Source organism: Carassius carassius, chromosome 44 (genome assembly GCF_963082965.1).
Source record: "Carassius carassius chromosome 44, fCarCar2.1, whole genome shotgun sequence".
NCBI classification, from domain to species: domain Eukaryota; kingdom Metazoa; phylum Chordata; class Actinopteri; order Cypriniformes; family Cyprinidae; genus Carassius; species Carassius carassius.
In genome coordinates this window covers 25,587,722-25,731,900 of record NC_081798.1, presented here as the reverse complement: position 1 = coordinate 25,731,900, position 144,179 = coordinate 25,587,722, and the positions used below count along the sequence as shown (strand labels likewise).

The window sequence follows — 144,179 nt, the reverse complement described above, 5'->3', positions numbered from 1 at the left end:
GTTCACACAAAACAAGAGGAGTCCTCCTTTAGTTACTATGCTGCCCGCAGCTGGAATCAGCTTCCAGAAGAGATCAGATGTGCTAAAACACTGGTCACATTTAAACTCAGACTCAAAACTCATCTGTTTAGCTGTGCATGCCATTTAGTGAATGAGCACTGTGCGATGTCCGAACTGATTGCACTATATTTTTTAAATGTAAAATCATTTTCTGGTTTAAAATCATTTTAAATAAGTAAATTTTTTAATAATTTTAAAAGTTTTAAAATTGCTTGTTTTATTCTTGTTATTATTTTTCTTCATTATTATTTTACTTTCTTTTATGTAAAGCACTTTGAATTACCATTGTGTACGAAATGTGCTATATAAATAAACTTGCCTTGCCTTGCCTTGCTATTATTCATGATTAATCGTTTGACAGCACTAATATATACACATTTGATGCATATTTGATGTATTTTACACCACCAAAACAGCATTTATTTGCCCGAAACTCCAGAATTTCTGCAAATTATCAAATCTATATAATGTGGGTAATGTTTGGGATGCTGTTGTATTCACAATTATATTGAGTAAAAATCTTCAGTATATTTTGGCTTTAATGAAATTTCCCCCAGAAATAGACAAGAATGAACTTGCTTTATCTTCTCTCCAGCAACAAAGAACTTGAATGTGGCAAACTCATAATAAGCACTTGAGATGTGGGAAGAAGAAAGTGGGTATGTGAAGTGAGCAAAGATAACGTGGGATAATAACAGGTCTCAGTCAAGCCGGAAGGGCTGGAATACTCTCTCTCTGTTTAAGCAGCAACAGTTCAGTGTCTGAGAAATCCCACTGTCAACATACACACACACAAACACACACACACACTAACACCTATTGCCTAAAATAGGACCCTTTGAGACTGGAGGATTCGGCCCAATTTATCTTCCAGAAAGATCCTCTTCATGATGCATCTATGAAACCAATCAGAAGCTCTGAAATACACAGTGTCTATAACGGGGGAAGATCCTGCCACCTTCACAATGCAATCAACAGTCTTCAAAACTTTACACACAAGTTCAAGTACTGCACACTCAAAATGTAAAATGCCCCACATCTCTTAAAAAATAAAGCACTGCATTCAAAATATCAAAAACACATCTCAAAAGCAAACATTTGCAAACATCTTTGCAGTAATATTAATTCCTGTTAGATGTGTGTGTTACATAGAGAATTGCCTGTTGTGATTTGCAAAAAGTGTTTTATGAAATTGAAAACAACAGAGAATTAAGCCGAGAATTAGTGTATGGTTTTGCAGATTTGGTGTGTGCTTCTGCTGCTTGAGTGTCAGCTTTCAGAAATTGTGTGACAAGTAAAGACAGAAAAAAGGAAATAATAATAATAATAAAATAAAAAAGATCTTACAACTTCAGAATCGGCAGTACTTTCTCTCTGAGTGATCATATTTCATGTAAATAAAGCTGTGGAAAAATAGTACCACTGCAAAAGGATCAGCTTCTCTGGCTTCACTATTTATAGGAATGTGTTTGAGCAAAATGAGAACATTTTGGATTTATTCCATAAACTACTTCTCGTTGATGAAGGGCTTTTTTCTTGCTTTGCCTGACTTTAGCCTGGCCCCTAGGAGCCTGTTTCGAATCATCCTGGCTGTGCATTTCACCCCGATCTCTTGAAGTCAGCCTACAGTTGTTGAGTGACATACGAATGAGTTGGTGCTCATAATAAATCTTCATGTCTGAAATTTTAAGGATGGAACTTTTCTCTTCAACTCTTTTGGCATGGTCAGTGGTTATTATTTGTTTCCAATTATTTTTGAGGTACTAATAACACTGTTTTTGCCGTTCAGCTGCTCCTAATGAAAGAGTACAGCGATGACCACAGCGGTGGTTTTCATACATGTCCTCTTAAAAAGATTTGGTTGAGATGATCACCTAATCAGTACTTCGTTAAGCAGAAAGAGGTGTTCCTGTGCTGGAATCCAATGCCATGCAAGTAGAGATGCTGATTTCAGAAGCATTTGCAGAGGTCTCTTAATTTTTTGCAGATTTTTGGCAATTTATGTCTATAGTGATTTTATCAAATGAAATCCTGATTATAAATCAGTTTGAAAGTGACTGCTGGTTCACTACGTAACAAATTTAGGTTCTAAACACATTGTGGGAACAGTGTTTTGAAATGTTTCTAAAACGCTGAAATGTCCAGTTTTCTTGTAATGATTTTAATGTTATTTAAAGGCTACAAAATCGTATTTCTTACAACATTTTACAAACTTTTTCTCACCCAAAATAAAAACTTATTTGAAAATATAATTTTAATAGTCCTAGAACAGTACAATGATACATTTTAAGTTTTCTGACAGGCTTTAGCTACTTTCCATTGAAGGCAGATGTCCACAGTGGTCATCAGTATCAAATATTACACATTTGACAATACAGCCGATGTGTTCCCAATCCTAGTGAGATCCCTTACTGTCTGATGTCTACTTAGGCAGCCTAACGCTCCCATAACCTCATAAATAACTGATTCACTGCAGTGACTCAAAGATATGGATGATAGGATTGATAATAGCATGTTGCTAAGCTAATAAGAGCACACTCCAATCAGAATAAGAAGACAAATATCACAACCGAGTGTGATTAAAATATGATTTGAAATGACCTTACAGTGCTCCGGGGATCATGTGTTTTGTAGACCAAAACTTAGAAACGAGATGCGTTTTAGCACTACTAGTTAAGTCAGTGGGTTTTTGGTTAAAAGCCTGAAATAAGGTCTGTATTTAACACGAGCTCAAGATATTTTCACATTTGATTCCATACATTAAATGCATCAGTAAAACCATTATAGCTGTTTTGTTTTTGTTTTTAACTAGGGACCAGTGTGATAGACAAAAATAAACCCTATCACTGCAGAACTCTACACTTTTCAGTACTGAATGAAACCAATCTGTTCTAATCAATAATCCACCATCTTGGATTGGTTTTTGCACTCTGGTTCGTCTTCTCCATGAAAGACACACATAAGATGCATTTTTGTTTGGTTTAGAAAGCAGCATAATTTGCTGTCTACCTTTTTTGTTTACCTTGTGTAGATGAGCCCTTAAAATGCTGTCTATGTAGGCAGTTCACTAGATGTCTTGCACACATTGGATGGCATGATTAAGATCCTTGTTATAGGGGATGGAAACAGGAAGTGTGTTTGCCAGCTAATTACTGGTAAGGCCTGTATAATCAGAGCTCAGCGAGCAGCTGCTACACTGCGACCGCTGCTGATCTCTGGACTGATACAGATGCACAGAAGAACCACACTCAACGCCATGAAGTGTACAGCACATGTGCGCTTTATCCTGAGGCTCTCACGCCGCTGTGTGCAGACGGTGTGGCCAAGCAGATGCAGCAGTGTTCGACGCGCCGTTCTTCCTTCATGTGGTATTAATAGAAGCAGCAGTGGTGCAGGGTCAGTCTCTCTTGTGATGTGACATCTCTTACAAACACAGTCCTCACTGGGGAAAACATGTGAGATACAAAAGACCGGATTGAAATGAAGAAGCGTTTTGACGTGTGTCAGTTCCAGTAATAGCTCTGCTTTCAAATTAGCCAAAGTTTAAAAGTAAACGGAAATAGATACCAACTTCCTCTGATCCAGAACAGGTTTTAAAGACCCGAATATGATGATCCCCTTCATAAAATATGAAGACAAAAGTTTTTATTTCTCATTGTACCACAGACAAAATTCTTAACAAGTTATTAACATATTACAGTTTTTTTTTCAAGCACTTATAAACATTTTCAAAACTTAAAAAACTTTACACACAAATCCAAGGATTGCACACACAAAATGTGAAATGCCTCTCATCTCTGAAGCACTGCATTCAAAATATCACAAACATCTCAAAAGCAAACACTTTTGCCTTAATATTACAGTTTCTCTCGATTACTAACACACTATAACTGATTCATTTGGCACAATATTTCAAGTCATTCATACAGTTCTTGAAATAAAGGCATGTTTGACACGTTTCACAACTCTACACAAGAACGGCATTATTTTGCACAGGTTTAACCATGTTATCATTTAGAAAACACAAACACACAAAATAAAAACCTCAAGGATCACAAAATGAACTCAAACAGCACACATTTATCCCTGTGTGAACATGAAGCAGCAAAACTACTGATGACACACAGGTCAGAATCTCAGGATGAAATGAAGAAGATCACAAGTGATTTGGAAAAATCAATTCTAGTAGTACATGGGAGACAATAAGGAATAGGAGGAGAAAAGAATAATGAAGGGGACGAGTTCAAAGGTCATTTGTTTGCTGATGAAATATAAAGCGCTATAGTTGAGCATGTTCTTGTGTAACACACAGCCTCAGACTCATTACTGTTGAACTGATTGTAGCCAAGTACACTTTACATGTATTTGTGCAGAACTACGAGATGACTGTCTTTTGTCAGAAGACTAAAAAACTGCTATAAAAATATTACTAATAGTGTAATGCAACTTGGCAGGGGATGCTGTATTGATTTATTTACAGTAACTGACAGTATATTCCAATGCGTGTTTACTGTATATTCTGTTTGTGTTTTTTTTACTTTTCTCTTCTAGTGCTTTTCATCTACTGTAAGATCTCTTTACAGTAGTGTAATGACAGTAAACTTTTCTTAAAGTTTATTGCTGAATTTTACTGTATCTGCACCGCTCTATTTATGTCGTATACTGTAAGACACATTGATTCTCAAATGGTGTTTTCTGTAGCAGTGTTTTGAAGTGCTCTCACTAGTGTTCTCTAGGCAGTCAAGTAGTGTGTGTATTTGACAGATTTGTGTGTCATCTGAGGCCAAACTTTGAGAATGTGTTTATGACTAAAATGTGTTTGCCTTTGATCTGGAAGTTTGAAGTTTGCACACATTGGTGTGTAGTTTTGAGATTGTGTTTATAGGTGTGAGAAAATGGTGAATTGTTTCATTACAGAAAAACTGTACAGAGAACTGTGTGTTGTGTATTGCAAAAAGTGTTTAATGAAATTGAAGTCAAGGCTCCAGAATTAGTGTATGGTTTTGCAGATTTGGTGTGTGCTTCTGCTGTTTGAGTGTCAGCTTCAGAAACTGTGTCACAAGAAACGATTTTGTATGTTAGCAGTTGAAAGAAAAAAAAACTTAAACTGGAAAATATTTTGTATTTGACAATGTATTTCTTCCTGCAAAATATTAGTTCAATTTAAATGTATTTAAATAGTGTATTTATTTAAATACACAATAAGTATTGCTCCACTGAGTGTTCGGGTAGTTGAAGATCGTGCATCTCGTCCTCAGTGAATGTGGTCAAACTCCTGAGGACTAAAATAGCAGCTGCATTAAAATTCAACATGTCAAGCTGCTATTTCCTGCCGGGGTTTAGGTTTCTGAAACAGAGCTCTGCTCTCGTGTCCGGCCAGGACCTACGGTCTGTCTGAAAGCCTTCTGGAAGACCACTCAAATTTCTAATGTCTAACATGCTTAAAGGAATTTCAGCCAAAAATAAAAAAAATGCTGAAAATGTACAACCCGAATTCCGGAAAAGTTGGGACGTTTTTTAAATTTTAATAAAAATGAAAACTAAAGGAATTTCAAATCACATGAGGCAATATTTTATTCACAATAGAACATAGATAACATAGCAAATGTTTAAACTGAGAAATTTTACACTTTTATCCACTTAATTAGCTCATTTAAAATTTAATGCCTGCTACAGGTCTCAAAAAAGTTGGCACGGGGGCAACAAATGGCTAAAAAAGCAAGCAGTTTTGAAAAGATTCAGCTGGGAGAACATCTAGTGATTAATTAAGTTAATTGATATCAGGTCTGTAACATGATTAGCTATAAAAGCTTTGTCTTAGAGAAGCAGAGTCTCTCAGAAGTAAAGATGGGCAGAGGCTCTCCAATCTGTGAAAGACTGCGTAAAAAAATTGTGGAAAACTTTAAAAACAATGTTCCTCAACGTCAAATTGCAAAGGCTTTGCAAATCTCATCATCTACAGTGCATAACATCATCAAAAGATTCAGAGAAACTGGAGAAATCTCTGTGCGTAAGGGACAAGGCCGGAGACCTTTATTGGATGCCCGTGGTCTTCGGGCTCTCAGACGACACTGCATCACTCATCGGCATGATTGTGTCAATGACATTACTAAATGGGTCCAGGAATACTTTCAGAAACCACTGTCGGTAAACACAATCCGCCGTGCCATCAGCAGATGCCAACTAAAGCTCTATCATGCAAAAAGGAAGCCATATGTGAACATGGTCCAGAAGCGCCGTCGTGTCCTGTGGGCCAAGGCTCATTTAAAATGGACTATTTCAAAGTGGAATAGTGTTTTATGGTCAGACGAGTCCAAATTTGGCATTCTTGTTGGAAATCACGGACGCCGTGTCCTCCGGGCTAAAGAGGAGGGAGACCTTCCAGCATGTTATCAGCGTTCGGTTCAAAAGCCAGCATCTCTGATGGTATGGGGGTGCATAAGTGCATACGGTATGGGCAGCTTGCATGTTTTGGAAGGCTCTGTGAATGCTGAAAGGTATATAAAGGTTTTAGAGCAACATATGCTTCCCTCCAAACAACGTCTATTTCAGGGAAGGCCTTGTTTATTTCAGCAGGACAATGCAAAACCACATACTGCAGCTATAACAACAGCATGGCTTCGTCGTAGAAGAGTCCGGGTGCTAACCTGGCCTGCCTGCAGTCCAGATCTTTCACCTATAGAGAACATTTGGCGCATCATTAAACGAAAAATACATCAAAGACGACCACGAACTCTTCAGCAGCTGGAAATCTATATAAGGCAAGAATGGGACCAAATTCCAACAGCAAAACTCCAGCAACTCATAGCCTCAATGCCCAGACGTCTTCAAACTGTTTTGAAAAGAAAAGGAGATGCTACACCATGGTAAACATGCCCCATCCCAACTATTTTGAGACCTGTAGCAGAAATCAAAATTGAAAATTGAATACTCTAATGAATAAAAAGTAAAAAAAAAAAAAAGAAACTATGTTTTTAAAATATAAATATTTTGTATATATTTTTTTTAATAAAATCAATACTTTTATTCAGCAAGGAAGTGTTAAATTGATAAAAAGTGATAGTAAAGAAAATATATTATTAGAATATTTTTTATTTTGAATAAATGCAGTTGTTTTTAACCTTTTATTGATCAAATATATGAGACAGCAGAACTGTTTCAACACTCATAATAAATCAGAATATTAGAATGATTTCTAAATGATCATGTGATCGACTGATGTTACATGTGACACTGAAGGCTGGAGGAACGATGCTGAAAATTCAGCTTTGCATCACAGGAATAAATTATTTTTTTAAAGTATATTCAAATAGAAAACTATTATTTTATGTTGTAATAATATTTCACAATATTACTGTTTTTTCTGTATTTTTGATCAAATAAATGCAGGCTTGATGAGCAGAAGAAACTTCTTTCAAAAACATTAAAAATAGTAATGTCTCCAAACTTTTGGTCTGTACTGTATATATATATATATATATATATGCACACACATACACACACATACATATATAAATCCCAGCTACTTTTTTGTTCACTGTGTTTGTGTTTGTGTTTGTGTGTGTGTGTGTGTGTGTGTGTGTGTGTGTGTGTGTGTGTGTGTGTGTGTGTGTGTGTGTGTGTGTGTGTGTGTGTGTGTGGTGTATGTTTCTTCCTCAGGGATCAATAAAAGTACTAAACTAACCCTAAAGCTGCCTTTATCTCTCTCTGAAGTGAAGCAGTATCTGAACACAGGAGTGTCAGCAGAGCGTGTGCTGTCAGACAGGAACACACTGTCCTGGCCTGCAGTTTAATTAGGCTTCAGAACATCGCCTTCACTGACAAACACTGCCCTCTTTATGAGATTTATCAATTATTCATCCATTATTCATCTGTGCTGTGCACCGTAAGGCTGAATGAACCACACGTCCATGTTCACGAAACAAAAATGAGCAAAACACAGAAAGAGAGAGAAACACAAGTATATAGATAAACTCAGGGTCGCTTTTTTGTTTAACCTTCTGTTTTTTAATTGACTCATGACACCAAACCTGTAGCAAGTCTAATGGTACATATCACCGGATAAAAAACTTATATGATTTTTAAATTAGATAATTTTTTTATTAAATTTGGACATTCTAATGCTGAGAAGCTGCTGACAAAAAAAAAAAAGCTAAGAAGGTTTTTTTTTTTGTGAAGTGACATGTGAGCTGCATCTGATTCAGATTAGTTGTCGATAGCATAAAGAATTAAAAAACATATCGTATTTGGAACCAAGGTAGACTTTTTGTTTGGTTTTCTAATTGTTTTCTGAGTGACATACACAAAACTCAAAAAACACAGCAAAGAGAGTCAAAAGCTAGGTAGTTAAAAAAAAATCATCTCATTTGGACACTCTTGCTGAGAAACTGCTGATAAAATAAAAAAAGCATGTGTGCTCAAGGGAAATTTCACTTATCTTTCGGATTTGACATGCAATATCTCAGGAAGGAAATAAGGATGTGTTCTGGTGAAGTTCCCTTACATGTGATCTGCATCTGGACCAAATTTTGTGGTGATAGTTAAAAATAATCAAAAGTTACAACATTTAGAACCAATTCTTTTAGTTTAGTGCCATCCATCTGCATGCATCCCTCGACTGGTTCATCACCTAGCACACGATCGGTAGAGCTTTCAAAACATTTACAATGACGTTAGAAATCAAGCATGTACGGTTCTGGTAACACTGGTTTGGTCTGAAGCTGCAGAGATGTCTTCAGTCTTCATAGAGAAAATCTCAGACTGCATGTTTAATAGTGAATACAATAATAATGAATAATAAGAAAAAAATGAGTGAGTGAAGTGACATTCAGCCAAGTATGGTGACCCATACTCAGAATTTGTGCTCTGCATTTAACCCATCCGAAATGCACACACACAGAGCAGTGAACATACACACACACACACTGTGAGCACACACCCGAAGCAGTGGGCAGCCATTTATGCTGCGGCGCCCGGGGAGCAGTTGGGGGTTCGATGCCTTGCTCAAGGACACCTAAGTCCTGGTATTGAAGGTGGAGAGAGAACTGTACATGCACTCCCCCCACCCACAATTCCTGCCAGCCCGGGACTCGAACTCACAACCTTTCGATTGGGAGTCCAACTCTCTAACCATTAGGCCACGACTTCCCCTAAGAGCTAGCTTTCCCCGTCGGGGAATCGAACCCCGGTCTTCCGCGTGACAGGCGGAGATACTGTCCACTATACTAACGAGGAGCTCAACACTTCACCAGTTTCAAACAGGATTAGGCTAAAACCACATGGCATTCATTACACAGCCAACTGAGCTTTGATGTAAAATATCATTTGTTAATGCCATGTGACAATAAACAAAACATTAAGCCTGGTCTAATCCTGTCTGCAGCAATAACCGTGTGTGAATATATCATAATGAATATGAAAATATACTAAATATAGTCTCTGATTACATTACAGTGCAGATGAAGATCAAAGCAGCACATAAATGTAAGACCCCTTCGGACTTATTATATTAGACTCGTGAGCATAGTTCTCATTCATGTCCATACCGTACTTCCCCGTGGAGATGGAGATTATGTAATGTGGCTTTTAGGAGCTCATGCACTTGTTGGTTCACTGAAAGCACATGAATTATTTACATGCAGCGCAGCATCTTAAACGCCGGCAGGGCTTCAGTGCGCTGCTTCATTCCTGCTCAGATAACATCACTCACACACTAATAACCCCTCGCAAAATATGCAAGATGTTAAGAACTCAAACGAAATAAGAGGGATGGTTTAAAAAAAAAAGCATTTCATTTTTATTTAGTACTGTCCTGAATAAGCTGTTACATGTCAGATGGAAAACAGCAGCCTGAACATTCTGCCTAATATCTCCTTTCGTGCTCCACAGAAGAAAATGTTAGACAGCATGACACGAGGATGAGTGAACTCTTCTGTCTACCAGACTGGTGTGTCATTTCCAGTGTAAATAATTGATTTCAGTGTTGCATTTGAGCCAGAGAAATGAAACGAAATGACTGATGATCATCTCAGACGCACAGCATATGCTAATATGAGAGCTTCAGCTTCAGATGCTTATATAAGATTTAATGTGCATCTGCTGTGAGACACCGCCATATTCACACCCTTTCATCTGAGATGTGAAAACTCAATCAGGCCCTTCACAAACCTGCTCTTTCCATGCCGTATCCCTCCATCTCACGTTCCAGCCAGCTGCAGAAGAAGAATGAATACTAATCCGGTCTGAGCCCATTAGGAGGAATGATTTGAGATGTGAGTCCAGCGCTGTGATCCCTGTCCACAGACAACACCATTCACAAACACTCCTCAGACTCATTTCTGTGGTGGAAGGCAGTCATGGCGTGGATGGGTTTTTATATATCGGATGGCACGCAGCACGTGCCGAACGGATGAGGATTACTGAGGGCAAGCGTCAGGAAATCTGTCTGCTGCTGCATGTGACACATCTGCCTCACACACACACACTCACACACTCAGATGCATGCTCAAATATTAATCGTTTCTCCTCGTAAGAGTCAGGAGCCCACATCACCTACAGTAGGCAGTGTTTGCTAGCATGTACACAGAGCTTATATGCAACTTGAATATCTGCTCATCTTCAGAAACCGTGAATACAACTGCACAATGTAAAGAAGAACAAGTTTTTAAGGCTTTTTTTTAAGGCTTTTGCCTTAGAAAATATGCCTACTAAGGCAAAAGCATATGAGAACTGAGAAAATTGACTAATTTTCACATACAGTGCTTTTACAGACATTCTAACAATTAAAGGGACAGTTCACACAAAAATGAACATTCTGACATCATTTCACAACTGTATAAATACAAAAGAAGATATTTTGAAGAATGCTAGTAACAGAACAGTTGATGGTAGAGTATGGGTGTAGAAATGCTGTAGAAGTGAATTGGTGCCATCGGCTGTTACCATGATTTTTCAAAATATGTTTTGTGTTGGCAACCAAACAGTTGACATTGACTTTCATAGTATGGTGGGGGAGGGGGGGGGGGAACTATAGAAGTCAATGGATTCCGGCAACCATCATTTTTGGTTGAAGTTTCCCTTTAAGTCATATTCAAGTGTACTGTAATTTCCAAGTCAGCTTTATGTGTTAAATATACTGTACTAGTATAAATGCACTTCTACTTCTTGGAAGTAATTTGGTACACTTTTTAGTTTATTAATGTATACTTTTTGGGGTAGTTTAAATGTAATAGTAGTAAACATAAAGTAGTACACAAACCATTTTTAAGTATACTAATATCTACAGTATGTATTAGTAGTATGTGTGCTATTTCAATACTTCTTGAGAATAAATTGGCCCACTTTTTAGTTTATAGAAGTATACTTTTAAAGTGTGTCAGTAAATGTTGAGTTCACATCTATAGTTTACTGTGCATCCAAGTGTTTCTTTAGTATTGTAGTAAATATACTATTATGAGTGAGCTTCAGGTATAATGTTAGTTTACTAGTTATGTATTTCTAGCTGACCTTGTTTATGATGGGACACTGACAAAATAATCAGTAAACTACTAGTTAATAGTTTTATATTGCAATTATGCTTGTAGTTTATTATTTATATCCATACTTATAACATTAACTTACAAACTTACTACATATACTTGGTAAAATACTTGAACTGTAAGGGCATTACAAATTGCAGCCTCAGCTATTTTGAAACTATTTGTAAAATCGTGCTTGTGTTCATATAATTTCATCGCTGTTCCTCTATTCGTGACAAACACAGCAGAGTCATGTCTGCTTTCTCCTGATCTCAGCAAAAGCACCATCAGCGCTTCCTTCCTCCTCTGATGACTAAAGTCTGGATGGCAGTGATGTAAAGGCACTCACTAGCTGCTTCACACACAAGGTTGCCATCTTTTGAGAAAATGGCAAATATGCAATGGACATGCACTTGAATTTCTTTGAAAAAAATTTTAACTGTATGTTGGTGATTGATGTAACGGAATTGATAGCAATGAAAGCTGGTGACCTGAACCACTTAACTAGCAGGTTAATTCACTCAAACGCATCATATGTGAGATTAATCAACATAGATCTGCACAATGAAGCACACACAAGTTTGTGCTCGTCTGAATGGGCAACTCATGTTGTGAGTAAAATGCATAAAATGTATCATTTCGTCTTACTAATCAAGCATTGCACATTGACATGCATTCTGTGACAGAGCAGCATTCATCCATCCATCAGCTATTCGTCCATCTATCCATCCTTCTATTTATCTGTCTATCCATGCATCCACAGTACGGTGATCTGTGGTCCCGCAGGGATCTGGAGAAGTGATGGCCGAGGTGCCCAAGAAGTGTAATCACACTAATGATCACTAATCCAGCCCCAGAGATACAGACATGAGGTCATTCCCTCTGTCTAGCTGCTGTTATGGAGGCCAAGTGGAGCTAATGAGGGCTAACTGGAGCTCACTATCACTGCTGAGTGATATGCTGATATGAAAGGTCTGGTAAAAACAGTGAACTACGCCTGCCTGACACTCACACAGTGTGAAAACGACACTGGCTGGCCCACATTCAAGCATTTGCAAGATAATTAATTCATCTCAACAAGCAGAATCATCAGTACAGAAAGTCACAATAGTTTAGCTGAGCAACCAGTTAAGAATCTGTTTGCAGTTTTGTAAAAGCACACAACATCAGATTCTGTTAAAGCGTTTGCCCATGTTCCTGACCGTGAATACTGGTGAGTGTGGTTTCTCATCCTGACCCCTGGGTTTAAGCCGAATGGCTAGCTTCAGCTCGGAGCTGCCACGCACACGTTATGAAAATAACCTCATAAACGAGGATTACACCAAAGCAGCAGCTCAGTCACTGATTCAAGATAAGAGTAGAGAAAGAACTTGACTCTCCTCTACATTTTAGTTTTACCGTATCTTATGTAAGTATCTTATGTTAAATATACTGCTGAGCAATAATATTAATTTCTACTATGTTAGATATTATTCAATATTAATTACATTTCACAATGATTTGATTTGAAATCCAATCCACCCATTCATCAATTCACGAGTTCACGCTTACATACAGTACAGACCAAAAGTTTGGACACACCTTCTCATTCAAAGAGTTTTCTTTATTTTCATGACTATCTAAATTTTAGATTCACACTGAAGGCATCAAAACTATGAATTAACACATGTGGAATTATATATGGAATTATATACATAACAAAAAAGTGTGAAACAACTGAAAATATGTCATATTGTAGGTTCTTCAAAGTAGCCACCTTTTGCTTTGATTACTGCTTTGCACACTCTTGGCTTTCTCTTGATGAGCTTCAAGAGGTAGTCACCTGAAATGGTCTTCCAACAGTCTTGAAGGAGTTCCCCGAGAGATGCTTAGCACTTGTTGGCCCTTTTGCCTTCTGTCTGCGGTCCAGCTCACCCCTAAACCATCTGGATTGGGTTCAGGTCCGGTGACTGTGGAGGCCAGGTCAGGCGCAGCACCCCATCCCTCTCCTTCTTGGTCAAATAGCCCTTGATGCCTTCAGTGTGACTCTACAATTTTCATAGTCATGAAAATAAAGAAAACTCTTTGAATGAGAAGGTGTGTCCAACCTTTTGGTCTGTACTGTATAATCAACTGAAGTATGGAATGCGTATTTGTCGTGCTGTCTGGGGAAGGGCTCTGAGCTCGGGAATGGCCCGAACCTAGAGTACCCCCCTTCCCCATCTAGTTGTAAAGTGAACTCGAAGTGAGGAGATGGGGTTATGGAGGAGAGATGCTGATAAACTGTCAATGGATAGAGGTAAGTCAGCAGTATTTATACTGTGCTATTGATTACTAGATTGTGGTCCATCAGTGATGATTAGGCTAAGTATCTGACATGCTCCTCCCGAACCTTGTTAATAAAAAAAATCATTTCACGAGTTCACGCTTACATATAATTAGCTGAGGTATGGAATGCGTATTTGGAATGCTGTCCGGGGAAGGGCTCTGAGCTCGGGAATGGCCCGAACATAGCGTACCCCACAAAAAGCAATTGAACAAAAGGACAGCCGCCAGATTAAGAATGCCCCCCCAAAAATAGCATTTTTCAGCTGGTTGGCAGGCCAGAAGGGCCTACGTACTCCGGTGGGAGCGACTTAAGTGTTGGAAGGGTAGGCCCTACCGGCTGCAGGTACTGGACTACTGGTTGGGGTGCCCTGTCGGTAGGGCTCGTTGTATAGCCTGATCATGATGGCTCAAATTGTCTTGACTTAAATAGGTCATGGTTGTCTAGCAAGGTTGTCTAGCCAGGAGGCTCTTGCCGGCATCTGGTGGGAGCTCAAAACTCATGGAACCAATTGGGTAAGTCTCGCCGACCTTAAAAGGGGAAGTTGAGGTTGTTTAGCTGTGAGGCTCTTGTTGACATATTATGGGAGCACACGGCATCAAACGGGTAAGCCTTCTGGCCATAAAACATGAAAAGGTAAAGTTTTCTAGCCAGGAAGCTAGAAAGAAGTCTCGCCGAGCATAAAAGGGGAAGTTAAAGGGTACATAACATACACTGGTTAACCTAATCTCATGTTAATCTTGAGTACCTATAGTGTAGTACTGCATCCTTCATATATCCAAAAAGTCTTTAGTTTTAACATATTTATAAAAGAAAAATACAGCTTTCCGATTCTTTCCGAAAAAAGCTTCTGGAGGCGTGCCGCAAGTGGAGCTATAATACTGATGTTTCATGTTGTTTCCATTAACATATATTCACTTATGTGCTGATTTCCAACAAAATACAGAAATCTCATGCAATTGTACTTACATGAATGGGGTCTTTTATCACAGGAACGGCTCCATGTTTTAATAGCAAACGATGTGCAAATCCAGCGTCGACTTGGGCCTTGTTTATAAAACATTCGTCACTCAAATTACCAGAACACACAAACGCACTTGATACACTCGGTTGCTGCATCGGAAAAACAAACTGCATCCACTGTTCATGTAACACTGGGTTCTTGGGGAAGCTGAACACGATAAACATTCCCTCACATCCAAAAATGCACTTATTTGGAGGCATTCTCGAACAAATCCTGTGTAGCGCTGCCGACGATTTTGAAGCACGTTAATGTGCGCGGTCTCGCTCTCCTCTGGTATATGTGTGCGCGGATGTGCTTTTCCGGGAGAAATGCTCATATAAGGACTTCTGTTCTCATCCACGTCATTAGATCCACGATCGAAAAAAAAAACAGCCAAAACTTGTACAAAACCCGGAAGTAAGATTTTCGGCACAGAAGTTCTCAGTCATTCTTCTAAATTATCTTTTAAAACTTTGGCCATGTTTAGCATGAGAATCCATCTCTTTAACACTTGTGATTAACTCTGAATACACGAAACACCATTGTACCCCCCCCCCCCTTTAAGTTTATTTAGCTGTGAGGCTCTTGTCGACGTACGATGGGAGCATACAGCATCGAACGGGTAAGCCTTGCTGGCCGTAAAATAGAGAAGGTAAGGTTGTCTAGCCGGGCGGCTCTTGCCAGCATTCTGTGGGAGCTCAATACTCACGGCACCAGATGGGTAAGTCTCGCCGATCGTAAAAGGGAACGTTATGGTTGTTTAGCTGAGAGGCTCTCACCGACCTTCCTGGCCATAAAATAGAAAAGGTAAGGTTGCTTAGTCGGACGGAAAGGCCGAGAATGCTTGACCGGGAGGGCTCTTGCAGGGAATTCAATACTCACTGTATCAGATGGGTGAGCCTTGCCAGTAGCTGAAGAAATATTTACTCTGCTGGGAGCACTTTTGCAGCACCTGACAGGGGGTTCAATTCTCAGAGTGATTTGAGTTATCTAAGGGGGATGCTATGAGGATAACTTTGTGTAGTTGATTAGCAAATCCAATAAGATGCTTCTGATAACATCAGGAAATCTTGGTTCGGCTTGCATTTGAAGTTAAGCGTACGACAAAATAGAATTTCCTGTGTCAGTGTACCCCAAATAAGAGCCATGAATCTGGATGCATGGGCATAGCTTGGAAGCTGAGGTGATGTCAACTTTGCCAGCCAAGAGCTAAGACCCAAGATTGTTTTTTTTGTTGTATGATCATTGTTCTACAGTTGGGAGAGAAAATTCATGACACATAATGGCAAAATGTGCAAACCGAATACTGATAAACCGTCAATGGATAAGGGGTAAGTCAGCGGTATTTATACTGTGGTATTGATTGATTGTGGTCCACCGGTGTTGATTAGGCTAAGTATCTGAAGAGCTCCTCCCGAACCTTGTTTATTAAAACATCATTTCATCCACCTACCTACCCACCCATTTATCCATTTACTTATCCATCCATCCATCTATTCAACCATGAATCCACCATCCATCCAACTGCCCACCCACCCATTCATCCATCTACTTATTTATCCATCCAGCCATCCATCTATTTAACCGTGAATAAAAACCATACATACAACTACCCACCCAACCATTCATCCATTTACTTATCCATCCATCCATTCATCCAGTAGGGTTGGGTACCGAAACCCGGTACCAATATGGCACCGGTACCTATGGAATCAGTATGCACAGAACTGAATAAGAACGCAGATTCCGGTGCCTCATTTCGGTGCCTCTTAAATGTCAGAGTGATCGATTTAAATATTTGATCTGGTTCTCCGAATATATAGTCAAGAAACATGGGTGTCGCTAGGTTTTTTTAGTGGGACAGTAGCATTTAGCTCCATAAACTGTACTCAAATTTGCGATCACCTCAGAATCAGCCTTTCAGCGTGCTCTTCAATCCGCAGACCGCGGCGTAGCAGCGCGAGGGGACTCAAACAGAAACGGAGGACACAAGGTGTGTGTTTATCGTTAGATTGTTAGAATATCTGTATCTGTGCAGTTTTTTCTCATAAGTACAATTTACAAAAGGTCACGAGGGAGCAATCGGTTTCCCATCTACTGTAAAGTTTTCGCTGCGTTCATCATCACAGCGCAGTTGTTTCCTCCAACGACAATCTAGCCCTTAACACATATGAACGCATACTTTAATTACACTTATTTAAATATGCTTAATCTAAATATACATACTTTATACATACACCACTGTGCAAACTGTGCTTGTGCATTCAACAATCTCACTAGATTATTATTAAAATTAATAGCAAAATTAATGTGTGAAAATGTAAACTGATATTTCCTACTGACATACTAAAGCAAAAGATATAAATAACTGGCTTAAAACCCTTTTTTTGGGTGAAAATACTAATGTGCCTAAGACTGTACTTTACAAACGACATTGTTGCTACTTTATAAAGAATGATCATACAGTCATTCGCAGAACTGATTAAAGACAGTGACAGACAGCACTTATTTGAACTAAATATCAGAGTGACTGACAGAGATACAGTAGAAACATTATGTGTGGTTTTGTATTAAATAATGACCCAGATCGTAAAATACATTTACTAGGCTTAGAGTAAGGGAAGCTTGGGAAATGAGAGCATCCAAAGAGCGTGTGAATGCTATGGATTTATTTTGAATCTTTTTAATGTTATAATTTCTTAATTTATTTTTAATGTTTATATTTTATTGTATAAAACCCAATTGATACCCAACCCTACCATCCATCCATTCATCTATTTAACCATGAATTCAATCATACATCCAACTAACCACCCACCCATTTATCCATCTACTTATCCATCCATCCATCCATCCATCAATCCATCTATTCAACCATGAATCCACCCATCTAACTATGAATCCATCCATCCATCCAGCCAACAACCTAACCCACCCATTCATCCATCTATTCAACTATGAATCCAATCATCCATCAATCTATTTAACTATGAATCCTTCCTTCCATCAAACCACCAACCCATTCATCTATTTACTTATCCATCTATTCAACTATAAATCCATTCACCCACCCATCTATTCATCCATCCACCCACCCATCTATTCATCCATCCAACCATTCATCTATTCACCAATCCAGCCATCCACTGACCTGTTATTCCTCCATTTATTCATCCATCCATTATCCATCCACCAATCCATCCATCTATTGGACCAACTATCCATCTATTATACATCCATCCCCCAATTATCCACTATCCATCCATCTATTCAACCATGAATCCATGCATGTGTCCATCTGTCTATTTAACTATTATCCATCATCCATCTATCTATCCATCTATTCAACAATCCACCCATCTATTATCAATCCATCTATGCATACATCCACTTATTTGAAAAAGCTGGCTGCATAAAACCAAACTAACTAGCTGATAACTTGTCCTAGCAGATGACTGAGTAAACACTATGTGATAATCCTGCAGTGGTTAGTGCTTACCAACATCCTCCTTCAGCAGATCAGTTATGAATACTAATTGTTATGTCTCGCCATTAACTTTCATGAGCAAAGCTGATGGTTTCAGATGGTTCCGGTGGCTCTGCTGAAGAACTGTTTACTTTCACAGTTGCATGTGTTTTACAAGGGCTCTGAATAACACACAAAACCTCAGTCTGGGTTTTGTGAACTGGTTATGAATGCACAGAACAAGACAATAACATTGAACTGTGTCAGCAGAATCCCTCGTTATATATTTACAGATAGATATCACTCCTGAACATACCCACAATCCCACAGGCCTGTGCTGTAAAACCTGATAATACCTGACTGGCTGCATGTGGATGGGAATTTTTTTTTAACCATTATGCTAGATATAATGCAAAACAGTGTTACTATTTTGCCATGTTAGCCTTTCACATTCCAACTACACTGACATTTGTTCAGTCTCAATAATATCAAACATATTATACAGAAAGTAAAAACATACAGGTACACCAAATAAGAAAAAAAGGATAGGAAAAAAAGAAAAAACACATTATATAATAGAAGAAAAAATTATAGAGAAGAGGGTAACCATGTGGTGACAACTTATGTGATTTTGTGTGAGTATCTGTAGTAGAAGACGCAAAGAAAGTATAATAATCTGGATAAAGTCTGTGATCTTTTGTGATTCCCTGAAAATATATTGTTCATTAAATCAGGTGACCACAGTGTTTGTTGTGTTTTTCACATTGTGAGAGTAGTATAAAAAGAAAAACAAGAACCCACATCACAGTGATTGTCCATACAATATGAGCACTTGAAACAAAAGCAATTAGTATTAACAAACAATAACAATAACAAAAGTAACAGTATTTGAAACAACAATGATGTGGAAACTTGGCAAAATGTAGTTTTAACCTTATATATTTGAGGGGCAGGGACATACATTTCTAAACCTACAGTACTCATTATAAAGTACAGTAAGTACCTTGATTATTTTTCTTTAAATGTGTTATATGTTCACGTGTTATTGACGGCATATACAATTTTTTATTTTATTTTATTTTATTTTATTTCAAAAACTGTTTTACTAACAAAAACAAAGAAGATAATCCAACAGCTTCATTAAATAGGCAGGTTAAATGCACATGATCATGAAGGAATTAACAGAATAGGTTACACAGTAAAATCAGTGATACATCTAAACAGAAAGTAAACTAACGCAGTGGGAGGGTGCAAACATGATTATGAGAGGAAGGAAGGAGGTCTAGGACACCCAGGCAGAAGAGCCCAAGTTGGTGCTGGTGGTCCTTAGCAGAACCGTCAAAGGGATGAGCCTTGGTGGTGAGGCCAGGTGAAACCAAGTGGTTGACTGACCGAGGAGGAGCCCAGAAAGGTGGATGTCCAGGTGGAGCCAAAGAGACAAAGACAAAGGTTCACACTGCTGGTCTGGAGGGCTGCAGCAGACTTAGGTGGAGCCGGTGAGAGCAAAAGCGATCGAAGAGACCAAGGTAAGAGACCTGTTATGCTGATGATACTCAGCTCTATATTTCTTTGCGGCCCGGTGAAACACACCAATTTGAAAAATTAATGGAATGCATAGTCGATATAAAAACTGAATGAGGAGTAATTTCTTACTGCTAAATTAGAGGTGTTAATTATAGAACCAAAAAACTCTGCATGTAATAACCTAGAACACTGTTACTACCTAAATTACGGCCTATGCTCTCAATGTCAAATGCAGAAATGTTAATTCAAGCGTTCATGACCTCAAGGTTAGATTATTGTAATGCTTTATTGGGTGGTTGTTCTGCACGCTTAATAACAAACTACAGCTAGTCCAAGAACAAGAACCAGGAAGTATGACCATATTAGCCCGGTCCTGTCAACACTGCACTGGCTCCCTATCAAACATCGTATAGATTTTAAAATATTGCTTATAAAGCCCTGAATGGTTTAGCGCCTCAGTATTTGAATGAGCTCCTTTTACATTATAATCCTCTACGTCCGCTACGTTCTCAAAACTCAGGCAATTTGATAATACCTAGAATATCAAAATCAACTGCGGGCGGCAGATCCTTTTCCTATTTGGCGCCTAAACTCTGGAATAACCTACCTAACATTGTTCGGGAGGCAGACACACTCTTGCAGTTTAAATCTATATTAAAGACCCATCTCTTTAACCTGGCATACACATAACATACTAATATGCTTTTAATATCCAAATCCGTTAAAGGATGTTTAGGCTGCATTAATTAGGTAAACCGGAACCGGAAACACTTCCCATAACACCCGATGTACTTGCTACATCATTAGAAGAATGGCATCTACGCTAATATTAGTCTGTTTCTCTCTTATTTCCGAGGTCACCGTGGCCACCAGATCCAGTCTGTGTCCAGATCAGAGGATCACTGCAATCACCCGGATCCAGCACGTATCCAGACCAGATGGTGGATCAGCACCTAGAAAGGACCTCTACATCCCTGAAAGACAGCGGAGACCAGGACAACTAAATGAGCCCCAGAGAAGTGTTCACAGTTAAGCATCCATGTCACAATTGGCCATTTCATCCTTTATTCTTAGCCGAATGTCTTCTCGAAGCTCAGCTAATTTCTTATTTTATTGTCATTGCCTAATGCTATATTGGCAAATATGCTATCAGCAAACATTGCTCGTTGTTTAATGCCAGTTGTTCAGTAGCATGTTTGTTGCTAGGAATGCTGTTAGGTTTATTGGTTGTATTTCAACATGCTGGTGGTACCCAGTTAAACTTATCATAGCTGAGGTAGCCTATATTTATAAAACTGTGGTTTACAGCTGTCTGATATGAATCAGGCTTGCTGCCTAAGGCTCATCTAAGATTGAGAATGCAGTTGCTTTAAACTTATCCAACTATTATTTCCAAAAGACTGTTTAGATCAGCGATATGCTGCTGCTTAAAGCTATCTAGAGTATTGTAACATGCTTGATACTTAACGCTGTTATTGCTGCTCCCCCTGATTCGTGTGCATGTGTGATAACTGTCTCCACACACACACACACACACACACACACACACACACACACGGCTAGACAGCTATCCTTGTAGGGACTCTCCATAGGCATAATGTTTTTTTTTTATACTGTAAAAAAATTATTTCCTATTGTCCTACACCAACCCTTCACCTATACCCACTCTTCACAGGAAACTTTCTGCATTTTTACTTCTCAAAAAATAAAAAAACCTCATTCTGTATGATTTCTAAGCTTTTGTACCCATGGGGACCTCAATTTGAGTCCCCACTGTGTCACTAGTCTACACGAGTCTGTGTATATTCCAGACACACACACACACACACACACACACATCTGTTATTCAGACTAGCACCTAAGTGCACAGTGAGGCCTTTTGCAATCACCTGTTAAAGTTTAACTGGCCACCGGACACACAGCAGCCTTATCAGCAGAGCAACACCACAGAGACGAAATGAAGCGAGAAACACCAGAGAAAATAAAAGATAACTGCCTGTATGGGTCTCCTGTGCTGTAAAAAAGATTAATTATTCCTGTTAGGTAGCATTACAAAGAAATGCATGGATCGTAAAGATGTAAGCACAGCTGTGTGTCTATCTCACAGGTCACGGTTATCCATCTCACTGAACTCATGCTGAAAAACTGCTGTATTGCAAAATGACTCATACAGGCTAACCAGTAACAGTGACCGGATCTAATCCTGTGAAATGAACACCAGCTGAACTTAGAGTTTGATCTTAATGCTCTTAAAACTCTCTATACACATATTGTGCATATAATCTTTTGATGATGGTATCATTACTAAGTCAGTGTGCTTGTGCGACAAAAATGTCCATGCATGTAAAAAACATTAGTTTAACAATAGCAACCAATATTGCTAACAATAAAACATCCACTATTTGAAAATAAAAATATGACAGGCTAGAGCAAAACGTCTTGGGATTTAAGGACACAATAAGCTCAGACAACAACGGCACTTCACAAACACTGATTGACTAGAGTGTTAGTTAAGCTTAGGCCCCGTTTACACTAGTGTGTTTTCGTTTTAAAACAGCATTATAGAAATGCATTTTCCGCATTTACACTGGCGTTTCAGAAACAATCTCCGTCTACGCTACATAACCAAAAATGCATGCCACGAGACCATTCATGCACACTAAAACCGGATCAGCAGCATTTTGAAAAGTCTCCGTTTTCGTCTGTGGAAAACACTGGAGTAGTGTAAAAGCAAAAGTTATGCGTTTTAAAACGCAAATGCACTAGCGTAAATGGGGCCTAAGACTAACCTTACACCAGCCTTATCTTTAAGTCATGATAATATATTATCAACGATGATAATATAACTTTTTTATTAAACACACAAGGGTTTGTGTAGCTCAGTGATCTTGATGGCAACAAACACACCTACACCCTTCAAGTCCACTTGACCTTTTTACAGTGAAAGGAGGCTCACGTCACGATCACTACACAGGAATGAGATGGTCATCAGTGCTGAAGGCATGTGGGCTGAAACATGCCTCACCTTGTATTGTTCCTGCGAGGCGTTGTTAGCGTGCCACGCCAGCATTATGTAACCTGGGACAGCTTATGTCTCTCATCTGTAAAGTGCACAAGCTCATAGTAAAGGTTCTTCTCTATAACACTAGGCTTGTTATGTTGATGTCATTGGCAGGTCACATCATGTCACGTAACTTGTTTAGGTAGAGTTAGCAACAAAAAGATGACAGATTACTCATCACAATTACCTTCAGGTTCATTTGTGTGTTCTGCTATATTTACCCTCTTTTACTGACTGTATATGTTATATTTCACAGCTATAAAAAAAAAAAGAAAATAAATGAGAATGCCAAACACCCAGCCACATGATTTGGTTAGAATGATTACACTATTTATCAAACATCTATTTAAGTGATATCAGTGGTTGGGTTGCAGATCATCACAGCTGTACGGATCAACAGCGCAGTTGCCAATGAGATATTATCTTTATACCACAGATCATACTGAGTAATATTTCAGACAAAACCAGTTTAATTCTTTACAGCAAACAGTAATAGTCTAATAATCTAAACAAAGACTAATATATAGACTTGCATTGTTTTATTAAATGATTATATTTAGTCAATTTGTTGTAAAAAACAAAAACAAAACTGTTTTCACAGTAAATTTCTAAACACAGTATTTTAGTGTACCACATTAGTATCAAATGAATGGTATTTCCCACCAGTGTATATTGAGTTTATATTTCTGATTGTTCATGTAAACATTTGTTTATTATAAACAGGTTTGGAAGAGCAATTCAGTTGTAGAAATATTCAACTCAGGCGAGCGACCTCTGACATATATAGCAATTATAAGTTGCTTTGGATAAAAGCGTCAGCTAAATAAGTCATGTAATGTAAAAACAGCATCTTTAATCAGTAAGATTTAGCTAGCAACACAACACATGCTTTAAGAACGATCACAAAATCCCAGGTGTTTTATGAGATTTCTGCCCACAGGAACACTGTGGCTTATTCTTTAAACCAAAAACAAACCGGATGAGCAGGATGAAAAGACGATGAATGAAGCCTGTGGGTAAAAAGAACAGCTTCTTCCAGCCGCCCACACATGTTGTGTAACATGAAGTGTTTTAAGTGTCATAAGTGCTATCAGGAAGAGGATTTGTGCTTCATTCTTGGCTCCGCTGGACGGATCCGAGCATCTATGACCCCCTTCACTCCTGCTGTAATATGGCTCCTGCACACAGGCTAAATTTCTGAGAAACATTCCTATACATACAATTCAATGCAGTTCACATCTGAAATGAACAACAGTTGCAGTTAAACACTAACAACTATTATTTCTTTTTCACACAAATCAAGGATACAAGAGCAGATTATTGATTAAAAATGACTTAATTTCATGTTGTTTCATGTTGCATGATATGTAAACTAATACATCTTGACATTTGCATCACATAATCAGCTCCATATGTGAGGCTTTTCTGATGTAGTAAACTTGCTCGATAGCGCACCCGGTGCAGCATTACACATCACTGTTATGAATCTCGTGAAACACAAGCAGAGGTGGGTAGAGTACCCAAAAACTGTACTCAAGTAAAAGTAAAAGTACTAGTCTTGAATAGTTACTTGAGTAAGAGTAAAAGAGTATCGGATAAAAAATCTACTCAAGTAGTTAGTTACTAGTTACTTCGGGTCATATATACTGAGACTATTTTTATTTAGATATATAGATAAAATGTATGTAATGTATGTGTGCGTGTATAAATGTATATATTTCATCAGCCTTTACTCCAATTTATGTAATTTATTATAAAACCCTGTCTGTTTACTTAAGTAACAGATATAGGTGTCATGCCATAACATATTTTTAATACGACTGACTTTATATTAAATGTGAATTTAACGTTGAAAGTTAATGTGATATAAATATTGCTACTAATCTTTCATTGTTCAGAAAGAGAGCAAATAACATTTACATTATTAAAGATAGTTTTCACTGACAGTCTAGATTTCAATCACTCTCAGAAACTCCCATTAAAATCACTGAAACTGTTAACACTGTGAAATCAATATCTTAATTAAAGATTCGTACACACATCTGCACTTTGTTGTTTCTGACGAGAGAATTTGCCAGAAAGAGGTATTCAGTCAGTGAGCGAGTGAAGGAAGCACCGGCATTTCAGCGATGACTCATCTGAACGCCTCTGATTGGCCAATGCTTTAATAAGCTCAAAAGAATCATGTGTGATTGGTTATAATGCGCAGCGCTGTATAAACACATCTATCTCTGGCTCAGCGCCAGCAAGCAATCACAGATCTGAATTTAGCAGCTGATGATATGACTTGCTGAACGTACTCGCACCGGTGTGATTGTATTAAAATTAATAAAATCTTAATCGGCTATTTTTTGTCTTTTGGAAGCTGCATTCAACTTGACTCCCATCTGTTATAAGCCACACACGTACAACAAACTAATGTCACAGTGGTATCGTGTACTGTAATCGAATGTAGCCCAAGTTATTACCTGTTGAACAGTAGACAGCACACGCAGTGTTCATCTAATAAGGATCTCCATCGCTAGCAAACAATAACCTTTGCAGATTTCAATTCAGTGCAGTTCCAGCCACGTTTTCAACGCTCTTTCTGTTCTTAAACGTTACAACTCTGAGTGAACCACTTCAGACGCTCAGCGCGTGCGGCAGGGAACTGAACGACTCATTCAAACTGATTCATGAACAAATTCACTCGTTTGCCAATTGGTTTGATCAAGCCTTTGAACAGAATTGACTCAAAAGAATGAATCATTCGCGAATGGGCATCGCTCATTGCCCAGAGAAAAGTAGACGGCGTGTTTGGAATAAACTGAAGCATTTATAACATTTATTGCATTAAGATAAAGTAACGAGAGGAGCGTCGCCCACAGTAACGAAGTAAAAGTACAGATTTTCTCCCAAAAATTTACTCAAGTAAGAGTATAAAGTATCCATCTTTAAATATACTCCGAAAAGTATTAGTTACCCCAAAAAATTACTCAAGTAAATGTAACGAAGTAAATGTAACTCGTTACTACCCACCTCTGAACACAAGTCATTATAAAACAGCTCAAAGGTGTGTAATAGCAAGATTAAGTGACACGGTTGCCTAAGCAAATGTGCCTTAATCTCATGTTTGTTAAAACTATTAGCTAGATTTAGGGATGTTTCTAATGTACAGGTAGGTGCTACATTGTTTTTCAATGCATTACCTTTCAGCACATTTCATTTCTGAATTGCCACAATATGTTCAACAAACAACATAATGAAATGATGCCAGATTCACATTTCAGTTAAAACTGAACAAGCTTGAGTTGTTTTGGCCATTTGTTTAAAGCAAGGCAATAAGACATTTAGAGATTCTACTACTTTACTAGCTGTTGCAACCTCCATATTCCAGATTTTTCTAGGTCGACTAATCCTATTCCTTCAGCAGATGCATTCATCCAATGCAATCTGATCAAGATACAGTAAATGACATTATGCCACTAGCATATGACTGTTGGTTAGCATACAGAATGCATTAGTTATCCCTCATCATCTTTACATCTGGCTGGCACACTGAAGTTCCCACACCTGTTGCCAGACCTTATCAAGCAAATCACGCTAGATTATTTCCAAGCCGCTGTCACATTTGAATACGCCGTGGCTGCCAGTGCATGTAATGTTCAAACGTGCCAGACTTCACAGCTTTGCTGTGAGGTTTGGTTTGTTGTGTCATCATGTACTCAGATGAGCGCTGGAGTCTGTGGTCTCTCTATGTGAATGGAGGTCAGGGGTTAGCAGTCGATGGGAGCTCAGCTGTTCTTCACGACTCCTGGACATTGCTTTAAATCTGACTAATTAACACCTGTCGGGCTGCTGCTGCCAGCACCAGGCTTAATGGTGCATTGAGGCGGTACAGCAAAGAGCTTGTGAGACACTGCTGAGCTATTAATAGTGTCTCAATGCACAACACAGCCTGAGCCACACTCCACCACCAACAACCAGAGCTGTGTGTGCTACACATATTACACGTTATTTGTTAAAAGTGCATTATCTTTTCCTGGTTGTACCAAAATGTGCCTTCTCGCTTGAAGCCATGCTCTTTTGTTTGCCGTCAAAAGGCTGACCACTGCCGTGTCTGTATCATGTGGTAAAATGTGCTGAAAGGTCCTACACAACAGTAATAGATTGATTAAGGCGTACGTGTCTATACTGCACTTCGATAATGTGACTAAAATAGGAGTACACATCTTAATTCGATTTGTGTTTACTTCGATTATATTAGTATCACTTTGATAAATTGAATGCATCCTTGGTGTATACAAGTTCTATTTCAGTTTTAACTATATATTTAGCATGGAAAATACTGTTTCTCTGGCTTGTGTTTGTAGCTAGCATGTTTCCCCCTTTCCTAAAGTAACCAGTGTCAGGTGTGATAAAAGTCTGTTCACTGAATAATCTTTGTTTTTTACACATTGTGTAATTTCCGTTCATATTTTGAAAAGCTGCAGAAGGGAATCGTGCAACATCATTGCAAACATGTTTTCAGTCATGCATTCTTCATTTGAGACATCATCTGACAGATTCCAGATTCCGTGATGCTCCCCATGTGCTACTGTGTCACATTGTTATGCAAAAACATTGCCAAATATTTCAGTATCATGAATACTAAAAAGTACTCCGAAAATCATCTCTTCAGTGTCGGCATCAGATCCCACATTAAATTGATTCTCGTGGAATGACTCAGAGTCTATATAGGCTCCAGAATCCTGCATCGTGCCAAGCAGATCTGGCCTCATTCCAGCTTTCTGTGTTTGTGTGGGAATCGCTCCTTTCTGCTTCTGAGAATCAGGAAACAAAGCACTATGAATAAAGAGACAGGTCTCAGTCAGGATGCTTCACTGACCTCTAGCAGTTCCTAGTGTCAGGAGTGGATTATAGTTGCTGCTGTATGTCTGTAGTTAAACGGCTCAGTTCATGATGTGAAAATGAGACTTACAAACCTATCCTCAGTTATTTAACCTTTGTGTACCTCTCGTTGCACAGCTTCAACTTCAGAGTATTTTTCCTCATTAAGTAGTTATTTTTGCACCCTACTTCAATTATGTTTTAAGCACAATATCCCTTCAGCTTTAATTAACACTGCTTTCCTTTGGTTTATTAGTGTGGTGTGAATGAGACTGTGAAGGTGTCATCGTAGTAAGTTGTTGAACTGGCCAGCGTCTCTCACACCTACCAACTCATCAGCCATTAATCGTTGGTAGTATATAGTAAGCACATCTTGGCTAACACTAGAGAGACTGCAGCAGCCTCGAGTGGGTCTTTTTTCAGGAGTTTCTAAAGGAATTTTGTGTATCTGAAGCATAAACCTCTACCAGTGAGTTGTGTGCTCTTGATAAACGACAATAGGTCCATCTACGAGTCAGAACTACACTGGTGTGAACACACCAACAGCTTACAACGAATAGAAAGCACATTGTGTTAGCTAAAGCTTCACACTTACCTTCTGAAGAGAGAAGTGAGCCCGTAACAGTGAAATTAGTGCGGTCAAATTATTAATCACGTCCAAAATCAACGTTTTTTTGTTTACATTGTGTATGTGTGTGCTGTGTATATTTATTAGAAACACATGCATGTATATATTTAACAAGAAATTGTGTTTATGTATAATATAAAATACAAGAATATACATATATAAATGTATATGCATGTAAATATTTACAAATTGTGTATTTCTATATACATAATAAATATACACAGTACACATACATTATGCAAGCAAAAACTTTTATTTAGAATGCGATTAAGCGTTTGACAGCACGAAGTGAAATCTATCCAAAGATGGAAAAGGCAAAAATACATCGGTTCCTCACCAAGCCACCGTCAAACCCAATCAATGCTCTTCTTCCTTACCGCTCTCGTCAACACATCCTTATTCTGTGCAGCGTCCCAAAGCTTTAATGTATCCTGAAGAGCCAATGTGCATTAAAACTGGAACTGAAATTACTAACTGGTCTCACTCATACTTTCATGGAAGTAGCTTTGGTGTTACACCTGATATTTTGGGAGATAATTATGAAGTTGATATTTCTCTTGGATGCTGAACTCTTCACGTCACTTGCCCTTGAGCAAGGCACCGAACCCCAACTGCTCCCCGGGCGCCGCAGCATAAATGGCTGCCCACTGCTCCGGGTGTGTGCTCACAGTGTGTGTGTGTGTGTGTGTTCACTGCTGTGTGTGTGCACCTTGGATGGGTTAAAAGCAGAGCACGAATTCTGAGTATGGGTCACCAAACTTGGCCGTATGTCACGTCACTTCTTTCTGCTCCTGTTGCTTACCTGTTTTCTCTAGTTCAGGACTGTCCAATCCTGCAGAGCCCAATCAAAACACAGCTAACCGAGGGCTTCAGGATGAATAGAAACTCGCAGGCAGGTTGGAGCAGGATCGGACACGTCTGCTCTAGAACATAAGGAAGAGAAGGACTTTGCATCACCACTATCTGCTGCACCTTGTGCCGATTGCTGTCCTTCACAGATCCCTTACTACAGCCGCTGAGATCTGAATGCCTTCAACCCTCAGAAATGTCTTTGCTCAGATCTTCACAATGACTGAGTGTCTGCTAGATTTCCTCAACATCCTGTTCCTGGATTGCAAATAATCTGTGCTCCACTCCCGTCAAACATAATCAAGATCATCCCAGACGCTTCTCATAAGCAAGATCACCCTATCGCTCCAAACGACAGGCTCACACTCGTTTAGGCGGTTAGAGTTTTCCAGTCCTGCCCTTCACTTAAGCAATGAGCTAGGACCTAGTTATTTAACAGACTAAAAACATTCATAGCCAAGCGCATGTCCTGCATTGTCCATTACCTGAGAGTCCTTAAAACAGACACCCAAAATACAGACTGGAGTATGTTAAGCTGTAATACCACTAATAAAGGTGCACCAAGCAATTTTTGAAAAACACTTTTGACCGCAGTGTCAGACCAAATCCCCAAACACACTTGGAGCCAATCATCATGTTTTGGGTGATGTCTTGTAATGATAGAGAGAAGAGAGTGCACACGACGGATAATAGCAAATCGAGTATAGAGAGAATTGGAAAATAAGAAAAGAGGAAAATATCTGAGGAACAAAACATTAAAAACAGTTTGAAGAGTAGAAATTTAAAGAGTAAATTTGAAAAAGACAAACTCTAGCACAGTGCAGCATTGAAGGAGTCTCTGATCTGAGAGTGCACGACCTTTAAAACACACCAAAAAATAAACTCATTCTAAGAAAATAAAGGACATGACTGACGGGCTTAGCCTGGACCCATCCCTGACGTCGTGTTCACGCTGTAAGACCGGAGAAGAACCGGCCCCTGAGGTTTTTCTCCAATGCTTCCTGATGGGAGTTTGGGTTTCTTCCCACAATCTCCTTTGCCTTACTCAATGGTGGATTCAAAAACATTCATATCCAGATTTATTGATTTAGCTGTACTGTACTGAATGTGGTCACGGAGGAAATAAAGTAGCAGATATGTTGAAGTTGTAATTATAACTGAAATGAGAGTCTTCCAACTGAACAACTTCATAACTCTGAAGCTGTTCCTCCCGTTTATTATGTAAATGGTTTAATGCTATAAAAACAAACATGACTTGACACAGGTTACAAAGAGGAAGCCGAGCGGTGATCGTTTCAGCAATCAGATGTGGTGTCATCACATGCTTCAGAAACCATCTGTATCTGAAATTAACCACAAGGCAACAGGAAACCAATCCGTGGAGTGGGCGGGGGGAGGAAGTCTCATCTCATGTAGGACTCATGTTACAGAAAACATCCGTGGGGTGCCGGCTTCCAAGAAGAGTCCCAAGTCATGAAATAAGGCTGGAATCAGATCAACATTTACGGGAGAAACATGGCGGATCCTAATGGAGAGCACTTCTGTCTGAGTCCTGGCCATCTTTTTATAGCACACTTGAAGGGTGTTATGGGAAGAGAGAGAGACTGGTAGCAGATGGGGGATGGACACTGTAAAACAATCTTAAAAACAGCAGAAAAAACACACCAAACCAGATCGGATAACCAAAAAATAATTCAATATTTATTTGCAGTACAAACAAGTCTTGTATTGGTTTTCATATACTATACAATACATATGGACAATTTTATATCCTTCATAAAACAGAAAATTTAACTGCCCGGTTACCAAGCCCAGTATTATACACATAAGATAGATTGTATCTAAAAAAAAAAAAAAAACGTATACAGCACATATAAAACAGCTCTTTGACATTTGAAGCTGTAACACGATGCCGACGCATTGTCAAATAAAAATCCCTGAAAAATTCCTCTGTGAGGTAAGATATACAGTTCCTTATTCGCTCATCAAGTTCCTGCGTGTCGTTCGTTTTCGTTCTTACTGTTATTAATTGCAGAACCGTTATGTAGCTACAAGAAACGTCCACAGAAAGCCTTGTTCCTGTGTTCTGGCAATATACGAACAGATAAAAACATGAACGGTTTCTCTTTCCCATGGATACAGATACAAACATTCCTCCACAAGAAGCAGCTTGAAATCAAGATGTAATTGTAAATAAAGAAGCCATGAAATGAAGTGCCTTTCCATCCCGGGGTGACGCGAGAGCGCCGTGTTGTTATTGTGACTGGGTCATTTCAATCAGGATGAGCTTATATATATATATATATATATATATATATATATATATATATATATATATATATATATATATATATATATATATATATATATATATATGGGGGGGGGGGGGGGGGTGACTCTTGCATACCTGCAGAAGAGGATTATTACATTTTATATATGTATGTATACATATATTGAGATATATGAAAAGGCCACAGAAGTCAGTATATAGCACGTATTTTGTATATTAAGGAAATCTGTTCAAATCAAAGTGGACGAAACACGAGCGAGCGCCCAGCACCCAGTCGCGCTCCGGACACCCCGGGCGAAAAGCTGCCTCCGTTTCAAGCTATATCTCTGTGGATCTCTAGTATCAAAAGTAGAGGAGTCAAAAACCCGAGGCCATTTTCTAGAAAATACTGCAAAGGGTTGTTGAGTATATTGCAGAGTAACAAATACAACCTTGACTGACCCGTTAAAGACCATTAGTCGTCTATTATTATTACTACATATTGGTTTCTTTAAAAATTAACAAACGTCTTGGTAATACGACTTCTAAAGTAAGATACAAAGAGAGTATTGAACAGTCAGAGTAAGAAAGAATTAAAAAGGTTATATAAGGCCAGCTTAAAGCAACCCTGTTAACTCAAGCACTCGTCCGCTCGGGTCCAGTCGCTCGTTCCTGAGGCCAGGAACGCCCTCGCTACACACTGTTTGCCGCACGGGAGCAGCAAGAGTAGTTAAAAAAACAGTCCTCAACATTCGGTGACGTGCCACGTCTTGAGAGGATTGCATGCCCAAATACATCGAGTGAATACATATACTCTTACGTAGAAATTAATACAATATATTCATACTGTAATGAGAAACGCCAAGGCCAGAAGGTGAGTGAGCCCGGAAGTTGGGACACAAATGTGGATCTGTCGATCTTGCGGTTAAGGAACAATGAGCTTTAAGTGCACGCGTCGTCCCACGCAGCTGCAGGGCCTCGTCACAGCTTAGGACTGGCAGCTCCTCTGAATGTCTCTTTCTGTCCGTGTTGGAGTACCGCTTTTAAGTGCCAAGAAGAGAAAGGCTTCGCCACTGTGCAAAACGCATTAGGTCATTGCAAACGTAGAGCGAGAGAGAGAAAATAAAGAGGGGGACGGCTCACAATGTTTGTTTGTGTTGGTTTGGTCGCCAACACCATCACTACTTTGGACAACATGGTTCTGCACAGAGGAAAGAGACAAGGGTATAGAAATGGACAGAATGCATGTATGGTACACCTCTCGGCTTTCGCTCGAAGAACGAATCAGACCCTACGTTCTCATCCGGTTAGAAAAGCAATATCCCATGTGGTGCGTTGGCAGCCTTGGAGACGGGAGGGCATCTGCAATCAAAGCTTCCTTCTCTTCGAGCCAATCGCTGTGCAAAAGTCTCACGTATCAAACCGTGACAGAAAAAAGGAACAGTCTATTCCATGAAGGCAAGAAAAGCTGCATTAAAATCCACCGGAGGGCTTTAGAGGGGCCCGTATGCTTAACCACCCTCCGTTCCTCCTTTCGCCGCGGCTGCTGGCCTGTCCTCCAGGTCAAAAGCTCCCCTGGAGATGGGAGATAAACATTCAAAGGGTGGCTGCTCCCACCCAGCATCCTCTGCTGGCCTTCATGTGGACTCCAGCGTGTCCAGCTGGAACATGTTGTGATTGGTGGGCGTGGTGAAGAAGAGCTGGTCGTTGGGCGTAGAGCGGTTGTCGCAGGGACTGTTTAGCCCCAGTGTCCTCTCGAAATCCAAAAGCTGCCCCATGAAGTTGAAGTTGGGCGAGATGTTGGACTTCTTGCGCTTGACAAAGTCGTAGGCGTCGTTGAGCGACAGGTTGAGCTTCTGCATCAGGTACGCCACCGTGACGGTGACTGAGCGACTGATGCCTGCAAGGCAGTGCACCAAGATGCCACACTTTTTGGAACGAGCTTCATCTGAGGAACAGAAGAACATAAAACAAATGAGCCTCGAGTGCCAGAGCAACTAAATCTCACATATACAGATTACAAGAATGACCTCTGCATCAGTTTGGGAGCATGAAAAATTCCCACATCCAATTACAAAAATGTTTTGAATGCGGAGGGTCACTTTGTGGACTAGCTTTAAGATACCTAGTAGGTTTAATTGATAGATTTTATGCATTAATAAAAGAGGTGCATTTAGAGACTTGGCTTTGGCTTTTAGTGTTTTAGTTTTACTTTGACAAACCCACCAGCTTCAATTATACATTTCTAAGACAACTACGGCTCTGTGTACACATTCAAAATGAGCCAAAATGAGTGTTTGGTGCATACATTCAAAATAAATCTTTATACCATACTTGATGTGTCTGTTCAGAGCATCTCAAAATGATGTTGCCTTTTCGGAAAGGTGTTCCAATCTTTTTCCCACTGGACTGTGAAATAAGCTGCCCAACCAGTAGAGTGCATAAGTGCTGTCCATTTTTTCTGAACGCATTTCACCCCCATTTATTCTTCCCATAGGAATCATAAAAAGTCTTTGTTAAGGAGTTGAATCCCAGCATTACAACAAACTTGATTTGAAGCAATGAAAAAGAAAAGAAAAAAAGAAATGTCTACTTAAATGGCTTTAATGAGGGGGGAAAACTGGAATCCCATCAATAAAAAAATAATGAAATATAAAACTGTAAAGATTATATAGAGAACACATTTTACATTTACAGGGTTAGTTATTGTTCAAAATCAATTCCTCTAGTAAATGAACAGTATTTTTATTTCCAGAAAATGTTTTTGATCACATGCCCAGAGATGCTGCTGTTACATAAAAATATGCTGCTCATGACCAAAGCATTTTCCTAAGCATCAGTGAGTAGCACAGGAAGAATAATTATCTATTTTTGTGTGTGAACAGGACTGTGGACAGACACCTTTCTCTGCTGCGTTTGAGTTTTTAAGCTACATTAGCATTGTCTTTTAAAGCTTAAAGTCATAACGTCATCACACAAGAACCAATGAGGTTTGATGCTATGGACACGTTTGATTTAAAAGCGAATATAGGTTTCATTTTTACTCTGCTATCATACAAAGTCATCAAATGGTTTCAGAAGCACTGGAGTTGTTTGTATTACATTTTTGTTACCTGTAGAGAGCTTGAAACTTTCAGTTCACACTGACTTTACTGTATGGACAAACACAGTCAACGATGACGATGTGCATTTTTGGGTGAACCATCTCTTTAAGAGATGTGTCTGATGGGAGTCTGTGTAATCATACAGGGCTTCCTGTAGACCAATTAGTTGGGGGTTAAATCTCAACTTCATAAGGCTCCACTGAACTCCTGAAATGGCCAATCACGACACCAAGTCTGCTTCAGTACAGTAGCGTTCAGTGGCCGATGATAAGAGTGACGCGCTCTACAGCTCCAGTCAGCGGAGCCATGAGCGATTCACCCAGACAACGGTTAAAGTCTAGCTAACCCGTTGCAAACAGGTCACATGACAAAAGCCCTCTCTAAAGCTTTCTACTAGGTCTGACCCGTGAATGGGGAGAAGTACAGCTATACATTATTTAGAGACAAAGTGCATCTGGTTTTGTGGGGCATGAGCGCCATTAGTGCCAGGCGAGAGTAAAGTGGCCATTTCCTCTTCTCCGCTCGTGATGGATGTGGTAAGAGCGCTCCGAGCCCAGCTGAACCCTGAAACAATGAGGTCACTTCCCCCAGAAACACTGGCTCCACCACAGAGACTCATCAGAGCTTCAGTGAATTCATAAAACACAACCTACAGTATGTAAAACAACAGCGACCGCTGAGCTCTCCAGCTTCTGCTGTTTTTCATCTAAACAGGAAGTTCCTTTCAGCAAAGCTTCCTAAGGTTCAATAGGAAGCAACAGCACAATTTACACAAACGATCACATGAAAAGTGTGTTTACGCAGCACAAGTGAAAGTGTTCGGCGAGCGAACAGCAGCGTCCATCTGCATAACAGGATGTTGTGATAGTTCAGTGCACCAGTTTTCCCTTCCGCTTCTCTCATACCTGCTTACCTCATGACCGTAGGATAATGCACGGTTAACCACTATTTCAGATGATTGATTTTCTCCATTTCAGTCACCGTTGGAGTTTTGGTTCCTTGCCACTGTCGCCTCTGGCTTGCTTAGTTGGGAACTCTTTATTTCTGGCAGTATTTGATTGCACAGATACTATTTAAACTGAACTGAGCTGGGGGTGCTTTTCCCAAAAACAACTATGGTCGCAAGAGTTCATCAGAACTAACAACCATAGTTAGATAACAATGCTTTGGACGATGACATCACTGAATCAATGATGAACTGACTTTAACTGGAAAATGAGTGTTTACTATTGTCCTCTTGCGTTATTGACACTATTTTCCTGTTTTATACAGTAATCTCCAATGTATAAAGCACTATATAAATAAAGCTGTCTTGACCCAACATTGAACCTTGTGTCATCATGCACTCATCCTCATCTCATTCAGCCTCCTTTATGAGTGAACTATCCTTTGATTACCATTCACTTACACAGTTAACTCATCAACCAGATATTTCCCACGGTCTCAATTTATTTAAAGGTTAAGAATGAGCGGCAGAAACCAGAACAACAGGATCCAGTCGAAAGCACATGTATGTGAGATGCCAGACTACTGTCACGCGAAAACAGCTCCAGTGCGAATGGGAAGGTATTTGACTTTCAAAGACGGGTGGTGTTTCAGTAAAGCTGTACATGGCCACATTTAAAAGGATGTAAACAGTGAGCTCATACGCTTTCTATACCTACCACAAACACCACAGTGCAGACTTTTACCATTTGCAGCTCTTGAGGAGACGGAGTACAAAGACCAAGACCAAACTGAGCTTTTGTAATGCAGAAATATCCTCAGACTAGATGTTTTTAGGACATTTCTCTTAGAAAGTGTCAACCGTGATCTGCCGCAGACAGCACATAAAAACACTGACATCAAAACACCAGAGAAACTAAAACCGTTTCAGTCCTTATTTATCTGGAGACCCAAGCTTTGTTTTATTTTAAATGAGCAGGTTTGCTACCCATTCAAAGCAAACGATGAGGTGAAATCCGTGCGTGCTTTGTCTCGATTCACGCTCACCATTAGCGGTGGCGCTCTGTGATCTATGGCCTACATCGATCACTTCTGTACAGCTCACTGAATCAATTACATCCACTTCCTCTGCTGCACCCTTCCAGTAATGTTGTGCCCTTGTTTTACATCACCATGGGGAAGCCTGTCTGACCTGACCCGAGCTCGTTTGCTTGAGAAATGTCTAGAGATGACTATCTGTCAGATTTAAACAGTGCTGTTCTTCATGTAGATCGCAGGTGGACCGGTGGAAATCCAACCCAAACTGAGAGTCTAGGCAATGCCTCAGTTTGATTTGGAGCGATAGCCAAAAATATATTGGATGGGTCAAAATTATTTTTTCTTTTACGCCAAAAATCATTAGGATATCAAGTAAAGATCATGCTCCTTGTAGAGATTTTGTAAATTTCATTCCGTAAATATATCAAAACTTAATTTTTGATTAGTAATATGCATTGAGAAGAACTTAAACAACTTTAACGATAATTTTCTCAATATTTAGATTTTCTTGCTACCCTCAGATTTTCAAAATAGTTGTATCTCAGACAGATATTGACCCTTATGACTGGTTATGATGAATGGTTTTGCAGCCCTAGACGCGTGAGGTCGGGAAGTGTCCGGAGCTCAAACACATCCTGAGGTCACTTCCAGACACACAAGGAAAATAACAAACCACTCTGAGCTTCACAGATGTCAAAGGCCAGGAGGCGGAAACTTACCGATAAAAGAAATGGCTTCAGGGAAAAACTGAGATAGGTTTTGGCTCCAGTGATCAGAGATGGGGATCTGCTTGTACTTGAATTCCCCGTCGTGCTCGAACATGTTGGGCAGGTTGGGAGTGACGTTCAGGATGTACTTGATGTTGTACTTGCCCAGAACGTCCAGGTTGGCGGAGTCTTTGGCACAGCCCAGGTACAGATAGGGAAGGATCTGGACTGGGAACGCTGGTTGGTTACTGGGCAGGGGACTGCCCTCGGACTCGGTGGCGCTGCCCGGTTCCCGATCCGACTCGCCGTCAGAGCAGTCCGAACTGATCCTCAGACCGCCGAGACCCAGCACAGATGCCGGAGGAGAGCTGCTCGGACAGGAGCAGTCCAGATTCGTCTCGCAGTGCTCTGGGTATTCAGTCTGAAACTTGTTAAATCCTCCTAGAACACGTCAGATAACACACACACACACACACACACACTCATTAGCCAGCACCTCCTCATCAGATCATCTTACTGTACACTACATTCATGTATTCATACACAAACCACAGACAGATTATGATGCTTGAGCATGCATCACTTCGATTATGATATAGAATTATTAGCACGTAGTCTGCCTGATGTAAATAATTTGGTTATTAAAATGGTCTATAGCAAGATTATATGATTCCATACAACTAATTAGTATTTTATTTCGATTTTTTAATGTGTTTTAAAGAAGTCTCTTCTGCTCACCAACGCTGCATTTATTTGATCCAAAGTACAGCGGTAATATTATGAAATATTACTATTTAAAATAACTGCTTTCTATTTTAATATATTTATTTTTTTATATAATATAACAAAAGTGAGTTTTCAGCATCATTTCTCCAGTCTTCAGTGACACATGATCTTCAGAAATCAGAATAATATGATGAATCACGGTTTAAGAAACATGAATTATTATTATCAATATTTAAAACGATTCAGTAATTTTTTTCAGGATTCTTTGATGAATAGAAAGACCCAAATATCAGCATATATTGTAAATAAGAAGCTTTTGTAACATTACACCATTCAAAAGTTAATTTAATTTTTTTTATTTTATATATATATATATTTTACTTTAATCTAGCAAGGATGCATTAAATTGTGCATGTTAAGAACATTTATAAAAGTTGCAAAATGTAAGATAAATGCTGTTCTTCTGAACTTTCTGTTCATCAAAGCATGAATTCCAGCTGTTATTAATTACAACAGCCATAATGACTAGTTATTACATAAGCCAAACCACTTAACTAGCGAGATGAGACATGTTACAATTAAAACTGGAATAACTGTCATCAACAGCTCGTGTACTGAAGAGCTTGAGGACATATTTCACCCAAAAATAATCATTCGGTTATAAATTGACCCTCATGTCCTTCCAAACCTGTTTGACTGTCTTTAGTGGAAATTAATTATTTCTGTTTATTATTTCTATTTTTCCTTTAATATCTGAACCTCAGATCCTCGTTAAACTAGTGAACTAGTGTAACAACAACAACCAAAAAAAGATATTTTGTTAAAGTGTGTCCTATGAGCTGCTCGGAGATGAATGTTATGAACGGCGCTCCATGTCTTTTTTGTGAATGGCGGAGAAAACGATAAATACACAGGAAAACACCATTTCCACGACAAAACGCTCGACATATGCGTACATCCGAACGAAATATCGCACAGAACGCGTGTCTTAATCGAAAAGAGTGAAACTGCGTCGTGATTGAGCGCTTTCCGCCGTTCATTCATGAACCGCTTTCCCTCAGAAAGACAACATGGCGGAGCCCTCTCAGGAAACTAATGGAAAACATGTTTCTCTTTTTTTTAAAAGACTTGCTATCGAAACACGACAGGAGGGATAAAAATGGCCTGTCGTAAGGGAAATTGAGTTTATAAAAGTATTTCATGTGTCGAGTACTGTAATTGGTGAAATAGTTCTTCTAAATCACGTTAAGTTGAGCGTTTCGCCTCAGCGCTTGAGAACTTTTCTCACTAAGTTACTTGAATCCCAGAAAAACGTGAGGAGCGGGTCAGGTTCAATCCGTTTCCTTCTCTCTCACACACAAAGCGTCTAGAGCTCTCGGAGTTCTGAACAGTAACGTTAGACCACACGCACGGTTCTCCGGATAAACCGATCCCGTGCGCACCGGCGTCGGTTACCGTACCTTCCAGGTAGTAGGCTTTGCAGCCGTCGTCCCGCAGCTTGTGCATGAGGAGCCCGAGCACGGAGCCCTGCCAGTCCGCCGCCGCCGCCTCGTCGTACAGCAGCACTGTGTCCGTCTTACAGCGCCGCACGAAGCGCTCCTTGTCCTCGGTGTTGGGGATGATGGAGCGGATGGGCAGGTTGCCCTTCTTCAGCCTCCGCAGCATGAGTCCCGGGATGGCCAGGTTGATGGCGGACTCGATGTGCGAGGACTCGTAGAGCTCGTGTGAGCGGCAGTCGAGCAGCAGCAGCGATCCGCCGCCGGACTGGAGCTCCTCCTGCAGCCACTCGGCGCTTTTGCTCGACATCATCGCGCCGCTCCAGACGCTGTTTTTCATGGGGAGAGAGGGCGAGGCTGCGGTGGGAGCGATCAGGCGCTGAGAAGAAGTTCCCCCGTGGGCAAATCCATGCGCGTCGAGAGGTCTGGCTCTGCTGCTTCGGTGCGAGCTTCGCTCCGCTCGGCGTCCATAAGAGGCGGCTGCTGCGGGGAACACTCCGTCAGATCCGCGCCGAGCGCGCTGGACGCGGGGTAAGAGAGCAGCTCATGATCACTCGCCTGTTTGTCATCTTCTGACGCCTGTTTGACAGGCTGTAATAAACCGAACGCGTCAGGTCGGTGGGCGGGGTCTGCGCGGAGCATTTAAAGGCGCAGCACCTCTTTATTTTCCCTCGCAAAATATTCGTACAGTCTATGTCCTCATAACCCCATGGATTCAAGATTTTAACTTGTCACACACATGGTTATATGGAGAGCTTATGACCAAGTGAAATGTAACTCAGGTCCGCTCCATGGACAGTGCAATTATTAAACAAAACAAACACAAGAAAATTATATATAAATATGGTATGGAACAAGTGAGAAGTGATCAGTGCAGATGATATGTGTGTAAAAACAGAGAAAAAGAAAGTACAAAAGTAAATTAAAAACACAATCTAAGCGGAGTGACCTGGACGGCATCCGAACTCAGCGCAGCCATCTTGGAAGATTATTAGTCCTGAAGTAGATTGGTATCTCTTAGAGATCAGATGGGAATAAGAGGAGGCTGATTTAGAAGATGTTTTTGAGTATGTTACATAAGTATATCAAAACTGTACACAGATCTATACTGATGGGACTATGAAGCCAGGGACAGGAGTAACAGGATTTGGAGAAAAGGTTCCAGCAAAAAGAGTTGAAGTTAATAGAAGAACGTCTAACAGTTTAGCGCTATGAAAAGCACGAATGAAAAAGTAGATAAGGTGGCAAAGAGGGCATTGATGAAGAGAAACATAGAAATGCAAATAAGAATCAATAAAGCAGAAGTCAAAAGCATAATCTGGAGAGGAAAAAAAATGTGGCAAGAAATGTGGGATAAAGAGGGGCAAGGGAGACATCTATACCAAATTCAAAAGAGTATTAAAGAAAAGAGGGTATGAATTGGGAACAGGAGAGAGGAAATTGTGTTGACTAGGTTAAGGCTCTATAAATAAAACATTAAAAATGAACTTTAAATGCCTGGATGATGCTTAAATAACCAGAAAATGAAGTGTGCTGAAAACTTTAAGCAGTCAACTGTCTCAGATTTAATTACGTATCAGACTACGATTATACAAAACAAAATAACCTTATAATTCATGAACTTGGTTGAGTACAGTGCATAAACTGGTATAATAGTGCATAATGCATCATTTGGGCCGCAGTTATTTATCTGTATTACATCAGCTCAACAATAGACAGCAAAAGTTAAAAACATTATGAGCAGGTCAGGGTGGAGATATTTTTAATTTGCTGCGGATGAAAACGAGGCTATGAGTGATAGCCGCTGAGGTCCTAGATCACACTATTTCCACTGAAAGTCTTTTGTTAAGACATTTGGTCAGCTGAACAATCAATATGTCACTAAACACCTGTACAATCCACTGAAAGCACTGTTCAGTGTCAGTGTACTTCATTCCTGTCAGAGATTAAACACGGCAGCACGCTGACTGAGGTCTGCTTTAACCTCACTTCTAAAAAAATGATATGGGGAGCATGAAAAATTAGAAAAAATCATTTTACTGCTGGGACAAGATTTTACATTCTTATGAAATATTGAGACACATCGGTAGTAATGATGACTCATTCACAATAAAACTAAAAATAAATAGGGTGCATTTCATCATGAGTTTGTAGAGCCCCAGTTAAATGTTTTGGTATTGATGCATCTGCTTGAGTTGAGAACTCTGTGTGGATTGTGAATGTAGTTTAAAAGTTAATCTCATTTACTATCAAACCCCTTTCACACATCCAACCATGAAAGGTCTGATTCTTGTGCTAAGGCACGGCTGCGTAACATCTGATGGTTAAAGGGAATGAGCCATGTGACACGTGTTAATTCATAACATATGAGAGAGAGCCTGAGATAGTGTAGGAATGAGGCCAGCGTCACAATCATGTGACTGAAGCTCATAACTGATGAGATTCACATTACCTGGATTACCAGGCATGATGGGAGCAGTGAGATGCCCAGCCCGGACACAATGGTCTTTTATGCTTGCAGATGAGTTGTAGTTCCTCCAAACTGTCAGCTCCTTGTGTCTCCATCCTCTCATCCGAAAGGCCTCTCCACACCAAATGAACAGAGCTTGTCATACACAAGACGAGTGTTCAAAAAACAGAGCCAGGTCTTTAAACACTTCTGTTGGCCTATTTTTATTTCTTTTTCTATTTCAGGACACACTGGATGAATGTGGTAAACACTGATATATCACCATAACCGCCCCAGATGATTGATCACAGCACCTTACGACAACTGTTTTGCATCACGTTTTCTCAACAGTTCTTTACTCTATTTAATGAAAATGAGGCACTATCTAATAAAATGTCCAAAAAAGATTATGATATATTTCTATCATGTTCTCAGACATGATGAAATCAAGGCTTTGTGAAGAATAACCTGTGTTCTGGTTGATGTGAATCACGCTGCCTTTGTGCCTCTGTCCGTCATTCGTACGAGCAAAGGATGATGGTCAGGAAACCACACTTAGCTTTAATTTCCTGCTGGATCCGGGTCCATGCCAACTGTACAGCGGGCTAAACGTGCATCCGACGAGGACAAATACACTAGTGCTTCACCAGCACAGACACCGACGCGCTTCACGAGAGCCTCGTGCTTGTGCTGACACAGTGAAAGAGCTCCAGCGAAGTGCTTGAGCATTAAAGCGCTCTCGAACGTTAATGTCAGAGCGCTGTAGCCCATGGCTTGATGAGTGACATTGACCCCAGCTAGGGTTTCACCCTCACAGCACCGACTCCCACGCCTCGACTGGCATTTCCTTGCATCCATTTCAGCCTGGAAAGCCCATTAATGTAACCCCAGTGGTCCTGGAGCGGCCGGTGAGGAGATTCAGGAGTGAAGCAGAGATTCAGAGCCAAGAGCCTGAAGTGATCTCAAACACAGTTGCACACTAAAGCACTATCTTGCAGGTGCATCAGAGTCGGCTGGGGTGCTGTACTTTGTTCAACTATTCATGAAGCAAAGGGTGTGTTGTGTTGTGTCGTTGAGATCCTTGCTCTATGAGTCCTTAGAGAATCCAGGCAAACCGTTAAGAGTCTGGGATTGGGATTCAACTCTGAACTGCACTTGTTTGATAAAACATTCATATTGGGAAACAGTACAATTGAAAACAGCTGTTTTCTATTACTCCAGAAAACAAACTAATGTGTGACTGAAGAAATCTTCACCAGGGCCTGTATGACTAACCTCTGTGCAACCCAAAAGAAGACGCTTTGAATAATGCACCTGTCACTTTTACCCATTCGATGACAATGAGATGTTTTTTTTTTTTTTTTTACAATTTTGTTGTTTTTGTTTTAAACTGATAGTAAAAAAAAAAATTAAGAAAAATTAGTGATGATTTTCAAAAAGGAAAATGACTGATGTACGGTACTATACATATTTAACTAACCAGCAGGTTTGGAAAATTAAACTTCTGTGGGTTAATTCTTCAGTGAAACCTCTTCATATGACCCGGGGTTATTCTGCAGAATCATTAGAAGGCTGTTTTTCTTTGTGTTTGAGGGCTGAAGCTGGAAGAGGTGCAGCAGAAGCGAGTGGAAACATCATTCTGCAGCTCATGCGTGGGCCGCTCTGTGTGGTGCTCAGGGGGAAGACAAGGCCTGGATTCCCAGACAAACATCGAGCTGATCCTCGAGGAGGGAGAGGAAGCAGGGCTCGAGCAGCGTTAGCAGTCAGGAGCACATCGCTACTGCTGCTCTCTGATAAACACCTACTGGCCTACAGTTAAACACTTCTTAAAATAGACGTCTGTGTCATACGGCACACAGAACTGAACGTTCAGTCTGCCAGAACACAAAACCACATCGCTCGTGCTGCTTCCCATTCACCACTGAACACAGAGACGTCATCAAGATATCTACAGAAGAAATCACTGCTGTCAATCAATCAGTCTGCATAAACCCCGCCCCTTTCTTACAGTCCAAACTCACATTCAGATCCGCCTCTGACCAAGAAATGTCCTGCCATTCATGTTTTTTTTTTTTTTTAACAAAGTGGTAAAGGAATAGTTCTGAGTAATGTGTGGAACATTTACTCCCCCTCATATGATGCAAGATCAGGATGAGTTTGTTTCTTCATCAGATCAGTGTCTCAGCAATGGATGCTCTGCAGTGAATGGGTGCCGTCAGAATGAGAGTCCAAACAGCTGATAAAAACATCACGATAATCCACAGCACTCCAGTCCATCAGTGAACATCTGGAGAAGACAAAAGCAGAAACACATCCTGCATTAAGACGTTTGTAACTTTAAACTACTGTTTCCAGCTAAAATATAAACTTTAAACTAAAACCATCAACCCTGTTAGCTTTCTGAAGACACGGTTATATTCTGACATTATTGTTTATCATGTGGTTGGTTGATTATTATGTGGTTCTGTTGTGGGTCAGATTGACTCATATTGGTTTCCATGCAATGCGCCAAAAATGAAAGAAAAAAACGAAAACTACTGTGGCTTGTCAGAGACTAAAAATGATTAAATATCTGAGAAATGTAATAATTCGCATCAGTTTTATCTATTGTGTAAGGGGTCTATTTGACAAGCATATTACTATGTTCAAAACAAGCTGCACACATGCCTTTTTTCATGACTACTTTAGTGACTTTTTACACACTGAGGTGCAAGCATACATTTTTATCTTTATCTAAACGTTATTTGTACTTAGTGTAGGTAGTATTTACTGCTATTTGTACTTCCTCTGCTTTTGTATGTCTTTTTCTCAAACCCACACTTCTTTTCAGTGCTGCAACAGACTAGTCATTCAGATCCAAACAACTAACAAACAAAACCAACCTTTGACAGATCGTTTGACTCTGAAACTTTTCCTTAAACTTAAGTTCTCATGTATATCATATATCAGTGTTTGGTTAATTAAAACAAATGGTTTTCCTATTTTTTTTTTTTTTACTTTAGCGTTTTTCAAAGTGCTGATTTTTTGGCAAATTGCATGCAAAACCATTGGGGGTCAAAATTTTTTTCTACAGTTTTTGTACAGCCTCTCCAAAAGCACATCTGTTTATCAAAACTTGCATGTTGTAAATGAGATACATGTCCAAAATTTCAAAAAGTAGTAAATCATTTAATCAGTATTTCGAGCAGTTTTCAAACTGAGCGTGGGTCATATTTAACAGGGTTAAAGACTGCTTCTTCAGCAGAGTTTGGAATCTACTTTTAAATCACAGAATGACCCTCCATGTCCTCAGAGAAAGACACTCATCTGATGGCGACGGCAGTTCTGGGGAAAACACATCCAGATGTGATCTCCATAAAGAGCCAAAGAGAGAGAGAAAAATGAGGCTGACTAATTCTTCCCCGGCCCACGGACCACACATGTGCAGCACGAGGCAGAGTAACACTCAACTTCTCTCCTCTCACCAAACACACACACACACACACTGAACAAGCGGTGAGTAACGGCCGATTGTAATTAAAGGCCCTTCGTTAGCCTGACTGCACGATGCACTCTTCAGTGGGTTTGTTTGCTGCTCACCTGAACTAGAGCGAACTCATTCACCTGGAAACAACATGATCTACAGTCAGTCACAGATGGGGGCTTCTATCATAACACATTGCTAACATGTTGTAGAATTTTTTAACACTGTATCAAAGTCACAGTATTTACATGATTCAATGTAATAAAAACATTACATGAAGTACATTATATTGTGCATTCTCATAGCCTGTATTCCTGTTTTCTAAAATCAGTTAATCGACTGTGTCGTGTCTATCACTCTCCAGCTGACACTATATTCACTATATGACTCGAGCTCTTAAACCTCATTACTTTGTTACGGCACAGCTTAAACAGAGAATTACTAATCAGTATTCAGGAACACTATTAGTTTCACAATTTACTGTAATAAACAGAAAGAACAACAGTTACCACAGGATGATAAACAAACACATTTTACTAGTAAGTGAAGCACATCAAAACTGTAAGAAGTCAAAACAGCATATGTAAAAAATTGACAAGTTTTATGTAAAACAGGACAAATGCATACTACTTATCTAGCAAGTACAGAAAAAAAGGCTTCATGTTATCAGATTTTAGCCAAGTATGAGTTTCAGTTTGTGGTTTAAGGTTGGATTACAGTAGAGCTGATGCTGCGGCCTGCAGCACGTCCATCCTCACACTGCTGCTACTGCAAAACAACACAAACGTCTGCCTCCAAATAACACAGACTCTCAGGCATTCAATTCTCTCTTATCACGGTGGCTCTTTAACATACACATGTTGGGATGAGAATGCAGTTTTAACAGTGGTTTGTGAGCTGTAAACTGTTTGAGGAGGTGACAGTGAGGTAGCTGTAGCTCCAGTAGATGGTTGCATCAGTTCTCAGAGACGGACCGACGCTGCATCTCCATACACTCCTTCAGTTTATCCTCAGTCAGAGTCAGTCGCTGCTCCAGAATGGCCACCGTCTACAAAACAAGAACAGAACAGTCACGAGATTGACTGAAAGAGACACTTCCAATCTGAGTTTATGTATAAAAAAAAGAATAAAAATGTAACTATGAGTTGGTGTATGAACTTGTACAATTTGTTGTGTATGAAAACAAGATTTTTTTTTTTTTTTTTTTGTAAAAGGCCTAACCCTCAGTGTGGCATAAGAGATCAAACAACTGGTCACGAATGATCATACCAACGAGATACATTTTAGTAGTATCTTGAAAAATGCACAGGATTTAGCTGTGCGGATAGTGTTAGGAAGATCTTTCCACCAGCAAGGAACAGTGAATGAGAAAGTTTGCAGCGCAAACTTGTATGCTGGTCAGCATACATTAGCTCATGATTTCTGGCTGTTGGGATTATTTATGAAGATTCTAGCGGGATGGTGACATTGTGCTGTACAGTTGGAGATGCTTGGGAGACTAAAGTTCTGTCTCCACAAGATAGTGTTGCAGGAGATGACAGGTTTCATGTATGTCAAGATGTCTGCCAGGACAGTCTGAGAGCTACTGTGGGATCATCTTACTGAAAATAAAGAAAGCTTTGTGTCATCAACATAGCAGTGGTAGGATAAACCATGTGCCTGTATGATGGGTCCCAATGATGTAGTGTATATGGAGAATAGTAGGGGTCCTAGAACAAATCCTTGATGAACCTCCCTGACCAGATGATGTGCTTTGGACTCTTTCTCTCTTCACTCAAGGCAACCCTGTAGGACCTACCTGTGAGATAAGATTCAAACCAGAGAATTGGAGTTCCTGTGATGCCCAGTGGTGAAAATAAGTTGGACAGAAGGATCTGAAGGTAAACAAAGGCAGATAGAGCTAGCAGAATGAGAAGTGATGTTTTGGAATCAGCTTTAACAAGCCAAGGGGGTTTAGAGACAAGATAGTCTCAGTTGTGAGTGACCACTTAAATCCTGATTGATTGTTGCCCAGCAGGTTGTTTTGTGAAAGGAAAGATAATTCCTGGTGGAAAACATCTCATTCAGATGTTTGAATGAGAGGAGAAAGACTGTCCATAAAGTCAAGTGAAGAGTAGGTCAAGCAGTAGAGTTACCGAAGCCTGCTTGAATGTAGTACTGTATTTTAGCTTATGTAAAGGGGAATACATTTTTTTTATTTACATTTATATTTACTTTATTTTTATATTCAGTTATCAAAACTCAATTAAGTGGTAATTTAACACATTGAGCATCTGACTGAAACACTGCCAAAACACTGATTTTCTTTACATATTTTTCATGAACAATCCATGCTGAAGTATGCAAAACAAATATATCATCCCATGAACAGGCCTTTCGTTAAAATGTGTTGATACAGCAACAGATCCGTCCTGTGTGCAAGTTCGGGAAAAAGTGTAAAGGATAAGCAAGTCGTGGATGTGTTGCTAGAGGCGGTCTTGTGCTGACACATTCGTCAGTGTGACATCATAACGTGGGGAAGCACAGAGCGAGTTGTTTTTGCAGCTGGATTCAATAAATGAGGAGGAGGGTTCGAGTTCCAAAGCATACTGTATAGTATGTTTTCATAGTACAATAAACTCTTTCTGTCAAACAAGCAAACTAAATCTAACGCTTTAAAAAGGATATGTGATGAAGAATCAAATAAGATGACAGCAAATCATAACAATGGGTATTTACATTGTCTTAAAGGGCAAAAAGCCCTAAAATATATGTAATACAAAATGCATTATGTGTCCATGATAGTGTGAGAAGCTAAAGTTTCATACCATCTCAGTAGTGAGCTACTCAGATGGATAATGACGGAATGGAAAAGGAACAGAGTGAAGAACCATAAGGAAGCAAAATGAAGGACAAAGAAAAAGTGAGGGAGAGAAAGACATTCAAATTTAAGCGTGGGAGGGAGTCATAATCCGTCGTCACAAGAATGCATGAATGGCATCTATTTTGGCCGGCCCCAAACAGATGTGTCGTTCTCCTCGTAGACAAACCCGCGGGCGGAATACTAGCCCCCTCGTTCATGGCATGAGGCAGAAACTGAACACCACATCCTCTATGTGGGGCGGAAGCACAGACAGACCCCTCAAGAAAGCGGTCTTCTCTGAGCACGGCTGGAGAGAGGTGAGGAATGGAGGCAGGGTGTCTCGTGCCAGGGTCAGCATGATGTAGTGGGCCCATGGAGAGGAACACACTGACCTTAATGTAGTCTGGGGGCTGGGCCATTCACAACAGCACATGTGCGGTAGCAGCACTGAGAGAGAGTGTGTCCTCAAAAGAAGCTCCCCGGGAGAGATGAGCAACTACCGCTCATGCGTCGATTTCCTTACATTCAGTCCAAGATAGAAAGCTGGCAGCTCTTGAGAGGATATTACATTACAGAGACCATTTGTCACAACTGATTTTAATTTAATGCCATCCAAACCTTAAAGGGATAGTTCACCCAAAAATGAAAATGTGATGTTTATCTGCTTACCCCCAAGGCATACAACATGTAAGTGACTTGTTTCTTCAGTAGAACACAAACCAAGATTTTTTAAGTCAAACTGTTGTAGTCTATCACTCATATAATGTAAGTGGATCGGAATAAAAAAATAAAATAAATAAATAAACAAACAAAACCAAATTAAACCCTGCGGCTCGTGACGATACATTGATGTGTAAAGACACAAAACAATTGGTCTGTGCAAGAAACTGAACATTTATATTGTTTTTTACATCTGATTCAGACAATGTCAGAACTGTTAGAGTGTAAGGCGTCCTCTTCTTGCTTTACGGTGAATCGCAGACTTATAAGTGCATTAATTCCACATATCTCTCAAGTGGACCATTGACACTTTATCTACAATCTCAATTAGGAGTGTCAATGGTCCACTTGAGAGATACGTGGCGCTAATGCACTTATAATCTTATATGCGCTCTGCCATAAAGCAAGAAGAAGAAGATGCCTCTCCCGCCTGCTGCTGAGGACGCGCTCAGGAGCTCTAACAGTTCGGTCTTTGCGTGAATCAGAGGTAAAAAAAAACTTTACAAATACTGTACAGTTTCTTGCACAGACCAATCGTTTTGAGTCTTTACAAATTAATGTATCGTCAAGAGCTACAGGGTATAATTTGGTTTTGTTTGTGTATGTTTTTTTTTTATCATATTTTATCCATGATTCCCATCCAATTACATTACAAGACTGATAGACTGCAACGGTTTGACTTAATCTCAGTTTGTGTTCTACTGAAAAAACAAAGTCACTTACATCTTGGATGTAGCAGATAAACGTAAAATTTTCATTTTTGGGTGAACTATACCTTTAATATTAATGCCAGAACCTTGATCTTCTAAAATATTTTTTATCCCCCCAAAAATAAAATCTAGGCCAAATTTTTTAATTTTTTTTAAATAGCCATGTTTCCTCTATCAGGCCAGTGTAAGACATGGATAATAGCAGGTCAGATAGGGCAAACAGCCTCGAACCTTAAGTCCCGGGGTCAAGAATCAAGCTGTGTTTCACTGTCTGGCTCAGAGTGCTACTCTAAAACCGGTCCATAACATGCCTCCATAGGACTTCACAACAACACCATCACAACAGTGAGGGCGAGATGAGTAGATAAAGACCTAGCCCTCCAGCATTGATACCAGACTACTGATAAAACCTTACAGTGACTCTAATCTGTTAATTTGTGTCAGTAGTCCACATCAAACATGCTTAATCAAACTGATGTTTATCATTTTCACATAAAAAGAGTACACAGGAATTAACAAAACAACTCCATTAGGACTTTTAGGTCCATAGACATATAAAACATCTTTCCTATTGCACTATACTGTTATCCTTTCAGCCAGAGCGACAGAGGGAGCTCACGGACAGAAAACCTGAGTTATGATGTAATTTATTAAATATGCAGATGCAGGATTTTGGTATCAACAAAGGCATAGGGAAGAGACAAAAGAAATATGAAAGAAAATTACAACAAATAAATACAAAATTATAATCATATTAGCTTGTTTTTAATATAAAGTACTTTAAGATGTTTCAGGTTTTTCATAAGCGAAATGTGGATTCATTATAGCAATTGTTATTAAATGCAACCTTTAAGCATCGCATGTAAGATTCCCCCGGCTGTTGGCCCCAAAGAAGCCCCAATGAGGAGTGATCAAGCCCATGAAGTGACAGTAGAGATGCCTGCTTCTGACACACACTGATATGCTCACTTTTGACTCAATGTTGGAAATGTGGCTAATCAGGAGTGTTTCTTAGGGACATGCAAATTCTAAGTGTAGCCTTAAATTAACCGATAAAAGTAGCATCTTTAAGCTCATCCACCTTAAACGCCTAAAACAAAAAGTTAACAAAACACATCCAGATTAATGCGGCCAAATGCTCAAGGAACACATCCTTCTAAATCAGTGGCATTATTGTGCCATCTTCTGCTCTCTAAGAATAATTTTTAATAACACACTGGGAACTGATAACTATCCTTGGGTCGAAGTGTTTGATGGGATTGAGCCAAATTAAGTTCTTCCACACCCAACTTGACAAACGCTTTCTATATGAGCTTCATGTTATGCCTGTCATAATGAACAGGAAAGGGCTGTCCTCAAAGCACAGAATTTGTAAATGTCTAGAAAAACCATAAGAAACAGTCTCATTCCTTTATTATTCTGGGCCAATCATTGGCACGATGCTTTTGGGCAGGTAGTGTTCTTCTTGGCACCCTCCAAAACCAGATTTGTCCATCAGACTGCCAGATGGTAAAGTGTGATTCATCATTCTAAAAAACGTGTTCACACAGCTTCAGAGAGCAACGGCAGTGAGCTTCACACTACTCCAGCAAACACTGTGCATGCTGATGCTTACTCACGACCACGGACACGACTTCATGAAGCTCCAGACAAACACATTGTGTTGACAGCGCTTCCTGAGGCAGACTGGATCTGCACATTGACAGCTGAGGTTTTGACCGTCTGCTTCACAACGGTACATAGCAGTTGCTCCAAGACATTTACATTTAGCAAAAACATCAATCTGCTGACCATTCGATCAGGGCAGACATCTCATGCACAGACTTGGCATCCACAGTGCTAAGATGAGTGATATTTTAGTGTATCTGTCTGAAAGGACAGCTGTGAAAAATACTGAAATGAGAATTACAATCAAAGTGGTGGTACAAAAGAAATTCAAGGGTTTGGGTGTCCTAGTGGGCCATGTTGGTTTAATCGTACGGAAGTGGAAGCCAAACCAACCAGACACTGCATCGAAAAGACCAACCACTGAAACTCTGCACAAACAAAGGAGCACTTGTTAGTGAAACTACAGAGAGGCCAGTGATCACTTTGAAGGAGTTGTAGAGTTGAGCTGCAGAGAATGAAGGTGAATCAGTCAACCACATCAAGAGCTCTGGAGAACAGAGAGGCACAGAAGAAGCTATTACTCAAACAGACCATCAGCAGATCCCCCACACTGCTTTTAAGATGGTAATGGCAGAGCATCGCTCAAGTACCTTTGAAATACAAAACGAGAAAAAAACAATTGCATCGGAATGTTGCAAAATGGAAACACGTCTATGGGAAATCTTTAACCGCTTGAGAGGCAGATGAAGACACATCCACATAAGAGGTCCTGGTGAAACCAGCACCATAGTGATTTCATTCAAGAATATATGAAGACGTTTAATGCAGGTTTGATCTGGGAGCACTTTGGACCACAGAATGATGGGTTTGGGACAAACAACGTAATGCAACAGAAACACAAATCCCAACATTCTTGTTTGTTTTATACTACTGAATTTCAATTCTGCTACATTTATGAGAAGCTGTCATTCTGTGAAAGATCTGACTGCAGATTGAAGCCTTTGGCCTGTTTTTATACAGTCGGAATCAGTACGAGACAAATCCCTGGGATGCTAATTACGGCTGGAGAGTCATTTCTTATTATTCTTCCACAGCGCTCTTGTGTTCAGTGTCTTCCCTCTATCTCCGGGTGAGTGAAGCCCAAGGATAACCCCCAGAGTGCATGTGCTTCAGAACGTGGGCGAGACGGGCTGATGCTTAGTAAACAGGCTTCCTGAGCCGCCCCCTGAGGCCTGGGAGGCAGAACTCGATAACATCTGCTGGTATTTCATACTAGAGGGAATGGGTTTTGCATTTCCTTCCTCTGCAAGTGTGCTTTTCCGATCAATACGAGCAAAGCTTATCTGCTCCTCTGAAAACACTGGGTAGCAGTATACTCTGGTGAAGGTCACTGGAGTAAGCGCAGGTAAAATCGTGATGATAATACACTACACGAGAAGCATGCTGTTTACTGGAGCCGTGTTGAAAATGACGCCGCTACTCTCTCTGTGTGAGCTTTGAAATTATTCCTTTTTTGGTTGACAGTCTTGCTGAATAGGACAACTATCTTACTGTATTTGTCCTAACAGGGCTGAAGGCATCTGCTACACAGAAATTCACTGCTGCTTCGTCACAGATCGGCAAACGTAAACCAGCTCTATGACCCTTGTTTAAACCAGGTTGTTTTTATTCATTTTTTTTAATGCACACAATATAGGCAATTTGCATAAATTTCAGATGGATATAATTTTACAAACAAGGTTATCTACCACAGTCTGCAATCCCAGAATTCAACAGAAGCAGAGGAAAACAGTAAATGTCTTTTTCATGTGCCCTGTAAACCCGCATTATAGGTTCATTAAACCCTCTCCAGGTTTGATCCAGCTCTATTTTTGTTTCTCAATTGTCCAAATATCCCATCAGTGTTTTTTTAATTCTAAAAGGAGTTGTGGACATTAAACTACACCAAACATAGTAATGATGTTCGAGCTGTAATACACTGAATGTTACTAACATCTATAATTTGTGGTGTGTACGGCTGAATCGGGGAGTGTGTGAAAGTGTGTATCTTAGCACATTCTCCCGTCTCGGGTTCAGAAGTGAATTATTCATTGAGTCCTTCCAGCAACTGGATCCAGCGTTTTCTTCTAGACAGCACTTGCCGTGTTCATCAGACATGCCACATTATCCAGTGCAGTCCGAGATTTATCTCGCTTTAGAATTAACATTATGATCAAATGATGGCCAGGAAGATATTGAATGTCATCTGGATGTACACTTTATGGAAACATCGGATGCTGGACTGCAAGGGCAAAATGACAAGATTTTGCATTTAAGTAACTTTAAACAACGTAAAAACAAGTGTTTCACTGATCAGCAGAACAACTGAAATGCGTGCATATCAGAGTCCTATCATCCATTTATTAATGATCTTTTTTATCATCCACTTACAATGTTAGTAAAATAATTCTGTGCAAATATTCAGGTCATATTTTACATTTTAGTTTTTAATAACTATTTTGCAGCCATTCGCTGACCTTCAACATTAAGTCCAGAAACAGTGCAGTGTCAGACAAATAGAAAAAAGCCATTTCAAAGGGAGAGTAAACTATTTGTTGAGATATACACTGATTTATATACACACTACTATTCAAAAGTTTGTGGAAAGTCCTTTAAAATGTATAAAAGGTTTAATGCAAATTAATCTTTTTAATGCAAATACTATTGAAAAATAAAATACTGGGCAGCACAACTGTTTCCGACACTGATGATAATCAGAGATGTTTCTTGAGCAGTAAATCATCATATTATTCTGATTTCTGAAGATCATGTGACACTGAAGACTGGAGGAATGATGCTGATTCCTCTCTAGTTGATGGTGCTTGGAAGAGATCTAACTTAACTGGATGCTAATGAATCAAAGCCTTATCCTGGCCGTATTCACCAGCTTTAGTGAAGCTGCAGGCCAAGGCAGACGCCGGTATTTGCATGAAGGTGAAGGTTAGCATTCCCTGCATGGAGAATGTGAATCTGGAATATGGATAAACGCTCCCAGATGACGAGAAGCCCCCTCTGAGGCCCGAGCGTTTTCCACATGCCAGAGGAACAACGTTAGGAAAGAAGGTGGTGTTCTTCTGCAATGGAAACCATCTGTTGCTGCCTAATAACTGCAGCATGAAGTCCACTATCACACAGAACAGGGGCAGGTCGGGTGAAACTGCGGAGCGGAGCAGCTCAGACACATTAGCCTTCACGTTCCCAGTCAAAGATGAGTCAGAAAACAGCTAATCATATGTAAAATGATAACATCAGACGGTCAACAGACCTCCAGGTCAGGATCTATTCACCTTCCTCATTAAGCCTTTAAAACGTGTTTAAACGAGACTCCTCAAAGTAAATAACACAGCACTTGTAGATTTTTGTGGTAGGGCTTTTCATTTATTTTGTTTATTTGGTGCAATTAATTAAGGGAAAAATAACGATTACGCCATCTTACACAGTCATTCTGATTAATATGATGTAGGAGTCTATTACAATACAGTTATACTCTAGAGTTGATGGCAAAAACCTCTTATATTAATATCATGCATAAATAGTGCTGTTCTAGTACAAATGTGTTATTGATTTTATACAACAAGTTAATATCATGTTACATTTTAGACACAGTGTTGTCAGTTTTGATCAGTTTCACAAATGAAAACAGCTCAAAGCTACAGCAGAACTGTTGTGCATCTCTGATCAGCGGTGATTGGTTACTCAATCAGTCTCTTGAAGGGTTTCCTGGACGTTATAGACATGTATACACTACATGATTTGTGACATGTTTACGTGTTTTGTCAGCAGTATCTGTGAGATTCTGTCGATGTGCCTCAAAGACGTTATTACTGAAAACACACTGATAACAGCCAGGTCTTGACTTTTATTAATACTGTTAACACTCAAACTACAGTGAGCTGACAAACTGAATGGAGGAGTTTCTGCCGGGAACAGAAAAACAAGCTTCATGCTTTCAGCTGTACTTTAACACTTGACTTACCTTCATTAAAAGCTCCTTCAAACATGTATAATTAGAAATCATCAGAGTCAGCTACTCTACACGAGCTCTTAACAGCAGAGACTGATCTGATCCCACACATATAATCACTGATGAAAGCAGATATGAAATAGACACATATATACATTATGATGGTAATCCTGATGTGCACAAGCTGTATTACATGTAGGTAGATGTGAACCAAAGTAAATGTTTTTTTTTATATTCATTCACACTTTATTTTCAGGTCCAGTGCTCGGCGTTAACAAAGCATTAACTATAACTTTTGCCTCAATAGACTCCTAATTTGTTGTTTATTAGTAAGGTAGTTAAGATTAGGTATTGTATAGGATTAGGGATGTAGAATATGTGCTTTATAAGCGCTAATAAAAAGCTAATATGTTATTAATAGGCATGCTAATAAGCAACTAGTTAATCGTGATAATCGGTCCCTATTAGGGATGTCAGTTTAACAGGTTAACTTAATTAGTTATGAAAAAATAACATGATTAAAATATTTTAATGCAATAAATGCACTGTCCACGCCCCCAGATCTGTACATCTTATTGGTCGACTGTTGACAAATTTGATGGAGGGTAACAACTCCATAGATGCAGTTTTGTCCTAAAATTCAAGATATTGGGCAAAAACAATGGCCCTGTATGAGTTTTTGTCTCATATATAATCACAGTGATATCACACGAGCAGCGAGAGCAATATCACACGAGTGGTGTTTTTGACACGAGTGCAAATGTGATTTTATACAACAGTTCATTAAATAAATTAATATTGTGCTGTTTTTAAACAATATTGTATGTTTTTATTCAGTTTTACCAGCAAAAACATAACCTATAAAACCAGAGCAGAATTGTTGTGTGCCTGTGAGCAACACAGCAGTGCTTAGTTTCTGAATGAATCAGCCGTTTGAACGAATCATGTGAATCAGTGATTCAAAGAGAGAGCCGTTTACTGAATCCCTCATGTGAATCAGTGATTCAAGGAGAGAGTCGTTTACTGAATCCCTGAATGAATCAGTCGTTTGAACGAATCATGTGAATCAGTTATTCAAAGAGAGTCGTTTACTGAATCCCTGAATGAATCAGTCGTTTGAACGAATCATGTGATTCAAAGAGAGAGGCGTTTCCTGAATCCTTGAATGAAACAGTCGTTTGAACGAATCATGTGAATCAATGATTCAAAGAGAGAGCAGTTTACTGAATCCCTGAATGAATAAGTCGTTTGAACAAATCATGTGAATCAATGATTCAAAGAGAGAGCAGTTTACTGAATCCCTGAATGAATCAGTCGTTTGAACGAATCATGTGAATCAATGATTCAAAGAGAGTGCAGTTTACTGAATCCCTGAATGAATCAGTCGTTTGAACGAATCATGTGATTCAAAGAGAGAGGCGTTTCCTGAATCCTTGAATGAAACAGTCGTTTGAACGAATCATGTGAATCAATGATTCAAAGAGAGAGCAGTTTACTGAATCCCTGAATGAATAAGTCGTTTGAACAAATCATGTGAATCAATGATTCAAAGAGAGCAGTTTACTGAATCCCTGAATGAATCAGTCGTTTGAAGGAATCATGTGAATCAGTGATTCAAAGAAAGAGCCGTTTCCTGAATCCCTGAATGAATCAGTCGTTTGAACGAATCATGTGAATCAATGATTCAAAGAGAGAGCAGTTTACTGAATCCCTGAATGAAACAGTCGTTTGAACGAATCGTATGAATCAATGATTCAAAGAGAGAGCAGTTTACTGAATCCCTGAATGAATCAGTCGTTTGAACAAATCGTGTGAATCAATGATTCAAAGAGAGAGTTTACTGAATCCCTGAATGAATCAGTCGTTTGAACGAATCATGTGAATCAGTGTTTCAAGGAGAGAGTCGTTTACCGAATCTCTGAATGAAACAGTCGTTTGAACGAATCGTATGAATCAATGATTCAAAGAGAGAGCAGTTTACTGAATCCCTGAATGAATCAGTCGTTTGAACAAATCGTGTGAATCAATGATTCAAAGAGAGAGTTTACTGAATCCCTGAATGAATCAGTCGTTTGAACGAATCATGTGAATCAGTGTTTCAAGGAGAGAGTCGTTTACCGAATCCCTGAATGAAACAGTCGTTTGAACGAATCGTGTGAATCAATGATTCAAAGAGAGAGTCGTTTACTGAATTAAGATGTTTTTGTTTTTGTCAACAAAATATACAGAGATGTTTCTCAAATGATCTTCTTTTATGATCCATACTTTATGTTGGGCTGCTGTAGCCTAAACATTTAGCACAATAACTGCTTTAAATTATATTTTGAAGGTATTTTCACAGCACCCTGTAATTAATTAGATTAAATTTTAATCGACTGACAGCCCTAGTCTCTATACTAAAGCGTTACTGTTTTTTCTTAGATGTCCGTTATATGAGCAGACAGTCAGTAAACACGAGCGAGTCAGATGGTAATTCAGTAAGTCACTGATAGTCATGACTTGTTAAATCTGGCTCTGCCAGACACAGTGGAGCACTCTTTAAAATGATTGAAAACAATAAGAGTAACTTCATCAGTAGATTATCAGAGCCGGCTCATATGCACTGTATTAGTTTTTGTGTGTGGCTAGTGAAGAGGTCAGCAGAAAGACATTGTCGCTGTATAAGGATTATACATCCATATCTTTTCCTACTGATGGGATTATTTATAGTCTACACTACCCCCATCGATCTGATCCAATTTTTTATTCAGATCCAACTTGGCTGAGGCATTTACATGAAGTATTTTCAGTTTAATGAGCCATCAATCTGTTTAGGCAACATTGTGTGGCCCAAATCTGATATTTTTTGCTCACCGTCACATGTGACTCAGATCTGTTTTTGTCATGACAGTGTGAACAGCACAAACACCACGTGATCTGATCTTTTCAATTCTGACCAAAAAATTTTACTCATGCGAGCAAAATAGTGTCAGATTTGGGCACTGTGGCCTGCAGTGTGAATGTAGCCCCTGTGTGCATCGTTCTTTTTCACATACGGTTCAGTTCAGAAGCATGATCTGTTCACACTGTGAATCTAATATTGGCCACATTTAAAAAACCAAATGTCAACAGCTGTACAAAAAATCAGATCTGAAATGCATGCAGTAGGCATGTAGAGATGTGTTACCTGTGTGAGCACGTCCAGCTGTCCTACGATGTGCTGGAGGGTGCTGGCGAGCACAGCGGGAACGCTGTCCGGCTGACCGGCTCCAGGGCTGCTCTTCTGGGACGACACACCGACGGCTCCGGACTCCTGCGGGAGCGATGGGAAACTGTGAGCGTCTCTGAGGACTACCAACACCTGACTGAATGTGTGTTACGCCAGGCAAGGTCAAGATAGTGACACATCTTTCCTTCTGTATAGTGACGTGTGTCTAAGCATAACAGGTTATTGAAGTAGAGCGCTATGATTTCTGTGATGCGGAAAATGCGGATGGAATCACAGAATCCAGTCATAAACAATAATAAGGAATGTCACGGAATGTGTCAATGTTTGGATGAATTCATCAAAAATAGGTCATTACACTTAGATGAAACCATGATATGGACTAGTATTTGTAAATTCATAGGGCTATTGAAAATTTTTTATTTTAATAAACCAAGTGGTTTAATGCATTAAAATGAAACATGCTTAAACAGAATTTGGTAACAATAAAACAGAAGGTGATAAATAAATTTAAAAAAACATTACACAGGGCTATAAATATGCAATTTTTGATAACCTTTGAATAGATTGGTGTTAAATTGAAAAGGGGTTATGAGTTTAATTTAATTAGACATGCTTTTTAATTCATAAAACGTAATTTAACTATTAAACAAAGAGATCAGAAAAACGTAAATGGAAAAAAAAGAAGAAATGGAATCCAGAAAAATTTGAACGGGAAAAAAATGAAAATGAATGAAAACCTTTCTTAATAATGTGCTAATTAGCAAGTTCCATGGCTAAAGTAAACAGTCTATCAGAGAACAGCCATCACCTCACTGCAGAGAGGGGCGGGGCCAGCCGAGCTCATTAGCATTTAAAGAGGCAGGCACTGAAACGTCTTGCTGAAAACAGAGCTGTGGGTGTTGTTTTACACAACCTTCGAGAAATTTTAACCAAAGCGTGTTACAGACTTTTCATTAAGACCCTAAAAAATAATTTTCAGCCCATTTAGTGTGCATGTGCCATGTGTGGAAAAATGACTGGCTCTTTAATCTCAGCGGTGTGATTAATTTAGTAGTCGGGCTCAAATTTTAAGATTGCACGGGATCCTCTGGGGAAGCAGCTTTATGCAGAAATCACTGAACAGAAGTAAACAGAAACATAATTTTTTTGTCACTCTTTTTATCTGTTGATGAGCTTCCACCAAGTGATGAAAACTATAGTTTGTTTGGTCACCCGTCAGCCTCCTGTGCTTCTGTAAGCACGTCTCTATGATTCCTGCGATGCTGAAAATGAGGACAGAATCGTGGAATTCAGTCATAATAAAAACTGAATTTAATGCATAACGTGGAATGTCATGGAATTTGACAAATTATGGATGTATAAATAGGTCAGTACAAATAAATAATAACACGATGTGGAGTAGTCTCTGTCAATAATTAAGCTGCAACCGGTGGTGATGGCGCAGTGGATAAGACACATGCCTTTGGTGTGAGAGACCCGGGTTCGAATCCACTGTGAGACACCAATGTGTCCCTGAGCAAGACACTTAACCCCTAGTTGCTCCAGAGGCGTGCGACCTCTGACATATATAGCAATTGTAAGTTGCTTTGTCAGCTTAATGAATAAATGTAAATGTACTACACACAGACTGAAACACACATTGATGTCATTTCATACAAACATAACAATTAAAGGTCTTCAGAACAACACATTAAAATAAAATTAACAGATATTACTTGATGTAATTATAGTACTACTAATAATAAACTGATCACTGAAACCTTTTTAGAGGAATATTTACCAGAAAAAATATTTTACCAGAATTTATTTAGCTGAAAAAAATTAAATAAACAACACAGTACTTCTGAAAAAAGAAAGAAAAATAAATTAGTATTTTTTGTAACATATATATATATATATGTTTACCATTATTATTTATTGTAATCATTAATATGGAATCCGAAAAAAAATAATGTAAAAAAGGATTTGGCAAAAAAAATACAACTAAATTTGAGAAAAAAGAAAACCTTACTTAGGGGCTTAAAACAGAAAAATAAAAATGGAAAAAAATAGAATCCAACAAAAAATTAAATAAATTTGTGCAGTAGAAACTGTATCTAAAGTCAGTTTTCTCTTTCACAACAGCTATGGTCATGTCTCGCTCAACAGTGTGATGAGAATCCTTCTGGTTAAAGCTAACAGGTTTATTGCAGCTAGCAGGAACACACATTAAACACGTACAATATGACCCAATCAATGTAACACTTTATCCCAACATTCACTTCTGCGTTGTTGTGCAAAGTACATTTCTGACCTTACAAACCAATTCAGAAACAAGTCTCTTCTGCTCAACAAGGCTGCATTTATATGATCAAAAATACTGAAAATTTGGTAAAATATGATTACAATTTAAAATAGCTGTTTTTTCTGGGAATGTGTTAAAGTGTAATTTATTCCTGTGATGCTCCGCTGTATTTTCAGCATCATTCCTCCAGTCTTCAGTGTCACATGATCTTCAGAAATCAGAATAATGTGATGATTTACTGCTCAAGAAACATTTGATTATTATCAATGTTGAACACAGTTTACGGTTTAATATTTTGTGGAAACTGTGATGCATTTGATTTTTCAAAATTGAATAGAATGAAAAGAAGGTTCAAAAGAACAGCATTTATCCAGGACAGAAATGTCTCCATTATAAGTAACATGTAAAGTGTGTGATGAATGAAGCTTACTAAAGTCTCAGCCTCGGCCAGAATGAGCCCACTGCCATTACAATCAACCGCTTCCAGCAGGGACTGTGTAAAAACTGTTCTTGAATGTTGCTTCAACAACCCAAATGGTTTGCATATTTTCACTGTGAAGCATCTCAAATTCATCATCAGAAGTGTGTTATCAACAGACGTGGATCTGATGTGGTCCGAGAGTACAGCATCAGGTCTGAGAGAGGCAATGGGGAAAACAAACATGCTGTCGGCTCGTCCATACAACGCCTGCTGGACACATCTGGCAGACAGCTGCCATTCGAGTGCCTAGCTAGGTCAATATTTGACTGTGTGACCCTGGTGATTTCCAGGCAAACAGGGCTTCACACTTACTGTGGTCACAGAGAGACTATACCACAGACGCTCTGATGACCATGAGATCAGCATCCCTCAAAGCCACGTAACTCATCCCACAGCGTTTGTGGTCCACACATGTATGATTCCTCGTGTGCCAGTGTTCACCATCTACGATTTCTAAACTGTTTTATTAATTGATTTGCCAAATCGTGTTCACTGAACCAAAATCCAAATGCCCATCAAACAGCAAAATGCTGTGATTTAATAAAAGCGAACCACGGCACTTGTGTTCATTTACACAGCAGCTCAATCTCTACATGTGCTGGGAGTTCAACAGATATTTGGGAACACAGTATTTCCAACATTTCTGTGGACAGATGATTACAGCATTTGTAAACCTGCTTTCACAGAAACTGCAGCTTTCTGCCAAAATCAAGTGAAGGAATTAAGACAGGAGTATTAAGACAAGTAAATCAGTGCAGAAACTGAAGTGGAAATGGATATGAGCTCTTCATTTTGTGCTCCAATACCATCAGATTGGTGCATTTAACTTTTTAAAAATCTTAATCGGTGTGATTGAGTAAGTATATGAGGTGCAGTCAAATACTTATTTACAATGAAGTATAGCTTTCTATAAACCCACTGCAGCTCTATATTTAACCAGGCTGGGCTGGATCAGAAACAACTGGTCACATACTAGATCCTCATGACTGGAACAATGGAAACGTTTGGTCGAGCTGCAGGAGCTTGAATTAGCGGTCCTGAAATCAGGTGACATGCATTAAACCTATTACAAGTCATTATTTATCTATGTGTCAAAACCAGTTCATTTATAATAGTGTGTCTACAGCGAGAACTTTCAAAGGATTTCAACTGAATTAATGATATGAATGCGGATTAATCAACTTTATTGCTGCAGTAAAATAGACAGAAAGAAGAGATTTCATATAAAATACTGAATTTAAACCTCGTCAGAGCAAAATATGAACCGTGCTTTGAAAACCACTGATTACAGTTTGCCATACATTGATTCATTTGTGGCAGTCCATCACAAAATCAGCATTGACCACCACAAATAGATTTGCACAAATTTATCCCAAACTCATATATATATATATATATATATATTTATCAACAGTAATTTTACAATTGTCTAGTACAAATAAATAGATTGAAGATTAAAATAATAGTAGATTTGTCTAATTTTTTATGAATAATAAAAGCTGAGATGAAAAATTGACTTAAGCCAGAATTAAAATTTTACTATGGTTAAACAAATCTGTTACAACTATATACATACATACATATATATATATGTGTGTGTGTGTGTGTGTGTGTGTGTGTGTGTGTGTGAGATATATATATATGTGTGTGTGTGTGTGTGTGTGTGTGAGATATATATATATATATTAAAAAAATGGATTTTTGTTTATGTTGTCAATTATAGTTTTTAGAAGGAAAATCAGAATTGGCAAAAATCAGTATCGACCGATCCAACTTGCAAAAAGAAATCGTAAATCGGAATCAGCCAAGAAAACTGCAATCAGTGAATCTCTAATAATAATTGACACTTAACTCATCAATTTCCTTAAAAATGGTTTTAACTGAAATGTGAAGTTTTTTTTCTGTTAAATAAAAAAAAAAAGCAAAGAATATTTTATAAAAGTTTGTATCTGTATTTTTTTTACAGTCATATTATGGTTTAATATCATAGACATTGCTTATATGATATCAACTTTATTTGTGCAAGTCTTAAATAAGGTGTTAAAAAAGACTTACATTCGATTTTAAAAGCCTGCAGAGACGTATGCTAACTGATATCGACTTTAATGTTGACTTTGACGCTCAATGTCTGCTCCTTCAATCCAGCTGAGTATTTAGAAATGTTTTCGGAGATTATTTTTTCCAGAAACCCCCGTAAAATATCAAGTTGAAACAAATGGTGCTAATTGTGCTATAAAAAGCAGACGTGTGTGGGAGAGATGTTCAATTATGTAAATAAAGTTCTTTGCATTAAGAATTTGCATTGGAGATTTTTTTTAGCATTATAAAAAAAAACTAAATAAAAACCTTCCCCTTTTCATTGGGTGGAGGTGTTACCACAAATAAAGTGCAAGTCTGTGGGAAACACTGGGTTGTATGTAGATGCAGGCCATGAAACAACTATTATATTTTTAACTAATTAATTGCACTAAACCAAATTTGACAGTCCTAATTTGAACAACATTATCATTATAGTTGTGCAGATGCTTGAGGCGTGCAGAGAGGCAGATACTGGAGCTGAATGTTAAGGAAGAGCCTGACGAAACGCACAAAAACATGAAAGCTGAAGAGAGCTTATGCTGAGCCAACAGGCTTCCAAAGAGCAGGATTAACTCCTGTTGAGAGACGGACTTACTCACAGCTCAGCAGTAAAACAGCTGCTCAAACACACACACACACACACACACACCATGAATCACCTGGACTGGAAAAACCAACAGTGGAAAATTTCCTGAGGCCCCAGTGAAACTCTGAACTGCACTGAGCTGACGGATCCATCGATAGATGCTTCCTCGTCTACAAACACAGTCATTCATCAGGAGCCGCCCCACACACACACACACACACACACACACACACACGCACACACACTTCCTCATGCTGCTGTAAAAGAGGGAATGCACATGTAATTAACAGCTGCCAAAGCCTAATATAAAGCTTGTAATGATCAGTGGATGTGAAAGAGCGTTCAGTCGATTCAGTGACTAGAAAACTAAATAACAGGCCTTCGTTGAAGTGTTACACTGCGTAATTTATGCAGCTGCCACTCATAAAGGATTTCACATTTACAATGCTTTTGCTTTCCTAGTCAATCTTTAAAAACACTAATAATTTAATATAACTCTTCAATGCACGCAGCAGATCTTCAAAAGGACGTTTAAAATGAAGGTTCTTTAATATCCTTAATAATAATTTAGGAATTTGCCCCGTGAACCGTTCGGTATGAAAACACGTACCGTTACACACCTACTTCAGTGTGTCATGAATCTTTGACAACAATAGTATACAATTTCTCAGCCGTTTATCAACCGGGTATCAGCATTGTACTGTCGAAGCTTCACTAAAAACAATGAAAGTGAAAAAGCTTAATTTTTGAATAATAAATGAATCACGTGTTAAGAGAGTTGTCTCCTTCATTCATTGATAAACGTGGGGATTTGTTTTACACAAAGAAAAAATGAATGATGATTTTTATAAGACAATTACATTTTCTATGAAGACAATTATACATTACTGTCAAATTCATAATAGTGGGGATAGTAAGACTTTAAACATGTTTCTTTAAATAGTTCTCTTCTGCTTACCAAGACTGCATTAATTTGATAAAAAATACAGTAAATGCAGTAAAATATTTAAATGTGAAACATCTGTTTTCTGTGTGAATCTGTGTTAAAGTGTAATTTATTTCTGTGATGCTCCGCTGTATTTTCAGCATCATTCCTCCAGTCTTCAGTGTCACATGATCTTCAGAAATCATGAAAATATGATGATTTACTGCTCAAGAAACATTTCTGATTATTATCAATGTTGGACACAGTCGTTCTGAACAAAACAGTGTTTTGGAAACTGATACATTTTATTTTTCAGGATTCACAGATGAATCATTATAAATGTCTCTACTGGCACTTTAGATCAAATTAATACATCCTTGATGAAAAAAAAATAATTTCTTTAAAAACAAAAATAATTTACTGACCTTTTGAACAGTAGCGAATAACTTGGCCATTTATTTTTCTTCTATATTAGTATACTTGACAGTGCACTGTTTTTTTTCTTCCTAATATATTATATTCCTACTTTAGGCATCCTACAGAACACAACTAAGAATACAGAGGTCAATAAGATGTGTGATTAGTAACAAAAAGGTTTCAGAAGTGGCAGATCATTTTTCTTTAATAGTGAACAGCAGCTGAATTACACTCAGATATGCAGACTTGACTCTGAATTATGTTTGTATTGTGTGTTAATTATGTACTGTAGCTCTAGTGTCACTTTTACTGACATCATTCATCAGCGTGCACGATGAGCTTCAAGCTCAGGTTCATATGAGGTCGGAGGAGAGAAAGGAGAACAGAAAAGACAAAAGCAGCGGATCAGGAGAGAGAGAGAGAGAGAGAGAGAGAGAGAGAGAGAGAGAGAGAGAGGCCTTTAGACGGCCGGAGAAAGAGAGCATCCTCACATAAGAGCCTCAGACCTGTCAAAGGCAATTCTGTGAAGTACAGCCAAGCAACTGCCGCCAGGAATTATGGGATTTCAGTTTTCTCCAGTAACCTGACAGGGGCAAATATTGATTGCGCAGAGTTGAACTTCATTGCAAGCAGCACGTCACGAGAGCTCAACGAAAGGCCAGCGTTTTACATTTGAAGTGCAGATTTTGTGGCAAAAACTGCAGACAAGTAAAACAAGACCTTTATTACTTAAAGACATACTTAAATCAGCCAAATCAGCTAAGAAACATTAAAATGAGGGGTGAAGAAGTGTGTTTTACTGTTGCTTTCGTTTCCTGCATGTGTCGGGACTTGTTTGGTGATTTCTGCGAATGTAAACGGGGCAAATTCACTAAACAATGGTATTTCCACATGCAATTCATGACCCACCTGCAAACGTGTGAATGCAATCAGTGCTGTCACAGCATTTACACTGAGCCAATGTCATTCACTTCCATGAGGACAGGCCTCTTTTCCATTTCAACAGACTGTGCTTTATTTCTATTATACTTCTATAAAACATTTGAGCTTTTTCTAGTGATTTTCTAGCAAAGTAAACCAGCTAATTATGACCAAATGTTGGAGAATCAGGCATTTGGCTAAAAAGGTAAAGGGAGTATTCTTCATCGTTCTGGAGAAATTTAGATATAGCAGAAATGTTGTTTAGGTAGCAATGTTTTTTTGAAACAGCACTTTCCTAAACTAATCCCCAACTGTAAAACCAGCATAAAAATGACTTAAATGATTATTTAAATGAGTGTACAGTTTAAACAATACACGTTTTGACAAAAACACGTTTAAATGATGGGGTGTTGAGCTATTAAAATATAATGCACACCCAAGGTGAAGAGGCCATGGCACGAAGTGTGTATTATTGTCTAATAATCCAACAGACTTGAGGCAATTGCAATGAGCTCAAGAGCTGCCTGGAGCTACTTTAGCCAAATAATTGCAGAATGTTCACCAACCAATCAGATCCAAGAGTTCAACAGCCCTGTGATGAAAATGATAATATTTATTAGGCTGAAATGTTAGTGTGGTTTATGTATGTTAGGGTTATATATGTATAGGGCCCTATGATGCGGTGCGGAAAACAGGGAGAGTATCATGGAGTCCAGTCACAAAAACAGAATTTACTTAATAACACAGAACTGTAAATGTATTCACGGCAACATGCCAAAATAAAAGTCTGGTTTAATTTGAAGACATTTGTACCCAAAATAAAATACAATTGTCCAATAGATTGAACATAGACTACTAATACTAGAATGAAACAAACATTATTTTTTAGGATATATATCAAACAATTTCTTCCATGTTTTCATTTTAATTGTAAATCCCCTTTGTTTGCCAAAAAATAAAGTTGGCTTAATTTTCAATAATTAAAAGATAAATGAAATTTAAGTTATAAACCTTCATTTGAGGACCATAAAATTTGAAATGCACAAAACAGAATTTCTGTGTTACAAAAAAAAAAATAAAAAAAATAATGAGGCTATAAATAAATTTGAATTACTTACATATGCATTGAAATAATTAGATATGCTAAAAAAATGAATTTTATAATCAAACATATGGTGCGAAACAATTAAACATTTCATAGGGCCCTAATCATGTAATTTTTCTTAAACTTAAGAAATGTATGAGAAATTGTATGTTTCATGATTTTAATAAGACATGATTTTTTATTAATAGAATTTAATTTAACAATTCATATTTTCGTACTGTATTGACAGCAAAATGTTAAACAAATTTTGTATTTTGACAAGACAAATAAAAATAACAAATAGGCTACAATTTTTGTACAACCTAAAATAAATAGTTTTCTCTGCGACACATTTTCCTATTGTGTTGACAGCAAAATGTAAAACTAATTTGATCCTGGACAAGACGAATAAAACAGCAAATAAAATAAAACAGCAAATACAATTTTTGTGCAGACTACATTTTTGTCATCTCTCTCTCTTTCAGTAGTGGAAATTTATTGTGATAAACCACCAAGCTGCGTGATTTGTTGCGTCTTCACCATGGTAAGAAAAAATCCCATACCATAACAGCCCTAGGTGAGGCTGGATCAGGAATGATTCGTGCAAACATAAACACATTTAGGCAGATCGTGGCGCATTCCCTTCAAAACCAAAGTAAATCCACTGAGTCTTCAGCGGCTCAGATATTGGGAGTAAATGAAGACTGCTGTGTAATTGTTGATGTGTTGATTCTGTGTGGATGTTCATTATTAGATCCAACAACAGTTTTTGAACAACAGTTATTGTTTGAATTTCTTTGAATGCTGAGAGTCCTGAGAGCCTGTTTTATACCAGAAGTAACCTGCTCTGTCTTGTCTGTCGGCATGCTTTCAGATTGCTCTTTACTCTTCCATGTATTTTTCGCTGCGAGAGAACGTGTGTGTAGTATGAAACTAGGACACTGTCAGAGATAGCAACAGTAACTAAGGAGGGTGGGTCTTTGTTAAGGGTCAATTTTAAAAGTTTTATCTATTGTTCTTAGGTATGCACGATATTGGATTTTTGCCTATATCCGATATGCCAGTAATTTCCAATTCATTTGGCTAATAGCTGTGTGACGAGTGGGGCGGGGCCGAGGGATGTGGGAACACGAGTGAGGCCGGTGGAGTGATTGGGAAATCCGCTACACCTGCGACCCACCACCGGTCTTGAGTCCCACAGAGGAGATGGAAAGATATAAAACTGGAGCGACGACAGTGAAGGACGAGAGAGGACCAGGCCTGGGCTTTTAGTTGTGTTTTGGTTTTTATTTGAGCGCACCAGTCGTCCGTGAGGGGCTGGTGCGCTGTTTTGTGTTTATTTTTGATTATTAAAGTTCCATTTGATTGTCCGCCGGTTCCCGCCTCCTTCTTCCCGATGATTATTAAGGTTTAATCGTTACAAGCCGATACCAACATAACTATTTTTATTTGACTGGATTCCGCGATTCCCTCCGAGTTTTCTGCATCGTGGAAATCATAGGGTCCTACAATAAGAAACAACTTGTAAAACCCAGTCTAGATTAGCAGCAGGTACAGTATAAAATAAAACAGTTCTTGTTTAGGAAAATGATCATATCTGCCTTCTCAGGCAGGATGCATGAGCGTTATGGACAGATAACACGAGAAAACACGTTCGCTGGGTGTAGAAGAAGCTTGAACACATTAAAAACGTGTCAAAAATGGGGCACATATTTATTTCTACTCCATGATCTCGGAGGTGCTTTATCAAGTTCGATGTGCACCCTCCTATGCACGAAACAATCTTGATGCAAATGTTGAATTTTGCCGAGATTCCATTCTGTTTAGCAAAGTGAAGCCACACTTAGGACCGCCGACGCACGCTATCCATGTTCGACTCGCTCGATTATGCCAACACTTCCAGTGTACGATTCTTTGTTGGTGTTCAGTGGTTTCTTCTTCCGGTCGGCGGACTAGGAATCGAAACTATGAATCGAAATGTAAACTTTTGAACGATTCCGGGAAAATCGCAAAGCTAGTCCCGGTTCCAATCGATACTCGATACCCAAGCCTAAGCACCAGAGCACACAGTGCTCACATTCTCCCTCTTTTCACTGTCGTCGTTCAGTTCTGCCTAATACATATAGAAGTCTGTCTAATAATCAGATAGAATCTGGAATCGATTCGTGCAAATTGAACCTGGAGGAGCAGAGGTCAGCTTCAACTGGAGACACGCAATCAATTTTAAACTCGTGATTTCAAACTATTCTTATTTATGCATTTGTCATATTCATGTAATTTTTTTTACTGCATGCCAAATTAGTTACCTTGGCTTTAGTTGAAAAAAAAATATGATTCCTAATCATAGACTGTATTAAAAAAATGGACACAGTATCGGTTACGTCACCCGTAGACCGTCACCATCTTGGCAGCGCGTCAACGCCCGACTTTCCCGGACAATCAAAAATGGGCAAAAATGCGGGAGCTACTTGCTGAAGCCACGCCCACCTAGCGCGAAGGCAGTGTCAGCAGCAGCAATCCACCTGTCACTCAAGTGCCCACGCCCTTAATTATGCAGAACTTTAAGTCTTAATATAATTTAAATGGATGAGTTATAAAAAATTCACCCCCCTCACAGTTGTCATGAAGGGCAAAATAATTTTTTGCACCAGGCTGTAAACATGTTTTTTTCTGCTGTAAAGTTTAACATGGGGAGATAATGGGACTGACTCCCTTTTGCAGCCAGCCTCAAGCGGCCAGTCGATGAATTACAGTTTTAATCACTTCCTTGTTGACCTCACGAGAGAGAGTGGGAGGTTGGCTTCCCAGATTACAGAGTACCCTGTTGGTTACAGTGTTTATTTTCTTTTTGTTTCTATATTTCTAAATGCTATAATAGAGTTATAGAATCAGGAAGTTGTCATCTAAAGTATCAGTATGTTTATTTTACACATTATTTTCAATATAATTCATTTTCAAATTATTTCAAGTTTCTCAAACATTAATTAAAAAAGAAATTACAGTATATACATATATATATACACACACACACACACACACATATAAATATATATATACACATATATATACACACACATATACACAGACATATACACACATATATATGTGTGTGTGTGTGTGTGTGTGTGTGTGTGTGTGTGTATATATGTGTGTATGTATATATTAGGGGTGTAACGGTATGCAAAAATCACGGTTCGGTACGTACCTCGGTTTTAAAGTCACGGTTCGGTTCATTTTTGGTACAGTAAGGGAAAGAAATGCAAACATTAAACTGCAGGTTGTTTATTACTATACACTTTTTTTTAACAATTTGTTTACAAATTTAAATAGTTTTTATAATATATATATAAAATAAAAAAAGAATTAGAAATAAAATACTGCTGCAAAGTTCTCCACTAAATAAAATACTCTCAAACCAATATCATATAATAAAATATAATGAAAAATATAAATAACTATGATTACAGTACAGCATTACCAATCACCGCTTGTAGGCCTGCTCATATTTAAAAAGAAATTGTTATTGTGTTGGACCGATCGGAATTAAGAGCAAAGGTCTGTTTAAATGCAGACGGGAGCTGCGTTTGAATTACAATCTTTTTTTTCCTAGTTGTAGTGATGTTCACACTCGCGTGTTCCTCACACAAAATATTGCATTCGGTCATTCGGTACACACGTGCACCGCACCGAAAGCCCTGTACCGAAACGGTCCGGTACGAATACACGTACCGTTACACCCCTAATATATGCCATCAGGCACCCTGCTCTCGAAGATATCGGCAGTAAAAACAAAAAAAACAATATCGGTCGACCACTAATCACTGCTTTTTTTTCCTTTTTTTTTCAGATATTTAGAGGTAACCTTAACATTTTATTTTATAATTTAACATTTGTAAATGGTCTAAAGCAAAAGAGTTGTAATAATTCTGAAAATCTTTTAGAACTCCTAGTTTGTTTAAAAAATATAACATTACACATTAATGAATAAACCAGCGTGTATAAAAATGTTTAATTTATTTATTAAATTGATTTAATTTTGTCTTGTCTGTGCTTTTTTTTTCATGCGAGCTACCTTTAAATCAAAACATATTCATGATTTTATGGCATCAATTAGGTTACTGCTTTAATCAGAAACTCAATATTATTTGTGTATTTTGCTTTCATTTTATTAGAAGTAGGCCAACAGTGCCCCCTACAGAATTAAAAATCCTGAGCGGGCATTGAGCGGGCATTAGGACCCGGGTGAGGCTGCCGCTGCACTGCTATTACTGTTTACTCCATCACACACCAAACCTGTCATTCTGTACATGCATTCTCAGTTTAAATGCAGCGATAAAATGAGTCACAATGCTAACATGATCTAATCGCACTGTTGACGTGATCTAATCGCTAGCACACCCTGAGCACATGTGAGTTAATGTATTCCTCTTATCGGCAAGTAATATCTGCATAATTTTTAATATCGGGCAGATGCCGATATTTACATTAAAAGTTATTATCGGCCAATTCCGATATTGGTCCGATAATATTGTGCAATCCCTAATTGTTCTTTATAATTCTTTGCACTTTAAGCTATTTGAAACATCGGTTTACTTTTTCAGTTTTTTGTATATTGTTTTATTGTATGTAAATGTTCAGTTCTTTTTGTTTTAAGAAAAAAGTTACTAAACCTGTTACACTGTATTATAACCACTTTTACAACTTATTTCAATATTATGATAATACCACATTACGAGAAAAAAGCTTATTTTATACGGTCACATGCATTATATATATATATATATATATATATATATATATATATATATATATATATATATATATATATATATATATATATGCACGCACACACACACACACACAGTATAACGCTGTCGAATGTACAGTGGCCACAAAAAAAGAAAAATAAACTTTAAAGTAATTTAAAGATGACAGACTGCAGCCACAAAATAATAAAATCTTGCACACAGCTAGTACGGTGTTGTCTCTCTTCCAGTGTAATGAACTGAAACTCATGATTTCTGTGTACTATATAATCTTCAGGCAGGACTCAATGTGACAATTAATAAAGAGTGTGAAGCGAGAACTCAATGTGCAGACAGTGATTTACATACACATTACTAATCCAGAGTCTAATGAACTCGCCGTCGTCACTGAACAGTCAGACTACGGCCAAATATTAGCGCCATTTAACATTTCCAGGAAATAGGGACAGAACATTCTTAAATAGATGTGTCCAGGTTCCTCTTATTACCTGTCAAGTGTAATGAGTCTATCAGAAGCCATTAAGAAGCCTGCAGAAAGTACTTCTGTGAATTACCATGTATTTGAGTTTGACATTTACAGCACACACGGTAATGGCTATATAGAGCATCACAGCAATCTCTCATCCACCTCTAAATGGACCTGTGCAAAGCCACGCTCATGATTAGCATGAACATGAAAGCTCTCAGTGCAGCATGTGTGTGTAAGAGACATGGCCAGCGACACGCGTGACCACTGATTACTTGTGACATGCTCAAGAGTGACATCTAATTCTTTTTACTCATCTAATAAAAATACTTCCTTTTTACTTCATGGCACAAGTGATGCTCAGAAGAAAAGGAAAGTCCTTTCAGAGACAGAGTAAGTTAATAGTTTGACCCAAAATGGGTTAGTTTGTTCATCAAGTTTGGAGAAATGCAGCATTCTGGAGTGGTGTGTATTATGTGGATTATTGTGATGTTTTTATCAGCTGTTTGGCATCTATCTATTCTTACTGCAGAGCGTCCATTGATGAGACACTGAAGCAATGCTACATTTCTCCAAATCTGATCTCGGGCAGTCTGATATTTTCAGTGGTTTTTTTTTTTCATTTTTGCCTGAGCTTCTCCGTTAAGGCCAGAAGTGTGTATTTATGAAGTAAATAGGGTGCATTCTGATTACAGTCTGTCTGCAGTTACTGAGGCCCAAACCACAGGATTGCAAGAAGAGTGGTTTCCGTTTACATCCTCCCTTAAAAGCTCAATGCCATTGATCTGCGTGAAAGTGAGCCTAGGTGGGCATGAGACTCCTGGGATCCAGAGACGGCAGCAGTTCAGTGCCCTCGCTGGTGTGAGTAACACTGCAGCCCTAAAAACACACAGATGAAACACGACACGAGCCCGTCCACAACACCTAAACCTAATGACAGCCTTTAATATTTAACCTCCGAAATGATGGCCCAACCTAGTCAAACTGCATGTTCAAAGGAGCTGGTAAAAATAGTCAATCAATGGAGGTCTGGAAGCCATTATCTAAACTTGAGACCTAGTGAAGGTCAGTCTTCCTTCTCGTCACATCCAGAGCGGCTGAGGCGATGCAGCTACATGCCAGCAGTAATTCACCTCTGCATTGTCTAATATAGGGATTCCGGGATATGTAGGTCTGTTGCAATAATCAATATATCGACTTATCGCACAATGTACGTACATGACCTCAATAATTTCTGGTGATGCAATATATCGCCATCACATTTACTTAAAAATTAATGTCACCATTTTTTCATCTTTTTTTTTGCATTCCACTTGCGCCTGTGTCTTTTGCAGCTTAAAGTTTAATCTGCAGATATGGCCTTGTTTAGGGCTCTGTGCCTTTGTGCATGCGGACATCTGACTGTGAAGTAGTGATTGTGTTTTTCAGCAATAGTGTGCCCTCTTAATTCACAGCGAAATGAAGGACGGTAAACGCTGTAGATGGAAAAGTGTTTTTTGTGCGTTTTTCTTTTTTTCTACTTGTTACTTTGCACTTTTTGTTTTTTAGTTTGCAATTTATTCAAGTTTTTTTTAAGGTATTTAATATTTTGATACTTAATTTACATGATCTAAATATTCTTAAGTATTAAAAGTTTGTTGTCATTTGGAAGTGTGTAGGCCTTCTTGCATTTTTATGCGGTTACATAATTATTATATATTCAGTGGCATAAAATGGTCTTTTAAATGACAATAATATCGCTTATCACAATTCACCAAAAATCCCCGTAGCGCCATTTTGGAGAATATGAGCTGAACGCAAGCAGTGTCAGCCGTGCCACAAGGATACGTTTTATACATGTATTTATGATTTGATCTGAATGAAAACAGAGCATCCTTAAACATTAATTAATAAATACATTTGGAATAACAATACACCACAGTATTACATACTGTAATAACAGCCTTGGATGGGATCAACATGTTCAATAATGACAAAGAGTTAACCAACCACTACACTCAATGGTAAAAAAAATTTGCTTCGCTTCAAAAGTGCTTCTAAAAAGAAAAGCATAGAGCCCTGAATAAATGCTTTTACACAAATCCCGACAAGAAGCCTCGGTGGAGTGCATTAAAACGGTGTAACAGACACCCTTATACCATCATCACACTGCCAGCAAGAGCAAATTCAGTTTGTTGATGTATATAGGTGTTCAGATCTAAATTTCTGAAATCAAATGAAGTATCGTAGAGTAGAAGCACAGCAGGAATTTTGTCTCATTGTATTGTGCATTAGAATAGAGGAAGACCGATTCATTTTAGTTCAAGCACTTCAAAAGGCTGATATACATTTGAGTCATCACTCCGAAGTGTTCCCTTGCACAGTGTTTACATGAGTAATGAGAGAAATATTTCATTATGGTTCAGATATTAGGGTGTTTGTTATAGTTTTATGTGTTCGGGCACATTTGATGCTGTCTTCTTGACTGAGATCATCAGGTTTGGTACAAGATCAATGCTGTACTCTGCATGTTTATAATGTTCCTTTAATGAACTGCTTTAGGTGCTAGGTGTAAATCGTGTGATATGTTTTAGTATGCTCCTCATGTACATGCAGGGCCCTATGATTTCCACAATGTGAAAAACTCATATCGAATCACAGAATCATAAAAACTGAATTTACCGTTTAATGCAGAATGTTACAGATTTCGGCATAATTTGGATGAATTAATCAAAAGTAGGTCTGTACAGTTAAAGGGATAGCTCACCCAATAATGAAAATTCAGTAATTTATTACTAATATTAATTATTACTAATTAATTAATTATAAAGATGTACGTTTCTGGGTCTGGGAACATTTCTTTTGAATTGCTGTCGACGCAGGGTCAGAAAGCTCTCAGATTTAATCAAAAATATCTTAATTTGTGTTCCAAAGATGAACGAAGGTCTTACAGGTTTGGAACAACATGAGGGTGAGTAATTACTGACTGAGTTTTCATTTTTGGGTGAACTATCTCAAATATCAAATTGCAACATGGATGAGTTTCTGTGAGTATTAAACTACACAAACACTGCTAGGGTCATTTCTTGTCAAATCAGACTAATTTCAGAAATTGCCCCAGCTAAAATTTTTTATATTGCTAATATTTTTCTGAAGATAAACATGTTATATTGAGGAAAGCCAAAATATGCAATGTTTTTCATATTTACTGAGTAACCCACTCTTTTGTACGTAGAGGGGGGGTCAAAATGTAAATTTTCACCTGAGACTCAGAGCCAAATTACAGGAAGATAAAAATTTCAGAAAGTGCAGCATCATTGTTATTCTTACACAGAGATTGGTTGGTCTATAGTAAAATCGGGCGGGGCTAAACAGGTAGTGATGTAGAATGGGTGGGCGGGGCTAAACAGTGACAAAATCAGTGGGCTGGGCTAAACAGGTGGTGATGTAGAATTGGTGGGCGGGGCTAAACAGTGACAAAATCAGTGGGCTGGGCTAAACAGGTGGTGATGTAGAATTGGATGGCGGGGCTTAACAAGCAGTGATGTTGAATCGTGGGTGGGGCTAAACAGGCAGTGATGTAAAATTTGTAGGTGGCGCTTAACAGGCAATGATTTAGAATTGGTTGGCAGGGCTAAACAGTGGCTTAGAATCAGTGGGCTGGGCTAAACAGGTGGTGATGTAGAATAGGTGGCCAGAGCTTAACAGGCAGTGATGTAGAATCGGTGGGCGGGGCTACAAAGGCAGTGATATAGAACAAACTATTAGATTACAGAGTTGTACATTCAAAAAGCAGTGGTTTTGGTGGACTGCTAACTTTAATATAAAGCAGCTTTTCCACTGCTGGAACTTTACCCAGGAACTAGGGACTTTGGGCTAGTACTTGGTGTGTTTCCACCGCAGGAACCAGGATCTAAATAAAGTTCTGGGTGAAAAAATGCCCCTCAGAAAGTCGTGCTGGCGAGGTAGTACTTTTTCCAAAGGTCCAGAACTTTAAGGGGGGGGGGGGGTGGGGGGCTTGGGCACTAAACATGCTGATTCAGATAATTTTCTAAATATAACTGTAATTGTGTCATGAAATGTAGATTTAAAAGTGTTTCTGGCAAGAATGTAGTTATTTTAAACTCAAATCTGCAGTTTATTTATAAAGACAGCGCCTATTTAAAAAAGATGCAAGTCCGAATTTTGCTTACTTTGTATTGAGAAACATGCGCAGATCTACGTCACCAGACTATTTGATCTTCACGGTACTTTAGACCACTTTGGAAATGCAGTAAGCAACAGATCTGGGGGGGAAATAGTTCCTGGGAAAAAAAGTTCCTAGTACAATTGTTCCGGGTAATTTCGGTGGAAATGCGGCATAAGCTGATTCTAGACTAATGACAAAAGTTCTGAAACTTGAGTTCTGAAAACAGGATGTTTTTAACCCTCTGGAGTCTAAGGGTATTTTTGGGGCCTGGAGAAGTTTTGTCATGCCCTGACATTTGTGCTTTTTTCAGTTTCTTATAAATATCTAAATGGGTAAAGTCTAATCTCACTGTAATCAGCACAAACTGGGCTGTAATAATATGTGAAATGCATGCATGTACATGATTGTATTTTTGAGAAAAAAAAAAGTTATGCGTGGTTAGTGAAAAACTAAAAATGTTAAATCACTTGAATAAGGCCATAAAACACATACAGAACAATGGTTCCCGGGATTTTTGAGAACTGGAGCTTGTAGCCTAGAATTTTTCTTTCTAAATGATGTGAAAATCATCTTGTTTACTCACTTATAGAAAACAATTATATTGATTTAAATTTTCTAAGACACTTTTTGTTGGTAAAAGTCATATGCGAGTAGGAGTCAACTACCATGAATATCATTGTGATTTACACCTGAGAAGACAAAGGCCTGCATAATGAGCTGCATAATGAGCTGCATAATGAGCCTTTCAGTCATCTGTGCCACTGAGAGGGAAGAGTTACAAGAAAGAATGTGAGAACAAAATAAATCTATATAATTTTATTTTTGTAGTTTATTAAGAATATATTTAATTATCCCACAACATAATTTAATATCCACTTGGGGGAGCAGTTAAACAGTTTATAAGGAACAATCAAAGCTGACTTTCAAACAATTTTTTTTTTTGCACCATTACTCCAGTCACACAATCCTTCAGAAATCCTTTTAACAATCTTATTTTCTACAAAAAAAAAAAATATTGTTATTATTATTATCATTATTATTAATGTTGAAAAGAGCTGAGAATATTTTTCTGGGTTTTTAGGGGGAATAAATTGAAAGAAAAGCATTGTTTTAACATTTGTTACAGTTATCTATTTGTTACGTTTATATTATTAACATCAAGCTTTTGAATGGTATAGTATTGTATATTGTTATTGAAACTTCATAATGTTTCACTTGATTATATATTTAGTCAGGAATTATAGTTTGTAAAAGTCTTTGGAAAAAGTCTAACTAGTAAAATGTTTACACTATATGTGAAAACTAGTACAAGTATATAAATAAATAAAAAGAGACTTACTCATGTTTATGATCTCTGCTGAATAAAGTGCTTCATTCTTTTTTTCTGAGGAAATCCATTTCTCAAATCCTCAACCACATGACATCTTTTTGGGGTGAATTATGTCTTATTCCTCTCATCGCGAAGCAAACAGTAAAATAAAAACTTGAAGAACAGTCTGGCTGCTTTTTCTTCTGTTATGGGCGTATTCAAGCCGCACGCTTCAGTTTGAATCTGAATAGCGCGTTCAGCGCGGGGGCGTGGTCACATTAGATATAATGAAGGGAGACATGAAAAACGGACATCGCGTTGTTTTCATATGGATTACTTTATCACAGAATATTTGTTTTCGACGGCACCTGTTTAGTATAAAAGTAGACATGTCAAGCTTTCTATAGATATCTCTCTCATGTCTCTTCGTTGAGTATTCACGGAGTTACAGTTCATTTTAATGACGTGTTTGTAAATAAAGATCAGCACAAAGGCTGCAGACAGCGCACCTTGTTTGTTATCTTTATTTTATAAGTGCACAAAGTTTTGTTGTTATGTCTGTATCCAAAAAAAAGTAGACCCTTTACAGATTCAATTGATGTATTGCTCTTATCTGTACGTTTAAAACTGAAAGTGTAATTTAAGTTCTTTTCGGGGTTATCAGGAGAAAATGACTCAAAACGCGTATCCGCGTTAATCGACTCGAGAGGGTTAAAGTACACTGACCTCTTATATGTCAAAAAAATGAAGGGAATTTTGGTTTCACAGTTCATGACCTCTTTAAAAGATAACAAGTATCATCTGTATGCAAAGTGTCCCAGATTTGGTTTTTGATCATTGAAAAGGTGTACAATTTAACAGTTTACTTCGGGATCCATATTGAGATTCCAATTTAGCTGGAATTGAACCAGAGATAGCCTTAAAAATGAAGATGCCAAAAAGAAAGTTTGTTAAGACCAAAAATCTAAAAGGGCATTAAGATATCTTACATACTTCTTGAATTACAGGCAAATTTTGGTGCGTTAGCCATTTTTACATGATCACCACTGGTATTTATTGTAACAGACTGCTGAAATAACGTAACAATTAGGGAATGTAGGGATGCACCGAAATGAAAATTCTTGGCCGAAACAGAAAACCGAAAAAGAGAAAACCAAGGCCGAAAACCGAAAACGAAACACCGAAAGAAATTATGCCAATTATTAGTACCATTGCATTTATTGCTATGACCGTGTACTAACTTTACTAAAATTAAGACATTGCAATTGCATAAATTAATATTAAAGTTTCAAAGATAATTACAATTACATAATTTATTTAAAAAAAACAAAAATACATAATTACTAATTATGCAAATATTTATTAAGCACATTGCAACAATGCACAGTATTCAAATAAAATTCAAACTAAAATTTATCCCACTCATGTGTATATTAAATAATAATGTACAGGCCTACTGGTTTTAAAATGAACTGTTCTCTCATAAAAACAAAGTGCATTTAGGTGAAGTGCATTTGAAATTGTTCTCTGTAGGACTAGAAAGTGCATTACTTCTCCAGTAGGCAAGACTGTTATCACTTCTGGGGATGGGGACTTCAGACAGATAACCATCTAGCTGATGAGCAGTTGAGCTTGTCATCTGCCTGACATTTGAGAAATATTTGAGAGAGTGTATTTAAATAGGGCCAGGGCATAAATAAACATTTTTATCAAATTAAAGCAGAAATCTAGCAAAAAATCTAGCAGAAAAATGGCTACAATCTGATATTATGTATGTATGTGTAATGACGAAGTAGAGGCAGTCGGATCCATCTGCAGGACTTTATTGAAGCAGGTATCAAACCAAGGGTGCACAGAGCATAAAACACTAAGGTAGCACGAAGCAACATGCAGCGTGGTAAAACAACACTTCACAGAGAAACACAGAACCAGGCAGTCCAGATAAAGGGGGGATAATGATTAACAGGTGGATATGATGATGCTGATGAGAAAACCAGACAGGGCTGGAAACTAATGATAGCAGAAGGGAAGGATGGGAATTGCAGTCCTAGAACTCAGGTGACAAGGAGCGCATGAGACCGGAGAGAGGTGAAGGCGCGCGCTCAGTGACAGGCGCACGCTCTGTGACAGAGCCCCCACCCTGCGAACGGCTCCGGAAGCGAGGACCTGAACGACGGCGGGGTCTTCCACGGGGTCTTGGAGCGGGACGATCTGGGTGAGTGTGATGGTAGGTGGTAAGAAGAGCAGGGTCCAGGATGTCCTGAGACCTGACCCAGGAACGTTCCTCAGGGCCATAGCCCTCCCAGTCAATCAAGTATTGCAGTACCCCGCCGCGACGTCTGGAGTCCAGGATGTCTCGTACCCGGTATGCCTCCTCGCCTCAGACCCCAATTGGGGGAGCCTGCACGGAACCGATCCCCTCCTGAGCCTCCTCTCTCCTGGGAGCGTCAGCGGGTCGCAGAGGTATCACTGGATCTGGGTCTTACAGGACATGAAACTCTCTGATGACCGGCATGGCCACAGTACTGGCATAATTTACTCCGCATCCTTCTCTCACGTTCCTCTGTGGTGAGATGTGTGAAGCCGACCTGCATAGGCTCGTAATCCGTGCCGGAAGGGGGAGGAGTGAAAAAGCTGGATGTGAGAGGCGTGCGTCGAGAGCGTATGAGATTGTCGAGGCGAATGGCAAGCTCCATAAGTTCTCCGAGGGACATCCCATCATCGCGACATGCCAATTCCCCTTGCAGATGCGTTTGCAGCCCCCTACGATACAGCAGTTTAAGCGGTGACTCTGTCCACCCCGTCTGCGCTGCCATGGTGCGGAAGGAAAGCGTGTAATCCGCCGCGGTGGAATTCCCTTGACTTAATGTGAGGAGTTGTTCCCCTGGTTCCTTGCCGCCAGCGGGATTTTCAAAAACCTCTCTGAATTGAGACATAAACACATTAAAGGAGGGAAAGGTATGATGACCCCCAGACCAGAGAGCAGTCGCCCACTCCAACGCCCTCCCGGTGAGTAGTGAGCAGATGAATGAAACGCGGGACGCGTCATTGGGATACAGCTGGGGTTGCTGGCTGACGAATAATTCACACTGCAACAGAAATCCTCTACAGGGAGCTGGTGAGCCATTAAACTTCTCTGGTAGAGATAATTTGGGCTTGCATGCAGCCATACTCACGCTTGATGTGACGGGCACAGGTGCAGCGGGAGCTTGAGCTGAATTAGCGACCGCACTCTGCAGAGTGAGAGTATGAACAGACCTCACAAGTTCTTCGGTGAGATTCGTTAACTTGGTCAGCTGCTGTTGTTGTGTGAGTAACACAGATGCCTGGGAATGAACCTCGGAAGCAAGACTCAGGAAGTCTGCTGGATCCTGTGGTGGTGAAGTGTTCTGTAATGACGAAGTAGAGGCAGTCGGATCCATCTGCAGGACTTTATTGAAGCAGGTATCAAACCAAGGGTGCACAGAGCATAAAACACTAAGGTAGCACGAAGCAACATGCAGCGTGGTAAAACAACACTTCACAGAGAAACACAGAACCAGGCAGTCCAGATAAAGGGAGGATAATGATTAACAGGTGGATATGATGATGCTGATGAGAAAACCAGACAGGGCTGGAAACTAATGATAGCAGAAGGGAAGGATGGGAATTGCAGTCCTAGAACTCAGGTGACAAGGAGCGCATGAGACCGGAGAGAGGTGAAGGCGCGCGCTCAGTGACAGGCGCACGCTCCATGACAGTATGTGTGTGTGTGTATGTGTGTGTGTGTGTGTGTGTGTGTGTGTGTGTGTGTGTGTGTGTGTGTGTGTGTGTGTGTATATATATATATATATATATATATATATATATATATATATATATATATATATATATTAGGGGTGTAACGATACGCGTATTCGTATTGAACCGTTCGGTACGAGGCTTTCGGTTCGAGACGCGGTACGCATTATGGACCGAACGGTTCATTGGACTAATTAATTATATTTGGAAAATAAAAAAAATTGTGAAATATAATGATATGCGTTTAACAAGGTAGCCCAATAACCCAAACGACGTAACAGGCAACGCCCCTGACACCCCCGAAGAAGAAAAAAACACCAACTTATATGTTTATGTTAAGCCGCTTGTCCACCAGCGTCTCGATTTCTGACACGACGTCAAAGCCCATTCATTTCCTATGGAACTACGTCAGGCAGAAAAAACGCCCCGCAAAGCATGATGGGTCGCGTCGCGTCGATTTGGTCAACAGCAGCGCGTCAAAAAAGTATCTCTGTGGATACTTTATGCAAATGAGAGCGTCAGAACGCGGGGCAGCAGTCAATGGAAACTCGGCGGCGAGAATTTGTGTATGGCCGTTGCTATGGTTTCATATTTAAAGCTCCAGGCGCGAAAATGGAGGAAAAATTTATTATTGCGGTCTCTAACTTTCCGGTTATATATGATTCCAGCCTGGACATATATAGAAATGTCCAGCTAAAAAATGATGCCTGGAGGGATGTAGTCCAGATTGTCGGAAGCGATGGTAAGTGCAGATTAAATATTTTAATGTTTTTTTTAGTGCTGAACCCGGTTCCTGATAGCGAGTCTTCGTCGTCGATCCATTGCTAAATGATAAATAAATGATAAAAAAGTATTTTTCCCTCCAAAACTTCACAAATGACATCCGTACAATGTCCAGCCCACAAATTCCGCCCCCAAGCAGCAAAAACGTCACAGGCGTCGCGTCGGAACAAAAATGGATGGTGGACAAGCGGCTTTAGGCTACTCAGTCAGGCGCTCGCTCACTCAGTAATACACGCTGAAGGCTCGTTGCAAAATGGCCAATGCGTTTAACAGACCAGAAATAGATGATCCTCCAATAACCAACAGGTCTGGTTTTTGGGTGCACTTTGGATTCCTTGTAAGCTATAATGGTGATGGCAAGAGAGTGGTGGATAAAAAAAACAACGATATGTCGCATCTAGGGTACAACAGCGGGAATACAAAAAAAAAAGACATTTCCAACGGATTCAAACAGGGCAAAAGACATCACCACTGCGATTGGTAGGCTACATTTACGTTATAGCCGCGGATATGAGACCTTACTATTTACCATTGATTCTATCATCACCATTATAGCTTACAGGGAATCCAAAGTGCACCCAAACACCAGACCTGTTGGTTATTGGAGGATCTTCTATTTCTGGTCTGTTAAACGCATTAGCCATTTTCCAACGAGCCTTCAGCGCGTACTGAGTGAGTACGCTCATGTACTGAGCGTACATGCTTAATGTGTACTAACAGACTCTACTTTTCTTTGTTTTCACTTCGTGGTCCGTCTTAATCTCTTCGTTAGGAGACGCTTTAGTGCTGCGAATAAAGGAATAAGAAGAGAGAGAATGTTCTCACTGGTGTGAAGTGAATGTCGCGGGGAGCTCGTGGTCTGCGCTATGCAGGTGCACGTGCAGGTCGCGGTTTCTGTTTGCGTCATCACAACATTTCGGCCGTGTTGTTTCGGTGATAAAAGTCTATCGGCCGAAAACCAAAAATGCCATCTTCGGCCGATAGTTTTCGGTGGCCTAATATTCGGTGCATCCCTAGTAACAATCTTTCTGAAGTCATTCTTATCCTCCTGTGATTTGGCTCTTAATCTCAGGTAAAAATTGTCCTTTTGACCCCCTTCTACAAAATTGTGGATTAATCAGTAAAAATAAATCACTGACTTTAAAATTTTGGCTTTCCTCACTATATATGTTTATCTTTCTTCAGAATAAATAGTTAAAATCAAACATTTGTGCCGGGGACCACTTGTTAAGTTGACAAAATGACAGTCTGGATGTTGTGCGAGTGACTAGAGCTGGTCCGAATACAATTTTTTGAGCTTTCGAAAATTCGTTAGTAATCAACACCGAATATTTGAAGCTTCGGAGGGAGGGGCTGAACATATTCTTCTCTCTATTAAAGGCAGGAATCTCTGTGTGTCTGTTTGCATTTATATTATGTCTAGAACCGTTCATCCAATCAACTTCACACGTGGCGGGTGCATTTTGGTGCAATATGGACATGCGGTATGTTCAGAATTAATCAACTTTCAATAAACTACAAAACAGCGCGAGCCAAAAGCAGCACGCCTCAGGCAGACAGGGGTTATATGCTCCGAGAACGGACACCTTGCATCAGTGATGAAAAACACACGTCTGTTAAGAGCAATACTTTTAATATAGTCAAATTATTATTAAAAATTAAGTGCACGCTTTTATCATGTGTAAAATTACTGATTAACATGGAGGATAAAAGCAGCTCGTTTTTTTACACCAACAATATACTACAGGCATACTACTTACAGAACTTGGGTGATTTTTTCAAACTTGATGTGTTGTTGTAGTAGGACAGTTTCAAATCGCACATCTGGCACACTGCCTTTGTCTTGTCTTCACTGAATCTAAAGTGCTCCCACATAGCTGAGGTCTTCCATATGAATGATGTTCACTCGCTTGATTCATAAGCTGCCTTTCCACCATTGGGGCGAACGGTTCTCTTTGGCACGGAATGGAATGGTTAAGCAGTCAGCACGGATGCGGTTTCATTTTCCACTGGTGCTTTTAACGGAGCTCTTTGGAATCCAATACAAATGTGTCAGTTATTGCTTTGGTAAAGCAAGTGTAATATAAACAGAGATATGGACGATGATCAGATATTTCTGTTTTTAGGACTACTTTTTTCTGATATTTACTTTGTTCAATAACAGAAAAAAAAGACTACTCTTGACGTAAAACGAAGACGACGTCTGTAATATCAATAAGCACAAAAAACCATTAAAAAAATAATTTTTTATATTGAAAAGTAGCGTAGCGTTTTGATCAAACAGCGCGCTTTCACTTAGCCAGCTATGGAGAAACTGGTAGCCTGGCAACAGAGTAGCGACGTCACTCACAAACGCACTCTTATAGCACGGCTAAGCACAGTTGTCTAACCGTGCCAAGAATTCTGGGTCAAGAATGGTTTGTAATTATGCCATGCCATACCAGGCTCACATGGAAATACAACTGTAACCATACAACCGTTCGGCCCAATAGTAAAAAACCTGACTATATTCAAGCACGAATGAAGACGTATCATGGGGGATTCTCAAAATTAACCCAAAAAATGTAATGCCAACCCACCAAATGAATATTTGAATAATCTAATATTCTGGTCCAGCCCTACATTTTTCACTCATTCATTCTGGTGAGTGTTTACATCCCTCCGCAAGCGCACGTTTACAGAAACTCTCTGATCAGATCACAGAGACAGGACAACAACACCTGGACTCTGTTCTAATCGTTCTCGGGGACTTTAATAAAGCAAATCTCTCCCGTGAACTGCCAAAATACAGACATCACATCACATGTCCATCCAGACAGTAATATATTGGATCACCACAATAAAGGATGCATATCACTCTGTTCCACGAGCAGCTTTGGGACGCTCTGATCACTGTTTGGTTCATCTTATACCGACCTACAGGCAGAAACTAAAATCAGCTAAACCTGTATTAAGGACTGTAAAAAGATGGACTAATGAAGCAGAGCAGGATTTACAATCTTGTTTTGACCTCACTGATTGGAGTGTTTTTGAAGCTGCTGCCACCGATCTGGACGAACTCACAGAGACTGTAACATCTTATATCATTTTCTATGAGGATGTTTGTATTCCTACCAGGACTCATCTAACTTACAACAATGACAAACCATGGTTCACTGCAAAACTCAGACAGCTCCGTCAGGCCAAAGAAGATGCTTACAGGAAGGGGGACAATGTCGTGTATAAACAGGCTAAATACACACTGGAAAAGGAGATCAGAGTGGCAAAGAGGAATTATTCTGAATAAAATAAGGACTCCGTTCACTTCCAGCGCCTCCGCATCAGTGTGGAAAAGTCTAAAGAAGATCACCAATTACAAGACACCACCCCCCAGCACTGTGGAGAATCAACGACTGGCAGACGATCTGAACGAGTTTTACTGCAGGTTTGAAAGAACACCCATCACCTGCCCTGAACACCTCTCCACACAACCGTTCACACCAATAACAACTCCTGCATCCCCCCTCTCCCCCACACCTGCAATACAGATCAGCGAGGATGCGGTGCCTCAGGTCTTCCGGAAGCAGAATAGGTAAAAAGCACCAGGCCCAGATTGCGTTACACCAGCCTGTCTGAAATCCTGTGCTGACCAGCTGGCCCCCATCTTCACACAGATCTTCAACATATCACTGGAGCTGTGTGGAATCCCTTCATGCTTCAAACGCTCCACCATCATCCCCATCCCAAAGAAACCCAAAATTACAGGACTAAATGACTACAGGCCTGTGGCTTTGACATCTGTAGTCATGAAGTCATTTGAAAAACTGGTGCTGGCCCACCTGAAGGACATCACTGGACCCTTGCTAGATCCTCTTCAGTTTGCCTACAGAGCAAACAGGTCTGTGGATGCAGTAAACGCTTATAAATACGGCAAAATCTAACACACTGGACTGCATTATGTTCTGCAACATCTAGACAGACCTTATGTTAGGATCCTGTTTGTGGACTTCAGCTCGGCCTTTAACACTATCATCCCAAACCTCCTCCTGTCCAAACTAACTCAGCTCTCCGTGCCAACCTCCATCTGTCAGTGGATCAACAGATTCCTGACAGACAGACAGCAGCTAGTGAGGCTGGGAAAATACACATCCAGCACCCGTACAATCAGCACCGGAGATCCCCAGGGTTGTGTCCTCTTTCCACTGCTCTTCTCCCTGTATAGCAACGACTGCAGTCTAAGGACCCCTCGGTCAAGCTCCTGAAGTTCGCAGATGACACCACACTCATCGGCCTCATTAAGGACGGTGATGAGTCTGCTTTCAGACAGGAAGTTAAAGAGTTGGCTGTCTGGTGCAGTCTCAACAAGCTGGAGCTCAACACACTGCTGAGCGAATCAAGGGCTGTTAAAATCACTCTGGACCCCTCACATCCAGAACACTCCCTCTTTGAACTGTTGCCATCTGCTCGATGCTACAGAGCACTGAGCACCAGAACGACCAGACACAGGAACAGTTTCTTCCCTCAGACAATCCATCTAATGAACACTTGATAATAACTGTGAAACACACACAACACTATACAAACATACACTTATTTACCTAACACACACTTAGTCTACACTTCAAATTTGCACATAATATACCTGTACATACAAAACTGTCTTTTGTAATATACCTGCACATAGAATTGTCAATTTGTATATTGTTATTCCTTACCTACTTATTTGTTATTATTTTTTTATTATGTGTTTTTTGTTCTGTCGCTGTCATTATGTCGCACTGCAGAGGCTTCTGTCACAAAAACAAATTCCTTGTATTTGTAAACATACCTAGCAATAAAGCTCATCCTAATTCTGATTCAGAATGTACTTCTTGGAGTAATAATAATAATAATAAAAGTGAATTAAAAAATATTTTTAATATTTATCACACATTTTTTCTTCTTTTTTTTATTTAAACAGTAAGCATATGTTGTAAAGGACTTTTTTTGGCCAAAAAAAAGAGGAAATTTTTTAATTAAAAAAGAAAAAATGACAAAGGACAATTGCATTGTAGAAGTTAAATGCATTCATTGGATTGCCACTGATTTTAATTATACATTTGTATTAAACTATGAAAAATAGAATCCATAAAACTCAAGTAACAACACGGAATGTCTGAATTTTAACTACGACTGTTTAAATAAATAAAAAAAGATAATAATAAATGGGATTTCATAGGGCTCTAATAAGGTCCGTATCTACCGTAGTGCAGTGGAAAAGTGCCAAAAGTGCCCTGTTTGCATATATTTCACAAAGAGTGATGTATTTTTATATTGAATTATTAGTTTAGGACACAACTTCTGTCTAATGTCATTCACCTACAAATTATTTTGTAGTTCCCACACACTCATCATCAGTGAATATTTCTCATACACGTGTCAAGAATAATGAGTGCTCTTTACACAAGAATCTCATGATCCACACACGTTGCCATACAAATAAGTCTGATGAATGGTTTGTGGACATAGTACACATACAAAATAGACTTTGAATTCTGCTTTCTGAAAGATCCCATGGTACAGTAATAGTTCAGAGGAGTCACACGAGGCCATTCAGAGGGGAAGTGAGCTGTCTGACTCATATCAATGACTGCGGTGTTCACTTCTGACTGATTAGCCAATCACTTCCACTAATTCACCTTGAATTAGACCACATGTTGTGTTGCATGTTAAAGGTTTTGAGTACATTCAGTGTTAGAAAGTGGTTCGTTGTTGATTTCAAGTCTCTCTCTCATACAGTATTCACAAGTTCACAACTCAGCTAAACTAAATAAAGCAGTTGTGCTGCAGATTGAGGTGCAGGAGACACTCACTCACAAGATCTCACTCATATACACTTGTCTTCACTTGAAAAGATGCAAAGATTTGTTTTAAAAGCTTTAGCTTGGCATGAGTTCATTATGTTTGTATGGTTCCGTGAAGGTGTTAGTCGAGTGACGCGGAGGACTGAAGTGAAGCAAACACCTGTGGTGAGGTGATCATGTGACCCTCTTACCTGTGTGTCTGACGGCTGGCTACAGCTCCTGTGAACCGAAGCTTTCTCATCTCTAGCTCCTTTCTGCTCCAGCACCTCACTGTAATCCACGCTGTCAAAGTTAGTCCTCCAGAGCATCACCTGCAGCAGGTCAGAACATCAGCACGACGCACACTCACGAGCAGATAATACCTGAGCTCACCTGTTCATCTGCACCTCCCGAGGCGAAGAATTCTCCAGTCCTCGAGAAGGACACGCAGCTGGCCGGACCCTACAAACAAGCACAACAGCAGCGTTCAGTTCTGGAGATGCCTGTCAAGACACAGAATAGATGTGACATGGAAAACTGCAGCTTGGACGTTCTTCTAAACATCCCACAGAAGAAAGTCAGCCATGGCTTCAACCATTCCTTTGAAACTACTTTGTGTTGCACTGTAATAACTTGGTTTAAAGCAGTAAGACGCCAGTCGTTTCCCTCTACACACACAACTATCAGAGCCAGCGGAGAGGAGCAGAAAAGCCTTGGCCAGTGTGTAGGAGGAAAATTACAGCGTCATGATGCCATATTGACTTTGGTTGAAGAGAGCAAGTTAAATTTAGGCAGAGAACACAAAGCAGACACTGCTCTGGCAAAGCCAAAAGACATGCTTTGACACACACACACACACACTCACTCTACCCACACAACTGACACAGTGTGTGTATATACACACTATACCACTACATAACACATTCACATTACTACTATTCCCCAGTCAACAGCATTGCTGAGAATTTTCTCATTAGAACTAGTTTGAAAGCACTTCCCTTTCTAGCAGTCACAAATGTGTAACATTTCCTGTCAATCTACAAGACGTCAGGGCTTTATATATCATCAACACTGGTCAAAGGTTTCTATTCACTATTTGTTTTTGCAGCATTGAGCAATGTCGCTAATCATAGACAGACCTGCTTATGAACGCAGAGGCCAATCAGTTTTTAGTGATTATAAAGGGAGCGCTCTTTGCTAAATTTCTAAGCTTAACGGTTCCATTGAGAATTTGAATGTAACAGCCGATTACAGCCAAATTTAAATGGTATAACAAAGTCTCATAAAAATGTTAAATCAAAATTGCCAAGGTGGGAAATTTCCACAAATATTTTGCGTGGAAGACGCTAAAACGCATGTGAGCGCACAACTACAGAATGAAGTTGTGTTGTGCCTTTTTGCGTGTATACAGCCAAATAGATACAAAATTATGTAATGGCAAGATAATGGCTATCTTGATGAGTATTCACATAAACAGCCAATTTGTACTAAACATTTTTGTATACAGGCTATAACATGAATGTACAGTTGAGAAACAAAACTTGTGTAACAGTTAGATTGGTGCATGAGATCTCAAAGAGACAGAAACCTAAATAAACCTGCTGCTGTCTGTCATTAATGTTTATTTATACATTGAATAAATGTATAGGTTGGATGACTGTAGTTAAAAAATGTGTCTAAAATAATACTCTAACTGAAAAAATGTTAATGGTGATCAGAGCGCTTGCATATCAGTTATATAAAGCTTTAAGCATCAGAATTGGGATCGGTATTGGCTACAAAAATAATAATCAGAGCATCCCTAGTAATGACTGAGATTAAATTCTGTTTCTCATAAAAGTATCAGTTTGGCTTCAGAAGGAATATAGCACACGTGTTCCTGTGGATTTATTTACTTGGGTAAATGTCCAGACTACTCACTTGCGTACTTACATTGGCAGCTGTTAATGCACAATCACACAATGGTAATTATAAGTGCTTTACAAAAAAGGAAGTAAAATAATAAAAAAATGCTCAACAATTAAACAAAAAATTTAATTTTTTTTAAAATGGTTTAATTGTTTAATGGTTTAATGCAATCAGTTTGGACCTAGCACAGTACTAAATAAATGCACAGCTAAACAGATGAGTTTTGAGTCTGAGTTTAAATGTGACTAGTGTTTTAGCACATCTGATCTCTTCTGGAAGCTGACTCCAGCTGCGGGCAGCATAGTAACTAAAGGAGGACTCCTCTTGTTTTGTGTGAACCCTTGGTATTTCTAACTGACTCGATCCTAATGATCTGAGTGGTCTGTTAGGTTTATATTCAGTGAGCATATCTGCTATGTATTTCGGTCCTAGGTCATTGAGTGATTTATAAACCAGTAAAAGTACTTTAAAATCAATCCTAAATGTAACTGGAAGCCAGTGTAAGGACCTGAGGACTGGTGTGATATGCTCAGATTTTCTGGTTCTAGTCAGAATTGTGTTCTGGATGAGCTGCAGCTGTCTAATGGTCTTCTTGTGAAGGCCGGTGAAGAGACCATTACAATAGTCCACCACACATTTATTAAAGAGAGAGTTCGTGACGATGGTCTGTTGTGTGTTCTGACTGTTTTTGAAGTCTAGCAAGTAACTTTGTTAAAAGAAACACATTCGTTTGTAGAAGTCTGTCCTCAAAGAGTCTTCTTTTTCGTAGTATTTTTCCAGTTATTAATTTTGTGTTTTTGTGCCAAAAATGTGTTGTTTGAGCACTGTTCTGATGTGCTGAAGTTAAAACCTTAGAAAAATCTGATAAAAGTACATAAACAGGGAGTAAAGCTCAGAAAAGTAAGCAAGTGTCTGAACAGTAGCGAAGCCAGACAGCATTTGTGTTATCAATCACAAGTCATTTACAGTACACAGTTTTCTTTTTTTTTCTTTTTTGGAAAATACCATAATTTCGTTTTTTAAAACGTGAATTTGGGAAGCGATCACATCGTGCACATGTATATTATGTGTTCAGGCTATAGAAATGTGTGAGTTTCCTTATCAAGTGACATTGTCAGCTTCTGGTCAGGCATGAATAAAGAGCGTTATTAGTTGTTTTCACTGATCCGTGTGAACTGGGATCATTTAGACAATGTTGTTGCCTGGACGCTAGGCTTGCTGCGATTGTCTGTGTTTACTGTCGAGATGATGGCAGAAGATTTTGTTTCTAAACGAAATGCAAAAGCTCCTGTGTGGAAATATATTTTTTTTTATTTTGAAAAGTTTGATGACTTTTGCCGTTTATCTTCTGGAATTTGGGAAGTTTTATTAAACTTTAGTGTCTTTTTTCCTTTCTTTTTTAAACTGTGCTAGTTTTTACTTTATTTAAACTTTTTGTAAATTATTTTATTTTACGTGAAAGTATATGGTGTGCCTCCAAGCTTTCTCATTTGTTTTGCTAATAAACAATCTATGTTTCTTATTTATTTGGTTCCACAGTGTTTGCTGATTTTCAGTTCTGTATACCAGTTTAAACGTTTTTTATATTAGGCATATAGCATGGTTAATTTATTATTTATTTTTTTTGTTAATAAAAGTTCATTTTATTAATATATAGGATAAATGAGTTTGACATTGTATTTTGTTGATGCTGAAAAGCCATTAATTAAAAGCGAAGTGATACCAGTATTATCGGTATTATCACGCGTAGATTAACCAATGGAATAATTTCCTCACCATCACAGCCCTACTGGATATGAAACTATTCATCATCACAAAGGAAAATCTTTCCTTTTTACACTGTGTTGTGTAAATGTACTCTAAGATGTCCATCGAACTGAAAGCACAGATATAGGCTGTGCTGCTGGTTTCAGAGCAAAGCACTAAGCTGACACTTCATTCACTGTGAATCGACCCCATCTGAGAATCTGAAACACTCTTTATTTACACAGTGACATACTAATGTCTAAAACAGAGTCATAGTTAGGGCTGGGTATTGTTCAAAATCTTTCGATCCGGTGCCAATTTCGATACCTCAGTTTCGATACCGGTTCCTAACGATACTTTTTTCGATACCATATGTTTTAAAATCCATTTCAACATCAACACAAATACATTTAACAAAACTTTTATTTTTCACCTTAATTAAAACAAATTCTGGTAACACTTCACACTCAGGATAACATTATTAATACAACTGGTTGTGCTTTTTGGATAGGGGTGCGCCATTCAGGGGCGGACTGGGACCAAAAAGTTGCCCTGGACTGTCTGGCCCACAGCAGCCCACCACATCATAACGCAAACGCCCCTGTTTTGATGTCATTTATTAATTTAATATTTAAGTAAACAGTTTGGGGATTTTAACCAATAGGGCCACTGATCCTCCGTTGAAAAAAAAAAGAAAAAAAAAAAGAACAGCAGCTGTTCATTTAGCGACTCCTAGTGAGCGATACATGCTCATCAAGACAAACATTCTTCTAGAACTCACACTTTGCATTCAGTTAGCAGATCCATACGAATCATGCATGAAATAGAAGTTTATAAACTCAAACAATAGCTTTATGTGCTTTAAAGATGAACTTGAAGTCTTTATTCATTCGAGATGTTCAATAATAGATCATCTTTGGCTCGGTAATACAAGTTCATGATCCGATTAGTGAACCGATGATTCTTTTGAGTCAATCTTTTAAAATAATAATTTTGTTACGAAACCAGTGTGGAAACCAGCGTTTCACAAACTGGATAGATCTGAGGTGCAGGGCTCGCAAAATCGTTACCCCCACGTCCCGGGCTATTGTGTTTTCCAGTCCGATGTGCTATCGTGAAGTGATGTAAAACTCCTAACTTGCTTCGCGTTGTTCACTCGCTTGAAGGGGTGAAACGGATCGTAGCTTATCGTTTGCACTTGTTTCTAAATACTGCTGATTCAAGCATTTTAAACAATTCGCGCGCGTTCAGAGCTGGCGCTCACTCATTCAAAGCACGCGCTGCGAGCAGCATTTCAGACAATGTGCGTACAGAGAATAAATTCATCTTTTGCGTATCGTAACTTCTGAATGAACACACACACAATTATATCAAAATTATTGTCTCTGCAAGTATTCTCGTAAACACAGTCTGTTATGTTTTAAGTGAACGTATACAGTGGCCTGCTGCTTAGAGAAATTCGCTGTACCAGATAAATCTGTCTCTCTCTGATTTTTAAACACGTATGCTACAAGCTCACACAAACATAGCCGCAAAACAAAAACAAAAAACAGCCGCTTGGCTTTTGGAACCGAATTTTGGCACCGAAAGATAAATATTTTTTCGATACTCATAGTGGAGTCTAAAACCCGAGTCACACTGGAGTCTAAAACCCGAGTCACACTGGAGTCTAAAACCGAGTCACACTGGAGTCTAAAACCGAGTCACACTGGAGTCTAAAACCGAGTCACACTGGAGTCTAAAACCGAGTCACACTGGAGTCTAAAACCGAGTCACACTGGAGTCTAAAAAACCGAGTCACACTGGAGTCTAAAAAACCGAGTCACACTGGAGTCTAAAAAACCGAGTCACACTGGAGTCTAAAAAACCGAGTCACACTGGAGTCTAAAAAACCGAGTCACACTGGAGTCTAAAACCGAGTCACACTGGAGTCTAAAACCGAGTCACACTGGAGTCTAAAAAACCGAGTCACACTGGAGTCTAAAAAACCGAGTCACACTGGAGTCTAAAAAACCGAGTCACACTGGAGTCTAAAACCGAGTCACACTGGAGTCTAAAACCGAGTCACACTGGAGTCTAAAACAGAGTCACACTGGAGTCTAAAAAACCGAGTCACACTGGAGTCTAAAACTGAGTCACACTGGAGTCTAAAACCGAGTCACACTGGAGTCTAAAAAACCGAGTCACACTGGAGTCTAAAACTGAGTCACACTGGAGTCTAAAAAACCGAGTCACACTGGAGTCTAAAACCGAGTCACACTGGAGTCTAAAACAGAGTCACACTGGAGTCTAAAAAACCGAGTCACACTGGAGTCTAAAACTGAGTCACACTGGAGTCTAAAACCGAGTCACACTGGAGTCTAAAACCGAGTCACACTGGAGTCTAAAAAACTGAGTCACACTGGAGTCTAAAAAACCGAGTCACACTGGAGTCTAAAAAACCGAGTCACACTGGAGTCTAAAACCGAGTCACACTGGAGTCTAAAACCGAGTCACACTGGAGTCTAAAACTGAGTCACACTGGAGTCTAAAAAACCGAGTCACACTGGAGTCTAAAAAACCGAGTCACACTGGAGTCTAAAACAGAGTCACACTGGAGTCTAAAAAAACGAGTCACACTGGAGTCTAAAACTGAGTCACACTGGAGTCTAAAAAACCGAGTCACACTGGAGTCTAAAAAACCGAGTCATACTGGAGTCTAAAACGGAGTCATACTGGAGTCTAAAACCGAGTCACACTGGAGTCTAAAACCGAGTCACACTGGAGTCTAAAACCGAGTCACACTGGAGTCTAAAACCGAGTCACACTGGAGTCTAAAACCGAGTCACACTGGAGTCTAAAACAGAGTCACACTGGAGTCTAAAACCAAGTTACACTGGAGTCTAAAACGGAGTCATACTGGAGTCTAAAACTGGTAGTGCATAAACTAATTTGCCAGCATCCCTCCAAAATAAAAACCAGATGATTTAAATATTAGAGTAATTGTATTTTTCACAAATACTGACTTTTATTTTTTTTTTAACTAATAGTATTATTGCAGTTAATTTTTTTTATCTTTTTAATGGTTTATTTTTGTTTAAATGATAATAATACAATATTAAAAAGAATAATAATTAAAGTTGTAAAGTGGGTGAAATGTGAGTGAATGTGGCCTATGAAAACTCAAGTGGAAGGAGATTTTTCTTGTACTTCTGTTCTACAAGACAAGGATAATGATTCAGGCAGTGATGAGTATTAAAAAATATAAATATTAGTCCGACCACACTAGATACAGGGTGATCACCAAACCTCACGAGAACTGGGATGAATATATGACACATACTTCTTTTGAGAAGCATGTTTACGGTGTAAATCATGTTTCATGAATGAGGCCTGGTGTGTGTTCTTGTGATAAACTAAATGGGTCTGTGACATTAAACCAGATGTGTTGTTATTCAGGCACCTGCCATAAACATATCAATAGCTGAACTAACAAGACCCTCTTCAACACATGCACCATCATAACTGACATTCAGCTGATCTGTACAAGAACAGTAATACAGAAGACCAATTAATGCTAATGTCTGCTTGGGCACCATCTCAGTTTGTCATCTGAGTAACACGTTATTCACACTTATATGAGTAGATTTAACATACAGTAAAGCAGAGAAAAACCATCTGCTAAAGACTAGCGTGCCATTGTCACTGCATGTCCAGAGGTATGCTTCAACATGCTGAGTCTGAACTCATTCCGGTCTGAGGAGTCTGAAGTCACGTCTAATGATTAGAGACAGCAGCGGAGAGATGAAAATGAGGAATGTAAACCAGTGGAGGTGTGGAGTAATGTGTCTTCTGCCGAACATGTCTGTATAATGTAGATTGACACACATACACGCACATGCTCAGAGAGGCCCTCAACAACACCACTGTGGCAATCAAATCTGCCGTAAGTCTTGAGTAAAACATATGTACAAACTTTGTACAAAAGTGGGTTAAAATGAGCAATCTTTGCTCTCACTTTCACCCTGTCACGGTCCACACTGTATAACACACACTTGTAATATCTAAAGAGAGAGAAAGCATCCAGTTATGTTGACATAAAACTGGACACGTCAGTGCCTCTCTCTCTTTCTTATAAAGTGAGAGAAATCCACGTGCGATCTGAGCAGAGAGGTTAGGCTACTCACTACTCAATATGCGCTCTGCAATGATAACGTGATCGATGCCTACAGTCCACGCTGAAAGCTGTTCTGGGGCAGTTTCAATCTGGGAAGCGCCACCACAAGAAGTCTGGAGGCACTGGCGCTCCGGTAAGACAAAATGATAAAAAGTCGCAGTGTAGGTTAAGATCTTTCGTATGTTTAAAAAAATATCGATGCTTGGTATCAATAACGTCTCAGGGCAGCACATATTTCGATAAATGGGCACAATGATTTATCATCTAACCCCTAACAGGTAATGTGAATACTTCAAGACCTTCTTCATAATCTATATTGGTATACAGTGATTCCACATCCATACAGTAGTTGTCAATATACAGGTTTCTGTATTTTTCAGTTCTTTAATAATGTTCAATACATGAGTTGCGTCTAAAATATATATGAAGTAGCGCTGGGTGAAATGGCCAAAAAAAATGATCACAATTTTTTTCATATCAGTCGATATAGATAATTATCAAAATAAATGTCAAATCTATATTTCTTTTCAGTTTAAAGCCAGATTTTTGCTCCAAAGTGAAAGTTGTAGAAACCAGACCATTAATTTTCCTCAGTTTCTGCATGTTCTAATGAGTGATATTGTCAAGTGATATAAATCAAGAAACAGATTTGGGTTGCATGATAATATAAATAGTAGTGGGGGGCATAGATTAATTTTTTTAATCTAGATTAATCTCAATGTAATCTTGGAATTAATCTAGATTAAAATGGCTCATTTGAATTCTGCCTAAGGAATTCAGAATATGTGTGCTACCCAAATAAAATAATGACTAAAAGTAACGTTAAGTCTTTGAGAACCAAGTATAGGTCCCTGCAGGAAAGTAATGGGAGTTACCAGATCAGGGTGTTTTTACACCATGATACCTGATTGGTTGACGTCATAGTGACATTAGGATTAGGGGCGGGGTTGGGTAACGGGGATCATTTAGATTGCATGATTTAGAAACACCCAACAGTTTGAAAACACCCACAAGGTGACAAACGCCCACTTTTGCACTGCATAGACCTAAGTCTCTTGAGAACTGGTTTCTCAAGAAAGGTGGTTCATTAGACCAGGGGCTCATCTCCTGTTTCCAAATTGCATCACAAACTGCTTGAGAAAGCTGTAAACGATTTCCACATTGCACAAGGTGCAAACAACCTTACGCTGGTTTCACACATACTCCGTCTGCAGTGCGTATGCGTTTTGTATAGGGGTGCACCGAAATTATGGCCGCCGAACATTTTCGGCCGAAATGGCATTATCGGTTTCGGGCCGAAATAAAAAAAACAGCCGAAAACGTAAACCGAACATGAATGTCACCCGCCCCTCCCATCCGTGAGCAAGCGCTTAGGTTTCACTCACGGTCGAGCTGTTATCACGCGTCTGCCTACCAAAGATTAAGCATGTCAAAGGGCTGTCACAATCAAAAAAAGCTTGTCACAAAAGCTGCACAATCGATCGGACCAACCAACACAAGTTTCGAAAACGAAAACAGGGAATCGATTTTAACGGCCTTCTCTCGGAGCGCGTCCAGCTCGTCACTATACGCTCGCAGCGAACGCGCGTCACACAGCAACTGCAGGTTCTGACACACACACACAGCCTATTAGTGCATAATATCAATGTAGCCTTCAGTAATGTTTTTCATTGATGTTATGGCAGTCCACATTGCTGACTTGTGCGCGTCTCAAGCGCCCTCTTTACGTTCGCCCTAATGCCTGTTTAGTTGTCGTTGGATTTGCCTATATTTGGCGTTGAAAAACGGATCAACGCCAAATATAGGCAATTTACTAACGATTCAATGAACACTTTGCCTATGTCTCAAAAATCGAACAGGATTTTTTTTTTCACAAAAGTGACAGCCCTATACGAGAGGACACCAAAGTTGCAATATGTAACATATGTTCTGCAAAAATCTCTTTTTTTTAAAAAAAAAAAAACAACAAAAAAAAAAAAAATTTTTTTTACATTTTTAAAAAACTATTTTATTTGATGGAACATAAAACTTGAAGAATAATTATTATTTATATTTATTGTAAAAAATATTTTGTTTTGTTATGTAACTGTTAATAAAAGTTTGATTATTATTTTGTGATTTTTCAATTCAGATCCATTAAATCCAAGCAATATATATACACGTTTTTAAAAGAAGCCATTTTCGGCTTCAGTTTCGGTTTTCGGCCAAGTGCATCCTAAATTTTCGGTTTCGGTTTCGGTGCAGAATTTTCATTTCGGTGCATCACTAGTTTTGTATTTTTTTACGCACCCATGTTAACGGATTCCAGCGTTCATGTGGTTGTGGTCCGTCAGAGCGTTCTAGTAGCGGTGCGTCTGCAGCAGTGCAGCGATCGTTCATTTACAGAGTTCATTTAGTCGAGGTTTCCATTGGAAAGCTTCTTTAAAAAAATAATAATAATAATTTCCCTGAAGCAAACCCGGTTGCATCTTAGCTGCATCCATGTTAGCATGTCACATTTGATGTGGTAATTTCACAGTAGGCATACACACAGGTTTAAAGACTCATTCTTGCCCCCTACAGATTCGGCTAGGTATACATCGCGTATACAAGGTGAAAGTCATCATAGATTGCGTAGTATAGACCCAGCTCCTAACCCAACTTTGAGAATAGATTAACGGCGATATTTTTTTTTTAATCGCCCGATAAGAGTCTCACGTTTACGCAGAACGTTAACGCCAATAACGTGGCACCACTTATAAATAGTAATATTACTTTTTTTAAAAAAGCACATTTGATTAGGGCTGTCACTATTGAGAGAAATCTTATTTGAATGGATATCGAATATCATGCAATGCATTCGAATATATACGTGCCCGCCAGTGATGCGCGGGTCAATGTATTAACAACTCGCACCCGACCGACGTTTTTAACTAACCCGCCTGGCGCTCACAAGTCGGACCGCAAAAAAAGAAAAAGAAAAATATTGTAACCGACCTGCATTTTTTTAAAAGTAGTAAATGTTCATTGTAGCGTCATTGGGCCATAGACGTAGGAACTAGGCAAAAAAACTAAAAACAAATAAACAAAAAAAAAAACCTTAATATATTCTAATTTTGTCAAGAATTATAATAAATCGTCAATAAGCTCATAATTTGTACTAAAATAGTCTAGTCTGGCTATGTCTATTTTGATGTTTCTGCAAGTTCAGCAGACATTGAGGCTCGGGTTTGTTCCGATCCAAGCTCGTAAGCGGAGAGCGCATTTCTGAATATCCTGCTACGCTCGCTCATTCCGTGGGGTCTCGCTCAACCCAGAATGGCCTGCTGGCTCGAAAATATCCAAGGAGACATTTAATTGTTTAGTAATAAACTGGGTTTTTCTGTGTCGCTGCAAAGATGAAGTTGACGATGCGAACTCGCCATGAACGCCAGAGAGAAATGCACATTTCATATGGATTACATCATCAGAGAGTAGCCCATTTATTTTGGTTTGAATATTTTCGATTAAAAGTAGACATTTCAAATTTCTGTAATATATTGCTCATATTTCTCAAATATGGCTTCCGGTTATGGCCGCCATAGAGTAAGACGCGAGAAGCATCGCTCCCACACAAAATCCTTTTTTATTGCACTATTTTGAGCAAAGCGCGGATTTACTTGTATTTTTCTTTTTCCGAACTGGACTGACATATTTGGGCAACTTTTGAGGATGCCTCCTAAGAAAATATTCGAGAATAAGAAGGAAACAGCTACCGAAGATTCCTCGGCGTTAGCCTTAGGGGCTAGCCCGACATCCCCGCCTCAATGGTTCCAGACAGAACTGGAGAAAGGGCTTGCGAAGCTTTAAGTAATGATCGACGGACGTATGTGTGAAATCCGCGACTCTGTTGACAAAGTACACAGTGACCTTCAGGAAACGAGACTAAAGCTGAGCGAGTTGGAATCGCGTCAAGATGGATTTGAAGAAGCCATTGTTAATGTGCGTGAGGACATTGCTGAGGGTAAAAAGCACGTGGAGTACGAAATACTCACTTTGAAAGATAAGGTCGATGATCTTGAAAATCGCTCCAGACGTAACAATTTGCGCCTTGTTGGCTTTCCTGAAGGAGTTGAGGGGAGAGATGCAGTGTCATTTGTGGAGGAATGGCTCCCTAAAATCATTGGTATGGATCAAGAACGGCCCTTTGAAATTGAACGAGCCCATCGTACCCTTCAGCGCCGGCCGTCGGAACACGAAAGACCGCGAGCCATTGTAATTAGACTCCTTCGTTTTAGAGACACAGTCTCGATATTGAATGTTGCACGGGAGAAAAAAGACCTGACATATGGAAACTCAAAAATAATGATCTTCCGAGATATGTCAACAATTCTCTACAAGAAGAAACAGGCGTTTGCTTCTGTTCGAGGGCGGCTCCGGGACCACAACATCTCCTACAGTATGCAGTACCCAGCTACTCTGAGAGTGGTTCTTCCTGAGGGTGCACGATCCTTCGGTTCAAAAGATGCCGCGGAGGCTTACTTAAAAGCCCACCATCCAAAACTTTTGTTGCCAGCAGGTTCGGAGTGAGACTGTAGGTAGGCTACATTATGAATAGTGACTGCATTTACGAAGGACTCTGAGTAGCTACCGAATGGTCGCTACTGAAACCTAATAAATACCAAGTAATGTTAGTCCGAGATTGTTTTGATATTGAGTCACAAGTGCCTTTATGCCTATGGCAACTTTGGTGATTTGTTTGCAAAGTTTTACCTGTAATGTTCGGTAGATGGCGTTATCTGCGCTAATTATTTCCTGGTTAAAGTTGGGATGCCTTAGCTTGAAGTTGTGCACGTTCTGCAACGTTACGCGAATGTGTTGTTTACGGGGAAAGTGTTATGTATGTGGGTGGGTGGGAGGCTGGAAGGGGGGGTTTGTGCCACTTTTTTTTTTTTTTTCCCTTCTTTTTTGTGTGTTTTCTTTTCAATTTGACCGATAACTGATAGAGATAAGTATAAATATCTGTCCTGGAATGTTAATGGGATTAATAATAATTTAAAGAGGAAAAAAATTATGTTGTTCTTAAGAAAAAATAAGATAGACATTGCTCTCCTACAAGAGACGCATTTGACTGAAGAAGATCACTGTAAGTTATTACGTCAGTGGTCTGGACAAATATTTTTTTCATCATATAGCTCTCATTCAAGAGGGGTTGCTATTATGATCAATCGCAGAGTGCCTTTTGTTTTTGAAAGCATGGTTAAAGATAATTATGGAAGATATATTATTCTTAAAGGATATATTGCTTCTGAGAATGTTACAATAGCAAATGTATATGCCCCCAATCAAGATGACCCTCAGTTTTTTCATAATTTTCATTTTAAACTGTTTTTGCCCTGTACAATCATTGGAGGTGATTTTAATTTGGTTTTAGATTCAGCAGACAGATCACCTAACAAAGGTTTTGTCTTAACTCCATCAGCAAGAGTTGTGAAACATATAATGGCTGAACTAGAACTGTTAGATATTTGGAGAGCTTTGCATAATAAGCAAAATGATTTTTCTTTTTATTCTCGACCCCATAAGAGTCTCTCTAGAATTGACCTTTTTCTTTTACATAAAAGACAAGAACACTTAGTTGAATCATGTGAATACCTTCCACGAACTTTGTCTGACCATTCCCCTTTAGTTCTTACAATTTATACCCCTACTACTAAATCACACATTAGAAGATGGCGGTTCAGTAATTATCTCCTTAACGACCTTGATTTTATAGACCTTCTAAATAACAATATAGAAAATTTCTTGAATTTCAATGCTGGTTCTGCCGCTTCAGGTATGATTTGGGAATCACTTAAAGCTTATCTGAGGGGAATAATCATAGCATACTCATCCGGAAAAAAGAAAAAATATCAAAGTCAACTGAATGAACTTTCTAAAGATATTAAAAAGCTGGAACAGGACTATTCTATATGTGGAGATGAAAGTATTCTACATAGACTAAATTCATTGCAGCTTGAGTATGATATGCAGTCCACTAAGGAAGCAGAGTGTATCCTCCTCAGAACCAAACAACGATATTACGAGCATGGGGACAAAATTGGCAGATTATTGGCCTGGCAAATAAGGAAAGACGATGCAGTGAGGTCTATAAATGCAATTCGTCAAGTAGATAACACTATCATCAGAGACCCTAATCTTATTAATCAGGAATTTATGCAGTTTTATAAGCTGTTATATACCTCACAGCATACAGATATGGCGAACATACACTCTTTCCTAGATAGCCTTGATATACCTTCACTTACCGAGGAATGCAGGGACTGTCTGGAGAAGGACATAACGGAAATTGAAATACAAGAAGCGATATCTTGCTTAGCTGTTGGCAAATCACCTGGTATGGATGGTTTCTCCATGGATTTTATTAAGGCTTTTCTACCTAAATTAATCAAACCACTAAATGATATGTATTTGCAGGCTATAGAGACTCAGCGTTTACCTGACACTCTTGAACAGGCTATGATAACTCTTTTACTTAAGCCTGGTAAAGACCCTCGTTTATGTGGCTCCTATAGGCCGATTTCATTACTTAACTCAGACTACAAGATTTTTGCCAAAATTATTGCTTTAAGATTGGAAAAAGTTATCTCACAATTGGTACACATGGATCAAACAGGATTTATTCAAAATCGATGTCTCTTTGACAATGTTCGGAGACTTTTGAATGTAATTTTTTCTGCTTCTCAAGTTGATTCTCCTGTTATTGCTATATCTTTAGATGCCGAAAAGGCCTTTGACCGTGTTGAGTGGCCCTACTTGTTTACAGTCCTTCAAAAGATGAACTTTGGTTCTAAATTTCTTAATATGGTCAAAATGCTTTACAACCATCCAACAGCAGTCATTCAGACCAATAACGAGATCTCGGCACAGTTTTCTTTGGAGCGGGGTACAAGGCAGGGCTGCCCACTATCTCCCCTTTTATTTTCTCTTGCAATAGAGCCTTTAGCTATTGCAATTCGCTCACATGACAATATCAGTGGTTTTACAACCCTTCAATCTAAACATGTAATCTCTTTATATGCGGACGATATTATGTTGTATTTGACAAATGTAGATTCTTCCATACCAGCCTTGTCAACTCTATTACAAGAGTACGGGATTATATCTGGTTATAAAATAAATGTGAATAAAAGTGTCTCTATGCCTCTTAATAGAGCCGCTTCGCAATTGTCCCTTAAAAATTTCCCTTTTGTCTGGAACAGAGATAAATTTCTATATTTGGGAATACAAATACCTAGAGATTTGTCTCAGTTATATAATTTGAACTATGCTCCCCTGCTTAGAAGTGTAGAAAGAGAATTAGATAGATGGAAATCTCTTCCTATTTCATTAATTGGTCGGATAAATTCTATTAAAATGACTGTGTTGCCAAAATTTTTATATTTGTTTCAGGCACTCCCCTCTGTTTTACCAAAGTCTTTTTTTAAGGATCTCCATAGAGGTGTTTCTAGGTTCTTATGGAAAGGGAAAGTTCCTCGGGTAAAATTAAATTCACTGTTTATGCCTTTTCAGAATGGTGGACTCAAATTGCCTGACTTTTATTTATATTATTGTGCAGCTCAGCTGCGCATTGTTTGGATCTGGCAAACAAAATGTATTTCCCCTCCTGCTTGGCAACAATTAGAAGAGGCCCAAGTGCAGGGTATAACCCTTGCTGCAATACCTTTTGTCTCTATAAACTACTTGAAGAAATTGACCTCTAACCCACTAATTGTTGGTACTTCTAAAATTGTTGCAGACCTCATGAAAAATATGAAATGCAAGCAGACTATTTTCAGATCCACTGCTTTTTATTACAATCCCTTTCTACCCCCTGTCCTCAAAGATGGCATAGCCAAACAGTGGTATGATCAAGGCATCCAAACCTTTGACAAATTTTATGAGGAGGATACACTCATGTCGTTTGAGCAATTACAACAGAAATTTACCCTTCCCTCTAAATTTTTCTTTAAATACCTGCAAATTAGACACTACATTCAGACCCAACAAGGTGGTCGTTTATCTAAGCTCCCTCTTTCACCTCTTGAGGCTATCTTGGCTGAGAAAAAAGGTCATAAGGGTCTCATCTCTTTTATCTATGCCAAGTTGTTACAACTGATGGCGGGTAGCATTCGTGACGTAAAATCTAAGTGGGAAAAAGACTTGGAGTGCTCATTCACAGATGACGAATGGAAAGCAATATGTGAGAAAGCTCAGACTTTTTCTATCAATAGTCGTCATAAGCTCATCCAATTTAATGTGATACATAGAGTTTACTATACTCCAGTTAGATTGCACTCTTTTAAAAGCTCCTACTCAGAGATCTGTCCTAGATGTAAAGCAGATAGAGGGACTCTTCTACATATGCTGTGGTCTTGCCCTGACTTGGAAGAATATTGGAAAGGGGTCTTAGAGATTATTGCTATAGTTGTAGGTACTAATGTGCCTAGAGAGCCTAGACTTACCCTCTTAGGGGATACTACACTACTTGATCAACAAAGAATTAATATGAGATTTGTCAGACTAGCTCTACTAGCAGCCATAAAATGTATAACTTTGAGATGGAAGGATTCTAATTCACCTTCTACTTCCATGTGGATTAAAGAAGTGTCATCTTACATGCCTTTGGAAAAAATTGCATTTCGTTTGAAAAAGCGTCAAGATTTGTTTGTCAAATACTGGGGTAGCTTCATTTCTTACTTGGGTTTAACAGGACAGAATGCTTAGAACCTAATTTTTTATACTTTCTTGTTTCATTTTATTCATGGTTTATTTGTGGCACTATGGGTTGAGGTTTGGGGCATGTTTAGGGTAGTATGTGCGGGGTTGAAAGATTTGCTTTGATTATTCTGTACTTTGTTGTACTTTGCGTTTAACTTGGAAAAACCCAATAAACAATGTTCAAAAAAAAAAAAATATATATTTCTCAAATATGAGTTTCGGCGCCCTCCAGTTCACATGCAATGCAAGTGATCGTGCCGGCACCTTATTACATTGTCTGCTATATATTTGCTTCTTATTTATTAAATACGAGCATTTGATTGATAAAACATTGATCAAAATTAAGATAATTTATACAAAATTTAAATCTTTTAAAAAGAGTTTTCTATAAAACAAAACTTAATAAAGTCGTCAAAATCATGTTTTACCAAAAACAGCACCGTTGCTCCACAGTCTTCAACTTTTCTCTTGAGCCTCCATCTCTACTTGCAGACTGAGCTTGTGCGTCATCTTCACCAGTTATTCAGCCAATCAAGTGTAGGCCTATGTATTTCAAAATGGTGTCTAGTACTATATAAATTACAAATGTTTAATTTGCATCTTTATTTCAAACGACCGACTGCGTCGTTTATTTTTTTTTTCGGACCGACCGCGACCCGAATATCATTAAAAATATTTTTGGATGACTCGTAACTCATTTTGGATCAACTCGTGCATCACTGGTGCCCGCCCCCCACGCATAAAAAAAAAACGTAATGGACATTCAGTCACAAAACCTATTCGGAACAGGCACAAACAATAACGTGACAATTTAAACAGCAGCAGGAGTAAGGCATATAGCCTAGCCTAATTAATTTCTTAATATTGTTTGGAAGAAACACCAGTGGAGAACACACGTTTGGAGTGCACAGACGTGCCTGGCACACACAGGTAGTTGCGTGTCAGTGTTGAGAGAAGTGGGTATTTGTTGCAGTCTGTGTCTCTCCATCAATACAGCGTGTTGCTGTCTGCAGGGAGAGGAGGTTCAGTCATGTAGTTTTTAAGCTCCTGGATACCAGAGCCATTACTGTTGTAAAATAAAAAACAAACGGTCTAATCATAGATTGTAAAAAATGTGCTACACATGGCATTTTAAAAACCGGATAGTTTATTTATAGTTCGATTACAAATATTTCACGTCATGTTCGAATGCAAATTCGAATATCGAATAAAAAGTGACAGCCCTACATTTGATAGTAGCTTGAGGTAAGATGCAGAGGTAAATTTTTGTTCATTATCAAAATCAGTTACATCTGTAAAAATTGTAACAAAAGCAGGTGAAATCATTAAAAAAAAATTAAGTGCTACAAAGTTAGACGCTTAAATTTACTGTAAAAAATGTACTGTACTATTTTTATTTTATATAGGTTTTAATCCTAAATTGCTATAAAATTAAAGTCATATGTCTAAATAAGTTGTGTTGCATATTTGAAGATATATAAAAAATTTAGGTTCCTATGTAATTCTGTTTAGGCGTTATACCACAAATAGCCACCGGGTGCCATCCAAACTTTTTAAATGTATCTTTCTGTCACAAATGTATCAGTTTCTCTCAATATTACTTCTATCACCAAATATGGAATCTTGAGACTCAGAAATTTCCAATGATATGTATTTTGTCAAGATTATAAAAAGATTTGATTCTAAAAGACACCTCTCACTAAGGGGGAGGAGCCCCCTAAAAATATTTTTAAAGTATGAATCCCATGGTAACACAATATCTGATTTAAAAATGTTTTTAAAGGGTGTATTATGAGGTTTTAATCATTCAAATTATATACAATTTATGTTGCTAAAACGTGATAGGGAGACAGAAAAAGAAAATATTTTTCATGACAAAGGACAGAACTCCTGTTATGATGTATGTTTTGAGGTGCACTTTTCAGATTAATTTATTACTGTTCCCACATCATTTTTAACAACAAACAGTGCTAAAATATCTATTTAGGAGTCTTAGACCTTTGCAATAATATACAGCATGTCATGTCATGATTAGGATTTAATGGTAATATACTGAAGTTAACTTGGGCGTCCCGCTGGCAGGACAGTGACCGTTAAGACAAACATTAGGCCTTTCTTCAAATCACATGGGGCTTCAGACCAACAGCTCATTGGTAAAATGATTTCATGCATCTTAAATGCAGCGTTTCTTACGCTAGCCGGTGTGTTTTGTTGTGCACCAAACACTGATAAACAGATCTACTGGTGAAAATGCCGCAAACAGAGCTGCAGAGCACATGTGATGCAGAGACAGACTGTCCCAGTCTCACTGTCCACAGACACAACATACTCCCTGTGTGTTGTGTGTTAGCATGAAGCATGCTAGCAGCACCTGCTGATCTAATCAGAGCCTAGACCAGCAAGCTACAGCTAATGACAGCTTCTCGTGAGACAGACACTTGATGATGACTACAAGAACCCTGTGAACCCTTATGGCCGCTCACACAGACAGCGTCACACTATTGCTTGTGAAGTACAGACTTTCCTCGAAGCATGAGGTTTAGCCTTTGGAGTCACGAAACATGGTTCGTCTGATCATCACTGCAATGCATCAGTAAAGGCACGTTCACAGGACTGTTGGATGCTAGTGCACTTCTACTCAACTACAGCTTTATATCAATGAATTCATCCAGACTGCAGATTCTCAGAGTACCGATTATGTACAATAAACTCTGCAATCCGATTAAAATATTAACTTTTTTAAATGCACATCACAGTTGCACAGGGATAAAAGCCCAAAAGAAGTAATTATCATCTTTACTTTGTCTAAAAATGTGCCAAAAAACTTTTGTTTTGTTTGTTCTAAAGACAAAACTTAGGATAGTTCACCCAAGAATTAAAATAAAGTCATCATTTACTCACCTTTGTGTTGTTATAATGCCGTATGCCCTTCTTTCTTTTTCAGACCACAAAAGATGTTTTTTGTAATATCATGTCCATATAATTTTAGTATATGGAGATTAATATAAAAATAATTGATAATTATAAAGCGCCTTTCCAAAACCTAAGTTGGCTTTACAAAGTCAGTTTTGAGAAACAAATAAATAGGGTTGCATGATATTATCGGAATGATATCGGAATAGACCGATAATGGCTTTAAATAATAATAAATAAAATAATAACAACAACAACAATGGCTGTGTCAATTAATGGACCATTTCCACATTTCTGTATTTCTCAGCAGCGGAAGTCGTCATGGTTGGGTTAACTTGAAGAGCAGTGAATGGGAGTAGCACAGATATATATTTTGCATTCCCATTTGCTCACATAGCAAAAGAAAAACCCCACGACAGTGTTTTCGTGAATAAGGTCTATAATCTTGTGAGGGGCCTGGGTCTGTGTGACGTCAATTTAATTGCAACATATAATCATTGCTGTTAATAGTGTTCATCATCTGTTTGATTACGTCATTAACTGATCAGTTTAACAGTCCCCACTGACAAGCTACTACTAAATATAATGTAGACTTGAACCTTAATTTTCTGTAAAGCTACTTTGCAATGATTTGTATCTTGAAAGGTGCTATATAAATACATTTGAATTGAACTGCTGGGAAATCACCAGTGGTTCGAGTGCGTAGCTGCGAGTGTGGACTGAACGAGAGCCTTTCAGTGGAAGTTATGCAACAGGCGTGTAGGAAGATGAGGTCAGCGAGGAGAGGCCAACACAAGCGCTTCACAGTCCAAACACCAGATGGGACAGAGACCTCAGAGCCTCCAATCAGACCCAAAGGACATAAATGTGTCAGAGACCGATCCACAAACAGGCCACTGTTGGGTCAACGAGCACCTCGAAGGTCCAAACGTGAGTTCAGCTCCAGTACCGCAGGTCTCTTTTCCTCTTTGAGTCTGAAACGTCATCGGTGTGAGGCCCAGCAGCAGCTGGAGCTAGTGAAGCGCTGGGATTTAACACAAAAACACCTCCGCAGACACAGCGCTGCTGATGAGAAGAACGCCAGCTGCTCTGAAGATCACTTATTTGGAGACTAGCAGCAATGAGAAATGCATCACGCAATAATAAGCAGTGAGCAGGAGCATGCAAACATAATTACATCAATAGCGGTTCCCAGACACGTGCAATTGTACGCCAGTCCACCCCAAACCATCTTTTCTAGCACAGTTCGCTGGTTGGACACAGACTGACCGTCCAATCACAGAGCTCCATTCCTCACCAACTGCATTTATTTCCAGCATCTTTTAGCTCTCCGTGTGTTTGTGTTGAAGGCTGAGGTTCTTCACTCATCTCACTCCCACTGATGATAACCAGGAGCATTCAGCTTTCTACTGTACATGACTCACCGTCAATGGGTAGGCGGTCAGTTTTTAATACTCTTAGGACAGGACTGATTTAGCCTACGCTCCACTGAAGTGAAAATACAGCAGTGCTGGTATGAACAGATCCTCATCACTTCTGCCATGTGATTCATTCATTTGCACAACGAGAGCAGGACAACATACATAATTTGTCCCATTAAACAAAGGCATATTTCACAAACGCTTCATCAACACGGTCATGTAAAGTGTCTTGTAGATTAATGTTTATTAACATGTATTTATTTGACAGACACTTCTCTCCGAAGCAACATCCGCTGCATCCTTATCATTGCTAGCACCAAATCTCTATGTGCTTCATGTAGTAATGTGTCGTTTGGAGCAACCGGCCTGTTTATAAAGTCCCAAAACTACTAATTTGGAGGATCTATTTTTTTTTTTACCAAATTACACTATTTCCATTGTTATTTACATTTACATTTTTCTGGACTAATTTTTAATGGTTAAATTACATTTTATTAAACAAAAAGCACGTAACTAATTTATTAAACGGTTAAAAAATTCACATTGTAAAGCCCTATGCAGTGATTTATTTATTCTTCTGTTCTATTTTATTGTTGCCAAATTCTGTGTTTAAGCATGTGATCATACTTTATTTTAAGGTCCAGTTCTCTCTATTAACAAACCATTAACTACGTCTTTTGGCTTAAACTCCCAATTTGCTGCTTATTAACAGCTAGTAAGGTAGTTGTTACATTTATGTATTGGGCAGGATGAAGGATATAGAATATTCTCGTACAATATAAAAAATATAATAATATAAACAGACAAGCTAATAAGCAACTAGCTAATAGTGAGAATTGGTCTCTATACTAAAGTGTTACTCTGCAGTCCAATTAAATGGTTTTTTTCTCAGAAATTCTGTTATATATTTTTCTGAATATTAAATGAAGGCATAAAACATTCATTTAATTTATCTTTTAATCAAATGAAAATTAAATAAAACTGTTTTTGTCAAACAGAGGGTTTACTATTCAAATTAAAACATGAAATATAGTGATTATTCTTTAAAGAATAAAGTTTATATTATGAGTAGTAGTAGTATTACATACTGTACATTCTACTGCACAATAATAATACATTTCTTTCACAATTTCTTCAAGTTAAACTGAATTTTTATCTTGTCTAAGTTTCTGTCTGTATTTGACGTGATGCTAGTTTTACTCCAATGAAATGATGGTAAAGTGCTGATGAAGTCAAGTATATTTACAAATAGTCCATATCGCGATTTATTCATCCAAAATTTGACAAATTTCGTGTCATATATCAAATTCCATTGGTATGATACCATGATTCCTGTGTTTTCTGTATCATGGAAGCCCTATAATTTTACTAAGAAAAGTTCATTGAGAAGCAGTGTTGAGGTCAATGATCTTTTGTAAATCGCTCTGTCTTCTGATTCTGATGCAGCGCAGCTTCACTAACAACACAGAAGAGTCTGAGCTCAGTGTGTGGCGTGTCACCTGATGGCCGTGGAGCGTGTACAGCAGTCGTCCCTCAAGCAGGTCCAGGATCTTCAGCGTGGAGTCACTGGAGGCCGTGATCAGGTAGTTTCCAGATGGATGGAAGGACAGGCTGTTCACCGTCGCACTGTGAACTGAGAGAGCACAGCCATTAGTCACTAGAACTCTGCAATTAATCCAAATATGGATTTGATTTCAATTTCTGCCTCCAACGATTATGAAAATACAGTCAGAGGGATAAAATAATTATTGCGTCCTCTTTCCAGCAGTGCAATTTCGCTCCTCCATTAAAGCACAATTTCAGGTGCAAATTCATAATGTGATTTGCAAAATGGTGCATCCTTGATTTACAAAAGTGTATTAGATTCATTAATGTTTTTAAAAGCATGAAAGAGAACTTGTGCTGTTCCTCAGGAGGATTTCTGTGCATTTGCTCAAACAACACACAATCATCCTTTAGCTCAAAGTGTGCGCCTAAATACACATCAAATACATGCCAAGTTTTGTCACAAATGCGAAACTTAGTGATTATTCACGTAATAACCCTTGTCCGTTTTGCAATAAATGAAAATACATGCGTAATTGGATCGGTGAGACTCTTAACTGAAGTGCTCTGGACTGAAGGACTTTTGTAGCTTCACTAAGAAACAAAGAAAGTTTCAGACTTACAGTGAACACTATGTGGTTTTATTTGACATCACATTATTCATTTCTGTCGAACACTGTTAACTGAATACTTTAAAATTGCATTAAAAAAACCTTAAAGCATAGTTTGTTTCACTTGTTTCTTTTTATTCGACTTTATTTGTACTTTACTTTTTTATTACTGACAGTTTAAGTATTTTCACTTATTTTGAAGACTTTTGTTTGTTTGTTTGACTAATATTAGTTACCCTAAAGTACCCAAATACATATTTGATATACAGGTCTATCTTTAAAGGGATGGTTCACTTTGAAATTAAATTTTGGTATGTTTTATCTTACCTCAAGGACATCCGAGATGTAGGTTTCTTTGTTTCCGCAGTATTTCCCATTTTGATATTTTTAGGTCAAACCGTTCTTGTCTGTGACTCACATAATGGAGGTCTATGGTCACCACCTCAAAGAGCATGCACAGAGGAGTCCAAATTAAACAATTCCCCATCGTAACTACACATTGATGACCTAAGACATGAAACGTACTCTGTTACTAACGTAACCTCGGTTCTCTCTAGAAGAGGGAACGAGTACTGCGTCTTAGCTAAGACGCTACGGAAAAGTCTCTTTTCACGAAATACTGAAGCAAAAAATTATCCTTAATTTTGAATTTTTGTAAAGCGCATTTGCAGCAGCACACAGCCATAGGCGAGATGGCTCGTACGCTCATTGGCTGCTCTGCGGCAACTGCACAGCCTATCGAGCGCAGGCTTCGCGCCCTTCATGCCACTTCCCGCCGAAACGGGTGTGGCCCAACCCTATAAATGGAGCTCGAAAAGGCTGACTCACCTGATTTATTTCATCACCGAAGCGAACCAGAGTGAATCGTACGCATGGCAGAGATCGCAGTACTCGTTCCCTCTTCTAGAGAGAACCGAGGTTACGTTAGTAACCGAGTACGTTCTCTTACGAGAGTTCTCTCGTACTGCGTCTTAGCTAAGACGCTACGGGAACCCCATGTAAAACGCAGTGCGCGCAGGGATCACACACCAATAAACCTGAAGCAACGCCCAGGATTTACAGTGCACAGTCACCTGAGGGACTCACAGAGAGTTCAGGACCGGAGAGGGGGGGAGCCCTCCGTCCCATATCTAGCAGCACCCGTAGATGCGGCAATATGACATCACACAGCCGAGGCAAGGCCTGACCAATGTGGCAATGCGGGTCTTACGCAAAACTGCCCATATAACAGTCGGCAGCGCATAGCGCTCGTGAACTCAGAATTCCCCTCAGGGCCCTGATTCGACTATACCGACAACAGCCTTGCTTGCAAGGCGGGAACCTCCAGGTTATAGAACCTGATAAATGTAGACGGCGAGGCCCAACCTGCCGCCATACATATATCCTGCAAGGAGATCCCAGTAGACCACACCCACGACGAGGCGACGCCCCTTGTGGAGTGTGCTCTGATGCCCAGTGGGCACTGAAGGCCCCTGGAAGCATAAGCTAACGCTATGGCGTCAACTATCCATCTGGATAGAGTCTGTCTCGAAACAGCCATTCCCTTGAAACGTCCAATGAACGAGACAAACAGCTGCTCAGTCTGTCAAAAGACAGCGGAGCGAGACACATAAGCTCTTAAAACCCTAACAGGGCAAAGAAGACTCGAGTCTCCATCCTCTCCTGATACCGACAGGGCAGACAGGGCAATAACCTGAGCCCGAAACGGCGTGTTGAGGGACTTCGGCACATAACCGCGCCTAGGCCTGAGTATTACCCTCGAGTTATTAGGCCTAAACTCCAAGCACGACTGGCTCACCGAGAGCGCGTGCAAGTCACCCACACGCTTCACTGAAGCGAAAGCCAACAAGAATACTGTCTTGAACGACAGATGCTGGAGGCTAATTGATTGGATAGGCTCAAAAGGGGGACCCTTCATGGCCTCCAAAACCGCCGCGAGGTCCCACATAGGGACTGACGGAGGTCTGGGAGGATTCAGCCTCCTAGCTCCTCTAAGGAAACGGATGACCAAATCATTCCTTCCTATTGACTGACCGAGCGCTGTTTCAGAAAACGCTGCGATGGCCGCCACATAAACTTTGAGCGTGGATGGGGCTCTGCCCTTATCCAACAGCTCCTGTAGGAAGGAGAGAACCTCCGTCACCTCACAACTAAGGGGTGAACATCCCCGAGCTGTGCACCAGCTGGAGAACACCGACCACTTCGAGGCATACAGCCATCATGTCGACGGAGCTCTAGCCTGAGTGACGGTATTTAGCACTCCCACTGAGAGATCAGCAGGTAACCGTTGAGCGCCCACACATGGAGGGACCACAACTCCGGTTGAGGGTGCCAAACCTAGGCCCTGGCCTGCGAGAGGAGGTCCCTCCTCAACGGCACTGGCCACGGGGCGATGTCTGCTAACTGCATCAAATCTGGGAACCATGGTTGGTTCTTCCAAAAAAGGTGCTACAAGCAGTATTGAACATCTTGTTTCTCTCACCCGTTCTATCACCTGCAGAAGGAGGGAGATGGGAGGGAAAGCATAAGGCGGGCAGCACGGCCATCTCCGTGACAGCGCGCTTTCGTTCTTGGAAAAGAACGCGGGGCAGTGAGCGATTACGTGAGACGCGAAGAGGTCCACCTCCGCCCTGCCAAATCTCTCCCACAACAGAAGGACTGTTTGCGGGTGTAGAGACCATTCGCCCGTGGGAATGTTGTCTCTGGACAGCCTGTCTGGACCCAGATTCTGTAGCCCAGGCACATGAACTGCCCTCAGCGAGCGCAAGTTGCGCTGAGCCCAAACCAGGAGGCGTTCCGCCAGCCTGTACAGGTTTCGGGACCCGAGACCGCCCTGGCGATTTATGTAGGACACCGCAGACATGTTGTCCGAACGGACTAAGACATGGCGGCCCTTGAATCGGGGACAGAAGCGCGTCAGCGCGTTCTCCACTGCCAGCATTTCCATTGATATGATGGAGCTTTTCCCATTCTGACCACAGGCCAAAGGACGGTCTGCCCTCGAGCAGCGCTCCCCATCCCGAAGTGGAGGTGTCCGTCGAGACCATCTTCACTTTCGAGGAAGTCCCCAGGCTTACACCTGATTGGTACCAGTCATTCGCCGTCCAGGGTTTCAGGGCTGTAACGCAGCTCTGATTGACCCTGAGACGCAGCCGACCAGATACCCGCGCTCTCAGCCAGAACTGCAGGGGGCGCATGCGGAGCAGGCCCAACCGAAGAACTGGAGATGCCGAGGCCATGAAATAAGCCAGAATCAGCCACGGACCAGCCGACCGGCAGGACTGTAAACTGGTATGCCTGGTCCTCGAAGGCGAATCTCAAGTATCGCCTGTGACGTGACGCTATCTGTATTTGAAAATACGCGTCCTTCAGATCTATTGACATGAACCAGTCTCCTCTGCGAATATGCGCGAGGAGTTTCCTGGTTGTAAGCATTTTGACACTGCGTTTCGCCAATGCTTTGCTCAGCTGTCTTAGATCCAGTATGGGTCTGAGACCCCCGCCTTTCTTGGGCACTAGAAAGTATCTGCTGTACAGCCCCCCCCCTCGCTTTGAGCTTGAGATACAGGCTACACAGCCCCTCTGCTCAACAGTTTTAATATTTCGGCTCGAAGTAGGTGTGCTACTTCTGTTTTGACCGTAGTTTCGACGCGCGCTAAAAAGCACGGAGGGCGTCGAAAAAACTGTAGCGAGTAGCCTCCCTTTATAATGTCTAGCACCCAATCCGAAACCTCTGGAAGCGCTGACCATGCGTCTGCATGAATGGCTAAGGGTTGGATGCGAAGCGCACTCTGTTGGCTGGGCAACGGCAGCGCTTCGATGTGCTCTAACATGGGTGCTTTTACGGCGCCTCAGCACAGCGGAGAATGCAGGCTCAGAGACAAAGGCCAAGCGAGTCCTCAGAGTCACCATGGCAACAGCTCGCAGTGAGGGCATCCGCCGTCAGCGAGCGCTGCATGATCTTCACCCAGGCAGGAGACACAGATGACGTACCGGTCTCCCTCGCTGAGTGGGGCTCTGACGAGCCACAGGAAGGCATCTTAAAAAAGACGCAAGCTCTTTTACGAGTGTGTGTCGCAGGGCGAACACACAAACACCCATAAAAGAACAGTTGGATATAACAGAATTGAAAGGATATGTGCGCCGGAACGCGCAGCAGGAACGGCAGTGGAAGGCGGCGAAGGCCAGCAGCTTCAGAAGTGGCTCGTCCCGCTGAGATGCCTATCAGACGGCGCTTGCTTCCTCGTGATCCAGCGATGCGTGAGCTTCGCTGAAGAGATGAAAAATCAGGTGAGTCAGCCTTTTCGAGCTCCTTTTATAGGGTTGGGCCACACCCGTTTCGGCGGGAAGTGGCATGAAGGTCTGATGATGCATCAGCCTGCGCTCGATAGGCTGTGCAGTTGCCGCAGAGCAGCCAATGAGCGAGCGAGCCGTCTCGCCTATGGCTGTGTGCTGCTGCAAATGCGCTTTACAAAAATTCAAAATTAAGGATAATTTTTTGCTTCAGTATTTCGTGAAAAGAGACTTTTCCGTAGCGTCTTAGCTAAGACGCAGTACGAGAGAGCTCTCGTAAGAGAACGAGCGGTTTGTATAAGAAAACGAACAGTATTTATATCGTTTTTACCTCTTGTACACAACCACGTCCAACTGATCTGAGGGCGCGAGTGCTTCCTGTTGTGACGTGGCTTAGTCTGCGCAAGCGCGGAAAGCGCCCGAAGTGATCTCTCGCGCATGAATGTCACTCATTGTTTACACTTACTGTCTATGGCAGTGATTCTCAAACCCGCGGCCCAATCGCAAATTCTTTGTGCTGTTCCGGGCTGAATCTCACATAATTGATTAGCTCCCAACAGCATCAGGTGCTTTATTTACGGGGAGCAGAATTATTTATTTATTTCGATGAATGTAATAGATTAGATATCATAATATTTAGGCTATAATATTTTAAATCAGGTTGGTTTGTATTGGTGACGTAATATGTAAATTATATGCGTGCGGCCCGCGAGACTTGCAATTGGACCATAGGGCGGTCCGCTGGAAAAAAAAGGTTGAGAACCACTGGTCTATGGTTTACACAGAGATTTCGGAAGTGTGACCTTTCACTGTGAAGATCTAAACATATTTAGACGTACAGGAAATTGCAATGGAAGACGATTTCAATATATCCACAGACAACGTTTAATTTTTAGTAGCAAGTGTTGTGAGATGCCAACAGAAGCAGAGAGCATATGTTGTCACGAATGGAACAACTACAAGACGACGACGAGGACATTGACAGTATCGCATCACACACCTGCCTGACTGAAGATCCTGAGTTTCTCCGCTGTTGAGACGCAGCGTTTTGCACGTTGTGTTTAGTTTGCCACGTATAAACTGGATGCGACGTCCAAGGCCAGAGGGACCCAATGGCACGCTGTCAATAGAGTGAGTAATGTGTTTATTATAATTGCAACGATTATAGGGTGCATTATAAACTAATTAATTAATTACAATTACTGCATTATACTTCAGACAGTGCAGTTTGGTGGCGTATCGTGTGGTAAAAAGTTAACAATGAGTTACGTTCATGTGCGAGAGATCATTTTTGTCGCTTTCCGCGCTTGCGCAGACTAAGCCAGAGCGTGCGCTCATGTCACAACAGGAAGCACTCGCGCCCTCAGATCAGTTGGACGTGGTTGTGTACAAGAGGTAAAAACGATATAAATGCTGTTCGTTTTCTTACACAAACCGCTCGTTTCGTGTCTTAGGTCATCAATGTGTAGTTACGATGGGGAATTGTTTAATTTGGACTCCTCTTTGCATGCCCTTTGAGATGGTGACCATAGACATCCATTATGTGAGTCACAAACAAGAACGGTTGGACCTTAAAATATCAAAATGGGAAATACTGCGGAAACAAAGAAACCTGCATCTTGGATGACCTTGAGGTAAGCTAAAACATATCAAAATGTAATTTGAAAGGGAACCATCCCTTTAAGTAAATCACTCCTTTAAAGTTCATATGACCCACTCATAATCACGTTAAATAATCTTAATCTTCATCTTAATAAACAATACTGAACAAAATAATCATCATAATTGAGCAGCCCATCAGTCCAACAGTGTGTAGCACAAATATAATCAAATATAAGTTCATTAATAATTACGTTATGTAGAGTCTGCGTGATTATGTCCAATCTGGACAAAGCTTGCTTTGTCATGACCTCAACACAGTTTTTCTTCTTGTTTTTTTTTGGCTGCTTCACATGATTTTGATTTAGAGGACAAGGTTTTCCAAGCATTAATAAGCAGTCAAAGAACCTATAAATAATAATAAACCTAACTTTTTCAAGAATTTAGTTGTTTAAATGTTTTCTTTTGTCCCATGATATCAGAGCAGTTGCATCACCCTGACATATTTCACTGCACGCACCCTAAAAATGAAAGTGAATATGAATTTTAATTAAAACATTTACAGAAGAGGTGTACTGATTGTACGTGTGACCTGTGTTGAAGTATTTTTGGATAAATGTAGAGATCTACACAACAGAATCCTGTGACTGTGTGCAGATGTTCTCATGAGCGTGAAGTGATGAAATGCAGAGGTGGAAACTGCTGAAGAAACAGCTCTGTGGCATGAAAAAAAGGCATTATTCATTTTTGTATTTATTTTCTTCTTTATGATGAGCTGAAGTGGAGGTTTCACAGAATAGAACAATTCCATGTAAGTTTTACACGCTCAGTTGATCATTTATTTTTTATTTAGTCGCTTAAATTCTGTGCACTTGATAAGGTTTGCCAGAATCATGTTTGTGCAAGAAAATGTTTTAACTCCAGGTAGTTTTCTTGTTTCTTTGAAGACCTGCAGAGGGCAGGATTTCTGGAAATGTTCAACTGAATCCAGGGCCTGATGTTGTCACAAGTTTTAACATACCGGCTGATTTTAAATTAAGGACTGGACTTGGGATTGTTCATTTAAACATTCACGGTTTACTCACAAAGTTGGATGTGTTACGTATCTTGGCAAAATTATATTTCAAATAAGGACATACAGTAAGCATGGTTGGTTATAATGTTTGTAGGTCTGATCGATCTCATAGAGGAGATGGAGTTTATTAAAATTAAATATAGTACGAATACGCTTCTATCTAAATCAGTGAGAAATCCATTTGATCTTTTAGCCTCAAGTATTGAGATTTCTAAAACCAGTAATATTACTTTAGTTGTTTGCTATAGGCCACCTTCAGCAGTAAATATGAAACCTTATCTTCCTTGATACCAATTACATCAGATCTAGACCCTAGAGAATTAGTCCTGATCGGTGATTTCAATTGGAACTGGTTGCAACCAGTATCTGATGATTTAAAAGCATACTGTAATACGATGGATCTTTTTCAGATTGTAAATAGCACGACTAGAACAAATTTAAAATGTCCTGAAAACTCATCATTCATTGAATTAATTATAAGTAATGTCCCTCATAAATATTCCATGGCATATGTATTTGCAAATTATATCAGTGACCACCGTGTAGTTGCTATGATTAAGAATACAAACAAATCCCAAATCTAGCCCATATATTACTTATATTAAACATGATATGAAACATTTTAAGAGACAAGCTTTTTTTTTTTACATCATTTCTATCATTTTGATTAGGGAAAATTAATCTTATTGCAGAAGTAGAAAGTGCAAGGCGTTATTTTTATGAAAGTTTTACCCATTTTACAACCCGAATTCCGGAAAAGTTGGGACGTTTTTTAAATTTTAATAAAATGAAAACTAAAGGAATTTCAAATCACATGAGCCAATATTTTATTCACAATAAAACATAGATAACGTAGCAAATGTTTAAACTGAGAAATTTTACACTTTTATCCACTTAATTAGCTCATTTAAAATTTAATGCCTGCTACAGGTCTCAAAAAAGTTGGCACGGGGGCAACAAATGGCTAAAAAAGCAAGCAGTTTTGAAAAGATTCAGCTGGGAGAACATCTAGTGATTAATTAAGTTAATTGATATCAGGTTTGTAAAATGATTAGCTATAAAAGCTTTGTCTTAGAGAAGCAGAGTCTCTCAGAAGTAAAGATGGGCAGAGGCTCTCCAATCTGTGAAAGACTGCGTAAAAAAATTGTGGAAAACTTTAAAAACAATGTTCCTCAACGTCAAATTGCAAAGGCTTTGCAAATCTCATCATCTACAGTGCATAACATCATCAAAAGATTCAGAGAAACTGGAAATCTCTGTGCGTAAGGGACAAGGCCGGAGACCTTTATTGGATGCCCGTGGTCTTCGGGCTCTCAGACGACACTGCATCACTCATCGGCATGATTGTGTCAATGACATTACTAAATGGGTCCAGGAATACTTTCAGAAACCACTGTCGGTAAACACAATCCGCCGTGCCATCTGCAGATGCCAACTAAAGCTCTATCATGCAAAAAGGAAGCCATATGTGAACATGGTCCAGAAGCGCCGTCATGTCCTGTGGGCCAAGGCTCATTTAAAATGGACTATTTCAAAGTGGAATAGTGTTTTATGGTCAGACGAGTCCAAATTTGACATTCTTGTTGGAAATCACGGACGTCGTGTCCTCCGGGCTAAAGAGGAGGGAGACCTTCCAGCATGTTATCAGCGTCCAGTTCAAAAGCCAGCATCTCTGATGGTATGGGGGTGCATAAGTGCATACGGTATGGGCAGCTTGCATGTTTTGGAAGGCTCTGTGAATGCTGAAAGGTACATAAAGGTTTTAGAGCAACATATGCTTCCCTCCAAACAACGTCTATTTCAGGGAAGGCCTTGTTTATTTCAGCAGGACAATGCAAAACCACATACTGCAGCTATAACAACAGCATGGCTTCGTCGTAGAAGAGTCCGGGTGCTAACCTGGCCTGCCTGCAGTCCAGATCTTTCACCTATAGAGAACATTTGGCGCATCATTAAACGAAAAATACGTCAAAGACGACCACGAACTCTTCAGCCGCTGGAAATCTATATAAGGCAAGAATGGGACCAAATTCCAACAGCAAAACTCCAGCAACTCATAGCCTCAATGCCCAGACGTCTTCAAACTGTTTTGAAAAGAAAAGGAGATGCTACACCATGGTAAACATGCCCCGTCCCAACTATTTTGAGACTTGTAGCAGAAATCAAAATAGAAATGAGCTCATTTTGTGCATAAAATTGTAAACTTTCTCAGTTTAAACATTTGCTATGTTATCTATGTTCTATTGTGAATAAAATATTGGCTCATGTGATTTGAAAGTCTTTTAGTTTTCATTTTATTAAAATTTAAAAAACGTCCCAACTTTTCCGGAATTCGGGTTGTAAATGATTTATGTTACAAATCTAGTGAGATAACATGCACAAACAAACAGCACATGCAATAAAGAACGAACAATTTATTGCAAGCGCTATCAAAAGTTTTACCACAAACACAACTTAAACTAACATTGCAAGACTGCTTATTACCTTTAGGTGTAATATTGCGTGATCTTGTGCGCTGCTAAAAGCCAGGCGAAACGGCTCTGTACTTATATCAGGCCCGCTGCATGTTGTTTTATCGAGAAAACAAAAAGCACTTATTTCATATCTACTGCCCTTTAAAATTTCAAGTACTTTTCAAGTACCTTCCCAAAAATTGCTGTTTTCAAGGGTTTTCCAGGAGTTAAATTTAAAAAAGTCAAATTCAAATCGACGCTTCGATTCGGGGAGCCTGATTCGACTACCAATCTAACAGTCGAATATCAGCAAGATTTGAAAATTCAGATTCGACTATGAAAATCCTTAGTCGGGGACAACCCTTAAACGGAGACCTGCTCAATCCAGAAGAACTGTGTCTCCAAGACGCTTCGAGAAACATTTTTCTAATTCTAATCATTGTAATGACTTTGTCCAGCGCTGCTGATCTGTGTTGTGCAGTGAGCCTCACCTGGATAGTGCTGCAGGAGTTTGTGCGTGCGGATGTCCCACACCTTCACGGTGTTGTCGGTGCAGGCCGCTGCGATGCAGGTGCCACTGGGATGGAAGTCAGCGTGATTCACGTATCTGAAAGAAGAGCGCAGACACTGCTGTGACTGCTCCAGAGCCGTCGATCAGCACTGTATCTCGGTCTCCTTCACTCACCCGCCGTGCTCGCAGAATGAATGAATGCACTCCCTGCTGGTCTTGTCCCACAGCTTCACTGTCTTATCATCGCTGGCAGACACAATCAGACGCCCATCCGGTGAAAACCTACAGGAAGATAGTTCATCGTTACAAACAAGTGCTGCTGGTTAGACACATCAAGCTCAGCGAGTTTCTCTCTCGTTTGACTGTGCTCTGAGGCTGTGAGGTCTTTTGAAAGGTATATACGTGTGACTCTTCATGAGATCAACTATTCAAATTGACCTATCAGTAAGCCCCGCCCCCTTAAAAACCGAGCTGCTACAGTATATACGGTATATAAAACATTTAAAAATATATATTGTGGGTAACAAGATTTTGGAAGCGAGCGTTCACAGATCACAATGCAAGCGGGAGAAGCCTCATGTTACGTTCGTCACGATCGCAGATAACAACATCCCGGAGCATCACTGTTCATGTACTGCAGGGTGGAATTAAAATAACGTACATTTAACTAGATTAATATGAACAGGCACTGAAATGTAGACCTCTGTTTGTGTGTTTTTGTCCTACACTGTACAAAAATGCGAGTCCGCTATTTAGGTTTGTACGTTAGAATGGACTCACTAGCTTTAACTTCAGCTAGTTTTAGCCAGAGATACCTTGCTAACACACAAGATGAAATTTTGTGAAAACCATAACTTATTGAGAGTATGTTTTTGTCTTCATTGGGATGAGGGTTGTTCGGGTTTGGGAAATAGAATGAAATAAATTTGATTGCCGATCCTCTCAGAATAGCTTACAATCACCACAGGCACATCATTTGTCCATTTTTGAAGCATAAACCCCATAAAAACATTGTGAGCTTCAGATCTTCCAGTGTTTCTCTATAGCGCTGAAACCTACAGATGTCTGAGTTCCAGTCCCCATGCAGCTGATGCTCGACTGCCATTGGCTAGTCTGCGTTCGAGGGGAGTGGCTTACCGATAGGTCAACTGTTTGTCCACTTTACTTCAAGTACAATAGTGTTGTGCGATCGTGTGATACTGTGGCGTTGTTCATCAGTAACGCACCTGGCGCAGCGCACCCAGTTGATGTGCTGGTTGAGGGAGAAGAGGAACTTCTGCCGGTGAACGGTCCAGACTTTGATGCTTTTGTCATCAGAAGAGGTGAGGAGCGTCTGTCCGTCGCTGGAGAAGCTCACGCTGCGCACGGTTCCTGTATGAGCTCGAAACACCATCGATTCCCCTTTCCTGACATCCACAGAACATTTCACTTATCTTCCATTAAAACACATACATACCTGTCTTAGTTTTCTATCTATAACAAAGCTGTTTATTAATGTCATGTACACTCGCTTATAAATAAATCACAAAAATATTACTCAAACATCTAGACTACAGAAAGACTTTTTTTTATTAATACTTTTTCATCATGCATTAAAATGATAAAAAGTGTCAGTAAAGACATTTATGTTACAAAAGATTTATATTTCAAATAACAGTCTTTTCAACTGTCTGTGCATCTGGGAATCCTGAAAAATAAAACGTGTGAGGGTTTTCACAAAAACATTGGACAGCGATTTTCTCAATTTTTTTTTTTTGCATCCTCAGATTCCAGATTTTCAAGTATTGTCCTAACAATCCACACATCAATGGAAACTTATTTATTCAAAGTTCACGATATATAATTCTCAATTAAATATATATATATTATTATTTTTTTTTTTTTTTTTAAGTATGCTTACGACTGGTTTTGTGGTCCAGGGCATTTATTTTTACCATGGTATTGAGGTGTGCTACATGTGTGGTTAATACTTTGCTATTATGGAAGACCAATGGTTAAAAAAAAAAAAAAAACAGGTGAATAATTAGAATAATTATAAAAAAAGAATAATTTTATTTTGCCATATAAAAATTAGGTTGCAACAATTTTTACAGATGTTTCTGATTTTTATAATCAACAAAAATGGACATCTGCATCCTAACTCAAGCTATTACTACTATCAAGTGTGCATTTCCTAGAGAGAAAATGTAATATTATTATTATAAATATTAACAAGCAACACAAAACCTATTTCTCGTTTTGAATCATTCATTAGAACATGCAGAAACTAAGAAATTAATGTTTCCATTAATAGATGTATTTGTAACAGGAAAAGTGTAAAGAATTTAAAACGTGAAGTGTTTGTGGTGTTCTGAACACAAAGAGCAGTTTAAAACATTACCGTCTCCAGCCGCGAGAGGGCGCTCTATGTCTTCAGTGTAGACTAAAGGAGAACTGAGCAGCTTCAGCTTCACGCCCTCTGGCGGCTGGAGACGGTAATGATTTCTCCTGGTTCATTTCTCTTGGTTCATGTCAAATTAATTTTGATAAATAAGTCGCACCTGACTATAAGTCGCAAGACCAGCCAAACTATGAAAAAAAGTGTGACTTATAGTCCGGAAAATACAGTACTGCTCTGCTTTCTTTAACTTTTACTTTGAAGATTTGACGTTTATGGTGATAATTATCGTTATCGACTGATATGAACATTCTTTGGCCATATCTCCCGGCCCTACGTAAGTAAAAGACAGCGCTGTTGTGTCTCAGATCTGACAGCTGAAGTGTTTCTGAATGACACTCTGGTCAGCTCTCCACATCTTCAGTGTTTGATGGAGAAACGCTCTCTATTTCTCATGTCTCTGTAAGAAGCGCAGTGTCTCAATGCGGTCGTGACAAGACCTGCTCAAGCTTTCAGACAACATGATTATCAGCTTGTGAAGCAGTTATTTCTGTGCCAACACCCACAAACAGCATCTCCCCGATTGAGAGAAAGGGCTTATGGGAGCATTAGTCACTGGCTTGCTTTCTTAGCTCGAGTATGAAGAGCAGACAAGGCTCTTAACGTGTGTTTAGAAACACTGCAGAGACGCTTGTGGAAGAGGCATGACCGTACACAGATGAGGCGTGCTCATCTGTGTGAGTGTGTTTGAGCCACACGCTCACATGAAGAGATGCTTCAGTTCATGGGGTTTCACTGCCATCTAGTGCCACCATCCCAAAATATTGTTAATGAGTATATATTGAGGTATATAAGCTGCATGCAAAGTGACCCACATCTGTTTTTCAAATATTAAAAATGGGCTTTAAAATAAACACCTCTCGACAGGAAGGTTTAGTAAGAACCAACGTCTAAAAGCATTTTGAAGTACGTTTAATAGTCACATGGAAACATCAGAAAAATAAGATAGTCCTCAGACAGGTTCAACACATTTGTCTTGACTGAGGAAAACAAGACTACTTCTTCAGATGTTGTACATCTTGTCACACAGCCGCTTTTACGCATTGTTCTGTTTTTATTATAAGTCAGAAATGAGAAGGAGACAGCTCCCCGCAGTGGAGAGTCAATGGAGAGCGTGATCATGACGTGTGTGTCTGCTCAGAGATGTGGTTTTGGTGTGAACAGACTGATTGAGACTTACACACTGGGCACCCAGAGCCGGACCGTCTTGTCTCTGGACGCCGAGGCCACGAGATGACCCGAGGGAGAGAACTGGACACACGTCACCGCATCCTTGTGTCCCACAAACCTGTAGGCCCTCATCTGAGGCCTGGTGCTCCAGATCATGACACACGTATCCACTGAGCCACTGGCTGAAACACACACACACACACACACACATAAGTGTCTTAATAAACCACATAAACATGCTCACTGTCACACTTTCTCTCTCTCTCTCTCTCTCTCTCTCTCTCACACACACACACACACACACACACCGATGAGAGGAGGCAAACACTGCCAACTTCTGCCATCTATACACAGTTACTTCAAGGCTTATATATATATATATATATATATATATATATATATATATATATATACACTGGGTTTAACTGTACAAACAGACAGTAATATTTCCCGCCTGTAGACTCAGTTGTTGTCAGAAGGACGCACCTATCTGCTTCCTGTTGGAGCTGATGTCCAGGCTGCTGACGGCGTCTCTGTGACCCTTGAAGTGCCTCTCAAGTGTCGGGTCCTCCTGCACCAAACACAGACACTACTCACACCGAGATATACACCTCTTCTCTAGTAGTTAATGACAGTAAGAGAAGCACTCACCATGACAGAGCTCATGTTCAGACTGGTCTAGAGCAGTGAAGGAAACAAACACAGAGGACTGTTAGTCAGTCAGTGCTCCATTCATCCAGTCCGCGCTTTGTTTACATGCTAACGCTAGCTTCACTCTGCAGCTGTCACGCGCTCAGTCTCTAGCACACAAGTTACAGAAACTCCACGAAACAGCTTCGGACGAACATACAGCTGCAGTCTCGTCTTGAATACAGGAGTTGTGTTTGATGAAGCTAACCGGTTGCTAAGGGCTGTCGGTTGGTTGTGTTATCAGCTTTCGTTTTACCCGCCGTATTTGGCGCGTGCGCGTACGTCGCTTGGGGCCCCGCCCACAAAGGAGACGCGACCCATAGGCATATAAATACCTAGACGCCTCATTGGCCGCTTTGAGCCGTTGCCGCGATACGTCAACGCGTCCGCCATGTTAGTGAGGGCAAGACTGCCTTAAAAACAAATGAAAGTAAACAGGGGAGCTGCGTTTTTTTCTGAATAAAAACCATAGACTGTATAAAAACAGATAAAAATACGGTATTTATATGTCTATGGACTAGGCACTTCTAGTGCACTGCTGCCTCCCACTGGTGATAAAGATAATCTATTCTCTCAGAGACTCAAATCTGCAAGTCATGATGAACTGTCAACTTACTGAAGCGATAGTCATCATCACATTATAAAAGCAAGTCAAGCGATGAACACAGGGGGGCGGTAAAGAGTTATGATACTTTGAAAAAACAAAATCTACTTCTGTTATTTAATGTAATTAATAATAATGTTATATATTTTACAAATAAATATACGCAATTTTTGATTTGGCTAATTATTCATTTATTTCTAATGATGTATCCTTTTTAACCCCTTAAGTGTCAACCCCCATTTTTTAACATAGACGTGAAAGTGCACTTTCCAAACTTCACGAACACTTTAGAACGCAAGTAGAATCATTTCAAAATATGAAAGTACCAAAAATTACAGACATTTAAAGTTACTGTAAAGAAAATGCACTGTATCAATGTTTTATTATTTTATGTATAATAAATATTTAACAAAAAAAATTGAATCCAAACTTGCTATAAAATTAAAGCCTTATGTTTACGTAAGTTATGTTCCAAATAAATAATAATAATAATAAAATCCAGTGAGATTTTATTTAGGGCGTTACACCCACTGATCTACAATAGAGCAGTGTTATACCACAAATAGCCACCAGGTGGCATCCAAACTCCACTGAATCTTTTAATGCACTATTCTTTGTCACAAATGTCTACATTTCTCTGTCAGTATTACTTCTATCACAAAATATCCACCAAATATGAAATATTGAGACTCAGACGGTATGTGTTTTGTCAAGATTATAAACAGCTTGGGGGGAGGACACCGCTAAAAGACATTAAAGTACCATTTCTATTTAAGCTTTCAAATGATAAATCAAATGATATATCATTCATGATGACTACTAACATATGTTATAGAGAGAAAAAAAGACAATAAAATAACAATTTAAGAGTGTAGACAATAAAAGAGTGTAGGCCGGTGACACTTAAGGGGTTAATACCATTTAATACACTATAGTGTATGTCGACCTCTGACCTCTCCTGGAGTTCTGCTAACCTCTGTACAGACCTCCCAGTCATCATGATTGAAAACACTTCTGTACTGTCTGTGTGCTGCTGAGTTGTGGCTTGTTTCTGTTTGAGTGTAATACAGCGTGACGTAATACTTTATAAAACAGCTTTTTATTGTCCCGACTGTGTAAAGTTTGGACAATACATAATCTCATCCAAACTACACACAGCTAGTCTCCATCACATGTCAGCATTACTCATTTAAAATATTCCTTTTTAGTGAAGGAAAATGAATATGCATGAGTCAACCAGGAAATGAAACCCAGAAAATCTCATGATTGACGGAAAATTAAAGGCAGGTCAAATCAGGAAATGCATGCACTTTATCACCTGTGCTGTTTTTATTTTCTGTTTCTTGTTAGTGTTAATAAATGACCCACCATTAATAAATGGCTTTTCCATCTCGTCTCGTCATTTTATTGTCATTATGAGCAGGAAGTGTCTAGTGATTGATTCTGGGCTGTAAGTCTTGTTCCTGTCACAATGAGGAAACATCAGTGTTTTATTTAGCTTTACGTAGTGTACAGTCACAAACAAGCGTCTGTGAACTCTGAACTCCTTCTGGCCTTGAGCTCTCTGAGAAAAGGGCATTTCAACAGGGTTAATATTACACCTGTTTAACTCTTCACCTGTTTGGCATTTCATACTGTTTCGCTGATTGATATCTCAGCCAAAACCTTATAAGGGGAAAGGTTCGACATTGCCTCAAGAAGATTCGAGAAATGACATGTCTTGTATTATTTATATAATCTTAGAAGCCACGTGCTTCTCTTCCCTTTAACAGATGCAGTATATACACCCAGCAGATAAACACAATGTAGGAATGAGGAAAACCCCTGCAAGGAGCATATGAGCCTCCCACTAACAGGTGTGGGGTAAGCTGTCACACAGAAAGCACACCATTCAATAACTGCATTAAGAGGAAAACTGACTGGTAGAAGCATCTTTAATGAAGCAGTAAAGATGTGAAGGTAGCACACAGAATAACCAAAGCCCTGCTCTGGAGGCTCGTTCAGCACACATGACTCCGGACGAGTCCGCTTCCTCTCCGCTATCTCTGTCCATTGTTCTCATCTTCTCCTGCATCAGTGCCAAATCTCCTCCACCCCAGGATGAGAACGTCAAGTCAAAGTCAGAGGTACACCTTGTACCTAAGAGAGCTCTTAGTGGTAAGATAAAATGCTTTGTGAATACCTGAGGAAGAAACAAGCTCGTCCTAATCTTGGATGGGCACATTTTCAGCACATTTTCATTTTTGAGTGAAGCAGTACAGTTTATTACATTTGAGAGCTACTGGACTTTAATAGCGGATGTTCATAGCGGTGCATCTTTATTTTATATTAAAAGCTTCATGAGAGCAGGTCTGTTCATCTTAAACCCTGCAGCATTTATATAAGCACACCGGAATGAGTTCAAGCTCAATTCAGTCTGTGAACACTGCCTTCTTTTGTTTGCTGCTTAAAGAAAGGAAATGGGTTTCCTATGTTCGCGTGACAAAGCGCTGTTTACACATTCCTGTAGTGAGGAGGTCAGCCAGACATCTGAGAGCGGAGCTGGACCAGAACACTTCAGCTTCAGCTTCACTGTCACACAGCTTCATTAAACACTGCTGATCACACGCTCTGTCATCCTCATACCAACTGAGAAGCTGTTTCCCAGTACTGCTCCTCGTCTTGTCATATTTCGTCGTTATTTCTGTGATGTTGTCATGCTCCTTGTGGTTTCGTCTGCTGGTGTTGTGTCAGCTTCGCTGGAATCTTTCTGGGTGTGAACATGAGAACCTGAGATCTTATCAGTTCACTACAAAACATTTCAATGTGTTGTCTAAATGTAACATATTAGTTAACCCTTGTCTCTATTGTAGCATCTAACTTTTATTTAAGGCAAGACACTAAAGGAACATTTATGTTTTTTCATGTACTACTCACCAATTTCAAGTTTTTGGCCTAATTTGTTTCCATAACATGTTTCACACTAGTGGAGGGAAAACATCTAGTGCTGCCAGATGATTAATCACAGTTAAGCACATCCAAAAATTACGTGTGTATTGCTATATTTCATGCATATATATATATGTGTGTGTGTATGTGTGTTCCTATGTGTTAATATGTAAATATTTTCAAAATATATACTGTATGTTTGTGTATTTATACATGTATAATAAATATACACAATACAAACCCATATATTACATAAGCCAAAGTTTGATTTTGGATGCGATTAATTGCGATTAATCGTTTGACAGCACTAATAAAACCCTAAACATCTAGATTTGTTAGAAGTGTTTATTTAATTATACAGTATATTGACTTGTTTCTGTATATTATATGATTCCAATACGTATATTTAAAGGTTCTGAGTTTGTAACATTTCAGTGAAGAAGGAGGCATGAACCGGCTGACAACATCAACTTTAGCAACCAAATAAACAAACAACCAAAACGAAAGAAAGCAGCAGTCCCTCATGGATGACTACCACACAAACATACCCGAAACAACGACTAAAATGTCCCAGGCTTGGTCGTTACTCCTCCTTGTGTCCTTGTGGAGCTCCTCCGTGGGGCTCGAGACCAATGTGGTGCAGGTATTTCTCATTAACACTCCGCTCCCATGACTCTCGGCCCCGTCCCAATCATCACACTTACCCCCATCACCTCTCGCTGGCCGGGCTTCCCTCGAGACTGTGCTCACCTGTCCTTTACACCAGGTACACATCATCATGCCGGCCTCGGCGTACCTGGGGTAAAGGACAGATGAAGCGAGAGAAAGAAGAGGGTAAGATGAGGAGAGACAGACGCATGAGAGGGAAGAGAAGAAAAAACCTTCAGTCCGGTTTCCCGAAAAACACTGTTGTTTTCAATTCTAGACGTGTAGCCTCTTCATACTCAAAAGTAGCCTCTTCATAATATGCAGCTTTATTTGTGAAAATGACAATACATTTCTATAGCTCTGATAACAAAGAGTAATTTTGGTTGCATTGGCCATAAATTAGTCTTAGCGCACAGATCAGCAGTGGACATGCGTATATATTGAATGGAACAAGGCATTAAGTGTCTAAAATAAATACTCACACTTCAGATGAATGATGAAGATTACTTTAATCATATGATTTGCACAAAACAAACACACTGTACACTGAAACAAAATAACTAGAACATGACTCATGGTTTATCTCTGAATTAGATGCACTTTGACTCGGCCACTGATCTGTGCTTTCAAGGTTTTTTTTTTAAGATCAAGTCCATCGATCACAAAATGATCTATTCTGTTGTGCAGTGCTCAAAGATATAGGCCAATTCCATCATAAAAATAAAACTTTACAAATTATCATTAAAATTATCTCACCGAGAGAACATTTTCATGGAAATGAATCAGACATATAATGACTATTAGTAAGCAAGAGTTGAATGGGTGCTTCTCAAATGCAAGGCTGCATTCTCAAACTCGGATGAGCTCAGTAGCCTACCGATTCCTTTTCTATCAGTTTATTTTCTTTCAGCCGAGATATGCAGACTTCCGTTTGAGAGGCACTCATAGATAAGCTTTGCTGAACTGAAAACTGCTCTCAACGACGAGAAGAATTCCCCTTGATGGGAACGATTCCAACCTTTGGAATCCACTCTAGATTCCCATTGCCTTGGGATCTATTCTTTTTGGAACTGATTCCCAGCCCTAGATGGTTCCTACAGTATATGGCCCCCGTTCCCTCGCTGTCCCCGGTGGAGGACACAGGCCTATGCCTTCAGTGAACGCCAGTGCCTCCTCCATCCCTCAACCCAGCCATCTCTTCCAGTAAACAGCCTCAGGCCTCCACGGCAGCAGACTCTGCTCCTTCCATGCACTGCACATTTCCCCCAGCAGCGAGGGCTCTCAAATAGCGTGTCCTGCCTTCCTTCTGCATTTTGGCACCAATGTAATGCAGTCCGTAGTTCAGAGGAGAAGTGGGTGGACAAAAAGACAATGCCTTTGTTGCAAATTTAAATATAACATTTCAGAAAACTTGTAACACAAAACATTTGTTTTAATTTACTTGTCATGTTCAAAAACTCTTATTTTGTTTATTTCATGCAGTTGTTTCTGTGTTTTATTTTCCTGTTTAGTTCCTGTTTTTTTCTTATTTGCCTTGTCTTTTTTATTATGTCCTGGTTATTTTCTCTGGTTATTGCATATGTTCTTCACCTGTGTCTTGTTTGGTCTTTAGTTTTCCCTTGTATATGTGTTTGTATCATAAGTTGTTTGGTTATTGTCATTGTTTATGGTGTTCTGCCTATCTTGCGGTCTGTTTCTGTAAATAAAATGTTTCTGATAGAAGTTGATCAAAGGCTTCTATGACCAAACACCAGCTGCCATGAAACCAGATCCCACTGCGGGCCATGAGCTGAAGCCAGATCCTGCTCCATCCTCCATCTCTTTCCCGCCTCCCCCGTGTCCATCCCAGAACTGGCATTGGAGAAATCACTGATTTTGTTTTCTACTGCACCCTTATCCCTTGAACTCCTGCTGCCTGCTTTACCAGGTCCCATCCAGCTTAATGGACTCTCTGGTCCTGACCATTTGCTTGACTGTTCCTCCTTCTGCCTATTCTCCTAGTTCTGTCCTCTCTGCTGGTTTTATCCTATTCTCTGGTTCCTCCACCTCCACTGTTTCTGTTAACTGCTCTGCCTCCATCTCAACCCTCAGAGCCCAGGACTGCACCTAGGCCAGGGGTAGGAAAGTTCGGTCCTATAGAGACTGGTCCTGCAGAGTTCAGCTCCAACCCTGAAAAATAAACCTCGCCTGCTTATAGTCTTAGTAATCCTGAAGACAGTAATTAGTTTGTTCAGGTGTGCTTGATTAAGGTTATAGCTGAACTCTGCAGGACTCTACAGTCCTGACTTGCCTATCCCTGGCCTAGGTCCATTGACTCATCGGTTTAACCATGGTTCCCCGCTCTCTCGGCTCCACTGTGGCCTGTCATCCCTCCAGCTTCACTGAGGTCCCTTATCCTACCAATTTCACCTTGATCCATTTTTCTCCTGGCTTCCTTCATGCTTCCAGACTTGTGGCTATATCTTTTCCCTTTACTCCTTCACTTCTACCAGGCTCCTCCAACCTTTCAGCTCCAGTGTCATCCTCATTCCCATTACTCTACCTCAGCTCTCCTAGTCGTCAGTTCCTCCTTGGCCCTCTGATCCCTCAGCTCCTCTTCGGTCACCGTTCCAGCAGTGTCACCCCGGTTCTCCAGCCCTCCAGCTCTACCTTGGTCTCCAGGTGCCATGACTGAACCTCAGCCTTGGACTGCTCCACCATGGGGCTACATCCAATCAAGGGTCTACGCCAGCGGTTCTCAATCCCAGTCCTGGGGCTCCACTGCTCTGCACATTTTGTATGTCTCTCTTATCAGACGCCCTTGGTTCAGTTCATGGATCTCCCTCCTAATGACATGATGATCTGAATCAGGTGCATTAAATAAGGAAGACAGGCAAACATTTAAAGTTTGTGCCAAACAGGGTTAATCGCCCTCTGAGCAGTGGATAAAAACAATCATGGCAGTTCCAAACAAAAGTGCTCAAAACTGGCCACTTCTAAGGGCCATTGAAGGGTACAACTGATGGACACTTCTGGCCCTACAATCATTTACACAGATTGTTTCCATGATGATGGTTCCTCCTCATTGGCATGGGATGCAGATACAGAAGGGCTCTTCAAGAAACAGTTGTTTGGTAACCTACACCTTACAGCCCTTTGAATAGCAAACAGATGACCCCTTCTGAATAGAACACTGGGAAAGACATACATACTCCTCCATGGTCTCCCTGTACACCAGCTTATCATACGGCGCTTCTCCACTGCGTGGTACGACTCTACTTGGCTCGGAACGGCTCAGTACGGTTTGTGTTTAGTATTGCTTTAGAGTGGGAGGGATTACTCACATGTCCCTATAGTTGCACTGCCTCTACTTCCATGACTCCTAAAAAAACGTTTTCATTACGCGTTGCCCTATCAAGCATTCCGCTCCTCTGCTATCAACGAGAGGAATGTCTTTACTTCCGCACCAGAAAACAAAACTTTTTGGTTGTTTAAAAATGTGCGCTCAGTCAAAACAGTGGCATTCGATCTTTCACTGGCAGTGCTGATTTAAATCTAGTGGTTCTTTTGTGTTTGTGTTGCAAGTTCAGTGACACAGGTAGTGATAATTCTCTGCGGCCAGTTCGTGATCAGCAGAGTTTACACGTCACGTTTTGTTAACGATGTTTGGTAATGTTCATGGTACCGTGCCTTACCATAAAGTTGCCTTGTTGACTCCTTGGTAGTACTCCTTCCAAGAGGTCCATCACCTCCCTCCTCTTTCTTGTTGTTTCTGTTTGCGGTGCAAGGAGGCACAGAGTGAGGCGAGAAAGCTACAGTGCCATTCAAAGACTTTTGTTTTGTTTATTTCATCCAGTTGTTTCCTTAGTCACCTTGGACTTTGATTAAGTGCTATTTTTGTTTTAGGGTTGCTGTTTTTCGTTTTTTTTCTTGGTTGTTAGTTTTCTCATCTGTGTTTGAATCAGTGTTATTTGTGTTTGTAAATAAAATTCTGCTGTAGGTTGATCAAAGCCTCTTCTCTCTCCTGCCCACTACAACGTTAAAGTACAGTAATTAGTCAGCTAGGGAAGTATGGTGACACCTGGGCTGCTTTCCAATCCGTTTATTTATGCCCGTAACTTGCAAACTTCCCTCCGTCTTGTTCACTCAATGTACGTCATTGATAATGTTGCATGAGTGCCCACTTCTGGCTGAACCCTTGTAGTGGGCTGAACTGGAGCATCCTAAGCCCTTGATCACTTAGAATCCACTATGGAGTTGGTTTATTGTTTACATTTTTCCCCTTACAAATTTGTTTGGTGCAGCATTCTCCTTGTATATAAGGTATGCTTAGGCTGTTATAAATGTTTAAAAAAATAATTTATATATAATAGAGTTGTTTGGAGTTTGAATAAATTAAATGTGATCTGCTATGACTTCACAATCGTGTTGCATTGTGGTCTATGTAGTGGCCTGAAGTGTGCATATAAAGCAGACTCGCTCACTCTTTAAAGGGGTCATATGAAGCGATTTAAATTGTTCCTTTCTCTTTGGAGTGTTACAAGCTCTTGGTGATTGAAGAAGATCTGTAAAGTTGCAAAGCCCAAAGTCCCAAATCCAAAGAGATATTCTTTATCAAAGTCAAGACTCTGCCGCGCCCCCAAAAACGGCTTGTTTATAAACACGCCCCCACATCTCTACATCACTATGTGGAAATATATGCGTAATGTGGCCCAAATGTTCACCAAAGAAAGAAGGTGTGGTTTCAGTAACCGCAGTTAGTATTGAAGCAGTCATGTCAGGGAGGTGTGTGTGTATCTAGGAGAAAGAACAAGTACTTTATTTGGCCTTCTGAAGATGCAGTGGAGTCAGCTGTCTTGTGTACTGCAAACACGTACGAGCTTCATCACTGTGTCTGTCACGAGACTCTGTTCCTCTTTCAGCTTGCCTTGAACTGATGGTAAAACTATGGAAATTATTATCTGTCTTTACATTTATTTTGAAAGATGAAGCTCGTGATTATGGAAAGGGGTGTTACATTTCTGACGAGTGCTTGCGGTGATCGGCCAATCACAATGCACTGGGGTCAGTTGGCCAATCAGAGCAGACTGTGCTTGTCAGAAGGAGGGACTTTGTAGAAAACTATGCGTTTGAGAGAGGCATAGAGGACCTACAATAATGCACAGTACTTGAAAAATAATGTGTTTTCTGAACATTAAAGCATGTCAACATATTCTGTTACACCAAATACACAAAATAATGATCTTTAAAAAAAATCATCATATGACCCCTTTAAAAATCAAGGGTTTGTCCACATAAACTTCCCTTGTCCGCTTCAGGGATTCCCCCAAGGGGAAGTGATTAGGGAAGTTGTCTAAAAGTGGACTGGAACGCAGCCCTGTTAGTTAAAACATTTACCCTATTAACCTGTGACTTCTTGCCTTGCCCTTTTGCAGCCTGACTGGTTTAAGATGATTGAGGCTTCATTTTTGTAGTATGAAGTAACTTGCTTAAGAGCTTAAAAATCCCACACATTTTATCTTTGAATAAAAGGAAATGTTTAAAGTGACAAGTGACTCAAGGTGACTTTACCAGGTTTGCTCACATTGTGCTTATAAACACAGCTGACCATTCCTAAGATCACTAACACAATGAGCGGCTTATTGCTTAAACTCATGGCAGCAGCTATGCGATAAAACCAGAGATTTATTCAGTTATAAAAGTTCATCTGCTAATGCCAGTTTAATAACTGCAGCTGTTGAGTAGCTTATTTCTTCATCAATGCAGGCCTGTGTTTTCAGTCTGACCTAGCTGTGTTTTCTGATGCTTTATCATGACAACTCTGGCCTCTAAAGAGCAGCTCCATGAAGAATCACTCGACTGATTATCATGTGCTTGACATTTGACTTCATAATCATCTCAAACGAGCCGTAGACGTGTCTGACTGCACTTGGATTTTCTGCAGTTGTGATGGATAATGACATTAGTTTCGCGGTGACGATGGATTACTTTCATGTTACAGAAAACACACACAAAACCTCTTTGTAAATACAGTGCGTGTGTGTTAGTGTGACTGCAGGTCCCTAGCTTTCTGCTGGAGTGGTTTGGAGAGAAGCCTACGTGACCTGAGGAGTGTGATGCTGAGTCACATGACCACATTCCAGACAGGCCTGGACCCCTGACAAACACGCCTTAATAAGCGCTCATATGAACTCTGTGCGAAGGGATGTGGGAGTTTCCTCCATGAAAGCCACATTGTTCCCGGCCTCAGGTGTGTGTGTGTGTGTGTGTGCCAGCGGTGGATCAGAGGACACACTGACTTTGATGTAAACGAGCCTGAGCTCTGAGTGCTGGAGATCTGCACATCACGTGTGTTTGACACCTGTAGATGAAGGAGGAAGTGAAGCGCCAAGTGTTTCCTGTCATGCTGCTCATTGAGGGCTGCTGAGGGAGGCAGAGAGATTCATTCGGTGTGTGTTGAGAGCAGTCGTCAGCATGAGACGATGCTTTAATGAGTGTTTGGCAGAGAACCTGTCCAAAACATGTGCACAACACACTTCACGTGGAGCAAAGAGAAGGTGGAAAAACTCCCCTGAGTTGTAGTGCTATGTCATTCTAGCCTTTTTATTAACATTGTTGATTGCATCCAAGAGTCAGCTAAATGACTGAATGTAAAAGTTTAAGGGTGTGTTAAGGTGTAAGGGATGGGTCAACAGTTTAACTATAATTACAGATGTAATTGCATGCAGGTATTTTAATGTAAAAATGTGTTGTACACATTGCATTGTACCTGCATGGCAATGATTAATTTAAATGAAAATAAATAGTTGGGAAGGCATCCTAATATACAGTGTGGCCAAATAAAAAATGGTAATACATTTTACTGTAATTTAACTGGTTTCTTATTTAAATTATACTAGTGTACCATACGTCTCTTTGGGGTTGGTGAGATCTTTTTATGTTTTCAAAAGAAGTCTCTTCTGCTCACCAAAGCAGCATTTATTTGATGAGAAAGTCAGGAATGCATTTAATATTGTGAAATATTATTTCAATTCAAAACAGCTGTTTTCTGTTTTAATATCGGTTACAGTGTAATTTATTTCTGTGATGCACTGCTGTATTTTCAGCATCATGACTTCAGAAATCATTCTATAATATGATGATTTACTGCTCAAGAAACATTTCTGATTATTATCAATGTTGAAAACATATTTTTGCAGAAACTGTGATACGTTTTATTTGAAATATAAATCTTCTGTTACATAAATGTCTTTACTGTCACTTCTGATCAGTTTAATGTCCTTACTGAAGAACACTATTTATTATTTATATTAATCTGAAGTTTTGAATGGCAGTGTGTGCTAGCCTTATTTGTTGAGCAAAGAAACTAGAATGATTGTCTCGGACAGGTTTGAATGAGACACTGAGTTCTGTCAGAAGCGTCTGCTCTCGTCATCTGTCTGTCAGGACACACACACACACACACACACACACACACACACACACACACCTGCATCTGACAGACACACAATCAATCACATGATGCATCTTCAGTGGAGATGGGGATTCAAACAAGCATCTTTCTTACAATTACAAGAGTACTTTGCATATTCTATTTCATAAACTAAATTACTTATTAAAAATATTTGGTAGCAACATGTTCATGCAGTATTTGAGCTTGTTAAACTCCAGACAGTATTTGAGGAAACGAGGAAGTTATTTTGCCCAGCCCTAGACTCCAATCAGAGTAATTTTGTTTAATAGCTTCCCACACTCATTTTCTAAGAAAACTGTACGATGTGACACACTTCCCAGATTAGGAAGTGACTGGTGAAAATAATTAACGGAGACATCAGTTCCTCTTTCTGGAAACATCATCTTGGACAGCACAGGGTCCCAGATGCTGACCTGTTTAACACACGAGCTGCTTGTTACCTGACCACTGCAGATCCAGGTCAGTGTCCCGGTTACACACAGCGGTAATCGCTCTCCTCTGAGAAACAGGTCACCATCATCACAATCCCCAGCACAGACAACACACAATAAACAGAGCCGGTGTGTGTGTGTGACATCAGTTTATTAATGATTGACTGATCGAACACGACTGGCCTACATCACTCAAACATCTTAAATATAAAACACTTCAGATTGCAGACAGTAGACAGATGCAGAGGTGTGGGCGTGTGTTGTGTGGATGGGTGGTGTCAGCCGCAGGCCGATATGGGCTGGCTCAGGCCGCTGAAGAAGGACTTCTCTCTCTCGCTCATCAGCTGGAAGTGCAGCGGCTGGCGGCAGAAGTTACACTCGGTGGAGGAGTGCGGCTTCAGCTCCAGCCCGGCCTCGGTCCACGCCTCCGTCAGCTTCTCTGCGCACACACACACACACAGCTCAACACACACACTACACACTGCTGGTGCAGAGACGCAAACTTCTGTAGAGATGGCCGAAGCGGTGTGATGTTACTCACCGGTGAAGTAGCTCATCATCTGCGGCGTGTGGTGAGGCGTGGGAGCGATGCGCAGAAGCTCCTCTCCTCGAGCCACCGTGGGGTAGTTAATGGCCTGCACGTAGATGTTGTAGCGACTCATCATGATGTCACACACCTGCGTGTTCTTCTCTGCGTCCGCCACCTGAGCACACACACACACACACAAGCGTCAGATGACCAGTGCTCTACTCAGAGTTTAGTTTACAGAGCAAGCGAGTGTTACAGGCCTGTTTTGCTTTTGTTAATCGTATACCAAGTAAAAAGAAAACGGATATAATACAAAACGATTAGAAAAACTAGTTTTAAAAAAAATAAAGAATAGAGTTAGAGGGAAGAGATGTGTTTTAGCTGATTGTTGAAGAGGTTAAGAGCTGAGGTCAGTCCACCAGCAGGAAACGGTTCATGTACAAGTGTGTGAAAGTGGCTTTGTGCTCTTACAACACAGTGAGGGTTTGGCTTGTGCATGTAATTATGCATCATGTATTGTTATTATAATAGTACGTGCATGTAACGTGTGGAACAAGGACACCTTAATATAAGCATTACTGCGTTTTTAATGCACGGTTCAAAGTGTGTGAGTGAATCTGTGGTTGAGAGCGCACCCTGACGGGGATGATGTGGCTGGGGCAGTGCACCACCGGGAGACCCGTGTCCAGCAGCTTCTGCCGCAGCAGCTTCACGTTACGCTGGTGTTTTCGGCGGAGCGCACGGCCCTCCTCACTCTTCAGGATCTGGACGGACTGGCGCGCGCCGGACAGCAGCATGGGCGGCAGAGACGTGGTGAAGATGAAGCCTGCGGCGTACGAGCGCACCGTGTCCACCAGAGCGTGAGTGCTGGCGATGTAGCCCCCCACACAGCCGAACGCTTTCCCTGCACACACACACACACACACCAGAGGAGATGGGTCAGACGCAGATACACACTGTGAACCGATTCTGTACAAACCTGGTTAAATAAAAACCCGGATTAAAACAAAAGAAAAGAAGAGTGATCATGATTTTTATCAGTGGCGTGAGAGGAGGAACAGGTTTGGCTGGTTTGGTGTGAGCTCAGAGAGACACACACACAAACACACACACACACACACACACACGAGGTCTCTGAGACTCACCCAGAGTGCCGGAGATGATGTCCATCTTGTGCATGACCCCGTCCCGGTCTCCGATGCCGCCTCCTCGGGGGCCGTACAGCCCCACCGCGTGCACCTCGTCCACGAACGTGATGGCGCCGAACTCGTGAGCCACGTCACACATCTCCTCCAGCGGACACACAGCACCTGACGACACACACACAGTCTGCGTGAGCACACACTCGCTGACCTCACCTCAGAGCGAGCGCAGAGAGAGTCTGTGACTGACCGTCCATCGAGTGCACCGTCTCAAACGCCACGATCTTGGGAGCCGAGGGGTCAGACTTCTCCAGCAGCTGGCGCAGGTGCTTGGCGTCGTTGTGACGGAAGATAAACTTCTTGGCGCCGCTGTTCCTGATGCCCTGGATCATGGAGGCGTGATTGCCCGCATCTGAATAGATCTGGCAACCTGAGGAGAAACCAGAGAAGCGCTGCTCTCAGAAACCTGACCGGCCTGATCTCACAAACACAGAAGCAGCACAGGCGGAGATAAAGCCTCTTTTCAGATTTACACTGTAAAGAATCACAATCATCTCATTGTGAGGTTTCTGACATATTCTTATGTGCTTTTATTTATTTCTCTGCATTACAGCAATGAACCCTATGAAATCAGTTTTTATTTATTTCCCAAATTCCAATTTTTCAGTTTTAATTTTTTTGGATTCCTTTTTAGTGTATTAATTAAAAACCTGACATTGATTTATTAAAAGTTTAACAAAAATGACACATTCAGGGCCCTATGAAGGGTTGAATTTTTCCCTCACCTAATGTTTTATTGTTACCAAATGCTTTGAATTATTTGTCTGATTATTGAATGCATACATGCAAAAATCCTGCGTTACACAGTAAAGTTAGTTTGTTGTACGACTGGATTCCCATGGCCTTGATTTAGGCCAACTGTGCTTAGTTTTGTGCATGTCAGACATGAGATGGGATAATCACCAGGCATCATCTTAGCCAGCGTGAAGAGCGTGGAGTCATTGGCCACGAAACACGAGGTGAAGAGCAGGGCCGCGTCCTTCCCGTGCAGATCGGCCAGCTCGTGCTCCAGGTCCACGTGAAACTTACTCGTCCCGGATATATTCCGAGTTCCTCCGGCTCCTGAACCGTGCTTCTCTAACGTGTCCCTGTCAAAACACATTCATTTCAGCCAAGGATTCAAAAAGTCTGTGTTAGGTCTATTTCATGAGGCATCTGCCGAAGACCTCCCAAACTCACATGATGGTCTGCAGCACCCGCGGGTGACGGCTCATGCCCAGGTAGTCGTTGCTGCACCACACAGAGACGTCTCTCTTGAAGGACAGGGACTCGGTGTAATCGTCCGCCATCGGGAACGCCGTCGCCCTGCGGTTCACCGTTTTAAACACGCGGTACGTGTGGTCCTCCTTCTTCTCCTCGATCTTCTTCTCGAAGAACTCGTCATAGCGAAAGTTGGACACGGCTGAAAGAGAAGAGTCAATGTGGAACTGCGTTTCAAAACAGGAAGTGGTTTGTCACTGCAGGAGTTTCTTTACTGTAACCGAACACACATACTTTTGGGCATGTTCTCCTGCAGCAGATGAGAGACGCGAGCAGGGCGCTGCTTCATCAGCTTCTTCATCAGGGTTCCTCCGACCTTTGTGTCCTTCACCAGAGGATTCATCTCAGATGGAGAGACGCCTGGAAAACAGAGACGGACAGTCCACTGAGTGGATTAGAGATCGAGACGTTTGTAAAGCAAAGAAAAAAATAAAAAAAGTTGTAGTTGTTAAACTGAACGACGATCACTGAAGGAGGTCAAATCAAACACATGTGGGCTGAGAGATTGCTTTCACGGTTCATCCATATCCTGCTGTGTTTAAACCCTTTTTTAAATACAAATAGTAATTTTTTTTTCTTAAGCGTTTTATCTATTAGTTTTGTGTTTGTAATTAGAAATCCCTTGTATTTTTAGTAATAATAAAAAATATACATAGTAATTAGTTATAATCATTTTTAAAGTACTCAATTTTTTTGTATTCTGTTTTTAATTAGTATTTTTTTATATTTTTAGAAATAATAATAATAATAAATTTTTTTCTCTAGTAATACATTTTCAAAAAAAAAATTGAGATTTTTTTTTTTTTTTTTTATAATTGCAAATAGCTATTTTTCCCCAAATGGTGCAGGCATATCATCTTTCAGGTCAAAAGGCCTCTGACCGTACGGTTTTGTAAACGTACCTCCTAACATCCAGTAAAGCACAGCGGAGCCAAACACTGAAACACTTCCTCACAAACCTTTGCTCAGGGTGCGAACTTCAGAGACGTCCTCCTGAAGCGCCATGCTGGCCTGCCGCACCACGCCGCTGCTCCCCATCTCGGCCGCCAGGAACGGGCACCTGGAGGCGGACGCTTGCCCCGCGGGCAGCACCGGGTGACCTCCAGACACATCTTTAGCTTCTAAAGAGCAGAAGAACATTCTTCAGCCAGACACACAAACACACTGAAGTCAAGCTCAAGGCAGCGGAGCCGGAGACTGACCCTCGCCGGCCGGAGGAGTGCTCTCACTCTTCTGGAAGCTGGAGGACGAGGAGCAGAGCGAGCGCACCACTGGCCTCGACGCAAGGTCCATCATCACGGGACACTTCACAGCGTACGCCACCAAGGACTTCCTGGCCTGCTGCAGGAAGCTCTGAGGGACACGGGACAGGAACGGGCAGCGGATGATGGCGTCCATCACTGATCGTCCAGAGAGTCTGGAGAGAAACACAGCGGAGCGTCATTCAAACAGACACAAGTATTGGCACCCCCTCCTAAAGAACAGGTTTGACTGCTTCAGTCATTTCCATGAGTACAGATCTTAATGTTGAAGCATATAGTGATATTCTAGGCAACAGTTTGGACAGGAGTCAGGACCAGGATTTAGAAAATAACTAGTAGTAATAAGGAATTAAATAATTTTGGAAATAATGGAAAGAGTAATTTGTACAGTAATCTAATTACCCTGTTGAAGATGTAATTAGTAACTAGTAATTCATTACTTTTTTTAGAGTAACCTACCCAACACTGAACAGGCCTCTTTTTCTTTTTTTGGTAAATAAACTTCTATAGAATATTCTTTAAATTTACCTTAAGCCAAAAATCTTATGACCAGTGATTTTTGTTGTTTTGTATATATGGATACAGTAGTTTTAGACACTTCCAGGACTGGAGGTGGAAACAGCGTTTTAAACACATGAAGTATGTTTCCATCGTTGGTGCCAGAGTGTTTTGGAAGAGCCTCTTTTCTCTTTCAGGGACGGCTCTGTCTGTCTGGAGCGCTCCGCTTCTGTGACCCTCACACACCTGGCCCAGAGCCGGGACTCAGGGACAATGATTCAGGGATAAACCAGACACATGACTCAGTCTTACAGGAATCAGAGCACCCTACAATGAGCTCAGTATGCTCTCCAAACACCATTAACCCTTTCACACAGCAGTGCATGACGAGTGAAGGGTGCTCACAGGTGAACCTTCAGTTTCAGGTGGGAGTGACGTCATGACTTCTGTCTCACCTTTATATTGACCGCTTCACGACAAAAGAGCTCGGACTCGAACCACTCTTACCAGAATCAACCATGGTTTTACTGTAGTAAACCTAGTTATATGTCTTCTGGCGTATTGAGTACCATTTGTAAAACCAGTTTTACTACAAAATACCATCGGTTTTGTTACACTAGCCATAGTCTAACTATGACATTTGTAGTAAAACTCTGGTTTTACAAATTGTAATTAATTTGTAATGATTCCAGTCCATTCTCTTGCGAAATTTAACGCTGGTTTTACTACTACTACTACTACTACTAATATATATATATATAATTTCTTGTAGTTAAACCACTGTTAATTTTCGCAAGGGAATGGAATCTACTCATTAAATGGACATTTTCTAGCTCGCCAGTGATCTTTCGCTTCAGTTGTTAGATATATCGTGTAAGAAGATCTAGATTTAAAGATAATCTACCCCTGAGGTGAAGACTCTTGACGTTACAGTAATCGCACGACTATATTGCGTGGAAACGCGACGCGAGCGCGAGACGCGTCCCTCACCGAACGCTCCGTGCCGATTCTTCGAGAACAAGTTAACGTTACTCACCTCACGTGTGTCTGAGGTGCTTGTTTTCTCACGGTGTCTGTAAGCGGTATTCGCGGTCTGTGGCCTGTATCTGTAGCTGTCGCGAGCTAGTGTATCGTTATCCTGCACTGAGGACGAACGAGAGGACACACGGACGCGCCGGGATTATATCAAAACCCAGCGCCACCAAATATCGCGAGACTTGCGTCACTGTGCGTCAGCACTCAGCAGCGCAGACACGCCCATTTCCTTCCTGGAACTCTTCATCTTTCTAAAAACATTCTGATTGTTTGTGATAGTGAACTCATTATTTCTTATAATCTCTTAAGATCTGTTTTTGTTATTAAGGAAACTGTCCACTGAGGAAGTCAAACAATCCCAGATACTTAAGGAAGTCTGGCGTTGCACTCTTTTACAGGAATAGTTAGCATAAAAACAATGACATCAATCATTAATAAAACTCTTATGACTCGTTCCAGAAGTTTACATATTAGACAGAACAACATCTACGGTTATTATTCACTTTATTCTATAAAGTTGTACATGCGGTCCACTATACACATCGTGTTCAAGTGTGATATTAATGTTTATATCGGGTAATTCTCCACATGTAGCAGTTTGGATTGTTTACATGCAGTGCATGTGAGATTTGGATATATAGTTGGTTATGTGTTATAAAGTAAG

At 39.9% G+C, this 144,179-nt stretch overlaps 3 protein-coding genes and 1 non-coding gene across 6 annotated transcripts; all 4 read right to left on the bottom strand.

The window, feature by feature from the left end:
- Positions 1–9,222: 9,222 nt before the first annotated feature.
- On the bottom strand, positions 9,223–9,294 carry trnad-guc (transfer RNA aspartic acid (anticodon GUC)). The gene has a single exon. It is a non-coding gene; the product is annotated as a tRNA-Asp (tRNA).
- A 23,289-nt stretch (positions 9,295–32,583) lies between these two features.
- On the bottom strand, positions 32,584–40,225 carry dusp7 (dual specificity phosphatase 7). The gene is made up of 3 exons (XM_059538431.1): positions 39,531–40,225; positions 37,357–37,785; positions 32,584–33,498 (listed from the first exon to the last, which is right to left on the bottom strand). The coding sequence occupies exons 1-3, from the start codon at positions 39,904–39,906 to the stop codon at positions 33,188–33,190; spliced, it is 1,116 nt and encodes a 371-aa protein (XP_059394414.1). The 5' UTR covers positions 39,907–40,225; the 3' UTR covers positions 32,584–33,187.
- A 5,837-nt stretch (positions 40,226–46,062) lies between these two features.
- Positions 46,063–125,953, bottom strand: poc1a (POC1 centriolar protein A). Of its 3 annotated transcripts, none has more exons than XM_059537035.1 (11): positions 125,627–125,952; positions 125,462–125,546; positions 124,986–125,157; positions 122,595–122,774; positions 121,543–121,650; positions 121,349–121,464; positions 110,781–110,914; positions 88,813–88,881; positions 88,632–88,751; positions 58,528–58,653; positions 46,063–46,526 (listed from the first exon to the last, which is right to left on the bottom strand). In XM_059537035.1, exons 1-11 carry the CDS (start codon positions 125,639–125,641, stop codon positions 46,434–46,436), a joined length of 1,218 nt encoding a protein of 405 aa, XP_059393018.1. In that variant the 5' UTR covers positions 125,642–125,952; the 3' UTR covers positions 46,063–46,433. The 3 variants fall into 3 exon arrangements, with proteins under 3 accessions (XP_059393018.1, XP_059393019.1, XP_059393020.1); XM_059537036.1 differs by having other exon boundaries at positions 125,462–125,543; XM_059537037.1 differs by lacking the exons at positions 46,063–46,526; positions 58,528–58,653 and adding an exon at positions 87,978–88,275 and having other exon boundaries at positions 125,627–125,953.
- A 12,008-nt stretch (positions 125,954–137,961) lies between these two features.
- Positions 137,962–143,676, bottom strand: alas1 (aminolevulinate, delta-, synthase 1). The gene is made up of 11 exons (XM_059537243.1): positions 143,517–143,676; positions 141,923–142,137; positions 141,680–141,841; positions 140,955–141,080; positions 140,640–140,862; positions 140,364–140,548; positions 139,651–139,830; positions 139,404–139,568; positions 138,894–139,162; positions 138,271–138,433; positions 137,962–138,168 (listed from the first exon to the last, which is right to left on the bottom strand). Exons 2-11 carry the CDS (start codon positions 142,116–142,118, stop codon positions 138,008–138,010), a joined length of 1,830 nt encoding a protein of 609 aa, XP_059393226.1. The 5' UTR covers positions 142,119–142,137; positions 143,517–143,676; the 3' UTR covers positions 137,962–138,007.
- Between the last annotated feature and the right edge of the window lie 503 nt (positions 143,677–144,179).

Coding starts and splice junctions, on each gene's coding strand:
- poc1a (XM_059537035.1), bottom strand. Junction 122,775..124,985: donor CGGCTCTGGGTGCCCAGTGT/GTAAGTCTCAAT, acceptor TGTGGATGTCAG/GAAAGGGGAATCGATGGTGT. Junction 121,651..122,594: donor AACTGGGTGCGCTGCGCCAG/GTGCGTTACTGA, acceptor ATCTTCCTGTAG/GTTTTCACCGGATGGGCGTC.
- alas1 (XM_059537243.1), bottom strand. CDS start 142,118: ATGGACGCCATCATCCGCTGCCCGTTCCTGTCCCGTGTCCCTCAGAGC. Junction 139,163..139,403: donor CATCATCTCCGGCACTCTGG/GTGAGTCTCAGA, acceptor GTGTGTGTGCAG/GGAAAGCGTTCGGCTGTGTG. Junction 138,434..138,893: donor GCCACATCATCCCCGTCAGG/GTGCGCTCTCAA, acceptor GTGTGTGCTCAG/GTGGCGGACGCAGAGAAGAA.
- dusp7 (XM_059538431.1), bottom strand. CDS start 39,906: ATGAAAAACAGCGTCTGGAGCGGCGCGATGATGTCGAGCAAAAGCGCC. Junction 37,786..39,530: donor CAAAGCCTACTACCTGGAAG/GTACGGTAACCG, acceptor GACGTGTTCTAG/GAGGATTTAACAAGTTTCAG. Junction 33,499..37,356: donor TGAAGCCATTTCTTTTATCG/GTAAGTTTCCGC, acceptor TCTGTTCCTCAG/ATGAAGCTCGTTCCAAAAAG.